General features: G+C 41.5%; 5 protein-coding genes and 1 non-coding gene across 8 annotated transcripts; 2 read left to right on the top strand and 4 right to left on the bottom strand.

Annotated features, from left to right (window-relative positions):
- Positions 1 to 2820: 2820 nt before the first annotated feature.
- On the bottom strand, positions 2821 to 8549 carry LOC131250717 (uncharacterized). Its single transcript, XM_058250995.1, has 2 exons — positions 7889 to 8549; positions 2821 to 3104 (listed from the first exon to the last, which is right to left on the bottom strand). The coding sequence occupies exons 1-2, from the start codon at positions 8547 to 8549 to the stop codon at positions 2821 to 2823; spliced, it is 945 nt and encodes a 314-aa protein (XP_058106978.1).
- Positions 8550 to 18251: 9702 nt separating this feature from the next.
- On the bottom strand, positions 18252 to 20465 carry LOC131251753 (protein TIFY 10b). The gene is made up of 5 exons (XM_058252686.1): positions 20159 to 20465; positions 19424 to 19583; positions 18905 to 19173; positions 18753 to 18810; positions 18252 to 18657 (listed from the first exon to the last, which is right to left on the bottom strand). The coding sequence occupies exons 1-5, from the start codon at positions 20322 to 20324 to the stop codon at positions 18555 to 18557; spliced, it is 756 nt and encodes a 251-aa protein (XP_058108669.1). The 5' UTR covers positions 20325 to 20465; the 3' UTR covers positions 18252 to 18554.
- Positions 20466 to 48578: 28113 nt separating this feature from the next.
- LOC131251752 (probable polygalacturonase) lies at positions 48579 to 62110 on the bottom strand. Its single transcript, XM_058252685.1, has 5 exons — positions 60853 to 62110; positions 58474 to 58594; positions 54152 to 54400; positions 51948 to 52101; positions 48579 to 49521 (listed from the first exon to the last, which is right to left on the bottom strand). The coding sequence occupies exons 1-5, from the start codon at positions 61276 to 61278 to the stop codon at positions 48996 to 48998; spliced, it is 1476 nt and encodes a 491-aa protein (XP_058108668.1). The 5' UTR covers positions 61279 to 62110; the 3' UTR covers positions 48579 to 48995.
- A 16829-nt stretch (positions 62111 to 78939) lies between these two features.
- On the top strand, positions 78940 to 82913 carry LOC131252178 (pollen receptor-like kinase 3). Its single transcript, XM_058253043.1, has 2 exons — positions 78940 to 80371; positions 82156 to 82913. The coding sequence occupies exons 1-2, from the start codon at positions 79099 to 79101 to the stop codon at positions 82821 to 82823; spliced, it is 1941 nt and encodes a 646-aa protein (XP_058109026.1). The 5' UTR covers positions 78940 to 79098; the 3' UTR covers positions 82824 to 82913.
- Positions 82914 to 88129: 5216 nt separating this feature from the next.
- On the top strand, positions 88130 to 98633 carry LOC131251750 (uncharacterized). 3 transcript variants are annotated; one of them, XM_058252684.1, is made up of 7 exons: positions 88130 to 88448; positions 88878 to 88985; positions 94722 to 94883; positions 95349 to 95520; positions 95615 to 95688; positions 96311 to 96427; positions 98173 to 98633. In XM_058252684.1, exons 1-6 carry the CDS (start codon positions 88170 to 88172, stop codon positions 96389 to 96391), a joined length of 876 nt encoding a protein of 291 aa, XP_058108667.1. In that variant the 5' UTR covers positions 88130 to 88169; the 3' UTR covers positions 96392 to 96427; positions 98173 to 98633. The 3 variants fall into 3 exon arrangements, with proteins under 3 accessions (XP_058108667.1, XP_058108666.1, XP_058108665.1); XM_058252683.1 differs by having other exon boundaries at positions 98167 to 98633; XM_058252682.1 differs by lacking the exon at positions 98173 to 98633 and having other exon boundaries at positions 96311 to 96534.
- Positions 98634 to 120560: 21927 nt separating this feature from the next.
- On the bottom strand, positions 120561 to 120667 carry LOC131252271 (small nucleolar RNA R71). Its single transcript, XR_009174304.1, has one exon. It is a non-coding gene; the product is annotated as a small nucleolar RNA R71 (small nucleolar RNA).
- Between the last annotated feature and the right edge of the window lie 15168 nt (positions 120668 to 135835).

Here is a 135835-nt window from a genome sequence, read left to right as displayed (position 1 = left end):
AATTTCACGGTGCATTTACAACATTTCTCTCATACTTGATTTGACTACCTACTTTTTGAACACAGAAATCGAGAATATGCAAAATATTTGTGGGTCCCACTGTGATGCAATTCGCTTATCCACACCGTTCATCCATTATGCCAGCTGAATTTATGGCATGAGCCAAAAAATGAGGCATATCCAAAGCTCTAAAGGACCATGCCACAGAAAAAAGTAAATCATACACTTACCCTTAAAAACTTCTAAGGCTTACTATTTCTTTTGGTGTGGGCCACTTGAGTATTGGATTTACATGATTTTTTTATTCATATCTCAAAATGTTGTGGTAAAACAGATGGACGGAACATATATGTCATACACATCACCGTGAGGTTTAAAAATTTTAACTAACACTTTTGAACCGATTTCCAAGGTAAGAATTTCCAAAAATTTTAAAACAGGTGAAAGTGTCATAATTAGCCATTTACCAGGTATTTGCACTTGCACTGAAAAATCAAACAAGCCCAAAAACCCTTCCCATAAAATTCTCACTCTATTGAAGAAGGTTATGAAAACTAGAATACGCAGTATCTGCTTGAGGTTCTGATGATGGCATCTCGTCGTCAATCATGTTAGAAACTTAGTTTTGATATCCAAATGATATTCTTAATTGTGGCTGATCCAGTACGCAAGCTCTTCATTCTACTTCATTGAATAGGATCATTCAAAGAGCTCACAAATCCCAAAAACATTCTCATCGAAGGCCACATATGAAGTGAAGGGACATGCTCCCAATGAGAGATGCAAGCAATCGGTGCTCAGAACTGATGTGGGAAGTTGATCATGATCATGGCCAACCCCACTAGATAAGGATTTTGTTGCTTCAGAGGATTTTCATCAATTTCCTCAATTAAATCTGTAGATTCTGTAGGTTCCATGTCAAATATTGGGGTTATTTCTAGAGGAGGCACCCATTCACTATCATCCATATTACCCTCACCCTCACCCTCATCCTCGTCTTCCACATCATCATCATCATCATCCAAAGGATTGGGATCTCCCACATCATCATCCAATGGATCAGGATCTCCCACATCATCATCATCATCCAAGTTCCTGGTGTAGGGGTCACCAAAATGATGGTGTAGTACGCCTCCCACATCATCATCATCATCCATAATTGTACAAAGGAAGGTAACATGATTAGCACAATAGTCATCCATAACTGTATATATAAGGTAACATGATTAGCATAAATATTGCGAGGCCCATGCGCGGATAATCCAAACCATCAATCTGATGGGCACAACTTTGTACAGATAACGGCTACATAAATAGCCATACAATAGAAGATTTTAATCCTTTCATGAGTACCCAGCAGATAAACGATTGGAAGGGAAAAACCAATAGATTAATGCCTCCAATCTTAGCCGTCGGATTCCCACATCCATCTGGGACCGATTTGATCAATGGCTAGGATGGCCGTAAATGGGCCCCAAATGTATGGAAACAATATTATCTAATCAAAGAAAGAATAAAACATGATGAGATTGAAAATAAAAATAGAAAGAAAAAGATGAAACCTAGTATTTTCTCCGTTCTTTTCCTTCTCCTTCTGGATTCATCACCCGTATATTGCAAAGACGGGGAGAATGCAGACCGACCTTTTGTCTATCTCTTCTCTTTCTTCTTCTTCTCGAATCTTCCTCCTCCAGAATGAAAATGGAGCCTAGGCTTTCCTTTTCTTTTTCTTTTTTCTCTAAATGAAATTGCATAGGTTTTTCTTTCTTGCATGGAGCTCTGATTTTTGGATTTTGACATTTTTTTTTGTGTCCGTCGCGTCTAAGAAGCTTGCGTCTATGGCGCAGCCAACTTGGCTCACATGATCGATCGGAACCGTTCACATGTGGATCCTACGCACTAAGATAAGGACGCAGATTTCCTACTAAAGCATTTCCTAGGGCTTGTTTGATTTCTAGGACATTGGTAAATACCCTGCAAAAGGGGGTAATAATTATTTCCCTGTGCATTTACAACATTTCACCCATACTTGATTTGACTACCTACTTTTTTAACACGAAAATCGAGAATATTGCAAAATATCTATGGGTCCCACTGTGATGCATATCGCTTATCCACACCGTTCGTCCATTATGCCAGCTAAATTTATGGCATGAGCCAAAAAATGAGGCATATCCAAAGCTCTAGTGGACCACGCCATAGAAAAAAGTAAATCATACACTTACCGTTAAAAACTTCGAAGGGTTACAGTTTCTTTTGGTGTGAGCCACTTAAGTATTGGATTTACATGATTTTTTTACTCATATTTTAAAATGTTGTGGTAAAACGGATGGATGGAACAGATATGTCATATACATCACCGTGAGGTTTAAAAATTTTAACTAACACTTTTGAACGGGTTTCCAAGGCAAGAATTCTCAAAAATTTCCAAACGGGTGAAAGTCTCATAATTAGCCAATTACTAGGTATTTGCACTTGCATTGAAAATTCAAATAGGCCCAAAACCCTTCCCATAAGATTCTCGATATGTTGAAAAAGGTTATGAAAACTAGAATACGCAGTATCTACTTGAGGTTCTGATGATGACATCTCGTCGTCAATCATACTAGAAACTTGGTTTAAAATACCAAATGATATACGTAATTGTGGTTGATCCGGTGCGCAGGCTCTTCATTCTACTTCCTTGAATAGAATCATTCAAAGAACTCACAAATCCCAAAAACATTCTCATCGAAGGCCAATTATAAAGTGAAGGGACATGCTCCCAACGAGAGATGCAAGCAACCGGTGCTAGGAACTGATGTGGGAAGTTGATCATGATCATGGCCAACCCCACTGGATTAAGATTTTGTCGCTCCGGAGGATTCTCATCAATTTCGTCATCTGAATCTGTAGATTCTGTAGGTTCCGTGTCAAATATTGGGGTTTTTCTAGAGGAGGCACCCCTTCACTATCATCCACATTACCCTCACCCTCACCCTCGTCCTTGTCTTCCACATCATCATCATCATCATCATCATCCAATGGATCGGGATCTCCCACATCATCATCATCATCATCATCCAATGGATCAGGATCTCCCACATCATCATCATCATCCATAACTGTATACGGGAAGGTAACATGATTAGCACAATAGTCATCCACAACTATGTATATAAGGTAACATGATTAGCACAAATATTGCGGGGCCCATGTGTGGATAATCCAAGCCATCAATCTGATGGGCATAACTTTGTACAAATAATAGCTACATAAATAGCCATATAATAGAAGATTCTTATCCTTTCATGAGTATCCAGCGGATAAATAGGAAAAACCAATACATTAATGCCTCCAATCTTAACCGCCGGATTCCCTCATCCATCTGGGATTGATTTGATCAATGGCTAGGATGGCCGCAAATGGGCCCCAAATGCATGGAAACAATATTATTTAATCAAAGAAAGAAGAAAACATGATGAAAATAAAAATAAAAATAGAAAGAAAAAGATGAAACCTAGTATTTTCTCTATTCTTTTCATTCTCTTTCTGAATTCATCAACCGTACGTTGCAAAGATGGGGAGAATGCAGACCAACCTTCTTTCTATCTCTTCTCTTTCTTCGTCTTCTCGAATCTTCCTCCTCCAGAACGAAAATGGAGCCTAGGTTTTTCTTTTCTTTTCTTTTTCCTCGCAGAGGTTTTTCTTTCTTGCATGGAGCTCTGGTTTTTGGATTTTGACATTGTTTTGTGTTCGTCACATCTAAGAAGCGTGCGTCTGTGGCGCAGCCAACTTGGCCCACATGATCGATCAGAACCGTTCACATGTGGATCCTATGCACTAAGATAAGGATGAGGAGTCAGAGATGGGCATAGAGGGGACCGTTGCCTTTACCCTTAAACCATGATTGAAGTTTCTCACCAGCAATTTAATTGAAAGGAGAACGGTATCAAGTTGCAGAAGCTAAAGTAGAAAACGGGTCTGTCAATGGATCGGATCTTGATCCAGATAAGATTTGAATTAGGTCCAGTTAAATCAGATTCGGATCGATAACTGGATCTATCGGGTAGAATACGGGTCATGCAAACAGGATCCTTTATAATCAGATTGGATTTGGCTCTACCCTGGTTTGATTCGATAAAGATCTGATCCAACATATCTCTAATATACATAATGTCAGGATGATTTTACCCTTGCAAATTGCAAAGGGATTTGAAAAAGGGGGAATATTTTTATGTGAAAAAGGAAACAAATGCATTAACAATGTCTTCAAATAGAATTCAGATCGGATTTGAATTTTTTTGAATCTTTAATGAATTCAAATTTGGGTAGGGTTTCTTATGACCCGACAAATGTCGGATCATATTCGGATCTTGGTTATTCTTAATCTAATCGGATTTGGATATACATAGATCCACTCTGTATATCCGAATCCGATCCGTTTACAACCCTAGCCAGAACTTATCTGGGACCACTTCTATACCAGGTCCTGTATCAATGTGTCCTCCACAATGTCAGTTTTTTCCCACATAACATTTATCTCATGAATTTAAAGGAGTACATGTGAATATTATGGTGAAGAGGAAGAAATAACAAAAAGTCCTCTTCATCTATATAAAAGTGAATTTGCAACTAGGAATAACAACAGGAAAATGTCCTTTCCATATATTAGGCAATCTATACAGTGTTTGACTGGGCCCCTGACAGGATAGGTGAGGAATCACTAGCATCCCTTTTCACAGTGCATTTATCGAACAAAGAAGAGGACTACATATGAGCTGGCGTCTCTATAAGTGATTAACAGGGAAATTCCATATTGTGCATGAAGTTCATATGTGTGGGACACATGGTTGGGTTATCCAAGTTATTGAGTTGATGGCTTCCATTAGAGATGGACCAAGCCCAAAATATCTCCTCCATTGGACGACCCTGAACTTTTGATTGTTGGCATGCAAATACATGATTAAGATTTAATACACAATCCACATTCAATGAGAAAGAAAGAACCAAGGATTGAATGATTAGGATCTTTCGACCTGGGAATTTTGAGGGTCATGGTCTATATATGCGGAGGTCGTCAAATCAATGGCTTGGATGATCCATCCCTGAGCCCCACAAATACGAACTTCGTGCCCAACACGAAGTTCCTTATTAGCATCTACGAAAGAACCCAACACACGCACATGCGCGCACCTGAAATAGTCAACCATATGGTAAATAGTTGACCATTTACCACATGGTCGAGCTACATAGTGCTTACTATAATGACCCTTGCCCTTCGAGTAAACCATTTTGTAACATAGACCAGCGGCTTCTCTTTTCTCTTTCATAGTTAAAACCTCACCCTTCACACCCACAAATCTTTATAAAGGCAAATTCAATACATGTCTGACGTTTCTGAATTCCATAACTCCACCCGTGCATCATCAAATATCACCTCCATTCAGAAATTCATCACAATGTTTACATCACTTTTTTTTTATAGACAACTTTCATTAGTCCCTACTATAACTGAAATTTCCTAATAATCTCAACCGCCGAATCATTTTAGATCATCATTTCAGGCTCTTTCTTCACCTGCGGGTTTTACTTGCCTTTCGTTCCTTGATCATAGAATCTACAGCTGATTATATTACCACAGTCAAAACACTAGTTTAACATCTCTTTTCTTTTTTCAAAGGCTTACTCAAGCTACCTACAAAATAGTTACTAATAGGCAATAGTGTAAAATATTTATAAATATTTAAATAACGGATATGGAATTGATTCTCCAGAATACATCTACAATCTTCATAGACAACAACATCGTCAGCCTCTCTTGAAAGATGTGACAGTCAAACATTTTGACTGGTCTTCTTTTTGAGAAAATTCTAAAAGAAACTCTGAATATCCATTATTGGCTTTAGAACTATTTGTAAAATAATAATAATGATAATAATAAAATAAATAAATCTTTACAATAATTCTTACTCTTACATGTGTTCATTATTGTGAAATTAAATGATAGAAAGACTACATTAGGCTTTGCTACAATGGCATTACTAAATTGGAAAAACATTAGGCACATATATAATGTTTATCCCAGCATTGTGAGGCCCACATGACATGTTGTAAAAATAAGGCAAGCTACAAACTTTGCATGACCCTCTTATCTTTTAAAATTCATGAAATGTTTATCAAGGTGTCATATCTTAAACCAGTGTTAATAGCACCACGTGTTGTGGATCATTTAAGTTTTTTATATAGCATAACACTTCCCTTCTCGCCATCTTTATCAGTTTTAGATAGGGCTATCAATGGGCCGGGTTGGCCAGTAAGACTGGATTTGGGAAGAGTATCAAGCCTGAGGGTCATGGTCAGGGTTGGGCTTAAAATTCAAGCCCCCTTTCCAATTGGGTTGGGTTTACACTATGTGCAACGACTTGTCAGCCCGGCCCAGTCCATTAGTGTTTGGAAGGCATTTTTGTAATATACAAAACCCATTTGTCTCCATAACAACTAGGGTTGTACACGAACCGAGTTAGCTCGGTTAGCTCGCTCGACTTAGTTCGAAACTGAGTTTGAACCGAGTCGAGTTGATTTTTTGAGTTTGAAAAAATTTCGAACTAAGTTCAAGCTTACCTGAGGTCAACTCAACTCGGATCGAACCCCAACTCGAATCGAACTCGAAACGAACCAGTTTGGTGACTCGGTTACTTTGATATTGATGTTGTTCACCAAGTGTTTGAGGAATTGACTCAACGAAGTGTCAGCTAGTGGCAAGGAAGATATGTATATGAAACAGATACCCTTTTTTCTTTATTTTGATGTTGCCTACAAGGTGTTTGATGAAATACCTATAAATGGTTGCTGTTGTTTACATACAGTAAGAAATTGAAAGTGCACTCTATATGTTTGTGAAAATGCCACACAGGCTCGATCTTGGCTCGAACTCGGCTCGAGCTGCTGACCGAACCGAGCCGAGCTAGCCAGTCAGGCTCGAGGACCGAGCCGAGCCGAGTTCGAGCTGGGGTCAGCTAGTGGCCAAGCCGAGTCGAGCCGTGCCAAGCTCGACTTGGTTCGACTCATGTACACCTCTAATAGCAACCTCTCTCTCTCTCTCTCTCTCTCTCTCTCTCTCTCTCTCTCTCTCTCTCTTGAGACCTAAAGTTAAAAACTATTTTTACAAAAAAAAAAAAAAAAAAAAAAACCAGTCGCAGTGCGGCCGTATTTAATCTTTATTGGTCACTCTTATTATGCAATATAAATCAATCCTTTAACAAAAAAGGGCCATATTGGCCTGTATGGACTGGTACATGTCAATAAATGTTGTATTGACAATTATATGACCGCTACATGCTGTACAGCCAATAAGACCCGTGTTGAATGTTTTCCAAAATCTCTCTCTCTCTCTCTCTCTCTCTCTCTCTCTCTCTCTCTCTCTCTCTCTCTCTCTGTTTTCTTTAATAATAATTTTAAAAAAAAAAAACTTGTTTCTTCACCACCATGGATGGAACTTAAAAACTCATTTTGTACTATATATATAGGCCTATTTTGGGATCAAAACACAAGATATAAGTGAGATCCGATGAATGAAAGCACATATTACAATCATTGGAAATCTACTTATTTGCAATGCATGATACCACAGGAAACTATTGAGGGGTATAGAACAAAATGTGAGCATTGGCATAGAAAACTAGTGAGACACATTACACACAAAATAGAGAATTGAATATTTGCAGCAAAATAGAATTCATGCTGATTTTAATGAACATGTCAAAATGGTGTTTCAATTCATTGAGAAGGTGCAAGGAAATACTTGATAATATGCAACATGATATGGGCATAACAAAGTGACAGCATTCAAGATGAAAGTTATACATTAACAATTAGAAATTAAATCAAATTAATAATTACAACTAACCTTGCCACTCGATCAATGAACCAAAACGAAAATTCTTCAGAGCAGTAATTCCCTGAAACTGTTCTTGATATAATTCCAATAAAATTTGCTTCACAGAAGACCAGCTTTCCATGCGACTCATTGTTAAGTGGATTTCCAGTAATTCAAATTTCTCCCAAGAGGTCTTTTCCATAACCAATTGAAAAGATAAATACCTCTTGTGCCTACCCATCACTGCATCACGCGACCGAATAATTGCAGGTCCATTGGGATCTTCTCCTATTAGTTCTGATGAACCAAAGAGGTAGGGGAGGAATTCATCATGGATGGGTTTAAAAATTTCAATACTCACAGCTGGGAAGGGACGGAATATTGTCCTCAACTTTGCAATTGTCTCCCGATATCTAATGAATACTTTCGATACAATGAACTGGTAGTCTTGTTGGATGATAACACCAATTTTGGCAAGGCAATAAAGCCATGCCACAAAATTGGTCTCATGATATACCCCAAAAGCTCTACACCTTACACTTCCAAAACTCGACGCGAAATATGGAAATACCTCCACCAATGCGTCCTGTAGGTTACCTACCAAAACCCCTCCCATAAGATTCTCGCTCTGTTGAAGAAGGTTATGAAAACTAGAATACGCAGTATCTGCTTGAAGTTCTGATAAAGGCATCTCGTCGTCAATCATGTTAAAAACTTGGTTTAATATCCAAATGATATTCTTAATTGTGGCTGATCCGGTGCGCAGGCCCTTCATTCTACTTCCTCGAATAGAATCATTCAAAGAGCTCACAAATCTCAAAAAACATTCTCATCGAAGGCCACACATGAAGTGAAGGGACATGCTCCCAATGAGAGATGCAAGCAACCGGTGCTCGGAACTGATGTGGGAAGTTGATCATAATCATGGCCAACCCCACTAGATTAGGATTTTGTCGCTCCAGAGGATTCTCATCAATTTCGTCATCTGAATCTGTAGATTCTGTAGGTTCCTTGTCATATATTGGGGTTATTTCTAGAGGAGGCACCCCTTCAGTATCATCCACATTACCCTCACCCCCACCCTCGTCCTCGTCTTCCACATCATCATCATCATCGTCCAATGGATCGGGATCTCCCACATCATCATCATCATCATCCAAGTTCCCCGCGTCAGGGTCTCCCACATGATGGTGTGGTACACCTCCCACATCATCATCCATAACTGTATAAGGGAAGGTAACATGATTAGCACAATAGTCATCCATAACTGTATATAGTAAGGTAACATGGTTAGCACAAATATTGAGGGAACCATGCATGGATAGTCCAAACCATCAATCTGATGGGCACAACTTTGTACAGATAATGGCTACATAAATAGCCATACAATAAAAGATTCTAATCCTTTCATGAGTAGTCAGCCGATAAACGATTGGAAGGGAAAAACCAATAGATTAATGCCTCCAATCTTAGCCGTCGGATTCCCACATCCATCTGGGACCGATTTGATCAATGGCTAAGATGGTCGCAAATGGGCTTCAAATGCATGGAGACAATATTATTTAATCAAAGAAAGAATGAAACATGATAAAAATGAAAATAAAAATAGAAAGAAAAAGATGAAACCTAGTATTTCCTCTGTTCTCTTCCTTCTCCTTCTGGATTCGTCAGCTATACGTTGCAGAGATGGAGAGAATACAGACCGACCTTCTGTCTATCTCTTCTCTGTCTTCTTCTTCTCAAATCTTACTCCTCCAAAACGAAAGTGGAGCCTAGGTTTTTCTTTCCTTTTCATTTTTTTTTCTAAAATGAAATTGCAGAGGTTTTTTTTTCCTGCATGGAGCTCTAGTTTTTGGATTTAGACATTGTTTTGTGTCCATAAACTTGAGCAATAAGTAATTTATGTGATGTTTGAAACTAGGCCTAATGGGCCAAAAGAAACATGCACTAGACCAGTCAATGATAATTATGAATGGCCCACCCACCCTACATGCAAGATTTAGATTGTTAATTAGTTGTGCCCATATCATGCATGATATATACAAAACTTGCCCTTGATATATGAAATGGGCAACACAAAGACTTTGAAAAAATTTTATAGTCATTGATAAATAAACAAAATACAAGCATTGTCTTCGTGATGAGTGGATGTGGCTGAATTTTACAAAAATGATCCTCATGATGGGGCCATCATATTGGACGAGCAGGATGGCACATGTAATTAATAGGCTGGAAATTATAAGCTCATGGTCCAACAGGACTTGGGACCTTCTCATGTAATCCAATCTTTTGATTGTTGTCATCAACTTATGGCAGTTTTGGGTTGGGTCGGCAAATTGGCTATTAGAGCAAGCCCACCATAGTTGGGCTTGAGTTATTCATTAGGCCCAATGGGGTCTATGATTGATTTTCAGTTGAGTCCATTCCACAAGGATCAAAATGCAAGCCACCGAATCCATTGGCTCTCTCCCGAATGTATGGATGGAAAACCTACTCACCCAACCGGGTTTTAATAAAATATCAACTCCATCTCAAACTTTTGAAAGATGATGATGATGATATGGGAGATCCCGACCAATTGCTGATGATGATGTTGAAGAACAAAACGAGGGTGATATGTATGATGAGGATGATGTGGAAGACCAAAATGAGTGTGATATGTACGATGATGATGATGTGGAAGACCAAAACGAGTGTGATATGGACGATGATGATTTGAGAGACCCCGAGGGTAATGTAGATGATACTTAAGACCCCGAGGGTAATGTAGATGATACTTAAGGGGTGCTTCATGCTCTTGCAATGCAAAGCCCACTACTCCAACCAATATATAACACATAATCTACAGATCCAGATTCCGATAGTGACGGGCATCATCTAGATTGACAAAACCATAATCAAATTGTGTTGCCCATAATGATGATTAACTTTATACATTAGTTCCAAATATCGGTTGCTCGTATATGTTGTTAGAGCATATTCCTTCAGTTGATGTATGGAATTCGGTGAAAATGTTCTTTGGATTTGTGATCTCTTTGAATGATTTTGTTCGAGAAGGAAGACTAAACAAACTATATGCCGGATTAGCCACAATGCAGGATATCTTATGTATATTAAATCAAGTTTCTATTATGATTGACAACGAAATGCCGTTATTAGAAAGTGAAGTATATTTTGCACAATCTAGGTTTCATATCCTTCTTCAACAAAGTCATCAACAAAGTCAAGATCTAATGAAAAGGATTGTAGTATGTAATTTATAGTCTGCATTAGTGGAATTATTTCTGTATTTTGCACCGAGTTTTGTAAGTATATGGTTGAAAGCTTTTGTGGTATATCACAAGACCAATTTTGTGGCATGGCTTTATTGACTTACCAGGATTGGCTTGATTATCCAACAAGACTACTCGCTTATTGAATCAAAAGTATTCATTCGGTATCGAGATGTGCTCGCTAAGTTGAAGACAATATTATGTTCCTACCGAGCTGTGAGCATTTGTGTTCTTAAACCCAGTTATGAAGAGTTCCTTTAATACTTATTTGGTTCGTCAAAACTAATCAAAAAAGATCCTAATGGGCCTGCACTTATTCATTCTTTTGATGCAGTGATTGTTAAACAAGATTCGTATTTTTTTTCTTTAATTGGTCATGAAAATGATCGCTCAGGAGCCATTTGAATTATCGAAAACCCTCTTAAGAATGTGTGTATCTTTTAGGAAATTACTCAAGGTAGAGCACTCGTACTAATCTTTCGGAAGTGACCCCAGGCAGAGTACCCATGTGTGTATCTTTTAGGAAATTACCTAGGGCAAAGCACCCATGTCGATATTTCGAGAATAACCCCGAGCAGAGCACCTATGTCGATATTTCGAGAATAACCCCGAGCAAAGCACCTGTCTCACGATATTTTAGCCATACCTTATCTTATAACACAAAAGAATTCATGAGTTTAAAAAAACAATAATAATAACCATTTGATGGTAACTCAAAAAGGCATATACTAGGAGGGAAGAACAAACATAACATATTTAAGATTTTTATGCTTTAACTGCAAGTGATCATAAATCTCTCTCAGTATCTCCATTTCTGGTCATGAAACCTCTCTCATCGTCTCCCTCTCTGGTCATGAAACCCTCATGCATGCACTCCTCTACTCTCTAAAATATTTCCGTCTTTATGCTCTCTCTCTCTCTCTCTCTCTCTCTCTCTCATCGGCAACTGAAGAGATCCAACAACGGCAACAGCATTGGCAACCACTATGATAGCCACAATGACAATAAGAGCCACTCCACTGATGACACTAGCAACGGGAGCCACTCTAGCAGTGGTTTATGACACTTAAGAGTGTTGCATGCCACATGACATGGATGGGATCCACATTGGGCAGTCCAAAATAGCTTAAAAAGTGACTTGAGATGCCATGCAACACTATAAGTGCTGGACACCACATGGCTTTTCCAAAATGTCTATATATCATTCGATATAGTTTCGTTTTCGATGATTTGATGCTCGTTGAAAAAATAATTTGATAAGTTTTTCAATGTAACCGGAATCACTTCATTTAAAATTCATTTGAGCCATAAAAGAAGGGATAAAGTCACTTAATGGTGTAATCCTCAGTACTTAAAAATTTGGCTACATCTTTTTAATAAATTAGTCGCACTTTCTTAATATTCATCGGATTTGAATTATTTTGTGCTTGTTAGAAAAATAATTTAATAATTTTTTAAATGAATTATAAATCACCATAGTAAAAAATCATTTGACCTTTACCATACCACCTTTAAAAGACTAAGCAATAAGTAGAGTAAATTTTGAGCATGTTTGGATTCGGTCCAAGTTGACTCGATTTCCATGAGATTTTCCTAAGGCTTTTGGACCTGAATTTAAACTTGAAGGGATTAGTTTTAAACTTAATTTGAGGAAAAAAAAAATTACAAATTACATATAATTTGAATTTTCCAATAATTGACTATCCCACATAAAGTGGGTTGTTTGCACGACTTAAGACCTCTAATTAAATAAGACTAATCTTTCAATCATGGTTGACATCATTAGTAACAGTCTATACATCACTTAAGGCCCTTTGGATACCACTAAAAAAGTTACTTTTTCTACTATACTTATTTAAAATAAGTTTGGCTCATGATTAAGTAAAAAAAAAAATTTATTTAAAAGTTAATCAGTTATTTTAATTTAATAAGTAAAAATCGAAATAAGTAACTTAAAGGACCTAGATTAGATTCTGACAAGTTGAGTGGCAAGACTCGCTGCTCAAGTGACGACACCAAGTTCCGTGGACGTGTTGTATCCCTGATGTCCATCCATTTGGAGAAATCATTTAAGGCATGATCCAAAGAATGAGTCAGATTCAAAGTTTTAGTGGACTCAACACAGAAAACAGCAGAAGATTGATGCCCACCGTTGAAACCTTCTTAAGGTCTACCATGATGTTTTTTCGAAATCCAACCTGTTCAAAAGTTAACAAAGACATTAAAGAAGTGAAAACACAAATATCAGCTTGATCGAGAACTTTTGTGGCCTTTAGAAGTTTTTAACGGTGGCATCACTCTCCCCACTGTTTTCTGTGGTGGGGTCCATTGGAGCTTTGGATGTGACTCATTCTTTAGATATTACCCCAAAATGATCTCTACATATGGATGGACGGCATGGACGGCGTGGATACAAAACATACATCATGGCGGGGCCCACAGAACTTGGTGACGTCACTTCAGTAGCAGTCTCCCTACTCAACCTATCAGTAGCCAATCCACGTCGGTGACTTAAGGCATAAGTAGCCAATCTTAAATAACTCACGATCCAATCACCTCTTTAGTGGGACATGCTCAAGATATGATGAGATCATCCCAAGCTCGACCCATCAACATTCGGCTGTTGATTTCTTGATTTTAGTCAGTTGAATGTGGATCATTGCCTGAATTCCTTTCCGTTACTAGCCCACCTGATGAAGGACTATAATTTTCACGTATAAGGATATTTAAGTTATGAGACATCCAAAATAGGATCCACACCGTATCAATGGTTTGGATCATCGAATAGTAAGACAACTTGTTAGAAATTTGGCAAAGGGTCCATTAAAAGGTGGACCATTGTATCAATTGGCTCAACTGGACGCGAATTGGGCGTTCGGCCCGCCCATCTTGGTGATGATGAGGATGTTGTATTTGATGTTTTAAGTGTAATCAGATTCTGCGCAGATTTTTTTCGCAACAGCGAAAGTGCGGGATTTACTCCGGATCTATTGTGTTTGCTCGGTGCTCTTGAATTGCTATCCACGGAACAATCTCTAACAGAGGAAACATGGGCAGATGTGATTAGTGGGGCAGTATGCTGTCAGACATAAACCCCCCAGCCAAAAACTTAAAAATAGGCCAGGTCCATTTCTATGGCCCCACAAATATTTCAACAGTGGAAGTTCAATCCGCACTGTTTCCTGTTTTGTGGCTCATTCTGTTTTCGATCTGTCTCATCTTTGGGCCCATGTTGTAACATCATCTAACAAAATGGATGAACAGTGTAGATTTCTTAAAAACATCATGTGGCCCCCACCTAGCTTCCTAGAAGTTCCGCCGGAAAATAGAAAAACAGAAAACGTGGCGTTCGGCAGAAATTTTCATGAGGCACAGGTGTTTTCATAAATTTTTAATATTTAAATAGTTTTTACATGAAATCTATCTATTATTTATTATATAATTTAATAATAAATGTTTTATTTAGATTTTTTATTCTAATGGGCGACAATGAATGGAGACCGGAAGGGTGGAATTCATGTCTCATGTATGCATGCTTCATGCATGAAACATGCATGCCAGGTTGTCTACAAGATGGGGTTGTTCATGTGGTGGGCCCCACCGCGTGTTCACTGTCTGACCGAATATTAGGCCCGTATCTGGTAATTGGGTGGACCGCTCACCTTATGAAATTTAAAAAATTTGACCGATGCTTGGAAATCAATGTACACATCTGATCGACCCGATGAGGGAGCCGATTAGGTGAGACGGTGCGGCGCTTTACCATGGGGCCCACCTTGATGTATATATTCCGTATCCATGCCGACCATCCGTTTTTATAGATGATTTTATGGCATTGTTTAAAAAATGAAAAAGATCTAGATCTCATGTGGACCATACGCTAGGAAACAGTGGTGATTGAAAGCCCTACCATTAAGAACTTCTTAGGGAACATTTTAATGTTTCCATGGTTTTTATTTGCAATTCAATCCGTTGATAAGTTCACGTAAGCCTAGATGAAGGGAAAAATAAATAAATATAAGCTTGATCCAAAATTTCGTAGCCCATTAATGGTCAATCATCACTGTTTCCTATGATATGGTCCACCTGATAATTGGATCTGCTTCATTTTTTGGTACCATGCACTATAATGATCTGGGAAAACGGATGGACGGCATGGATAAAGAATATATAAATCAAGGTGGGACCCACGGTAAGGGTCGCACCGTATTGGGTGAGGCCGGGATCTCACCTAATCCGTTCCCACTTGATGAACGGATGAGGTTCCGCCGGCACCTGCCGAACAGACACGTGGGAGGAGAACTGCCGAGTTGGATTGGCATGAGCTGTCTATTTGCCACATGATGACTTAGACACGTGTCACGATGTGTACGGCCGCCACACGCGTATGGAATTAGCAGACCTCACCATATTCAATGGAAGAAAGTTCTTGGAAGGGATGATTTGGACTATTTATTGTCATTTTTGAGGTGGGGATCTGACATGTAGGCCCATGTAATCAACGGTTCAGTTCTGGTCCATTTTGCCACCTACAAATTTCAATAGTCTATTATTAAAGAGTGGATAAGTCATTTGGAATTTTGAAGTGGGGATCCAACATGTAGGCCCCTGTAATCAACGGTTCAGATCTGGTCTATTTTGCCACCTACAAATTTCAGTAGTTTATTATTGAAGAGTGGATCGGCGTATTTCCAGATGTTCACGTCACAAATGATTTTCTTTGTTCCCACGGTACTTTTAATAAACTAACCTGATCGTTCACCACCATTTTCCAATCTGTGCTGGCCGGACTGCCTGTGACCCCTTGGTCGGAAGCTAGGTGGGGCCCACCGTGATGTTTGTTAGAAATTCATCCGGTCCATCTGTTTTTCCAGCTCACGAGCCCAAAAATGAGTCAAAACTCGAGTGATCCATGCGATTGGAACTAGTAGGATAGGAAATGCCTACAGTTGAAACTTTTCCAAGGGGTAGATTTCTCACAAACATCATGATGCGGCAGCTGGGCCCATCTCCCGGCCTCCTCCCACAACTCCCCACGTTAGTGTTGGCCCATCCACCTTCCTTACATGTAGCCAAGCGGACGTGCGGCTATCTAGACTATCTATTTTTTAGGATCAGTTTTGGGCATGATACCCAATAAGGGGCAGGTTAGAGGCTCAAGTGGACCACATCACAAGAAGCAGTGGTAACTTGATATCTACAGTTGAATCCTTTCTAAGGTCACGTATACCACGATGAAGGGAAAACATAAATACCAAACTTTTGTATTCGTAGGAAGTTTTCAACGGTGAGCTTTCAATCCTCACTCCTCCACTGTGATCCACTTGAGCCTTCAATCTACCTCCTTATTAGGCTCATGCCCTAAAATGATATGTTAAAATGAAAGAACGAACGTGGATAAAACATATACATCAGGTTGGTCCACAGAGCGCTTGACAGGACCGCCCGTCTCTAGCTAGGTTGTGGGCAGTACCCAATCCGCATCCCTAACTCAGCGGGCAAAGATGGTTACTATCATATGCGCAGTGTGATTTAGGGTAACACTCCATCCACCGTTGATCAACAATTCGGACGATCTGGGAAGCCGTGTGATTACGCCACGTGGATGGTAGGTGAGTTACCACAACTTAAAAAGGCAGTGAATTACCATAGAGATGCCCTTTCTTTAAATAAAATTAATGGCACATTGGTAAGTAAAGATATTTGGTAGCTGATCATTATAAAATCAACGCTGCCTTGTTACATTAAAAAAAGACACCCGTGAAATGCAATCAAAGAATGTTTTTTCTCTCTCTGCGGTGGCATTTTCATATTTTAATTGCCAAGTAGGCAACTAGAGAAACAGATTCGACCTTATCGCGCATGATGCCGACATGCAGAGATGACGGGATGATCCGAACCGTCCACCCTCTTGGTCCCATTTTTAACGGCCTATGGTGCAACAGTCACAATTAAAGGATCATTTTGACCGCTGGTCTGGGATGAATGTAAGCCGTTGAAATTTCTTCGCCAAGAGACCCCATCCAGCAATACAAATCTATGGCCAGAAATATCCGTTTGGCATATGTTTCTTACTGTGGCCCAGAACATGGATGGTTCTGATCATTAGACCATCCTCTCCCTCACTGTTGAATGATCAGGACCAATCATTTAAGTCCCACTATAGATGGTTCATATGGATTAAAAACAAAAAAGAAAAAACTCCATCAGAGATCATATCATCCCTACAAACTAACTTAAAAACAACGGTCCAGAGAGTCAGTTTCTGGCTCACTTTTCCATGATCGCTGACAATCATCGATTGTCGGATTCTTTCCATGTCCCGCACGGAAACGGATTGGCTACTCCCCTGCCACTAGCACGGTGGTGGTGGTCGGTGCTCTGCGGGCCCCACTAAGAAGTATTTCTTTTATCCATGCCGTTCATCCATTTTTACAGATCATTTTAGGGCTTGATTCCAAAAATGAGAGGGATATAAATCTCAGGTGGACCACACCACAGGAAAACAATAGTGATTGGATATCCACCATTAAAATCCTCCTAAGGCCCACTGTACATTTGAAATCAAATCTGTTGATTAGGTCAGACAGACCTAGATGAAGGGATAAAAATAAATATCAGCTTGACCCAAAACTTTTATTGCTCCCAAAATTTATTTAATGGTCGACATTCAATCAACACTGTTTCCTGTAATGTGGTCCACTTGAGATTGGAATATACCTCATTTTTGTGATTATACCATAAAATGATATAGAAAAATAGATGGACAACATGGATGAAACACATACATCATGGTGGGCCACGCGGAGCACCGACCACTAGCCAATCCGTTTCCGTCGCGCACATGCTACCCGCAACACCGGATGAACGGCCAGGATCACCACGTAGGGTAGCAAAAGGATGGGCCACGCACCGTTTAAGCCCCACCTTGCTCTAAAAAGAGATCCTGTCTGATCAATAACATGCAAATGCGCCGTGTAAAAAGAAAAATAAAACAAAGGCAACAACCACGGCATGTAGTTGAAAATCCATCCATAGGACGGTCAAGATCATCCCATCAAATCAATTCTGAAACACGTGACAATTTAAAGACGTAAACAAAAGGCCCGCCAAGTCAACGGTTGATACGAATAGTTTTCCACTACTAGGCGTCGAACACGATTATACAGAAGAAAAATGTCTTCGTCGTATACGGCTTTCCTATAAAAATGGGTGGTGGGTGACTCACCACCTTTTGTCTACAATAGAAGAAATCACATCTCGAATAAACAATATCTGAAAGAATACGAGTACATGCTTTACACGTGCATGAGCAGATGCCGAGTCCGAGACTCGTTTCTCCGAGTCGAACGAGTCGTCGGGAGAGATGACGACTCAAAGTTGTTGTGGTAGAGATGCGAAAATGGTTACAGTTCCAGCTACGCTCAGCTGGGTTGAGGAGCCAAGCCGAGCCATGGCTTGTTTTCAGTAGGCTTCACTGGAGTCGCAGACGGCTTGCTCATTTGGTAGGGAGCTTTTGCACTGATCCTGGAAAAAATACATACCAAGAAGAAATGAGATCTTGACCGTTCATCCTCTGGGCCGGAGGGGCATTTTGGGAATTCTATCTCAAAATTGCTTACCTTTCTTTCCTCTTCTCCAGAAACCGGTGGAGTGATACCTTTCTTGCGATCGGCAGATCTGTAACAGAAATCAAAACCGGAAAAGATGAGTTCCTGTTTTGCGTCTTTTTTCCCGCCCTCGAAAAACGAAATTGAAATTTTAAGAAAAATACCTGAAGTATTGGCTTGAGGTGGCCGTGGAAGACGATCCTGCAACGAACCGTTGGATGTAGCGGAAGCCGAAGCGAAGCTGGTGTTATGTTGCTGCGGGCGGTTTCCGAGTTCGATGCCAGGAGTAGAAGCTGCGCTGGGATTCGGGACGGTTCCTTTGCTGGCCATGAGCATGACTTCCCTCGCCTTATCGGCCGGAAAATCGTTGAAAACCAGCACTTTTCCACCATAAAATATCGTCATTTGCGCCGTTTCGGGTACATTCGAAGGTCTGTAAAACGTTACAACAGTCAGTAGCAGCTCTTGTTTCGGTTTCCGAAAAATCGGTTTCTTTTATACGTGCATCGTTGCAACTGCCTGGTTGACCAAAATGCCCTTGAAAGGACTCCCATGCTGCTCATCAGCTTCAGAAAGTAGAAGGGCATTTTGGTCATTCCGCGGGCTTCGCTTGCTTCTCCAGCAACTTCAAAGGCGCATTTTCGTCTTTTTAACAAAAAGAAAGGGAAGTATCGTATCCTTACCTCGTGTGGCTTATCTTCCGTGCGTCTTCTGTCGTAACGGAAGGGCCGAAACCGGCGTGCTGAGGAAACAGATCCATCGCGTTTCGGTCCGAAACTTCTCCCGACATTTCCATTCCCGGGAGTAAATTCATCGTAGCGGGACGAAGCGTTTCGGGATTTCCTGAAATTCGTAATGAAGAAGCAGAAGATATCAGATTATTTTGTTTTTTGTTTGTTCTAAGACGATCGGAAACCTCAGCCTATTTAAAATCAAACGATCCGGTGTATATTAGATCCTGAGACCTCTTCACAGGTGACCCATTTCAAATGAAGATCTTCAAGCATAAAACCGAAATTCGGTATAGATTAGAAAGAAAATCAGTTAGTTTCTAACAGAAAACCTCTTATCTCGGCGTTTTCCATCGAAAAAACAGCAGAATAGCTGAAATTCTCAAGAAAGACAATTTCTAGTAGAAAATTCCATTAAAAAGCTTGAAGCCATCGTTAGAAGCAAGATCTCCTATCTACTCCAAAATAATAATAATAATAATAATTCTATGAAAATTTGCATTGGCAAGTAAAAGAAAATTATTATTTTTTAAATCACAGAACAGAAGAAAAATCCCTGAATTTCTACCAGAAAAAAGGAAAATTCTCGTCAAAATCCTTAAAAAATACAAAATCGAAAGAAATATCTTAAATCAAGAACCGATCCGATCATTGCGAAAAGAAAAAGGGGGGAAATCCGGACCGTACCTTTCCCTTCCAGATTGCAACTCATTCCAAGGCTCAGATCTCCGATACTCCCCTTCTCTTTCATGTACTGGCTCAAAAGACTGCAAGTTTGCTTGAAATTCGACTTCTCTGGCGATTTCCGGCCGGAAAACCTCCCCGTTTCTGAGAAATCCGTCGACGCCGACATGATTTTTGTCAAAAGATTAAATCCGGACTCGAAATCTGAAGAATCAAAGCTTCCGATCTTCTAATTTTTTCAAATTCTGTAGGAGATATCTCTCTCTTTCTTTCTTCTTCCTTTGGGCGGGGTGAAGGTGAGCAGGGTTTTCTCAGTTTTATACAAGTTGGAACTCTCGTTCGGTGTATGTCAATTTTGAAGCACGTGTTCCTTTAGGGAAATGTGAAGGGCTTTTCCGGAATAATAAAATAATTGAGTTGATATTCACACCCATCTTTTCTATATATAACAACATTTCCTTGTGCACAACTCCTTCCTGCCTCGATGCGGATTGCCTGCAACCGGGAGTTGGAAGGATTCCTGCAACCTCGAGCACTGTGGGGCCCAATGCTATGTTTTTGTTATATACGATCCGTCCATCCGTTTCTTCATCTCATTTTATGATATGGGTAGAAATATTAGGTAGATCAAAAACTCGAATGAGCCACACCCAATGAAGCAGTGGGGATTGAATAATAACCGTTGAAACCTTATTGGGGCCACAGTACTTGGGGTTGCAGGAATCCACGACAGCGATTTCAGGCAATCGGCGTCCTTCATACCTAGCGTAGGTGCTTACCGGGATAACTTTCTCGATAGTGGTGAAATTATTTACTGTACTTGAAATCCACTCCGTCCATAAGGTAGACCAACCCTTTTTGACCGTTACTCAAAAAATTAATCTGTTTCAACGCGTAATTAGTTTAAAATTACACAAAAACCTCTGAATAATATGCTACGGCCTACCCTATTTTTCAAATAAAATGATTTTTGGGTACTATTTTCATCCTGATGAGGCACATCAGATGAATGGATTAGATGGTACATAAAAACTACGGTGGTCCCTACACATTAATGGGGTGGACTCATGAGAGTTCCACCCACGTGGCATTCAGTTAGCGGGATGATGCACTGTAAGAAATAGTAGTGTTCGGGTATTCGATTCATAGACGTGGGGCAACTGTTCAGTGATCCTGACCGTTGATACTATGGCCCCACAGTGAATGGTTCATGCATCAAAGATCTACGTGATGGGAAAATTCTATTCGTTTCAATATTTAAGCAACAAAGAAACTTTTAAAAAAGACATACAACAGCCGTTCCGGATGAAAGGCCAAATTTTCTACCGCTAGATCTTCCAATCCTGTTAATTTTTTATGCCTTGTCCATCCACCATTTATCCCATCATATCAACGTTTTGGATCACGTAAAATGGGCCCCACTGGTATAAAATTAAAGGATAAATGTACCGTACAATGTATGTCATGGAAGCATTGTATGCTACCTCACAAGGAATCGATGGTCAGGAAAATGATAACCAACGGTTTGCATCCAACGTAGTGTGTTGCTCATCTGATGAGTGGGCCAGACTGATTTTTAGGACATGAAATAGAAACAGTCTGATCTACAGCTTCTGGGATGCTACAGATACGTGCCATCTTGTAAGATGTCTTGATGGTGGGGATGTTTGGAGGCTGGAGTGTTATACGCCGTTCATACGACGAGGTTCATCTATCGTGCGCGGTGGGTGTAAATAGAAAAAGGGTAAGTACACTTGGACTGAGAAAACGGTTTCCGTCTATACCATTCACGGCAATTATGAAGAGGAGGTACTGAGGGGGAAGTGGATGGAGTCCGAGACCGGATTAGGTGAGACGCCGACCTCACCCAAAACGGTGCGGTCCTTGCCGTGGGGCCCACCTTGATGTATTTATCACCTATCCACTCCGTCTATCCATTTTTTCATATTATTTTGGAGCATTTTTCCAAAATATAACATATATAATTAAAATTTAGACCATACCATGAGAAACAGTGGTAAATGACCATTAAATGACCATTAATGGGATATAAAATTTTGGATCAAGCTGATATTTCTTTTTTTCCTTCATCCAGGATTACGTGACCTTATAAACAGATTGGATGGTAAATAAATACTGTGGAAACATTACTATACGCCATAAAAAAATTTTAATTGTAGGATGGTCAATCACCACTGTTTCTTATGGTATGGTCCACCTGACAATTGAATATACTTAATTTTCGACATAATTCCCTAAAATTATCTTAAAACGGATAGACAGCGTGGATACATCGTAAATACATCAGGGTGGGCCCCACGATATGGGCCGCACCGTCTTGGGTGTGGCCGGGGTCTTACCTAATCCGCTCTCATAGCGCCTTGCCCTGGTAGGACTCGGTCCACGAGGCTCTGTGGGGCCTATCTTAATGTACGGGTTTAATCCACGCCGTCCATACATTTTTATATATTATTTTAGGGTATGGACCCAAAAATTAGGCAGATACATAGCTTATGTTGATCACACCAAAGTAAGCCGCAGTGATAATGACTCCCACGTTGAAACCTTTGTAGGGCTCACCGTGATTTTTATTTTCCATCCAACCTGTTCAAAAAGGTCACTTGATCAAAACTTATGTGGCTCCCAATAAGTCTTTAATGGTGGGAATTCAATCCCCACTTTGTGATCCACATAGGCCTTGGATCTATCTCATTTTTCATATCATTTCCTAAATTGATATTGAAAAATGTAAGAACGGCGTGGATAAAACTAATACATCTACGAAAGCTGCAGAATAAGATAGTCATCAGGGACCATACGTATATAAACTGTCTATTATTACCCGTCCATTTGCTTTGTATATGACTTTTAAACAGCCTAATTTTGGCACAAGGAATTTTCATTAGGATCTCCACCTGATGAACGGACCGGATCTCATTACTCATGAGATATTTCGGCATCTGTACAACGATGGATACCGGCAAGCTCATGCGAGGGAGTCCCAAGCCCGCGATTCGCATCTCAAGCTGTCCCCTTCCCCACGAAAAATCCGTCATAACGGCCTTATCTTTGTTCCCACTCCGCTATCGGTATCCGTAGCATTCGGCACGGAAGTAAGCCGACGTACCACATGGGTCCACACGCTTCCTAAAAGCCTGCTCCGTCACGTGTTACTCCGCGCCATTAAAGAGATGAAACGTGGCGTCATCTGGCATGCACGCGTAGAAACCGCGGGAAAGCCTCGCAACGCGGTAGTAGGGTAGCGGATTAGGTGTTACCCGGGAAGCACTGTAGTTGGTGTTTCTCCGATGGTGGATCCAAAATTAATAGACAATTTTTAAATCCACGCCGTCCATCTGCTTTACCATATCATTTTTGGTATCATATAAAAAATTAAATATATGTAGCTCTTAGGTGGATCACGCCACAGGAAAATGTAATGATTGACCATTAAATAAATGTTGTCGGCCAAAAATGGTTGGATCAATATTATATCTGTGTTTTATCTTCATCCAGTTCTGTGTGAGCTTATAAATATGATGGATGGACAATAAAAATTATGTTGATGGCTTAAGAAGTTTTTAATGGTAGGCATTCAATGATCAAAATTTCCTTTGATATGGTCCAGTTGATATTTGGATCTGCTCCATCTATGTCTGCGTATACTAAAATGAGTTGAAAAAACAAATGGACGTCGTGGATATACAACAAATACATCAAGGTGGGCCCCATTTTCAGGGAAACACCCACTACAGTCATACGCGGGTAACACCTAATCCGCTCCCGGTAGCATAGGCCTCGCATGCCACACGGAGATGGGTGCCAATTTCCTACTACAACTATTGTAGGTAGCCTGTGCAACTACACCCTTGGTGGGGCCCGCCACGATATTCATGTGACATCTCAGCCATCCATCACTTGCACCAGATCACGATAGTACGTGATAAAAATTTTTAAAAAAAAAAAAAAAGGCCCCATCAAATCTCAAGTCAGCACTACCAGATGAAAAGTGGGGAAGGGAGGTAACCTTCTTGGGTCCGGGTCACGGAGGTTTCCAATCAGGCTGATTTTTTTTTTTTCGTTTTATATATATACATTCAACTTGGTGGGACTCACATTATGAACGGTTTGGATGGAATATAAACATCATGGTGGGCCCCAGGAAGGTTTCAATGGTAGGTCCGTCTATCCACTTTTCCCGTGGTGTGGCCCACTTGAGTTATGGATCTGCCTGATTTTTTGGGTCACTTTGTAACATTAACGGGGTCAAACGATGAACGGAATGAAATCACACGTACATCGCGGTGGACCCCACAAAGCTTTTCATTGCACGCGGTTCTACAACGCGTATGTGGTAGAGCAAACTCTCCACAGTACACGTGATAGATTGATGATCGATCGGTACCGTCCATCTAACTTCCTCTATTTTAGATGCAAGCTTGGTACAAAAATCACATACATGGAATCATTCTGTTCGTCTGATTGATGCCCTTCTTTTGAAAGTAGAAGACAGACAAACATCAACGGGGAAGACGAACGGCAGAGATGGAAAGAGAGAATGGCATGTGGTCATGGACATGCCACAGTTCGGTTTTACCAAGTCTTCCTTATCTCTCATCTACTTTCAGCTTATTTTCCACGTGGCGAGATGCTATTGGATCTGGATTGCCGCCTTCCTTATTCGAGGGGTCCGGTATGTGAAAAGACGGATGGAAAGCTAGTGAGGTGTGGAAGTCGCCATGTTTTTCTCGTGATAGAAGTCGGCACTTAATCCACGTGATTGGCGTTGCCAGCCTCTGAAGCACTTTCAAATGAAATGACCCTGTTTTAAGTCGAAATTACTAAAGAGCCGCCGCCGCTAGGTTGACGGTGTCAACGCCCGTGATCTTTAAGTTGTATGATGACGCGGATTGGGTACCAGGGGGTCGGAGGGGAAACGGACTGGCTACCACCTGCCACCAGCTCGGTGGCTGATGGTCGGTGCTCTGGGGGGCCTACCATGATGTATGTGTTTCATCCATTCCGTTCATCCATTTTTACATATCATTTTCGGGCTTGATAAAAAAAAATGAGAGGATATATATCTCATGTGGACCACTCCACAGGAAAACAACAGTGATTGGATATCCACCATTAAAATCCTCATAAGGCCCAATATACTGTTTATTTGACATCAAATCTGTTGATTAGATTATACAGACCCAGATGAAAGGAAAAAAAAAAGATCAGCTTGATCCAAAACTTTTATGGCCCCCAAAATGTTTTTAATGGTTGATGTTCATTCAACATTGTTCCCTGTAATGTGGTCCACTTGAGATTGGGATATGCCTCATTTTTGGTCACATATAATAAATGATCTAAAAAAAATAGATGGACGGCATGGATGAAACACATACATCATGGTGGGGCTCACATAGCACATATATCATGGGGAGTAGCTAATCCGTTTCCGACCGTGAGGTATTAGTTTTATCCACACGGTCAATCCATTTTTTCATTGCAGATACAGAGCTCAAGTGTACCTACTATAGATAGGAAGATTAAACACATACCTTTGAAAACACCTTGGGGCTATGGAAGGTTTTGGATCAAGCTGATATTTGTGTTTTTACTTCATCCCTGGTACATGTGACCTTTTGAACGGTTGTCATACCTCATGAACAGGTTGTATGGCAATTAATCATCAGAATAGGCCCTAAGAAGGCTTTAACAATGGTATCACTGCTGATGCCTCCTGTGGTGTGGTCCACTTGAGCCTGCGATCTACCTTATTTCTACACTTATACCCTAAAATGATATAAAATGATATGAAAAATGGATGGACACAATGTCCCCTCTGAGCCCCTCCCATTCCAAGCTCGGGACAGGTAGGGTTTTGAGGTGAATTTCTTAATGTGGGGCCCATAATGATCGATGCATGTATGACATTCACTCTCGTTTGTAGTACTAAAAACATCTAGCTAATATGGTGGTTCAGTCTATCCATCATATGAGTCAATGCATATTAATGCCAGAGCTTGAAAGTCAAACTAATCAGTGAGGTGGACCACAACACAGGCTACAAGGAAAGGCTCAACTTTGGGTGGTGTGAGTGACCACCATGTGGTGTTCATGATATCCAGACTTTTTCAGCACTCATCTAGCTTTCGTTGAGCACTTTTTCCGATTTGAATTCAATGGCCGCGTGTAGTGTGTGGTGTGTGTCAGAATTGACCGTATGACTCAATTCCAACCTACTAACTTGACCTCAAGCGTCAATACAGGTGGATACTGTCGAGGATAAAATCTGGATCACCGTCCACTTTATGCTTCTCGAATGAACCTTGGTCCTACACAAAGGGTGAGCAAAGGAGACCTGGCTAAACCTAGGGACCCTCCGATGCCTAAGTCAGGTCAAAAAAATCGGGGTCTAAGTTGACAAGTAGAGAGAGAATACCTTTTTTTTTCCCCTATAGCAATGGGGTCTTATTGCATTTATACCTGACTGTCGGACCGTCCGTCAATATCGGCGCGATTCACTCAATCAGTGAGATTTTCAGATCGTGAGGATATTGTACATAATTCGAGGATCGTGTAAGATATTATGCACATCATGCATATTTGCGAGTGAAGTAACCGGCTACTTCTACTTATGGTAGTTTCTAAGTTTAGCTCATGGAGCGCCTACTTCGGGATCTGGCCTCGGCTCGGCCCTTTTGGCAGATGAGGCTTCAGTCAAAGTGATTACAAGCCTTCGCCGAACAGTGGCCGCGTTTACAGTCTGAGCCGAGCTGGTGAACTTAGCCTCTCGCCAGTTGTGCGTTCCGAAAGACTTCTTTCACGAGGTCCGAGGCGAAGCGTCGGACCTACTTTATTAAGTCGAGTTTCCTCTTGGTAATTAGTCTTAAGTCCGAGGCACCTCTGTGCCTCATTGATGAATCCTTCAGTCGTGGGCGTCGCAGGGAGTAGTTATCTGTTCGATGACGTCGGCCCTCGAAATTATAAGGGGCTCGGATCTTCCCGTAACAGAAGCCCCCTACTCTTCGAGGTCGGTTACGGACTCGGAGGGTAAGCATTCGGAAGATCAACTGCCTCGTCTGCTGAATCTTTCATGCATGTCGATATTATCTTGATTTTGAAATTTTGAAGTGACGCGCCCTCAGGGTTTCCAGCCCACGGGCCAATATTCAGGGGCCGCGTGGCAACGGTTAAGATTTCAAATCGTCGTCTGCCTATGACATATTGCCACATATACCCTGATTAGTGTTTCGGACGGAGTTTTCATTGCTCGGGGGTCGTTTCATTTATCCGGAGCATGCTGCTCAATGTCAGAGACGTACTGCTCGACAGAGCCTGGGCCAATAGTGTGTGGCCACGTAAACTCCAAAGTCGGCTCGCAACGATTCGACTGCAGCCATCATTTCTTGTCATTAATGCAGAGATTTGGCAAGGTATATATAAGCCTCCTCTGGAAACCTCTGTTTTTCTTTTCGTGCTTTGTGTTTGAGTTGTTACCAGAGGAGGCGATTTCCGGCGGGCGATTCCAACCGGTCAAGGTTTTCTGACAGGCGATTCCGACCGATCAGGCATTTCCGGCAAAAGCGATTCCCGGTGATCGTCCGGTGAGTCTCCTTCCTCGTGCTTCTTTGTGTACCTTCCTTGTGCTTCTTCGCATACCTTCCTTTTAAGATGTCGTCCGACCTGGAGATCGTTCGGGATTATGATGACGATTCCGAGTAGGGGAGCTCTGATGACAGGAGAGGGGCCTCTGAAGGTCCCTATGAAGCTGTACCCATATTCCCTCCGCCCCGAAGACAGAAAGAAGAAGGGGCTCGGACTCGAAGAGTTGTTAAGAAGGCTGCTCGAGCCCCCCCGGGTTACAACTACCGAGGCCACAAGGATGCTAGCAAGTGGACGGGCCTCAGAGGTAGTCCCAGGAGGTTTCGTGCTCTCCGAGTCTCAGATGGAATGGATCCGCTCGGAATTTCAGATCCCGGACTCCGTCCAGATAAGAGCCCCAGGGCCCCTTGACACCGCTGGTGTGCCTGCTGAGGGAGAGGTTGTCATTTTCCTCTATGGGCTGCAATGCGGGCTCCGACTTCCTCTGGATCCCTTCATTCGAGCCGTGACAGCCTACCTTAGCTTAGCTCCCTGGTAATTCACCCTCAATGCTTGGATGGTGCTGATTTCTTCTTATATCATCTGGCGTCAAGTCGGGAACCCGAAGCTGACCCCTGAGGAGTTGATAAGTTTGTACCTGGTCAAGCATGACAGTCAGGAACCATGATACTACTTCGCGACCCGAGGCAGCAAGGGTCGAGGCTCGTAATGAATCTTCCGTCTTCCAATAAGGACTGGAAGAATAAATGGTTCTGGGCTGCAAGCGAATGGGAGGCGCCGGTGACTGAGCTAGAACCTTGACAACACGGGTTCCCATCCGATTTTCAAGACCAGGTCGGACCAATTATTCCATCCTTTCTTCATACTTTTTCTTTGTTGTGCTGGTCAGATTGAAGTTATATTTATCTTTGTAGATTTTTCAAGGTGCACACCTCTCCTTGATTCGGCCCAGAAGAATCACATAGCTAAGGCCAGGGCGCGATCAGGAGAGCTCTGTTCCTGGTCGGACCTGATCACCGCCACCAACCTTCATTGGTGCGAGCTGTGCAAGTCCCAACCTCTTCCGACGTCTTTCAGTAGGGTTTTTTTTGCAGGGATTAAACTTTCAGACCTGATTATTTGACCCGTTGCTTTTGACAGGTATAGCCGAGGCATCTGGTTCTCGGAGGAGGAAAGTCGCTTCGACGGCTGAAGAAATGTTGAGAGCCGAGCCCCGGTCGAAAACCACCGCTCAGAAGAGGCAGGTCATTCCTCCTCCTGGCCCTGCTCTCACTTTTGCAGCTCCGGCTATTGCTTCAATTTCTGCTGCGACACCAGTCATAACGTCTGCTAGGCCCTAAGTTCCACCAATCATTGTCCCAACTCCAGTGACTATAACTGCCCTTCCACCTCCACCTACCGCAACTCCCCCTGTCGTGGAGGTTCCTCTTCCAGCCCCCATGCCTTGTATTGCTGTCCCTTCTTCCTCCGAGCGGGAGGAGGCTATCCGAATAGCTGACGACATGCTTTCTCCTCCCAATGACAGGAATGATCTTAGGGCCGAGGTCCAAGTCTCAGCAGGCAGTCGAACCGGATTTGAGGAAGTCATAGGCTCGGCCCAGGTGGGGACGAGCGGCGAAAGGTTTCAACCGGGTTACCACCTGTCTTGCCTGACGCCTTGGGCTGCCAAATATGCCCCAGAGGAGGATATAGCCCGCCTTCTCGACAGATCGGATAGCTCCTTTTTGAACGACATGACTTCCGTTTTTTACACGGTATTTTTCGTCGCCTTTCTACTTCTTAATTTCCATTTCTTTCACACTCGTATGTTTATTTCTCTGTTTTCATTCAGTTTGTCCCAAAGCTCCTTTCAGCTCGGGAGAGGGCGCGGGAGTTGGAAAAGAGAGAGGCCGAGGTGGAGGCCCTCAAGAACGAAGTGAGGATTTTATGAGATGAAGCCAATTTCCTCCGTCTTGAGCAGGGCGAGCTGCGTCGGCGGCTTGAGGAAGGGAAGGCTAGGGAGCTCCAGCTGCAAGGGGTCGTGAGTGATCTCGAGGCTCGTTGTGGTGCGGCGGAGGCTGATCTAGCACAAGCTAGGGCTCATGGGGATTCATTGGCTAAGGATATTACTCGACTAGGTGAAATCCTAGAGCGGGCTAAGGCTGAGGCGGCAGAAGAGCAGAGCCGAGCTGTCTCTTAGGCGAGGGAAACTCAATGGGCTGAGGACGAGGCTTCTCTAGCTGCGACGGTGACTGTAGCGGTGGACGCTTTCAAAACTTCAAAGGAAAGGGACGCCGAAGCCGCCAAGTTTTATAACCAAGGCTTCGATGATTGCATTGAGGCGGTTCGAGATCTGTATCCGGACCTTAACCTCGAACCTTTGATGTCCGAAGACGTCGGAGAGGTGCCTGCTGAAGATGTCAACTCGGATCAGACCCCCAACGCTCAAGCTCCCCCACCCCCGACCGCATAGATTGGACCATTTGTCTTTCCTTTTCTTCTAGAACTTGTTGAAACTTTTCTTTTTTGGTTACTTTTTGACCTTCTAAGGAAGGTTCATGAATGATGATTTTTGACCTTCTGGAGAGGGCACATGAATGATGATTTTTCTTGTGTTATTCTGTAGTTAATTTTTAAATGTCGATCGTCGATTATTGAGTGCCGAACTGATTCATTGATAGGTTGATTTGCTTTAGGACGTTGCCGAGCCGACCCTTTGACCGGTCAGCTCCTTCCAACGTCGTCTCGTAGAGTTTTTGAAGCTTTTATGGCCCGTTCGTTGAGTCCGGACCCATAGGGGGTCGGCTCATCTCACAATTGGCGAGGAGGTTCTGCTTCATTCGTTAGTCAGTGGGCCGACTCCTATGTTGGAGGGGTCGGGTCACCTTTTTGGCTTTCCCCCTGACTTAGAGGGGATGCTATGTAGAATTTTTGTGGGATAATGTATTAACTCCTTCTTTAAGGGATTAGTTCATTGAGTCTGCCCCTGCATATAAGAGGCAACTTTTCCTTAATAGATAATCCGTTCATGTAAATAAGAAGAAGTGAACTTTATTAAGAGCCTTAAAGGTCTGTCGCTCGGAGGCATACATTTATTGAGGGCCTTAAAGGCTCGACGTCATGGATAAAAAATTTTCAAATGTTCGGCATTCTAGGGGTGGGGGAGCTGGCGACCCTCGAGATCTTCTAAGTGGTAAGAGCCCAGTTTGGTCGACCGAACGACCCGGTAAGGCCCTCCCAGTTAGGCCTGAGTGTTCTAACCCCCGGCTCAGCGGTGTTCTGGAATACCCGGCGAGGACCAAGTCCCCAGGTCGAAATCGCCTGGTTTTGACTTTTGAATTGTAGAATCGTGCAACTTGTTGATGACGAGCTATGACTCGGAGCCTTGAGATATCTCTAATTTCTTCGAGCAAATCCAGATTGGCCGCGATCTGCTCGGAGTTCTGATTTTCATGATAATTCTTAATCCGAGCCGTAGGGAGACCGATTTCGACTGGCATCATCGCCTCTGAGTCATAAAAGAGTGAGAACGGAATTTCTCCTGTTGAGGACTGAGCCGTGGTCCTGTAGGCCCAGAAAATAAATGAAAGTTCCTCAGCCCAGTTGCATTTCGCTCTCTCCAACATCATCTTAAGATGGTGCTTGATAACTTTATTAACTGCTTCCACTTGTTCATTAGACTGGGGATGTCGATGAGAAGAGTATCCATTCGTGATGCCGAGTCCTTGACACATGCTTCGGAATTGTCGTTGTCAAACTGCCGGCCATTATCTGATACTATGGTGTGCGAAATTTCGAATCGGCAGATAATGTTTTTCCAGACAAAGTTAATCACCTTCTGTTATGTGATCTTGGTGACAGGCTCGGCCTCGACCCACTTGGTGAAGTAGTTGACTGCAATGATGGTGAACTTGACTTGTCCTTTCCCTGTGGGCAAAGGACCGATGATGTCGATTCCCCACTGGGCAAATGGCCAGGGACCGCTCATAGGAGTCATTTCTTTTGTGGGTTGTCTCAGCACGGGTGCAAAACACTGGCATTTGTCACATTTCTGAACATAGTCTTTAATGTCCTCTTTGATAGTCGGTTAAAAATATCCTTGTCGGAGTATTTTCAGGGCCAAGGTTCGGCTGTCGGAATGGTTCCCGCAGATTCCTTCGTGAACCTCTCAAATGACATATCAGCCTCATCGGGCCGGAGACACCTGAGGTAGGGCTGAGAATACCCTTTTTTTGTATAGGATACCATCCAGGATGGTATATCAGGCTGCTCGGACTCTAAGTCGTCTGGCTTCCAACTTATCTGAGGAGACTTCACCTGTCGTGAGGTAGTTGAAGATCGGGTCCACCCAGCTTGGATTGGCATGACTCAGATTGACCTCCTTTTTCTCAGCCTGATCGATGCTTAGGTGCTCTATGAATTCAACGGAGATGACTCGTGGGATCTTCCCTTCCTCGGCCGAGGCGAGCCGTGCTAGGGCGTCGGCCCATGAATTTTCCGCTCTCGAAATTTGATGAACAGTGCAACTATAAAATCTTTTGATCAGTTTCTTCACCTCATCAAGATAAGCGATCATCCTTATTTCCTTCGCTTCATACTCGGTGGAAAATGTGGTTTACCACCAACTGAAAGTCGCATTAGACCTGAAGAGATTGAACACCCAGACTCGCAGCCAGCCTGAGTCCGGCTAGTAAAGCCTCGTATTCAGCTACATTGTTTGAGGCCTTGAATCCAAACCTGATCGCATATTGGATAGTCATGAAATCAGGCGCGATCAGGACGATTCCGGCACCGGCCCCTTTGACATTGGACGACCCGTCCACATAGAGGACCCATCCCGGGTCTGATAACTCCTTTTAGTCTCTTGGGGGGACATGTGGACTTATTTCGACCTCCGCATTGATCTCTCCCGTGGTCGGAGTGGTGAATTTGGCAATAAAGTCGGCCACTGCTTGGCCCTTGATTGCTGTCTTCGAACGAAACTGGATGTCGAACTCACCAAGTTCGATGGCTCACTTGGTCGTCCGACCTAACATCTCGGGCCTTTGAAGAACTTGTCTGAGGGGGAGTCCGTCAACACAACTACAGAATGAGCTGAAAAATATGGACGTAACCTCCGAGCTGAAACAATGAGGCTAAGCGCCAGCTTTTCCAAGGGTGAATATCTCGTCTCTGTAGGCACCATAGCCTTGCTCACGTAATATACAGGGTGTTGCTTGCCCCCAACCTCCCTAATTAGGGCCGAGCTGACGGCCGAAGCCGAGTCTGCGAGGTAGAGGAACAGTGGTTCACCTTATTCAGGTTTGGATAACAAAGGTGGTGATCCCAAATAGTGCTTCAGTTGCTGGAAGGCTTGTTCGCACTCCGATGTCCACTTTGCCTTCTTATTACCCCTCAACTGTTGGAAGAAGGGAAGGCATTTATCTGTAGCTCTGGATATAAAGTATCCGAGCGTCGCGACTTGCCTTGTGAGGCATTATATTTCCTTTAGAGTCCAAGGTGAACTCATGTTGAGGAACGCCTTGATCTTATCGGGGTTCGCCTCAATGCCTCTCTGACTGACTTGAAACCCAAGAAATTTTCCTGAGCCGACTCCGAAAGCGCACTTCATGGGATTCAGCTTCATCTGGTATTCTCGGAGGACGGCGAACATTTCTCCGAGGTCCATCAGGTGATCGGCTGCCTTAATGCTTTTTACCAACATATCATCAACGTATACTTCTATTGTGCGCCCGATCTGTTTAGAGAACATTTGATTGACCAGTCTTTGATACGTGGCCCCAGCATTTTTCAGGCCGAATGGCATCACCCGAAATGACATGCCTTCGGAATACATCACGTCGGCTGAGCTCCCAGTGTCAACTAAGATGCGGTATACTTTACGGTTCGCTATGGTCATAATAACCACTAGGGCATCGTCATGTGGATACTAGATTCCGCGTGCGTCTTCTTCTGTGAAGGTTAGAGTGCATGGGCTGACGCGGAGTTCCTTACTGGGTCACTCGGTTAAATGGACGAAATGTTCCAGGTTAGGCTTCCGGGAATGGGCTTTCCACACCCTATTCGAATCTCCTCCACCAGACGAACCTCCGAAGATGGTACGGATTTCAGCGGGCTCTTTCGTAATATTATTTGGCCGCTCTTGCTCTCTTCCTTCTTTTCGAGCCGTTTTTCCCTCTTTGGTGTATCGACGCAAGTGTCCCTTCCGAATAAGGGCTTCGATCTCATCCTTGAGATCCACACAATCGGTCGTATTGTGGTTGTGATCTCGGTGGAATCGGTAGTACTTACGCTTGTCTCGGTGATCTGAGTCGGCCCTCATACAAACAGGCCAATTTAGCAGTTTTTCTCCTCGAATGTCTAGTAGAATCTGCTCCGCAGACGCGTTAAGAAGGGTGTAGGAACAGAATTTTCCTTCCGGCCTTCTATTCCGACGACGATCGAGAGGGGCGCGGTCGTCGGTCCCCTTGCTGGACGACTGGGCTTCCCCATTCCTAGGCCTCTTCCCTTTATCATTCATCTCTGGCACTTGGACATTTTTACGGGCATTGGAGAATTCTTCTGCGTTGGTGTATTTTTTTAGCTCGGGCGACTAGTTCAGCCAACATTTTCGGCGGGTTCTTTCCAATGGAGAAAGTGAATTTCCCTTCTCTTAGCCCACTGATTACAGCAAAAAGCGTCATTTTCTCATCGTAATCCTCTATCAACAGTGCTTCCTCGTTAAAGCGAGCGATATAGTCTTTCAATGACTCCTTCGGCTCTTGTTTGATAGCGAACAGATGGGTGTTGGGTTTCCGACTTCTCTTACCACTTATGAATTGGGTAAGGAATAGTCAGGTCAACTCCGCGAAGGAACTGATGGAATTTGGTTTGAGCTGCCGATACCAACTCCGAGCGGAACTTGTAAGCGTGATCGAGAACCCCCGACACATCATGGATCCGTTGCTGGCTGGATCTGCATCCACGAGCAATAGGCTTCCACATGCTCAGATGGGTCTCCAGACCCAGAATATTGAATGACGGGAGGTATACGGAACCTCTGGGGCATCACTTCGCTCATGATTTTCGAGGTGAAGGGAGGCTCGATCTCTTCCATCATTGCCTGAACGACGGTAGGAACTGTCGTCAGCTGTTGTTTCTTTTCCAGGGCTAAGAATTTGTCGTTGAGCTCCGCGAACCGTTTCTCCCATGGGTCCTTATTTTCTGTTATGATTTCTCGGGTGTTTTCTGTCTCCGGAGTTCTCCTTTCCCTCCTCCATTCTATTTGATCGCGGAGATTTGTCGGCGCCAGGGCTGAAGTGACTAAAGCGTTGGTTGGAGCTCATGTGGTCTCCTTCCGTGTCGAGTCTTGAATTTGAGTCGGAAGAGGATTATGCCCCGGACCCGGCATCTGAGGGTGTTGAGGCGCCTTGGGTCTCATACTTCCCAACACGGAGTGAGTTTCCACAACCAGATCGATTGCTTCAGGAACAGGGTTCTCCTAAGCTGGGCGTGGTTGTGGCTCCTATTGTTGCTTCATCCTATTCACCTCGTCATGTAGGGCTTGTATCTCGCCCTGCATGGCGCGATATTTACTTGCCCGATTGCGAGAGCACTGGGAAGGCCCCGGGGCTGATTCTGAATGAAATAGCAGGGAGGAACGAGTTTGTTCATTCGGCTCTGGTTCAGCAGCTACCGCTTTCTTCTTCCCTCTAGCCATTACTCTTGAGAATAGGAACCTGACCTTTTGTATCAACTTCCCACAGACGGCGCCAAAAAATGTTGAGGGCAAAATTTGGATCACCCTCCACTTCGTGCTCCTTGAATGAACCCTGATCCTACACAAAGGGTGAGCAAAGGAGACCCTAGCTAAGCCTGGGGACCCTCCGATGCCTAAGTCAGGTCAAGGGAATCGGGGTCTAAGTTGACAAGTAGAAAGAGAATACTTTTTTTCCCCCTGTAGCAATGGGGTCTTATTGCATTTATACCTGACTGTCGGACCGTCGAGGTCCGTCAATCTCGGCACGATTCACTCAATCAATGGGATTTTCGGATTGTGAAGATATTATGTGCAATTCAAGGATCGTGTAAGATATTATGCACATCATGCATACCTGCGAGCGAAGTAACCGGCCACGTCTACTTATGGTAGTTTCTAAGCTTAGCTCATGGAGCGCCTACTTCAGGATCCGACCTCGGCTCGGCCCTTTTGGCAGATGAGGCTTCAATCAGAGTGATTACAAGCCTTCATCGAACAGTGGCCGCGTTTACAGTCTGAGCCGAGCTGGTGGACTTAGCCTCTCGCCAGTTGTGTGTTCCGAAAGACTTCTTTCATGAGGTCCGAGGCAGAGCATCAGGCCTACTTTATTAAATCGAGTTTCCTCCTAGTAATTAGTCTCAAGTCCGAGGCACCTCTGCGCCTCATTAATGAATTCTTCAGTTGTGTGCGTCGCAAGGAGTAGTTATTTATTCGATGACGTTGGCCCTCGGAATTATAAGGGGCTCGGATCTTCCCATAACAGATACGATGATTGTGATTATATATGGTAGAGATATTAATAGATTGCTTGCCTATTCAGCTACTCTGTAAATTGTTTTATAGAATGATCTGATAATAGTCAAAGGATGAATTCTTCCTCTGAAAATGGGTTTAACTTTGACTTTTGTAACAACATGACTTTTTATAGCTACTTGTCGTCAAGCAAGAAAGAAATACCTACAGAAGGTCGAGATACAACTACAAGGAAATGCTTGTATTGAGAACGGATAAAGTACAACGTATGGGCATAAACTTGAATTACAACCAATATATTATAGCCAAGAGATTACGGTCACTCCTATGATAGATTTAAGGCTGAAAGTTCATGCTAAGATAAGATAAAATAAATTTGACTGGATTTGCTAGATTGGTGTGAGGCCCTTTGCTTTATAAATTTTCTTTATTATTTATAGGCTTCTTTAATACACAGAGACTCTGTAACTATTTCTCCTCTTTAACTCAACCGTTACCATAGCTTAATCATTACTATATTGGATTTCCAATTCATTCTATCTCTTTATATTCTTCTGACCATTCCATTTATCTTCTACTATTTTATGTCGCTCGAGCTTTTTTGTCATGCGCCATCATCAAATGACGTGTATTGTCAATAGCGGTGTACATCGAGTTGAACCGAGTCGAGCTGAACTCAGCTCAACTCAGCTTGGCCACTAGCTGACCTTAGCTTAGCTCAGTCCTCGAGCCTGACTGGCCAGTTCTGCTCGACTCGGCTTGGTCGGCAGCTCAGGCCGAGTTCGAGCCAAGATCAAGCAAAGTTTTTTTGTGAGCATTTCCACAAACACCTGGATTGCACCTTCAAAATCTCATTGTCTGTAAAACAACGCAAAGGTTGTTCAGGTATTTTATCAAATACCTTCCAAGCAACATAAAAATCCAAAAAAAAGAAAAAGAAAAAGGGATATTTGTTTCATATACATACCTTTCTTGCCATCGGCCACACTTCGTTAAATCATTCCATTAAACACTTGGTGAGCAACATCAAGATCAAAGTAATCGAGTCACCAAACTGGTTTGATCTGAGTTCGATTCAAGCCGGGTTCGATCCGAGCCGAGTCGAGTCGAGCTGGGGCCAGCTCGAACTCATTTTCGAGCTCAAAAAATGAGCTCAACTTGGCTCGAACTCAAATTTGAACCGAGTTGAATCGAGCTTTTTCGAGTCGAGTCGAGCGAGCTAACCGAGCTAACTCGGTCCGTGTACACCCATAATTGCCAATTCAACACAAGTTGTGCTTTTATAAAAAAGTATTCTAAATATTTTTTTAAATGTGTTTGCAAGCTATATTTTCCTCTAGGCAACAACAGTGTCATTTCCTTATTGATTAATCCAGGAATAATTATTTTTTTTAAAAAAAAGAAGAGTAAAATAATATCAATGATGAATTAGATAAAATCTATAGCCTTTTCACTTTGAGATAAAATCTATAACCTTTTCAACAGTGTCAGGGCAGGACACAATCCTCGTCCGATTACATGAGGTGATGCGTCTGATGAACAGTTTGGATGGCCTGCATACATCATGCGGACCCCACATACCTGTACCCGTAGGTCAGGCACTTGTGTTACGTCAGCCCACATGCCGACGTGTGGTAGACAAATCTTTCCGTGACTACGGTGTGAAGGCCGAGCTGTTGCAGCCATTCTCCAGGAGAAGGGCATTTTTGCAATTTCTTTGAAAAATAAGAGTTTCTCAGTTCCCTTGTACAATCAATATTGACTTGCCAGCAAAGGAAAGAAAAACTAAGCGCTGGTTGGGATATTTTCGGCAGGACTGGGGTTCGGGTCGGGACGAAGACCTCTACTCGGAACCGCGCGCATGAAATTCCCGAACTCAGGCGCTGTAGGCCCGCTGAAATTATCCACATGTAATAGATCCTGGCCGTTCATCACGTGGACACTTACTATTTATCTCGTAATTCTAAACTTAATAGGTCGAATCATCACGTTTGGAATTATCTATTCTCGAATTTCCATTTAATGTGTATATGGCTTTTATGAGTGCTTTATACTAAATGTTAGATCTGTATCATACGTGATGAGCGGCTCTGATCTGTTACAACTGCGTGTGCAACGGATGCATATGCGCGTCTACAAATAGGACACATAGTTTCAGGTTGGAACGGGACAAAAGACCACGTGGCAATATGAGATTGGAAGTCGTTGTGCTCTATCAGACGCGTTATTCCCGTGGCATACGTGTGAAATCGGGTACCACTGTAGCAGAAGGCTGGATGGTACACTCATCAGGTGAACCACCCTTTCGTATTAGATACAAGGCGTTGGCGACTTGTTAGCCGTCCATTTTCCATTTTCCTGACACGAGTTTGGACCGCCTTAGTGGATTAGAACGACTTATTGGCCAGCCTAATGATGGACAGGATCTCGTGTCGTGTGATGCGTGTGGCATGACCTGGTCCCACACTCATTAGGTGGGCCACACTTCGTAGTGTAAAGACATCAGCTATGGTGTAGCCCACCTGTTAACGGCTCCGATGTTATACACAACTGACACGTGTCAATAAGATGATTAGCTTCCATTGCGCTCCACCGTGGATGGGGTACTGGCCCAACTTTCACGGTGTTAGAATGATCATAGCCGTCCAATGAATCGGATCTTATCGATTGGATGTGAACTGGCTCAACGTTCACGGTGTTAGAATGATCATAGCCGTCCAATGAATCCGATCTTATCAATTGTATGTGAACAAAAGATCACGTTGGTTTTAACCGTTGGTCTGCGGTACTGATCAGACAGTCCAGATAGTCCCATCTGGGGCCATGCATTACGCGGGCGCCTGAATTTTGCCATAACTACGTTAGCCCAGGGTGCCGGTCAGGTCGGGCTAACACGACTTTGGTCTACCGTAGGGCCCACCTTGACATGTGTGTTGTATATCCACGCCGTCCATCTATTTTCTCATCTCATTTTAGGGCCTCACCCTAAAAAATGAAGCAGATCAAAATCTAAGATGGACCACACCATAAGAAACAACGGTGATTGAACGCCCACCATTAAAACTTCCCAGGCCCATATTTTCCATCCAACCTGTTGATAATGTTGTTGTAGACAAGATTTTTTAATGGTAAATCACCACTGTTTACTGGTGGTGTGGTCCACCTGAGATTTGTATCTGGTTAATTTCTGGCCCATGCCCTAAATTGAGCTGTAAAGGCCGATAGATCGCATGGATACCCCCACCTAGACGTAGGTAGAGGCAGACCTGTCAGGGGCTCCTTGGCCCACCGTGATGTATATATATTATATCCAAGCCGTTCCATTCATTTTGACAGATCATTTTACGGCATGATCTCAAAAAGGAGGCAGATTGAAGGCTCAAGTGGACCACACCACAGAGGATTGAACACTTACGGTTGAAAACTTTCTACGGCCCACCGTGATGTTTATTTGCCATCCAACCTACTCATAAGGTCAGATATACCTAAATGAAGTCAAAAATAAATACCAGTTTGATCCAAAATTTCTGTATCGCCTAATAAGTTTTCAACGGTGGGTATTCAATCCCCACTGCTTCCTGTGATATGGTCCACTTAAGTCTTAAATCTCTCTCTTTTTGGGCTCATACCTAAAATGATCTGTCAGAATGGATGGACGGATTGGATAAAAAATATACATCACGGTAGACCTCACAGAGCTTCTGACAGGACCGTCCGTATCTACCTAGGACCTAGTGGGGTAGTAACCAATCCACATCCATAGATACAAAACATACATCAAGGTGGGGCCACGGTCAGCACCTGACCGAATCCGCTCCCGCTAATCCAACCGAAGTTGATGTTATCCAAACCTGACCGAATCCGCTGCGGGTAACACATTGGGTGGACAGTCTAGATCATGCTGAAATCACGTAGGTGGGCCCAATCACGAGTGTCACATGGATGGGTGACCATCTAAGCGTCCTTTTTAAGAAAATATAATACTGAGTTAGGAAGATCAATCTTATCTTTTCAGAACTAACCACCTACTGAGACTTTCATGAGTTGGCAGTGGGCCCCACTGGGGCAGCTTGACTCAATAGGGTTAGTGAAACTCTCCAGAGTATTTTAATATGAATTTTTAAAATTCACTTTCCGTCTTTTAAAAATCCAATTAGGTAGTGTGGAACGAATAACTACCAAACTTGAATTTTGCGGCTAAAAGACATGAAAAAAGAGCCGTCTTTATTATTATTATTAGTTTTGTACACACGCACTCCACGGTTACTCACACGCTCACACTACAGTGGGATTTCAATAGAATAAGTATTTGACCCATGACCCGTGTTGAAACTTTTGTGAGTTTACCACCTAGGCATGAGTAAGGACCAAAAAGAGAAAAATAATATTTGTAAGAGCAGGTGATAATTGAAAATCTTTAGATTATGTGTTTTGACATTTTCTTCTTGGATTAAAGAATTAATTTTTCTAAAAAAATAATTTTTAATTCGATTTAAAACTTAAGATTTTTTAGATTACCAAATATGATTTAGAATGAAAATCCTAACTCTAATTCCTAATTACACTAAATTCATGTTGTTAAACAACCTTTTAAGCTGAGAGCAATCATATGGTATGCTTTGTTAAGGAACTACATAAGCAAATCTCAAATTCAAATCAAATATGCAAAAGATAAATACAACAGTAGATGCATAAGAATACAACGTGTTTTATGTGAAAAAATCGTTGCAAAAAATAAATAAATAAAACCACAATACAAAGTGACAACAAATATATATGAAAATGAATTATAAGAGATTTATGAACTTGCATATGCAAAAGCGATGATTTCCTTCCTTGTAAATCCTAAAATTGACTTAGCCCTCCTTGTTCTTCCTTAATTCCACAATTTATATATATATATATATATATATATATATATATATATATATTACGCATGCACCTGCACTCACACCATAATCGGATTTCGCCACCTATGAGTAGTCAAACACCATACCCAGTGTTGAAACTCACGAGAGTTCACCACGGAGATTTTGGATCAAATTGATATTTGTGTTTTTCTTTCATCCATTTCTTTATAACCTTATGGGGCGTTTGGCTCACGGCATTAGATGGGATTAGGTGAGATGGAATTGCATTTGGTCCGGTGCCAATTCCACTCAATGTTTGGAAAGAATGGAAAAGCTTGGAATTAGATTAGATGGAATTGCATTTGGTCCCGTGCTAATTCCACTCAATGTTAGCAAGTTGTGTAGGTTCCACCATGATGTGTGGGCTATATCCACAGTCCACCTATTTTTGGAGATCATTTTAGAGCATAGGCCAAAAAATTAGGTAGATCTAAAGCTCAAGTGGACCCCACCACAGAAAGCAGCGGGGATAAAACACCTGCCGTTGAAAACTTCTTTAGAGCGACATAAGTTTTAGATCTACCTCATTTTTAGGCCCATGCCATAAAATGAGGTTACAAAACAGATGAACAGTTTGGATATAACACATATGTGTTATTCTCAATAGTTTCAAATGATGGTGGGTATAATTATTCAATTTATAGCAAACCAAAGTGTGAATCCTACCGTATTACAAACATTGCATGGAGTTAGGCTTATTCCATGATAATAGGGGACAATCCCTTACATATGTAATAATTACATTTTTTGAATGCCATCCCACCTGATCCTTCCCAATACCATGCACCAAACACCTAAAGAGGGATTAGATAACAAATAAACATCATCACGGGCCCTAGAAAGGTTTCAATGGTGGACATCATTATCACCACGATTTCTTGTGGTGTGGTCCAAATGAGCGAATGATATGGTGGTCTACAAAAGATCAAATTCATCTTCGTCCGGAAAATGCATCACATATGTCAGAGTATGTTTCACCCCATTAAACATCATAATGCGAACCGAACCAATTTCGATTATCTTACAGGCATAATCATTGCCCATAAGAACCAGCCCACCATTATACTCGTTATATATGTTAAATTAACTCTGATGAGGATACATATGGTACGATGCCTCAGTATCCAAGATCCATTCTTGATAAAAAAAAAAATTCTAATCTTAGTCATCAAGAAATACATCACAACCATCTAAGCTTTCACCGAATTCAACTAAATCACCTTCCTTCGGCAAATTATCTGACTTCTCATCCTTTTAGGCTTTAAGAAACCGACTATTCTTTTTTTAAATGTCACATTCTTTAGCAATTCCAATACTTCAACTTTCCTTTTGTCCCTTGACTTGGATATAGATAGTAGTTTTTCCTTCTTTCACTCAGACAATCATCCTCAATCAAACAAAGCATGTGTAAAGGTACCTTCACCACTACTCTGTTGTCGCAACTGTTTCGACTAAAGGGTTGCAATAACGGTCTCAATGTCCAAAGTATCTGTACCATAACAAAGAGTATCAACCAGATACTCCAACAACTTGGGGAGAGATGTCACCAAAATTACGGCTTTGTCTTCCTCCTCGATCCTCACCTCAATGGGTGTGATTAACTTGTAAACTAGTTTGTTGAACGTATCAATATATTCAGATAGATCCGACTCTTTCGCAATTTATAAAGTATAAAACTGCCTCTTCAGAAATAGACGATTGATAAGAGATTTTGTCATATAAATACTCTTCAACTTCCCCTATAAACCTGCAATAGTTGTCTTATCTATAACATTGTAAAGGACTTCATCAACCAACCATAACTGAATTGTACTAATTGTCATTTGATCAAGTTCAACCCAATTTTCTTCCTTCATAGATTCCAAACGATGTGATTTCCTAATGAGTAGATTTGTACATGAGTTGAACCAAGTTGAGCTTGGCCCAGCTTGGCTCGGCTCGGCTTGGCCAGTGTGCTACCTTAGCTCGAACTCGACTCGGCTTAGTCAGCAACTCGAGCTAGCTTGAGCAGAGCTTGAGACCGATCTTTCGTGTTAAGTTCAAGCGAGCCTATGAGCTGAGTTCGAATTTAGGTTTTAGGGTTTTATATGTGTGTGTGTGTAGACACCCCACCTAAAATAAGGACACAACATTCTTTGAGCTTTAACTTGACTTCAATTAATTGTCTCCTGCTGACTTGGAAATCATTGAAAACCCAAACGAATCACACTGGAAGCATACTCGGCACACGCCGGAAACAACCAACGGACCGGATTAGCTGACACCAAATCCAATAGCGATTCGGTTACGGCCGAGTGTCCAAACTCCAAAACCCCTGAAACTCTCTGTATCACACAACCAACATGCAAAAATGGATAAAACAAATACTTTCTACCCATAGATCATTCTCTGTATCATTCAGTCCTTCCAGGTAGCGTTATGTTGAAGTTAAAAGGTCATATAAGGTCATATCTTCAAAATCAAGGAAAAGTGTAGTTGTCCTAATATATAAAATGGTCATGGTATTATTAGAAGCAAATCCTGACCGATTAGGATGATTTATGATTCACTGAAAATGTGATTAAATGATCTTCCTAATAAATTTAAGTTTCGTCCAATCCGAGTTATGATGAGGAAGATCTGGCCTGTTTATCAAAACTATGCATTGCCGATTAAATAAAATTGGAAAAACTTTGTCTGCGCTTTAAACTAATTAAATGGGATCTGATTGAAACGATTTCAGTTGCAATGAAAAACTTATTAGACGACGTTTCCAATGATTATAATATCACCGAAGGCAGACAATTAGTCAAATTGCAAACAACCGATTTCGTATTTTGGAGAAACGTATTTTTGGCACATCAAATGAAATCCAATTGAAGTGATTCTAGTCTTGTTAAAAAGCTTACCTAATTACCTTTCCAACCAACAAGATAAAGATTACCAAAAATGTATAAACAACAAAGAAAATATAAGCATTTGAACATTTAAAAGAAAAAGACAAAAAAGTAATAATTACTTTTATATATATATATATATATATATATATATAATATAAAAGTAATGATTAATGTTTTTTGTGTGTATATATATATATATATATATATATATATATATATATATATATATATATATATATATATATATATATATATATAAGTTAAAAGGTAATGATTACCTTATATATATAATAACAAATATACATTCAAACCTACCTAACATGGCCCACCAGTCAATGCAGGTGCCCATAATTTAGTGCGGGCGCCCACAACATGACCCAAGACAATGGGTCATCCGTAAGAGGGGTCGATGCCTATATAAGGCACCCGGGCCACACAAGAGAGATAAAAGCTAAATCAAAAGAGAGAGGAGAAGCTAAGGCAAAGAACTTAAGCAGACAGAGAGAAACATAGAGTAAGAGAGAAAATAGAGAGTAGAAAGAGAGATAGAAAAATACAGAGAGGATCTGAGGGTTGGAGTTTGCCTGGAGGTGCTATCCAAAGTACCTTAAAGATTTCCATCGTGTGGATATATTGCCCAACACAAGAGACAAAAATGGTCCTTAAATGAGTCAAAAAAGCTAAGAATTTGTCCATTTCTATTTAATTTGCGTTCCACTCTATACATTTCAATTGTATTAATTACTTTCACATTTTATTCTGAATTATTCTCCATCTTCCATTTTTCACTTTATCTGCCTGCCTAGGATCTTAAATCCTATGAAGTAAGGCTAGTTAGTATTTTATCTTATTTATTGTTTTTACTTTATTTGCCTACCTAGGGCCACTTGGCTCTGTAATGTAAGGCTAAATAATTTTTTTCTTATTTCTGTCTGCCCGGTCCACCTAGGTTATGCGAATCATGGCAAGTATAAAATGCTGAAATTCCATTAAATTCTTAAAAATTGCAAATCTTGTGAAGTAGAGACTGCACATTATGCAGGTGGGTAAGGGTGCTTAAACCCTTCCTTTTCTGTCACCGAAGCCTTTACTCGGAATCTACGGTCGCAGACCAACCGTGGGAGTCACTTGATTTTGAAAATCGTGAGATTCCTCGACTCTTAAGCAATTCTACGGTTCCTAGCCGGTTGTAAATTTTATGCTTCATTTGGCTAGTGGCGACTCCAAATCAAATGTATTTTTATACCTGAGTCAATAGCACACATCGCCCACAGTAACAAAAATCAATACGAAAGCCAACAAAGCGAGGGCACCGCCACGCTCGTGCGCACGTGTGGGGGGAGGTGTTCATAATATAATATATAATTTATAATTTATTTAAACATATAAATATATACAAAATATTTATATTAAGTGAACCAATCCAAATCACATCGATTCGAACCGAGTCAAGTTCAAGTCAAGTTCCGAGCTGAGTTGAGTTGAGCTCGATCTTGCTCGGACTTGGCTCAAAATTTTTTTGAGCTAAAAAAATCAGCTTGACTTGGCTCGAACTCAGTTTCGAGCAGAGTCGAGTCGAGCTTTTCCAAGTCGAGTCAAGCGAGTCAACTGAGCTAACTCAGTTCATGTACCAACTCTACTAATGAGTGCATACTACAACTTGTTGAACTAAGAGAGCTTTCATCTCCAATTTCCATATATCAAAATTATTTTTACCCGTGAATTTCTGTCTCGAACTTCACATTTAATCCCCTTGACGTTATATTATCTAAACTAACAAATTCCCTTGACGTTATATTATTTAAACTAACAAATTAGCCTTACTCTGATATCACTTGTTGGAGATCCCATACAGAAGCACCTTAATCTAAATTAAAACAAACAAGAAGAAAAAATCTAAGCAAACACACAGAGAACGAACGATTTTTAAGTGGAAAACTTTTGCAAGAAAAAACAATGGTACAAAGTGATGATCACTCTATTATTCAAAGAAGATTACAATGATTGAGAGAACTTATAAAAAAAAAAAAACCCTACCTCTCTCTCTTAGAGGCTCTCAAAAAACACCAAAAACAACTAAAAATCATAACTCTCTCTTAACCCCAATATAATTAATCCTAAAAGTCACACTTTCACGAGAAAAATGTTAAAAATACCCCTCTAAGGGTCCACTAACACTTTGGCCTTGTTAGCATGTGAAACATGGGTCATATGGGCTCAGAAAAATGAAAAAACCCAATAGTGATTTTGGTGCCATAATTTTAACACAAGGGACTTGCGTAGTGTAGCACACTGCAGGTTGCTATATGTCCATGTGCTTCGTATCCATGCGGTCCATCCATTTTTCCAGCTCATTTTATGATATGAGCTCAAAAATAAAGTAGATCCAAATCTCCAATGGACCACACCATGGAAAATAGGGGTGATTGAATGGCCACCATTAAAAATTTCTTTAACGACCATAAAAGTTTTGGATCAAGCTGATATCTTTGTTTTCCATTCATCCAAGTCTCTTTGACTTTATCAACCGGCTGGATGGAAAATAAACATTAACGTGAGTTATCGTGAAGTTTTTAGTGGTGAGCATTCAATCACCATGTTTTACTTAGGTGTGGTCCACCTGAGATTTGGATTTGCTTCATTTTTTAGCTCATGCTAAAAAAAAAAAAAAAACTTGTAAATAGATCTATAATGTGGATATAAAACGCATACATCATGGCAAGCCCCACATTTATGGATTCTGCTCATCTAGATGGTTCCGGATCCAAATCCACATCACATAGAATAAGATAATTGTACAATTAGACAATGCTCGCCTCCACAATCCTCCATCCTGTTGGCCCCTTGGTGGATGGGTGATGGACCAAATCTCCATTGAATAATCATATCCATTTAATTAGTAGTCATATGGCCATGGCATGCCACATCTTGGTACTTTTATTCCATCCAGACAACTAGTACAACGATTCACATTCTAACTGTAACTTAATAAGATGGTTAGAATCTTTAGATTTTTTTGTTTTTTGACAGGGGCGGATCAATAGGCAAACCCATTGTCGAATATTTTGATAACATTATAATAGTATTTTTGGAAAAGATTATATGAAATCAGTCAATCTAGGAGATCACTTTGCCGATCTCATAAGGTCTTTCGAGCATATCAATAGGAAAGTCCATTGTTGAATACTTGGTAACATGGTAATGGTATTTTTGGAATATGTTATATAAAATCAATCTCAGAAGCTCTTTCAGTGTATGAGGAGGTGTTTGTTAGAAACTTCCTCTAAAGTGCGCATTCGAAGTTTCTGCTGGAAATTTCATGGGATTTCTCATTCATCAGCGATGTATCAAGGTCGATCGAAATAATATATGAGCAATCTTGGAAGCAACCCCTTTTTAAAACAAGAAGTAATTGCAGAGGTTCATCAGCCAGGTAAATTTCTTGTGCTTATACATCTCAAACTCTATAAAGAAGATCAGTCCCTTCTCGCCGCTAATCTAGCTGAAGGCTGGCCAAGAGTTTGTCTGGAAACTAGTGCCTCACGCCACCTTTGAACAGTTGAAAGAGCATCTCATGAAACCCCCTATACTAATTCCCCTAAAGAAAGACACATATTGTTCTATCTTTACATCTTGGCCATAAAAGAGTTGGCGCGTTACTAATGCAGGGGCATTTTCACACCGAGCTCGAGTGGGGTGGCCTATGGGATGTAGGAACACACTCGGGGTGCGTGGCCCATGTGAAGCGGGTGGCTAGTATAAGGCAAGCCCCACTCATGAGAGGCAATTGGCTCATGTGATGTGGTACCCATGTGATTTGGAGTCCACGATGGGAGGTTTAACCGAAGTCTTAACCCATGAGATGTTGGGCCTAACTATGAGATAAGGGGATTAATCGTCATGCTCTAACCGTTCGAGCTTTTACTTTACAAAAAAAAAAAAAAAAAATCTTATTTATTTAAGAGTGGTAATTGTTTTCTCTAATGTTATTCCGATTGTTGTAAGTATTATTTTGATGATATTATTTAATAGTTAGATGTTTGATTTTATTCATTAGTTTACTTAATTGCAAGCGTTAACCCAATCCGACTAACACACCTGACTCACCTCCATATGCACAGCCCATTCCAATCAATACACACACACACACATTTCTTTATTTTGTTTTGGGCTTTATCGGGTCATTTAGCCCAACTGATTGATAACCTATATTAACAGGTCGGATTGGGTTCAACCCTGGCTCGATTGACTGGATACAAGCATTTGAGTATTGAGAGGGTGGGGGACAGTGGACTCAGCCTTTCCAACCAACTTCAGGCCTTGCTTGATCGGCATGGACGTTGAGACCCATGGCACGGACCAAGGACTTTGGTTTTTGACCCAAGAACTGCAGCAGACAAAGGTTGCAATGGGGGGCCCACCAATTCCTTGGCTTATGGTCTGGACCCCACTAATATGGTCTTCCACCCATTGCACTGCTTGGACATGCGACCCAGCCCGGCCATTTGAGACCGTCCACAAGCAAACCTACATTTCCTCGGGTACAAAAAAACAAAAAAACGAAATTAAAAAAAAAAAACGCCTGTATTTTATGTTATTCTAAGAAATATAATCAATCAATCGTGCAAACGCCCTATACACAAATGACAAAAAAATGAGGGTGCAAATGCAATGCCCTGCATATCGTCCATCTACAAACGCATGGCGGAGCAATCACCGTAGAAATGAGCCTCAAGAGACCATTTTAAAACAGCCATTTTTAACACAAGGGCACACCGCAGTGTACACCAGGCGTCGGCCCTCACATTGCCTGCCGCAAAACAATGGCTGGGCGGGAATCCCCGGGCATTTCAAAGAGGGTGACTTTGAAATCACATTCGGAATGCACCTCGGGATTCTGACCCACATCTTTGAACTGCAGAAGGTGTGCACTACAAATCGCCGGGGCATTTCTGCATGTATGCATCCAATCTTTCCAGGTCTCAAAAATCATAATCTATGTCTGTGATGTTTGGGGAAACTGCACGTTTCACCAGCCGTTCTTGCTCATCATAGCGGTCGAGGTTCTCGCACGGTGCAGGGAAGATGCTCCCGATCACGCGGCCCTGGACGTAGGAGCACTGGAATATGTGCTTCTTCTTGTACGAGATCCCCACCGACATGTCACGGAAGGTGACATTCCTGATGGGGATCTCTTCGCTGCCTTGGATCCGGACTGGGACGCGGACATCCTGGCCATGGATGCCATTGAAGGTTATGTCCTCGATGATAGGGACTGCCTTTGGATCATATCCATCATCCGGGTGTTCATTGTAGTCAGTCTTGATGACAATCCCCACACGGAGGCCATCAAAGGTCACGTTCCGGTAAGTGATGTTGCGGACATAGCCCCCACGTCCAGGGCTGGTCTTGATCCGGACAGCCCGCCTTGAGCCCCACACATGGAGGTTCTCCACCATTACGTTTGAGATGCCACCAGACATCTCACTGCCTATTGAAACTCCGGCACTGCAATGAAAAATGCATGTCATGAGAGATTATACAATGCTTGGCCTGAATTTAGTAGAACAGTTGTTCAGGCCGTCATTTTGCGGAGGGAGGCCTACCTTTCAGTGATCAAGATTCATGTGGTAGCCCCCATCCAATAAAAAGCTCAGTCCAACAATCTCAGATATCCGACTGGTCGACTTCTTGGTTTTGGCTATATTTTTCTCACCATTCCATTTGAAGGCCAACCATCGGACAGCTAGGATTGTCCAACGGCCAGCATCACCATCCATGGTGGGCCCGCCAGATGAGGCTACAAGGATCACTGAAATGTGTTCCCCAGTTGTACAAGAGGTCCGGATCCAATACTAGGTGCGTTTAAGTTTGTCTAAGTGCCTCTAAGTGCATTTCACTAAGATAACTTGACACACTTAATAATTGTATTTAGACACACTTAGATCTGTGTTTACATGCGGTCTAAGTTTTCAGTTTGTAATAGTGAGGCTGTTGTTCAGTGATCCAGGCCGTTGTTCTCTAGGGACCGCACTATGGACGGAAAAAAAATAAAAATAAAAATCTGTGTCTTGCCTTTCCATTTGTGGCTTTCAACTCAAGGGTGAAGAAGAGACATGAAAACAGGTTCGCATTCAACCATGGATTGAAGACTTGGACAAGTCCAAGTTGACAATGACTCAGACCCAATCCAGCCCCCGATTTGGGTGAGTCGTGACTTGACTCAAGACTGGACGAGTTGGCCCGAGCCGTGATGCTACATTCTACTGAGAGGCCCAAGATTGGAGACACTGATCTTCCAATCTAGGAGATATTTTGGGTTATGGCTCATCCATGGTTGCCTGGCAGAACAATGGTCTGGATAACCTAACCATGTAGGCCACATTCATTCAAACTGAAAACTGCACGTGTCCATATAGCCTTGGCACAAGGATCATATGATTCCCCATGACTTTGTTGTTGATGGACTAGGATCTCAAATCCAATAATGCAAGGCTCAAACCTCATACAGAAGTGTCTTGCATACGGTGCACGAAAATGAAACACAAAAATCATTGTAAACTTATATGTGGTGATATTTTGAGTAATGACCATGTACATTCATTGTATGTGAACATGGTGTGCTGTAATGGCCATTACATAAACGTAATGGTGGCAACCATTGTACATTACGAGGTCGTAATGGCCGTTACGGAAAAAATTACCCAATGGCCTATTACGCCCCTCGTAAAGGCCGTAACGGCCCAGTAACTGTCAATTACGAGGCCAATACAGAGTTTTGTTTTTTTTTTTCAATAAACAAAAGGAGACTGTAACAGCCATTAGTAAAGGTAACAGTGGTGGTTGTTATAGCCACCGTTATCGTTACAAAATACCTTACATGTGACCAAACTCACGTGCCAACCTGCCACGTGTAAGAAGTGAACCGTGCATAAGGTTTGTGCCACCGTGAAGATCACCTAGATGCAAAATTGGGCTGGTATTCTCATCAGGCGGGCCACACATTTATACTCAATCCGACCATCCAAATAAGTGGACCATCAGGCAAGCTTCATGGTGAACCTCACCATATACAACTCTCAAATATCCCACCAATTTTTCCATGTAGGCACATGAGTTCAGTTGCATCCGAAGTTCTGTATGCAATGGCTCATAGGTGAACGTTCCTCATCATAACTAGTTGGCCTCAAACAACTAGTTGAATGATAGTGTTACCATACAATCTGCGCCTAGATGTCAATTTGTGAAGTCTGTACAACATCCAACCCATTCAAAAGGTTGAACCTACTACAAAGCAGCTACATTACAAATCAGGTCAATCAGCTCATTAGGTAGTGGGCCACAGCATAACAAACAATGTCCAACCACCCATCTGGTCCAAAGTACAGGCGTGGCTCAACTGATGAATGGATTGGCCTGATGTCTGTGCTTAGGGGATTTTCATGGGGGGCCAACCTTTTAGACAGGTTGGATTTTATACACACACAACATGTAGGCAATCAAGCTCATTGGACAACAACAATATCATCCAACTAGTTTCGTGTGCAAACTCATATATGCGTGCATGTGTAGAAAGAATCGAAGTGTCCACATTATCCAAAGTTGTGGTAGTGTCGACGTCTGTGGGGTGCACTGTGATTTATGCATCAGATCCACCCTGTCCATCATGTGCACCCTTAGATGTTATGCCATGGGGCAAGAAATCAACTGGTCCAAAACCCGGGTGGCCCACACCACAGGGAAGAGCTGGGTTCGAGACAGTTACATGCGCTCATGCATACATATGCATGTACAATGTATGTATTTGAGGATGTATGTTTTGTACGTCTCCACTCCATGATCCCCTCTTCATGCATGATCATCTACACATGGTTTCAGTATTTGTTGCATACATGCATATAAATGATTTGGGAATGATGCAGAAGAACACTCACCTGACCATAGATTGAACAACAAGATTGCGGATAAGAATGTTGGAAGATGGCCGGCCATAAGCAATCCCATATTGATCCCAACCACTCTTTATCGCAATGCAATCATCCCCCGTGCTTATGTAACAGTTCTCTATCACCATATCCTCGCATGAATCTGCAAGACCGGCAGCAGTGCTCTAAATCTCAAATGTCGGAAATTGTTACTGCTTTGAAAGGAATATTTTAAAGAGGCGTGCTCTAGTGGTACTAGGAAGATGTAGGGCACACATGGTGTATGTATCACATCCAACCTGCCCATCGGATGCGTCTCCCCAGGTTACTCCCAGGACCCAAAAATCAGATCGATCCGAAATTCCAGTGGGCCAAAATATAGAGAACAAGGTGAGGGGGGACGTCCACCCTTGATTCTAACTGGGGCCCACCTTATTTGCAGAACAGCTTGATTTTTGTCATGACTGTTGATCTATGGCAGATGAAAGGATTGAACGGCCTGGATTCTGTATAGACAACACAGTGGTCCCCCAAGCAAATCAAGGGTGCAGGCCCCCTCTCAATTTTTCCCACATGGTGTGGCTCGCTTGAGCTTCCATATGGACTGATGTTTGGACCCTTGGAGCAAAGCAAGTCTATGCATCTGATAGGCAGGTCAGATGTCTTGAATACATCACATGGGCCCCACTTCTGCCTTGTACTACTGTAGCTTACAGTGGAACCAGTACCACCAGAGCTGACCCTTTTATAGCATGCAGCAAAATAAAGAAGAAAAGAAAACAATAGCTCCTCTCCTCGTATTACAAACAATGTTTCCCCCTTTTATTTTTTGCTTGCCCAGCAACACTATAGGCAGGGCCCACTTCTCTGTAATCTAAGCCATCGATACAGTGAGCCCATCATCAGATGTCCGATGCCATAGTATCTCCCCTATCATATGATCCTAGCCATCGGATGAAAATGGTCACTTACAATTGATGGATTGCATCTAATGGGGACCCATTCGGGTAGGTAAGATTGTTCAGCTGCAAAGATCTTTGGGGTACCTCACATCCAACACCAGTCATATCACTCATATGAAAGATATGGATCACCAGAAGTTAGAGCCCACATGTAATGTTTGTTGGGCTCAACCAATGCTCAATCGAACAATAACAATAAATAAATGGGCGGGAGAGTTGAAATGGGATTTTTGGTGGTAAAAAATTAGGACAGGACACATTGATGAGAAGGCCAACAAAGATTAGAGGGGCATTTGCTAGATGATGACACGTTCGCATGTTCAACCTGTTTACCTACTTTGATTAACAAAGAAGCTAATAAAAATGTGCAACATCGATGCCTTTCATGACTCTCATCAAGAGCATTCCTTGTCATTCATGACTCCCATCAAGAGCATTCCTTGCTGAGCAAGGTTTCCATGGAATAATGCGCTTGATGGAATTAATAGCTCTTTCGTCCGCATAACCAGTATCTCATTATTCCATCAAAAGAATCTTACTTGCAGGCACATGTGCCGCATGGACTATGTATTTGAGACCTGTGCTATTCAATGATAATTCGATCTCTTCCCACCTAACCCCCAATGACCATGTTCTGGGGGTATATGGAAGAGGGATGGCCCCACCTTGTATGTGTTCTGATCAAGATATTCAAAAATAGTTACTAAACAGCTGTTACATGATGGTAACAGTGGGACCCGTTACACGATACAGGGTTATAACGCCCGATCTGGAAAAAAAAAAAAAGGCCCATAACAGACCTGTAACGGCCGTTATGCGCCCGTATCACCCATATTGGACCAATACAATGTCGATACACTTTTTTCCTTCAAAAAAAAAATGGGGCAGTTACAGCCGTATCGTAACAGTAATACAGAAGGCTGTTACTGTTACTGTTACTGAATACCTTGGTCCTGATCCAAAATAATATCGTTCATCCGGTGGGTGAAACACATGTACAGATGATTGCATGTGTGTATTTGGATCATTGGTCAATCTTCATAACAATTGTCCACTCTTTCAGCATACGTGTTGTCAGCCTGATGAAACAAAATGATTTTTTGGGTCAAACTCTCATATACAGTCAAGCCTGCCTGGAGAACAGAACTCAATCCAGCTGGACTCAAAAACTGATTAGTCAATCACTGAATCGCATGCATGCATGTATGTGTGTATGTATGCGTGTATGGCAGTCAAGAAATGCATGTTTACCAGGATCTATTCCGTCTGTGTTTGGAGCTCCATATATAGGGGACAAGATGGTAACATTTGAGATCGTCACATTCTTGCAGTCATAGGGATGGAGTGTCCAGAAAGGAGAATTGCGCAGTGTTATGTTTGAGAATACGATGTCTCTTGACCACATTATCTGCACGAGTGGGCCCCTTGTGTAGTTAAGAAGTTTCCGCCGGTACTTTTTCCACCATGATTGACCTTGCCCATCTATGGTGCCATTGTGGCCTGCGTGGGTCCAAAAAAAAGAGAAGAATAATCAGGTAAAATACATTCATCCACCAATCAATCAATAAAGAAATTTGTATTCCAAAGAGTCAATGAGTGGTCGCAAAATGACAGTAGCCAGAGTTTTCAATTTGATAATATATGTAGAACTGTGCTAGCAATGCTTTCCCTTTCTGCCAACATGATGATCCACACCATTCACTTATGGCATCCCACCGCCACCATATATGATCCATATGGCAAAAATCCCATTGATAAGAGATCCTCACAAATTATTATTTTTAATTGAAAGGTTTTTAAAAAAAATTATGTGCTTTACATATCTAATGAGTAAGATTTTCTCCATGTACCCATCAGCAGTGGGACCATATAGATGAATGGTCAAGATCGTCAGATGGTGGGATTGGGCAGGACTTGGGAGGGCCTCTAGGGGCAAACCAATTAGATTTTTTTTCATCACTGTATCAGGTAACTTTTATGCTTTTTTTGTATAAAATTAATCAGATGGTTAGAAAAGGGCACGTTTCCGTTTTTTTTATGACATGCACCTGGTGCCGGCAGATCTCAAGCCCGAGTGAAGGAGCTTGACGTCAAGTGGGATTCATAAAGAGACCTCCAACAGTAGGGCAACGCGGTGGTGGTGATGATGATGATGATGATGATGATGAAGAAAAAGTGTTTTTTGAGACCAATGCACCTTTACATGCAGCTACATGTGCCAACCTGGTATGCGTGCGGGTCATCCAAATAAGGTTTAAAAGTTTTATCTGAAACCAGTATGTATCGGACAATACATACTGGTATTGTCCATGAATGGTACGGATGTATTGGGCCCAATATTGGCCTGAAACAGCCCGACACAGGGCAATATACGGGTGTGAATGGCACAACAAGCCAAAACCACTTTTTAAACCATGCATCCAGGACATGCATTGGGTAGGCCCACCATGCAAATGGCCTTGCACAAAATTCAGAACGCTCTACTCATCAGGAGGGTCATACATGTAAGGAAACAATGGACAATTTAGGAGAGGAAATCGCCAGTGGTCCGCATTCAACTTGCATATGTGGCCTGCCTGATCAGTGAACCAGCTTGACATTTACTCCTGGCCGGCCATCAACATGGTGGGGCTGCCTGTTGCGCAGCTTGGCTGACCCAAACACTTGGTCTGGAAAGAGGTGTGGGTGAGGGAAACAAGTCTCTTGATACAAACACCCTGATTTTTGGGCCAGACCATCTACACAGTGGTTCTCCCTGATGCACGCATGGCTGGCTGGGTGGTGTGAGTGGAGGACCTTGCACAAGCTTACCAAACCCCTAAAGGCAAACCAATTCTCAGAATACTAGAATGACCCAGTGACAAACAATAATGACAACAATACTAGAATGACCCAGTGACAAACAATAATGACAACATTCATGCAAGCATAGTGATTTGAGAGCAAGCAACCATCTTGACCCTCTTATCTTCACACTAATTAAAAAAAAATCAGATCATTTACTCCTAATTTCAGAAGAAGTGTAAGGGAGGAAAAGGAGAAACTGAGTAGACTTCTGACATGGTTTCAAGACGAACAACTCATCCAGCCCTGGGTCAAGTCGCGACTCGACTGAGTTGGGGGTGACTCAGGCAAGTTAAGCCAATTCATCCCTATTTCAATTCTGACTCATGGTTTGAACTGGATGGGGTCCAAGCGACTCCAAATTATAAAACCTTGCCTTCTGTCACTCCTTGAGGCCAGATCAAGATTTCTCAAGAAGTGTTGGGTAGAGGATTTGGAAATGGTAAAAGAAAGGGAGGTTCTCCATTAAGTCATTTTATGATCATATTTTGGCAACAACAAGACAAACAGATGAGGAAAAGTACCGTGGTACCTATTATAAAAATAAAGGAGACGTAGAGTTGCACTTTGTGGGATTAAACTTGTGAGCCATGCTACAAAACTTTGGGAGAGAGTGATTGAGCAGTGACTAAGGCATGAGACAAATGTATCAGAAAATCAGTTTTGGTTTTCATGCCTGGGACTTGAGAGGTCTACCACTGAAGTTATTTTGCTACTTAGATAATTGATGGAGAAATACAGGAAGAGGAGAAAGGATCTCCACATGGTCTTTCTTGACTTAAAGACAGCATATGATAGCTCCCCAAAGAATTAATCTAGTGGGTGTTTGGAAAGAAAGGAGCTTCAGGAGGATGTATTGACATGATTAAGGATATGTATGAGAGAGCGTAAAAAATGTGAGGACCACTAGTGAAGAGAGAAGTTCCCAATTATTTTGCATTTGCACTAGGAGTTGGCATTGAACCTATACATTTTCACACTGGCTATGGACATGTTAATGAAGTATTTGCAGAAAGAGATCTCATAGTGCGTATTGTTTGCAAATCACATTGTTTTGATTGGCAAGGCGAGGGTGTAAGCACAAAGCTAGATTTATGGAGGGGTGCTTTGAATCTAAAGTGTTTAAAGCCGATTCCCGGTACATAAAAGTTGGATGCCCTAGAAATAAAGCCGATCCAACCATCATATGGGCCACCATGTGATTTTGGAAGTTTTTGGATGGCTGCCCATTGTTTCTATGTTGGGGCCCAGTGTTGTCAAAATCCTAAGATTTACAATTTACAATTTGAGTCAAATCTTAAGTAAAACGATTTGAATCTCACCCTTGAATCCCTTTTTATATGAATCTTACGATTCTATGATTTGAATCCTACGATTTATGATTCAAATTATATTTGTTCTCTACTATTTTAAGCTTCACTTGACTTTCATTTTATGTTTTTAATTTGGTAGAGACTTTAAGAATCATTTAGAAAATGTAAATTATTTCATTTTGATCCTTATAAGAGATTAAATGATATGTATTCTCTTCAAGTTAAATCATGGAGCTTTTTTTTTAAATGATTTCTTACTTCTTAATTAGTAGAAACACCAAATTGATGCATGACTTATCTGGAATGTTTTTATGAATGGTTACGATCATGTTGACTTTTATGTATTGTGGAATGATGGTTAGAAATCAAAATGTTTTTTTCTTTGTTCTACAGAATCAAATGCCGCTTGTCTGGCGTGATTCTACATTCAATAAAGGTAGCAATAACATAAATTATTAAAGGATCCTTGTATATTTTTTAAGGGAAATTTCTTAAAAGATTTTTTTTTTTTAAGGAAAGATAAGAATCCTTTAAAACTATCACAAAATGGTATTTCTTGGTGCATATTGATGGAAAAAGGATGATTGGTGAGTTTTTAAAAAAATTTCTGATTTATTTATATTTTTTTAATATTTTGAGAAAATAATTAAAAAAATCCTATGATTTGCGATTCGAAACTATTCAACCTCCATTATGATTTGCGATACGATAACAATTTTGACAACATTGGTGGGGCCCAACGTGTTGTGTACATTCCATCCAATGTGTGCATTACTTGAGTGAGCCCCACCCATACAATCATTAGGTGGGCGGGCCACACCACAGAAAGCAATGGACAGCCATCCAAAATCCTCAAAATTCATCACATGATGGTTGGATCGGCCTAATTTTTTGTACACCCAATCTTCTTGGTGGGCGTTCCTACTGGACAGTTTCGATGCCATAAACACTGCCAATGGGCCCCATGTGTAGCACTTGTAGAATAGGATTATTCTGTATGGACTTGTAGAGGAACCGGCCACTCCTTTTTGTCATTGTTTGCCCTGTCATAACGGTATTTTGGTGCTTTGGACTTCTATTTGTTAGAAGATTTATTCCCTTCTTTGAATGAGAACAACGTGAAGACACTCTCTTGCCAACTGACATGGTATAAGAGCAATTCCATAAATTCCAAGCACTCCTATCCACAGAAATCTTCCCTGCAGTGAGAACATAAGCAAAATTGACCGCATGACTCAGACCAACTGTCATCATATTCTCATTCTGGGCAGTGGACGCACTGGTCCTGTGCAATTTTAGGCATGCCAAAATTCTTCCAATGGCTTTCGTTTGAAACCGCAAAACATCATTTTATCAAGAACACAAATTACTAACAGAAATGGATTGGTGAAGGAAAAACAATGAAGTGCATCTGACCTGTTATAATGACATCCCTGAGATGTTGACCATGGATAAGACTCCCATATCGAGGCCCGGGATGCTCCCTCCCATATCCATATGATGGCAACGGAGGCATCAGTTTCCAGTGGCTCTCATCCTGTTCAGTTGAACATCATGAGTATATTTCCATGTACACAAGTAACATGCTTCTACCTAAAACAATAGAGCTTTCCTATGCACACATCCTACATGTGGCCACATGTGCCAATCAAGCACAAGTGGGACACCTCAGTCATACATATGGCAGGAGGAGCAAACATGTAAATGACCTTGGTCAAAAATAACATTGGTCAAGTCATAAAGTTGGCCACATGATTTTTATTTTTATTTTTGAATAAAAAACCAACTGTCCACATTCAACATGGATGTGTGGCCCACCAGCCTGACTTGTGGGCCTGTCGTCTAAAGGTGGGCATGACCTATGTACGGCTGGGATGCCCTGCATGTCATGTCAGTATGTGAAAACATCTAGCAGTTCATGCGGGTTGGTCTTGAATCTTGAATCCTAAGGGCCTGTTTGTTCAGGATGAAAACAAAAGCTGGAAATGGAAAACAGGTAGGGAAACTCAAAACATGGAAGTGTGATCCTGTTTGTTTTGCACCATGAATTTACATGGAAAATGCTTTTCTTTTTCATTCCCATTGTTTGTGCCACCATTTTGAAAGGATAAATCTACACGAACCAAGGAAAAGTGCAATGATGACAACTTTTGCCATTTAAGTGTCACATAGAGGGTAAACTCTTTTCCCAGCAACTGAGGAAAAGGGATTTAACAAGTTCTTTGAGGAAATGATTGTACTCACTTTTTTAGAAATTCTTTGAAAAAAGGAATCCATTTCCTCATCTTTTTCGGTTTCTCGAATAGAGGAAACTGTCACATCAAAGGAAGTTGCTTTCTTTTCCATGGTTGATCAGGTTTTCTCTCTAAACAAGCAGGCCTTAAACCACATTTTGTGTTTTGACTCCCAGAAATTGGATCTTACACCATACAATGCATTTACTTTTGAAATTTTAAACCACAACTCTCGAAATGCATGAAAGAAGTTCAAGAACAACTATGCCTTATGTGCATACCTTCTGTCAACCCATGACATACTTCCCATTTCAGACATGCCAAGGCTACTCAAGGGAATAGGATTTTCAAACCCCACTCTCCATATGTGCCATTGTAGCACTTGGGTGTGAGATCCGGGAAATTTATCAGGTGGGGACCACCGTGTATGTAACCTAGATCAGAAATTGGGCTCATCCATTTTCTCATACACGTGCAACCTACCTGAAAACTCCATCAGCCTGGTTGTTGGGACTTCACACACAATCGCCCACCTGATGAACCGCTCAGATCTTGCACACATGCCCCATTGAAATGAGTGGAGACTGTTCAGAGTCCTGCTCTCACAAGTAAAATTTCCCGCTTGTGTGAGTAAATTTCCCTCTCACCCATGTGAGCAATAAACACCATATGCATCCTTTCAATCAGATCTACCAGCAATCTTTTTTTCTTTTTCTTTTTTTTTTTGGAAAGATGATCTACCAGCAATCATTCCAATCTGATGTAGCAAACTGGAATTTGAATTGAACATAACTGAAGAGGTAAGAATATGCACTGCTCTAGAGATTAAATCCTTCAATTGGAGTGCTATGTAAGCCCAAATAAGGAACTAGGGATAATCCCAACAGCCTTCTAGTATTGCTACTAGGACAAGCAAAGAAGAAGTGCTCTTCTTGAATTAAGTAACCGAAGAATGCCCAGGTGGATAACACATCCTGAAATTTTCAACAGTTAAAAAGAAACTGGCCAACAGTCCACATTCAACCTTCACGGATTGCACCCCTGATTAATGGTCCCACCTAATTCTAGGTCCATGGCACTAAGGCCAACCTGACAGATGGCGCAGTTCCCACACATCATGCCACACTGGGTGGAGTAGGATTCCAGTGGAAAATCAGTCTGGTCCATTCATCAGGCAGGCCTGGAGAATCGGTTGGTTAAAAATATTGACCAACGGTCCACATTTGACGTAGCAAGTGGTGCCCACCTGATGACCAGGCCTGACTGTTCTTCAGGTCACGAAACATCGGCCATGACACATCCCATGTGTGGCCCACCTGATGAATGGCCTGAATCAGGCATGCATGTCCCACATTTGTGTGAAGAAAATTAGAATCCAACAGATATCACTGGTCTTCATTTGAACAAGTATAGAGGGGAAAAAACATTACTGTCTAATCATCACTAGCACTGATCTAAACACATATCCAGTAGCAAAAAAATTACAAAAATAAAAAGAATGCAAAGAGAAAAACAGATTCAAACCCAAATCCACTATCAGATCAAACGATAGAAAACCAACCTCAATTCCAAGAATAACAGCATCCTCTGCAAGAAAAAGAGTCATGTGACTGGTGAGATTGAATGGCGCTGTGAGCCAAACCCCAGCCAGTACATTGAGCTGCCCACCACCCCTCCTCCCCAGCTTTGAGATTGCCGCAACGGCCCGCTCAAATGCCTTGGTGTTCAGTGTCACCCCGTCACCGACCCCGCCGAAATCCGTCAGGTTGAATGCCACCGGCCGGATGTTCGGGCATGCCTTCACCGGGGCCCACTGGAAGGTCAGGAGGCCATCAACGATGTTCCTCTGCCAGATGAAGACTGAAGCGAACCCGACGATCCAGAGGATCGAGATGAGCGTCTTGTGTGACGACACAACCACTGGGATCCACCGCTTGAAATCCAGACGGTGGGCATTGAACCCGCCGGGTGAGAAGGTTCCGCTCATGATCAGATAGCTAAAATGCGATAAATTCAACTTTAAAAAAGGTAAGAAAGTTCCGAACTCTCTACAGGAAATGTGTGATTTTTATACTGAGTGGGAGATCTCGATGAGGGGATTTGGATCGGGAGGGATGAAGGAGAGGAATTTCGAAGGGAATTGCCCCCAATACCCCTCCGAATCAGGAAAGAAACCCACAGACCAGTATAGGAAAGGCAACCAAAAACAGGAAAATCAACGGCCCAGATGAATTCAAGTAGCAGCCACAGATGAAAAAACAGAATGGGAAAAAACAGATGAAAAGGGGCAAAATTCAATGACCTAAGATGAAAAATCAATGGCCAACAGCGAAAATTCAATGATCCAGACGAGAAACTGTAGAAAACTCACTCGCCCCAACGTGAAACAGAGAAAAATCCAAACCCAGATGAGATGGAGTGGAAAACCAACGACCCAGATCAAGCAAAAAGCAAGAAAGATCGCAAAATGGGAAAAAATCAACGACCCAGATAAGCAAACTAGCAAAATCAACAGAATCACAAACCCGGATGCAGGAAAAGTAAAAAATAAAAAGCAACCAACGGCGTAGATGGCAAAAGGAAGGCCGGAATCAACGGCTCAGATGTGATAGAGATCGCCAAGCACTCAAAATCAAAACCCAAAACCCAAGAAGGAAAGCATAGCAAGAACCGAAAGCCAGAGTACAGGGAATCATGGGTTTTGAGCGTTTTGAGTTTTTCTTGTTTTCTGTGGAAGTTGGGATCTGGAGTGAATTAAAAGGGAAGAATTTTACCTGTTAGGTGTGTGTAATTGAAAAAAGAGAAAATTTCAATTTTATAACTGAGGATTTAAGAAGAAGGAGAGGGTTGGAAGTGTGCCCTCTATCTTGCTTGAATTTACAGGTCCCCCATTCGGGTTCGGGTCTTAGGTCGGGTTGTCAGGTCATCGAATTGAATAAAGGTTAGAAGATTAGAAAAGTCCAACCTGATCTGCTTCGACTGGAGAATACTCAGGCCAAGTTAAATAAGGTTCGGGTCTTAAGTCGGGTTGTCAGGTCATCAGGTTGGATTAGGGTTAGAAAAGTCCAACCTAATCTACTTCAAGAGGAGGACATTCAGGTCAAGTTAAATAGGATTTGGGTCCTGACGCTTACTCCAGTTGTAGACTCTTAGGAGTTTCAACACCGGGTCGAGGGTTCGAGTACCCATAGGTGGTGAAATCCCACTGCGTGTGAGTGTGTGGTGGTCTGTGTGCGTGTGTTAAAAAAAACAAAAAAAATAAATAAAGGTTAAATAGGATTCCGGTTGCCAGGTCATCAGATTGAATTAGGATGAGAGAAGTACAATTAAAGATCAGAAAAGTTCAACGTAATCTACTTTGAGTCGAGAACATTCAGCCAAGTTAATATAGGGTTGAAAATAATTACATGCATTTGATTAAGTGAGTTGGGTATGGAGAAATTTGAATTAAGCTTCAGGTTGGGAACCTTGGGTTGAAATTTAGGTGGAGTCATATTGCAAGTTGGTTCTCGAAAGGTGGCTCAGGCTTGGGTTGCCCTTAATCTTACCCAACCCACCCAAGTTGAATGGGTGGATTTCCGACTATGGCGGTCACCATTATGTATGCCTTACATTCATGTTGTCCATTCATTTTGACAGCACAATTTAAGATATGATCCAAAAAATGAAGCAGATTCAGATGTTTAATAGAGCACATGGCAAGGAACATTGGTGATTGAATCTCATCATTAAAAACTTTTTCGAGGCCACCAGAATGTTTATTTGCCATCCAATTAGTTGATAAGGTCACAATGACCTTAATCAAAGGACCACATAAATATCAGCTTAATCCAAAACTTTTGCGGCTGACAAGAATTTTTTGATGATCAATCACCATTGTTTCATGTGGTACAGTCTACTTGAATTTTGGATCTGCTTCATTTATTGGATCATACTTTTAAATGAGCTAGCAAAAGAGATGGACAACATGAATGTAAGGCACATACATTGCAATGGGCCCCACAATCAAGGACCGATCGGCCTTGATGCCCAAGTTGCACCCTTATTGCTAGCATGTTTAGGATTGGGGAAATAAGAATACCAGTACATCCAATAAATTGCAATATGGGACATTGGGGCTTTAGTCATTCCATTTGGGTTTTTGTTTCTCAATGACTCATAAGCCATTTGTTTCACCAGGCTCCCCTTTAGTAGGACATGTTTAAAAAAAATGCAAAGAAAAAAAGAAAGAAAGGAAAACTCTCTCTTAAATTAAATATTGCAAAACTTTGATTATAAAAAGGCCATAAAAAGAGATAAATTATTAAAGCATTCAACTTTTAGATTATTAAATTATAAAAAGAGAAAGTAATCTATTTTAGATCTTTTACTTGTCAACTTTTCACTATGAAAAGTGAGACTTGTCGTATAAAAGGTCTGGATCATTAGAAGACCCAAGGTCTAGATCGTTAGAAGATGACCTAAATGTATAAATTTATGAGCATTAATTTGGAAAATCCAAGCATTTGGCAAATCCTTAATAAAAAAACAAACAACACAAATATAAAATCCATGAATGTTTACAAATCCCTACCTCAAATTTCCTATACCGAACAACCCCTAAAATGGTGTATAGTCAACATGTCGGGTCCTTCGGCACCCTATCCAAATGTGGCTAAGAGATTAGATTCGGATCCATTAACGCATTAGAGGAACGGGCCCAAATTTGATCACAACAAGGACTTGGGCTACCCATCAAGGATTGACAACTCATTTGAGTCAACTTAGACCTGGTTGAGAACATCCAACTTGATACTGCGCGTTAGGATTAAGAATAAAGGGTGACTCTATATGACTCGATCGAGTCATCCTGACTCAGTTATGTGTTGACTCAACTCCTGATTGCATGGCTCAATGAGTTAATCATACACCCACCAAGGAGCACTGATGGCAATGGCCCATAACTTGTCATGTGGTACCATCTTTTCCTTTATCTACCACTTGTGAGAAACAAATATCATAAAAATAATGGACCCCACCATGCAGATATACTCCAATAAAAATCAAATTATCCTACACATTAAGTGGGACCCAATGTTGGAATCACAACTAATAGTTAGACTCAGCATTCTATTAGAGGTTAGGAAAAATGATAGGGATTTATAAAGAGAAATGACCCAGTGGGCTAAGTGTATGAAAGTCTTCTCATGATTGTATTTGGAATTGTTAGCATCCGCATCACTCTTAATAGGTAATGCAACAACTCTAAATTTTGGTGCATTAAAAAAAAATTAATATTTAAAGATTTTATTTTAAAATAAAAATAAAAATAAGTCAATAATTAAGTTGGTAGACACATTCTTAGTTGAGAGAGAAGTTTAAGGATCGATTCTTAAAGTAGTAATAATAAATTTTTATCAGATATCATAAAAAAATTCAAATTCAAAATAAGGGAGGATGTGCTCGAAAAAGAAAGAGGGCTTGATCAGGTAATTTTTTATTATATCGTTAATTTCTTCTTGATCTATATAATGGATTGTGTGGATCATTCACATGATCATTGTATAAGTGTGTAGAGACAATTTTAACAAAGTGATGCATTATGATTTTAGGTCTGTTCAGTAATTTTAGGAATAAATTTAATTGGTACAATCTGATTATGTTAAGATAGATCTGAACAGGTCATTTGATTTTAAGCACCAAAAGATAACAGTGCCTTGAATTTCATATTGATCTAATCATCCGATGGGCCACCCCAATCAAGTAATTTCCAATCAATTTTATAATATTAAAAAGGAAATAAAAGATAGAAATCTAAAATAAAATTTTTAATTATTTGATCATTTAGGATTTGACCACCTAGGATGTTAATCAAAGGTGGGCCCCATCATATAATAAAAATAAATGAATAATAATATTGTTGATATAATTGATAAAATTTCAGAATTTAAACCCGCCTAATTACCTTGCAGAGTCTATACTATCAGACTCAGGTGAGTAACCCAACTTGTCTCATAATTCATTAAAATTAAAATAAATCGTTTGTGATTGTTTGATTGATCGATATAATGATTTGAGTAATTTGTTATGATAATTGTACACTAAATTCATATGTGAATATTCTGATCAAAACAACTATACCAAGTATGAAAATATGTATTTACATATCATCTATCATTTATTGCATTTGCATAATGCATGGCCGATCCTAAAGGCCCTCCCTGAAAAAAAATGTCAATCATGGTAGAGCGTTACCAGATGCGAGCTATGTCCAAGCCTACCAAAAGGCGAAAGCCTATCCAATGGGTGGATGCGGGTTGACAACCTCCAACCCAAGCAAATGAACGATCATCCCATCTGATGCATTCATACACCATTTTGCATTCATATCATAATACATACATTTTTGTATTATATTTAATTGTTATAATTATGAATCATGCTGAGTTATTTCACTAAGTCTGGTCAACTTACATTTTTATTGATGGAAAAACCGTATAAATGAATCATTAATAAATGACGTGGAGCAAAAAGTAGAATGATTTACCGTACCTGAACATGACCCATGTGAAACATGGTCATATTTATCTAAAGATAAAGTGGCAGCATTAGACCATTTTCTGATTATGTGATTTATTTGTTAGCATAGTTTGATTAACGTATAAGGTATATTAGTATTGATTTTAAGATTTTAAGAAATTATTTAGATTTATTTCATTGAAACAATGTTAACATGATATAAACATATTAATAGTATGATGATATAATAAATGAATGATTTTTAATATTTATATTATTTTAAGAATCGTAAGATTTATATATGCCTAGTTGATTGGTACTAAGTGTTATGTATGTGTGATTAGAGTAAGGGTGGAACTTAGACTGAATGTAATTATCATCTCTTATTAAACTGATTGAGGAATTAAGTTAGTATATTTTGTGTACGAGTTACGAACTGAAACTCGGGTCCTGAGGGTGCACACTCTGTACTCGAATTTCGGGGCGTGACAAGTAACCTCAAAAAATCATGCTAATCATATTATCCAAACTGTCGGGTCAATGGCATGCAAAGGCAGATAGACAAGATCATTTGTAGAAGATAGGTTTAGTCATAAATGTCTGGGACCATCCAATTGTTTGATTTATACATTGTTGAGCAAATTGAACCTAATGAACAATTTAAATAGATGGTTCAAATGCAATGAATCTAAATGCTATATACATAGAAATGCTCCCACATACTTAGATATGTTGCTTGCATCCAGCAGGCGCTAGATGCACTTAGTCGAACACTAATGAAAAATGGTCATGTGCATGTGTCATGGATGGAACCCACAATGAAATAGTAAATACTTTTTCCATTAAAGGATGATTTTGCCCTTTTCAATGTGGGTCCCATTGTTGGGGAACAGTGGAAGCACGCAGTGAAATCAAGTGAGGTAATCCAATCGCACCAAGCAAGAATAATGCTCCAAATTTAATGTGAAACCACGACACAAAAAGAAACAGAAAATCACTATAAAAGGAAAAATTTATAGGAGAATAGAAATTACCCAATCCAAACAACCTCGAATTAATCCCTAAGCTACACCTTTGAACCTTAGAATGAATTTGAAAGCCTTAAATACCTCCCAATCTCGATTACACTCAAATATATAGCCTTTGGAAGAATCACAATCAAAATCTGAAACAAATATTACACATCCGCAATTTTGCACATTCATTCGATGACACCTTCGATGGGACTTATATGTCATCTAACTTAACCTTCGATGTCATTAAACCTACTTCAATGACATCGAAATAATATCAAAACTGTCCAAAGACAAAACATGGAATTCTGAAAATTCTCGATTGCATCGAACCATCTTTGATGGCATTGAACTTGACCTTCAATGTCATCAAACACTCCTCGATATCATCATAATGACACCCAATATGTCTAGCAACCAACTGAAGGAAATTCAAAAAATCTCAATGGCATCAAAGCTTACTCAATGACATCAAACCTGTCATCAACGAACTGTTGAATTTATACATTTAATACATCTATTCAACACTCACACCTGCAAATAAACACATAATGTTGTTGCTATTCAATTCAAACACAGCCACACGTGTAATAAATGACCTGATTTCATTTGTGTGTGTGTGTGTGAGTATACATATGTTAGTCGTGCCTAAGCCGTATTTGACTTAAATCAAATTAAAAGCCTGACCGCAGGTGCTGAAATAGTTAGATTAGGATTTGATATGTGAAAATTGGCATGACTATTCAGTCATTGATTGATAAGGAGATAAAATGTTTTATGGAGGAGGGGGTTAGTCATTTGGATAGATTTTTTTTCTTTGAAGACAATAACTTTTTAATCACAATAATAATAGCTTAATCATGTTTGTTCACAAAACTAATATAAAAGGATAAAATAAAATTTTAAAGTATAAATGTTGATTTTATTAATGTGAATGTAGCTGTAGTACAATTAGCATATAAAAGTAAATAAAACAGAAAAAGCTACCGACTATGGTTCGAGCGGACAAGAAAGCCGTGGACTAAACAATCTCTCGAATTGTATATTTCTTCCAAGTCCAGCTTGAAAGTAACGTGGCTATAATTCAAGAACCCAAACCCTCTAGATCAGGAAATTGATGGAAAATATCCAAAATTTGTAATGCAATTAGATGTTTCATCCAAATGCACCCAAATTTAGCAACATAGTTTGTTCATAAGTCCTCATTAGTTCAAAGAATTCAAATTGATTTTTGGGCTAGTCTATTATCATTTATCGACGTTACAACCATACTTTTAAGCATTTCAAATTCCTGAAAACAACAAGATGGATAGGCCTTATATTTGCAATTTTTGAGATTTTTGTTCGGAGTAGAATTTTCAAAAATCCTCAGAATGATTCTTTTGTTAATATGGAAAAAAAGGGGGAAAAATCACAAATTATTATTTTTTTTCCTGCCCCGATATGTCCATGAGCCATAGCACACGTTGGTAACAGCTTTTTTTTGGATACAAACACGTGCCAATGTGACATACGTGTGCATGATGTGCCCATCTATCCGGGGGGGTCTCCATGTGAACTGACTTTCCTCATAGGTGAAAGATCTAGAAAGTGTAGTCCACGTGGACTGGTTGGATCTTGTGCATGTGTCCCAAAATGGCTTGTTGATGAGCAAAGGTCACATACAACATTATTTATAACATCTGATCCGTGCAAATGGTGGGACGCACCGGAAAGAACGCTAAGATAATATGGCACATTCAACAGGCAGGTTACAGTGTCAAAATCAATGGATAGCTGATGGTCTGACTCCACGTAGGCGTGCAGTGCACCAAATGAAAGGAGTTCCAATTTTTTGCTTCAGGTGATCTTTATGTCATGGCCCACCATTTTCACGGCTTGGATGTTCCACCAAAGTAGCACATCAGCAGAAAACAAAAACACTGTAGGTTGAAGTTACCATACAACGTTTGTACGTGAGCATTTTTCCCTGCAAAGAAATTGAAGAAAGAACCGCTTCGGACGTGGATTGCGTCTCAGGGATCATATCCCTGCTGACCCAAATGCGTGAGGCCTATCGTGATGATCCATGCCGTTCATCTATTTTTTACCACTCATTTTAAGGCATGAGTTCAAAAATAAGGTAGATCCAAAGGTAGAGTGGACCACACCACCAAAAGAGAATGGATTGAATGGCTACTACTGGAAACTAAGTTGGCAAAACGGAGGGATGGCATGGATATAACACATATATCATGATACCCTCACAAAGTCAGGTTTTAAGTGAAGTTAGGTGGGCCCACTTTGATATTTGTCTGAAATTCATCGTGTCCATTGGTTTTGCCTGCTCATGTATTAACACGGGGTTGATAAAAAACTGAAGTAAACTACCGGTCCAAATAGTTCTGAATATAATATTTGAGTTTTAGATCTGCCTTATTTTTAAAACATAAATTGATAAAAATGATAAATATATGTATTTCTCAGAAACATCGAGGTGGACCCACCTGATTTCCATCCGACAGAGAGGACTTCCTCCGGTCGGGTTTGCAGGCCATCCGCTTGCGTTAGTCAACTCTAGCGGCAATTTCGTAATTGCGAAAAGCACGAGGGGCATTTTTTACTGGGAGCCGCTTGGGTGTGACACCGGGCACAGAGATATCAGGTTTTCTGTGACAAATCCACTCCGTCCATCTGCTTTTAAAGACCACAATAGGATATGATTCTAAAAATCAGACAGATCCAAAACTCAGATGGGCCATACCACATGAAATAGTGTGGATTGAACGCCTGGCAATGACAGAATTTTCGTATCAGGACTATATTTGTTCCTACGGTTTATCTGAGTGGTAAAAATTTATGAACGGTTTGGATGGAATATAAACATCATGGTCAGCTCCAGAAAGGTTTCAACGGTGGACGTTGCTGTTCCCACTGTTTTGTTGTTGTGGCCCACATGATTTTTGGGTCAGCCTGATTTGTGTGATTCTGTCCTTTTGTGGTCTTTCAAAACAGATGGACGGAGTGGATTCGTCACGGAAATCTGTGGACCCCACACGAGGTCACAGGAAATCGGCTTTCATTTTTCTTTACCCTGCCGTAACTTAAAGCTTATAAGATTACGACGATCTTGGTACCTTGTGCATGAAATAAAGGATGCTAGTGGGCCACCACATCACATCAAAGGCTGCTGTGTATTTTTCAATTGGCCGCGTGTCAACAGAAACCCAGACCTAACATCCAACCACAGCACAACCCTTTCCAAGACCTCTCATCACAGCATAAAGGTCAAAGACAAACGTTTCACATACCACGTTGCATGGAAACTTTAACATACGACGCCTTTTCCTTTCCTGGTGTCATTTTTTATAAAATCCGAGCCGTTCAAAATATGGTACACGTCATAACTATCATCCTGGGAAAAAATCAGGATGACCCACTTATCAAGTGTGCAAAACCTTCAAAATCAATAGAAAGCTCATGGTCCAACTCAATGCACTTGTGAGACCCACCTAATGGGTGGATTTTATATATTTTTGTTCCTGGTGATCGTTGTATCATGGTCCACCATTTTTACGGTATGGATTTTGCACCAAAGTAACAGATTAGCAGAAAATGAAAACGTTGTATGTTAGAACTCTTGCATCATGAAACCTTGTATGTGAACATTTCTGAGAGTCTACTCTCCATCTGAAGTAAGAAATACTCTACAAGGGATCAGATGCTTTCTCCAACCTAACTCTTGCAGAGAGTAGTTCAACTGTAAACGTCCATCTTGGGGTGACGAAAGCAGGGAAGGTGGAGTGGGCCTAGCGATCTGGGGTCGACCTGACGGTTGCAATGGTCCGGTTAATATCACAGTCTTACCGTAATCTTAAACAGCACCACGTGCTTTGTGTGGTACGGGAGTGGATTAGGTGCTGCCCTTACCATGGGCCCACCTTGATGTGTGTATTCTATATCCACGCCGTCCATCCATTTTGCCCAATCATTTTAGATCATGAGCCCACAATTAAAGAGTGGACCATACTACAGGAAATAATAGTGATTGAACAGCCGCCATTGAGAAATTTCTAATGTTTACTTGCCATTCAATCTATATTAAGGTCACGCAAACCTGAATAAAGGAGAAAACAAATATCAGTTTAATCCAAAAATGTTGTCCCACATGAAGTTTTTAACGGCCAATCACTACCATTTCTTGAGATATGGTACACCTAAGGTTTGGATCTATTTCATTTTTGGACTCATGCCCTGAAACCATCACGGTGGGCCCCACGGTAAGGGTTGCACCATCTCGAGTGAGGCCCCAGTCAACCTAATCCGCTGTGCAGGCCCACCTTGGTCAATTTATTATATATATACCTGTCCATCCATTTTTCTAGCTAATTTTATGATATGATTTCAAAATTTAAGCCATCCAAATCTTAGGCAGACCACACCAATGGAAACATTGGTGAATTACCATTAGAAATTTTTGTGGGCCCCAAGTTTTGGATAAAGCGGATCTTCTTAATTTCCCTCCATTCAAGTTGGTTGACCTTATCAAAAGGTTGGATGGAAAATAAATATTACAGTTGGCCCTAAAAGGTTTTAATAATGATGTTCAATCTGCACTGTTTTGTGTGATGTTGTAACAACCTGTTTATTTTTTTAACAGTGGGAACTAAATCACACTCTTTCCTTTAGTGTGGCCCACTTAAGCCTTGAATTTACCTTATTTCTTAGCCCATGTCCTAACATCATCCAGCAAGACAAATGGACGGAGTGGATTTTCCACATCATCTTTATGGATCCCACCATGTTTAAAAATAAATAAATAAATAAAAAATAAAAGAGTTCCTCTCACGTAACAAACCCAAACTCCTTCCCGATTTTCTCTCTCCTCTCCATCCTTCCTTCTTCTTCACAACGTCAAACATCCACACGACCGGACTCAGTCTTGCACGCCGTCTTATACATGGGACCCACCTCACCAATCCAAATCATCCATCAAATTCAAACTTCAGAGAGGATTTAGACGTTTATAACCCTTCTAGGGAAGTAAGAGAGATAATAAAATGCTTAGAAGAGAGATTAGAGGATCAAGAGATTGAGATCGAGTTATCATTTTTTCATGTATTCCATCCCTGTGTTGCTGAATCCAAACTGACCTTATCCTCCCATAATAGTAGAGGTAAGTAGCTTCTCCTTTTGTTTATTTGAATATAAATTTTCTCTATTGTTATTATACCAGTGATCATTTGAAGTTCCTCATTTTCTAAGGACTTACTGAGTTGACTTGATCGAAGCAATAGAAGAGTGGACAGTCTAAAGGATAACCATACACGAAATTATAGTTATATTTTATTCCATTACAGGTAAGTGATCTTCTTGGTTGAAAATCCTGCGTACACTGTATCGTTACGTTACCCTGTGAATTTCGTTTATTTGATTAACTGTTACATGCTTCAAATCTATTTAATTACTTATAACATGTTTTAGATTTATTTGATTAATTGTTGTGTGATTATGTATTCTAGATTTTATTAAATTATTGTTATGGGTTATATATCGAATTTATTATTGTTATGTGATTTCAATTATTATGGTTAAGTGTTGAAGAATGAATTTATTTTGTAATAGATTAAAGAATGTATTTAAATTATGGGTGTTTTGCCTTGAAATGATTATTGTACTTTTAGTTTAACGGGTGCTCTTCCCAGGGTCATTCCCAAAAGGATCGGCACGGGTACTCTGCCCTGGGTGATTCCCTAAAAGGATCAACACATACGGGTGCTCTGCCTTGAGTATTTACCCTAAAAGTCTATTCACCTGTGCTCTGCCGAGGGTCATTCCCTAAAAGGATCAACACCGGTGCTCTGCCGAGGGTCATCCCCTAAAGGAATCAATACAAACGGGTGCTCTACCCTGGATTGAACAAAAAAAGATCTTGGATGACTGCCTTATCTTATTTCGCTACTATGAATACCAAATCATTTCTATTGCCACGTAAAATGCCAATTCAATAATTGCAATTGATCATATTTATGTTATTATGTTATATTGGTATTATCGTTGAATTTTCAAATTTGGGAAGGATGTGACCTTACGAGTCATCGCGCTCACACCCGTATAAATTATTTTGCAGGTTTTATATATGAAAAATCAGTTGGGGAAGATTGAAGACTCTTTCCCTTATTTACTTAGAAATTAATTAAAGTTTAATGTATGTTGTTATTAATTATTTTTTTATATCAATGTAATTAAATATTCAATGATTGATTTATGAATGTTATTTATTGATAATTACTTTGACCCCTTTTAGTTACTCTGATTGCCATAAAATTCATGAAAATATTGTGGGTTGTGGTATATATTTTATTTAAAGTCAACTCACAGTCCTAAAATTCGAGTTCGGGCTTGGATAACTCAGGTTCTGAATTTCGAGGCGTGACAGATGTGGTCTAATTAAGATTTGGATCTACTTAATTTTTGGGATCACACATCCTTAAATAGGCTGAAAAATAAGATAGACATTGTGGATATATGACAAATGATCAATGTGGGCCGGCCCTATAATAAGGGTAACATGTAATATCAAGCCCACTCCTTAGCGTGCAGATTAGGTGAGTCCGGCTGGAGTAATAGCTTGTTGGGTGAGTTCTTAACCATGGGGACCATCTTGATGCATATGTTGTATATCCATTTTATCCATCAATCTTTCTATTTCAATTTAGGATATGATCTAAATTAAAGGTGTACACAAGTTGAACTAAGTCGAGCATGGCACAACTCGATCACTAGCTGACCCCAGCTTGAACTCAGCTTGGTTTGGTCCTCGAGCCTGAATGGCCAGCTCGGCTCGATTCGGTCAGCGGCTCAGGCCAAGTCGAGCTGAGTTTGCCTGTGCAACATTTTCACAAATACATGGACAACAACAGCAGTTTTACAGGTATTTCATCAAACACCTTGTAGGTAACATCAAAATCAAGAAAAAATGGTATTTGTTTCATATACATACCTTTCTTTCCACCAATCGACACTTCGTTGAGTCATTTCATCAAACACTTGGTGAGCAACATCAATATTAAAGTAATCCAGTCATTGAACTGGCTCGATCTGAGTTCGATTCGTGTTGGGGTTCAATCCGAGTCCAGTCAAGCCTGGGCAAGGTCAAACTCTGTTTGAAATTTTTTCGAGCTAAAAAAATCAACTCAACTCAGCTCGAACTCTATTTCGAACTAAGCTAAATCCAACTTTTTCGAGTCAAGCGAGCTAACCAAGCTAATCCGGTTCATGTACAGCCCTAATCTAAATGTCAAGTGGCCTACACCACAGGAAACAATGGCTATTGGCTATTAAAAACTTCTTGTGGACCACAAAAGTTTTGAATTAAGTTGACATATTGTTTTTTCCTTCATCTAGGCCCATGCGACCTTATCATATGGCCAAAAAAAAAAAACATGATGATGACCACTGCTGCCTATGGTGTGGTCCACTTGAAATTTGGAACTTTTTTTTACAACGATACACCCACACACACCACAATGGGCGCTCAAACCCATGACCTCAGTGTTGAAACTCATGGAGCCTACCACCTAGCCTTGAGCAAGCGGATTTGGACCTGCTTCACTTCTTGGATCATGGCTTAAAATGAGCTAGAAAAAACTGATGGATGGAGTGGATGTACAAAAATTAGTTTGATCCAAAATTCAGCTAGGTCATAATCACAAAGTTAAAAGTTTTAAGTACAATTTTAAATTATTTTTATAGATGTCGCTCATCTCAATTCTTTTATCTTACTGATTTTTTCTTATATGGTAACCATTTGAGTCACAACCTAATGGACAACGTGGATTTCATAAGTTCTTGGGTGTTATATAAGCGCGATAAAACCGTTGTTGTTACGTACATACTATTTTGGTCTCCCTTGACAAAAGAGTAGGCTGGTTTTGTTAAAAAGGTATCTTGACCATTTAAATAGTTTTTTTTTTTTTTTAAAAACAAATATATGTTTTAAAAAAAGTATTATAAAATTAATAAGTCAGAGCTTTCTACTATTGCACAAGCTCTCCCTTATGCGGACGTGGATAAGGCCAACACCACATCGAGCCGTGGTGATGTGTTAGTCATTGTGGGCCCATCCTAATGTACGTATTTTATAACCGCACTGTCCATCCATTTTGTTAGCTCATTTTATATTTGTATTTTCTATTCACTTGGGTCTGTGTGACCTTATTAACAAGTTGGATGGCAAAGAAATACTATGGTGGGTCCTAAGAAGGTTTCAACAATGGGTGTCATTATAGCGGGGCATCGAGTCGAGTTGGACTGAGTTTGGGTTGACTCAACTCAATTCGATTTTGAAATAGGCTTGACCCGAACTCGATACCAAGTCCAGCATGCCTGAGTTGATCCGAGTCCAGTCTGGCTTAAACTGATCCGGACCGAGTCCGATCCAGAAAGAAGTACCGAGTCGGGTTGAGTTGGCACCGAGTCGGATTAAGAGACGAGGGAGGGAGAGACTGATAGAGTGGAGAGGAGAGAAAGGAGGGTGAAGGTGGTGTGTGGTTGCTGGGCTTGAAAGATGAGGAGGATGAGGGAAGGAGAGAGAGAGGTCGGGCTTGAAAGATGAGGAGGATGATGGAGGGAGAGAGAGATTTTGGGATTCAGTTGAGGTAGGGTGCGGTAGGTAGGGTTAGAGAGTCGGGTTTCAGATTGAGTTTTAGGTCGAGTCAGGTCAAGTTATTAGATAACTCGAACTCGACTCGGTTTGAGTTCGGATTGGGCGAAGCCTGCTCGATTCGGATCGATTCACCCGTTCGGTTCAAATCGAGTCGGATTAGAACAAGCCAGACAAGTCGAGTTAGTTGGATCGAGTTGTCTGGTGCCCACCTCTGGGTATCGTTGTCCTTACTATTTTCTAATGTGTGGTTTACTTGAGCTTTGGATTGACTTCATTTTTAGGTAGTATCTCAAAATGAGCTAGCAAAACAGATGGACAATGTAGATATAAAACATATGCATTAGGGTGAGCCCCATAGCACCCAACACATCATGCACCACAATTGGGATTAGGTGTGGCCCCAGCCTCACCTAAGAAGGTGTGGCCTTCACCATGGGACCCACCTTGATGCATATATTCCATACCCACACCGCTCATACATTTTGCCAGGTTTCAGGGCAAGTTGATACAAAAAAGAATGAAGCAACCAATTTCTTAGGTGTATCATACAATAGGAAACGTAGGTAATTGACATTTAATGGGCTAAGATCATACTTGTTTGTTTTCTTTCATCCAGATTTATATGATCTTATAGGTTGGATGATAAATAAACATTCCAGCAACCTTACACTAGGCTTTAGGAAGTCTTTATGGTAGGGCGTTCAATCACCGATGTTTCCCATTATATGATCTATCTAAATTTGAATCTTTTTCATTTTTGGACTCATGCCCTAAAATGATTAGATGAATGGTGTTGATAAAAAATAAATACATCAAGGTGGGCCCCATAGTAAGGGACGAACCCAATCCACTGCCCTCCCGCTGGCCATCATCTGTGCTCGGTAATGATACGAGTTGACCCCAAAAATCAGGTGAATCCAAAACTCAAGGTGGGCTACACTTGAAAATTGATGATGAAACCAATACAATGCGGCTTTGGCCTTCGAGCCCACCTTGATGTATGTATTGTAAGTTGATGCTGTCTATATATATTTTTATAACTTATTCAACCAAATCTTAGGTAGACCACACTACATGAAACTACCAAATAAAAAACTTCTTATGGACAACAAAAGTTATGGATGAAGCTTATATTTGTTTTTTCCTCTTCATCTAGGTCTTCTTATCAATGGGTTGATTGTAGGGCTGTTGATGGATGGGCCTGGGGTTCCTCTTGGCTTGGATTTTGAAATGTTTCAAGCTACGCAATTACGCCAACCCTATTCACAATTCTGCTTTTGCATGCCCTAGCTTGGTCCATTGACACCCCTAGTTGAATGACAAATAAACACTATGGTGGGCATTATCGGCAGTACTTCATGTGGTCTATCTGATATTTGAATCTACTCCATTTTATTTTATTTTTGTTTGGCTGGTACCCTAAAATAAGTTGTCAAAATGATGGGGGTACTTCCATGCCAGTCTCCAAATAAGCCGTAGCTCTGTTGACCACAGTGGTGTGTGGGTTTTATCTACACCGTCTGTTCATTTTTTTCCTGTCATTTTAGAACAAAAACCTAAAAATGAAGTAAATCCAAAGTTCTAGTGGACCACAAAATGGGTATTAAACTCTTAAGGTTGAAAACTTCTCGGAGCCAGGAAGTTTTAGATTAATATGGCATTTGTGTTTTTCCTTTGGCAAGGTTTCGTGAACAGTTTAGATGGAAAATAAACATCACTGTGGACCTTAGGAAGGTTCCAACTGTGGGCATCGTTAACACTGCTTCTTCCTTCGGTGTGGTCCACCTGAACTTTGGATCTGCCTCATTTTTTGATTCTTAACTTAAAATGACACGGAAAATTTGGATGGACGGTGTAGATAAAATCCATACATCATGGCAGCCCTCGGAGCCTCAGCCTGTCCCGAGTTGGGGAGAGGCGGGGAAGTACCCAGTCCGAGTCTAAAAAAAGGGAAACGGATTGGCTACTCCTGCCACTACCCCACCCCTGTAGCTGGTGGTCGTTGCTATGTGGGTCCACCATGATGTACGTGTTTCATCCGTGCCTTTCATCCATTTTTACATATCATTTTATGGCTTGATCCCAAAAATAAGAGGGATATAAATCTCAGGTGGACCACACCACAGGAAAATAATATTGAGTGGTTATCCATCATTAAAATCCTCTTAAGGCCCACTGTACTGTTTACTTGACATCTAATCTGTTGATTAGGTCATACATACCCAGATGAAGGGAAAAAAAACAAAGATTAGCTTGATCCAAAACCTTCATGACCCTCAAAATTTTTTTAATGGCCAACGTTCATTCAACACTATTTCCTTTAATGTGGTGCACTTCATATTAAGATATATCTAATTTTTGGTCTCATACCGTACAATGATCTATAAAAATAGAAGGACAGCATGGATGAAACACATACATCATGGTGGGGCCCACATAGCACCGACCACCAGCCATTGGCTGGTGGCAGGGGTGGTAGCCAATCCGTTTCCGGTTTCAACGGGTGGTATCAGTCCCCACTTTTCCGGTGTGTGGCCCACTTGAGTTTTTCGATCAGGCTTATTTTTCTCATATCTTAACTTAAGCCGACCAAAATGATGGATGGAGTGGATATCACACATCCATCACGATGGCCCCACATTACTTTCTATTGCACGGGCGATCACTACGTTGCCACCAACACCCCTAGAGGTGATGTGTGTTGTGTGGGCCAAACAACACCACCTAAAGCAGGAAACGGATTGGCTACTCTACCTGACACCAGCCAATAGCTGGTGGTCAGTGCTCTGTGGGCCCCATCATGATGTATTTGTTTCATCCATGCCGTCCATATATTTTTAAAGATCATTTTAAGGTATGATACCAAAGATGAGTTATGTCTCAGTATCAAGTGTACCACATTACAGGAAACATTTTAAAATGAGTATCGAACATTAAAAACATTTTAGGGCCATAAAAGTTTTGGATCAAGCTGATTTTCGTTTTTTCCCTTCATCTTGGCCTGTATGACCTAATCAACAGATTTGATGTCAAATAAACAGTACAATAGGCCTTAGGAGGATTTTAATAGTGGATATCCAATAACTATTGTTTTCATATAGTGTGGTCCAACTGAGGTTTATATCTCTCTAATATTTGGTAAAAAGCAATAAAATGATCTTTAAAAACGGTTGAACGGAATGGATGAAACAAATACATCATGGTGGGGCCCACAAAGCAGCGACCACCAGCCACGGGGCTGGTAGCAGGGGGAGTAGCCAATCCGTTTCCCCTGAAACAACCCCCGCAGGTAACTCGCAACCATCCGGGTGGTGCACTGGGGCCCACCAGTCCTAACCCGCAACAAACGGCCAGAAACCGTTTCCTCCATTGACTGGTCAAACCTACCCGTTGACATGGTCAAACCCAAACTCCACCTCTCCCCTCCTTCCCTTCCTATTCTTAGACTCTCTCTCTTCTCATCTCTCGCTACCTCTCCTTTCATCACCATTCCCTTCAAACCTCTCTTTCTCTCTCTTTCTCCCTCTCACCATGAAGAAACCATACCAACCCATTCAAACCCAGCATCCAGTCCACGTCACCACAAACCATACCACGTCAGACCCAGGCCCGCGTCTCCCCGGCGACTCCTCACGTTTCCGGCCAACCCATGGCCGTCCATCACATTCCCTCCCCACCCATCCTCTTCTTCCTCCTCCTTTCCTTTTCTCCTCTCCTCACGTCGGCATTGTCAGATTCCGACGCCCTCCTTAAGCTCAAAGGCTCATTCGAGAATGCCAACTCGCTCGAGTCATGGAGCTCCGACTCAGAGCCTTGCACCAACAACACCTCATGGGTTGGAATCATTTGCTTCCACGGCATCGTCACCGGACTCCGGCTCGGCCGGATGGGTCTCTCAGGGAAGATCGACATTGACGCACTGCTTCAGTTTCCAGGCCTTCGCACCATCAGCTTCATCGGAAACCAGTTCGACGGCCCCATTCCGAGCTTCAATCAGCTCGGCGCGTTGAAATCTATATACCTATCGAGAAACCGATTCTCCGGCGAGATTCCGTCGGATTTCTTCTCGAACATGGCGTCTCTCAAGAAGCTCTGGCTCGACAGTAACGATTTCTCAGGACCCATTCCAGAATCAGTCTCGATGCTACCCCGCTTGAAGGAGTTGCACCTCGAGAACAACCGCTTCTTGGGGAGAATCCCTTCATCGATCGGAGAACTTCCATTGCTGAATTCCTTCAACGTGTCGAATAATGAATTGGAAGGCAGAATCCCTGCAGGCCTGGAGAAAATAGACGCGAGCGCGTTCGCAGGAAACGTTGGGCTCTGCGGTGCCCAGGTGGGGGAGGAGTGTAATAACGAAGGGAAGCAAGCTCCAGAAGGGAAATCCTCAAATGGGGTAGTAGTCTTCATGGTTCTGGTTCTGTTCTTATTGCTGCTGGTGGTGACGGTGGTGAGACAAGCTAGGAAGAAGCGAGCTAGCGATTTCAGCGCTCTGGAACGGGATATTGCAGAGGTGGAGGAGGAAGGAGCTTCTTCTACGCATCGCGAGTCACGGCATAAAAGGGAGTCGGTGAGGAAGGAGTCGAGGCCGGTGCCTGTGGTTGCGGAGCTGGTGGTGGTGAATGATGAGAAGGGCGCGTTCGGGCTCACGGACCTGATGAAGGCGGCAGCGGAGGTGTTGGGAGCTGGCGGGCTTGGGTCTGCTTACAAGGCGGTGATGGCGGGTGGGAGGGCGGTGGTGGTGAAGAGGTTGAGAGAGATGGATAGGATCGGGAATGATGGGTTCGAGGAGGAGATGAGAAGACTCGGGCGGCTGCGGCATCCGAACGTATTGCCTTTGCTGGCGTTTCATTCAAGGAAGGAGGAGAAGCTTCTGGTGTTGGAGTTCGCGCCGCGGGGAAGCTTGCTGTATCTCTTACATGGTAATACCGTGGCCCACTTATCGGTGCAATCGTGGCCGTTGGTGATGGAAATACCTGTCCACTAGCTTCATCACAATGGCCACGTCATCGTCATATTGTCACTGCATCCGGTCCCAACGGTTCCAGTTCGAGTTGGGGCCTGGAGTTCCCAGACCCTAGGTTATCGGGTTCTAGTCATGGTTTTACTACCTAGACCCGGATCGGGTCCACTTTAAATCGGGACGCCGTTTGGCTAGTCACGCCAGTGGCTAGTGGTCGGTGCTATGTGGACCCATCATGGTGTTTTTGTATTATCCATGCCGTCCATCAATTTTTAAAGATCATTTTAGGGCTTGATATTAAAAATGAGATAGATCTAAATCTCAGATGGACCACACCATGGGAATACAATAGTAATTGGATGTCCACCGTTGAAAACCTCATAGGGCCAATTTAATTCTTATTTGAAATCTAACCTGTTGATTAGGTAATACAGCCTTGGATGAAAGGAAAAAATATATATTAGCTTGATCCAAAACTTTTGTGCCCCCAAGAAGTTTTTAATGGTGGGCGTTCAATCAACACTGTGCGGTCCACTTGAGATTTTCATCAACCTCATTTTTGGGGTCATATCATAAAATGATCTGTAAGAATGGGTGGACGGCATGGATGAAACACATACATCATGGTGGGGCCCACAGAGCACCGACCACTAGCCATTGGCTGGTGGCAGGGGAGTAGCCAATCCCTTTCCATAAATACGGGCGTAACATGGACGGGCACAGATGAATTGATGGATTAGATCACGTTTGCTTGTGCGATTTTAACATGTACCTCGTGAAGCGTGGTCTCGTATAGTCCGTGGCTTTGCAAACATCTGTTACGTGGGTCCAAGATGGTAGACCCGACTAGCTCCCACTGGATCGTATTTGTAACCGGGTCGCTCGGCCCGATTTGATTTCTAAAAGGACAGGGGAAATTTGATCCTGACTGTTGATATCAGGCCTGCTTCATTGGATCTTTGCTGATTGGCAAACCCGCTGTGGGATCCAGATATAGAGATTGAAGGATGATGACAGCCGTCCATCTCCAGGGAATTTATGGTTGGGCGGTGATATGTGGACAGTTGAAAGGAGACTTTTAACGGCTCTGATTCAACTGCGGAATCAATGGTCAGGAATAGGGCCATCCTTAGGCCAGGATTGGGGACCTGACCCATTTACAATGGCATCTGGATGATGGATGGCTCCGATCAGGCACCCATAATGAGACGTGAAAACGTGAAATTTGGACGGTTTGGATTATGCAGACGTGTCATCAGTTCACATTTGCGTTGGATGGCAGAAGAAAGATGTGGTCCCGAACGGAGGCCCATCGTTTGGTCTGGGCCTTACATAAGGCCCAATAACTAGTTGGGACGATCTTGGACTTGAGTCTACCTGAAAAGCCCACATACGGGCCCTCTCCCACTAATTCGGACGTGGACTCGGGTCCTCTGCTCGCAGACGTACATTGGTAAATCCAAACCGTCCATCAGGTGGGCCCTTCATTTGATAGACCACAATCAGAAAACCACCTGCGATCATCATCATTAATTTCTCTATTTTTGTGTCTGACCCCACAACATGCATTATGTAATGCTTTATCTGAACCATGCACAATTGCATAACGATCTTAACCATTCATCCGGCGACAGGCCCGCCAGATGAACGGTCATGCCTCTGCCACATGTGCAGCTTAAATGGGCCACCAAGAAACATGGCCCCACTTGAGATTTCTCTGTTTTTTTATTTTTAATTTTTCAGGCGATCGAGGACAAGACCACGCGGACCTAAACTGGCCCACCCGCTTAAAAATCATCGGTGGGATCGCACGTGGGATGGCCTACCTACACGCGGAACTCGCCCACTCGGACCTGCCACATGGCAATCTCAGATCGTCCAACGTTCTCCTCGGCAACGATTTCGAGCCGTTGATCACAGATTACGGATACTTCCCTCTAGTAGCCCCCTTGCAAGCAACCCAGTCGTTGCTGGCCTACAAGGCCCCGGAATCCATCCAGTACAATCACGTGTCTCCAAAATCCGATGTCTTCTGCCTCGGGATTCTCATTCTCGAGATCATCACCGGTAAATTCCCATCACTGTATCTCAGCCATGGAAAGGGTGGGACCGATCTTGTGGAGTGGGTCTCAACGGCCGTGACGGATCATAGAGAATCCCAACTGTATGATCCTGAGATATTGGGCCCTGATGGACCACATGCCGGCATGGAACGGCTCCTGCACCTCGGCCTATCGTGCGCCAATGTGGACCCCACACAGCGTCCCACCATGCGGGAGGCCACCAAGAGGATCGAGGAGATCGTCACCGAAGAAGGGTGCGGCCAGGATCAACGTGGGGCCTACGTGGCCCAGGCGTCGTTAAAGGACGGACACGGTGAGATGTCTAGTGGGGGCCCAGATCAAGGATAACTGAAGCGTAACGGTGAGATATCGGGCCAAACCGCATCGTAACGGTACCGGCACGGAAATGTAGTGGTGTGGCATGGATGAGGTTAAAAAAAAAAACTGGAGGGGTTTGTAATTTCTACCCCATCAGGGGCATTTTGGTCATTATAGTAGTATAACTGGCACGTGCAACGCACGTGGAAGGCGAAAACGTTTTGGGGTAGAATTATCAATTTATATCTTCTGGCAATGCTACTTACACGCGCGCCATCTTCAAGCGCCTGATAAAAACGCTTCACACGTGCCCAATAGGGATATGTAGGTGGGCCCACCCAGTACTATACAAAATCTCAGCCGGTCGCTTTCCAGGTGAGTGAGATATGCGCGTTCAATATAGGCCGTCGGTTATTATTTCCGTGCGGCCCACCTGATAAATGGAGAATTTTTTGGGGCGAAGGAATATTTTTCGCTGGGCCCACCCTATAAACTAATCAGATATCGTTCATGTGGCTTTAGCACGTGCAGGACGTTTGTGTTTGGCGCTTGAAGATGGGGCGGAGCGGTGGAAGAGTTTATCATTGATATTAAATGACGAAAATACCCCTGAGCTCGAACGTAAGCTATCTGCAACGGGGCAATTGGCAATGTGCATATAAGAAGAAAGGGTAGTTTAGCCCATTAAAAAAGTTTAAGGGTATCTTCGTCATTTGATAAGCTATCCCCGGGTAGGCAGCCTCGGGGTATATACTAGTTTTTGCAGAGATACGAGGGCAAATTCGTCATTTCCTGTTAGATAAATTTCTATAATTTCGTTCTCTCAAAACGAAATTCAGTAATTTTGATACCTTGGGTCTTACAAAAATAAAATATTGACGGGTATTTTTGTAGTTTTCCTTCTGTAATTCTTTCATATGTAAATGAAATTCCCTTTTATAAATTTGGAGCGTGATTTCTCTAACACGTGCCACTGTGATTCCCCTGTTTAAGATCCTAGCCATTCATTGAGGTGGGCACACAATGTTCGTGATCTGGTGCAAAAATTCAGTTAGATCTGCCCGTCAAGGGGCTATAAGTGAACATTGACCTAGACCACAGCCAGCCAATATTTCATTTTAATACACATGAACCAATGTTATTCGATCTCGATTATTAAATCTGATGTATTCATTTTAATACACATGAACCAGCGTAAGTTAGAGTTGTGCCATGAAAAACCAATGTTATTCGATCTCGGTTATTAAACCTGATGTATTCATTTTCTAAATTAATTTTTACATAACGTATTTAAATGGGTATGAGAGGTTTATCCTAAATGATCTAAGCCATTTGAGCTTGCATAATTGACGAAGAATTGTGATCCATAGATCTTATTACCTCGATCATGAGCATACTTGTGATATAATTGGATGATATATGGTGGTCATTTGGGACCGATCAAAGAGAGTTGTATTCCGTATATCTCAATAATTTGATGAGACATGATTGGCACATGTGTAGGATACATATGTGGACATCATATATTTGGATAATTTTATGAGACATGATTGGCACATGTGTAAGACACATATGTAGACATCATTTTTTTTTTTTAATGTACGGTCATCCGATATAAAAAGATTGTCTTTGATTAATATATATTGATTATTAAAACAAAACAAAATAGTGTTTTTTGAGCTATAGGTGAGGTGATTTACCTATCATGCATGTGTGCAAGTGATGCATGTGTGCACAATCTAATCCATCCATCATAACCATGTAAATGCTCTAATTTTTACAATTAAAATAATCAACTTAAAATCTAGATCGAATGACCCCATGAGCACCAAATTGGGATCGAAGCCTATGAGAGAATTGACAATTGCCTCCCTATTGATTTTAATCTCCAATAATTAAGATATTTGTTGTTGTTTTTTGCTTGTAAGATCATTTATATAACAACAAATGATCAAGATATTTATTCTTATCCATTTTATTCATTTTAAAGCCGTAGTCAATCGCCAAATGGCTTTTTAATACCATGAAGCTAATGTTATGAATGTGGTACAACATAGTTACTAGGCCTTTATATCTATATTATGTGTAGAAAACAACTATTTCACTATTGTTTTTATATACTAATAATAAGGCCTATCACAATGATATTTCTTTTAATAGGGCGATACCTCGCAAATGTTATACTCTACAAACCATGATTGAAGTACTCCATAATTCATAGACATGTAAGGTTGTTTACCTTGTCATGAAAAGCAATATTTTAAATAAGCCTAAATTGTCCAGTTTAAATATATGAGTCTGAACCCTTAAACCTACCGGCAATGTGCAAAATAATTATGATAAAATGTTGGTGTGGTTAACCCAAACTTTATTGGCCCAAGTTGATCTTAGGTTGGTTTAAATTGAGTTTGAGATGGTTTGGGCTCAATTTAAACATCTAAGCCTAAACCAGCACTAAGTCTACCTGTTAACATGCATAATAACTATGAAGTAATTTGAGCTTGATTAATCCAAATTCTATCGATCTAGATTGAACTTTAGATTGTTTTAATTTGAGTTTGGGTTGGCCTTGGTTTAAAAATCATCAGCCTTGTTAGTGCACTTATTTGTGCATATATTTGTTAATTACGTGAGTTAGTGTGTCAGTGAGTGGGTTGAGTACTTGAAAGTTAAAGATCGAAGACAAATGAAAATATAAAACATTAAGAAGTGAGAAACTGATAAATCATGGGATGCCTTGGTGACCATAACCTTAGATTCAAAACAAGCATAACTTCTAGATGATCGATTTTTTAATAGGTAAATTTTTATTTAATCATCCATCAACCTTATGAGCTTAATTTGAATATGATAAAATAAATTTAAAAAGATTTTGAATTGTTGTAAACCAACAACCCAAATTAACAGAACTTTGGGTGAGTTCGATTAACCCTTAACCAATTAAGCGAATTCTCGATCGATCGATTGAGAATGGTCAAAACAGTCTAACAATATTTCAGGCCAAAGCTAAATGAAGTTCGATTGATTGATTGATAGAAAGTATCATTTTCTGCCTATTTTATGAACGTTGGAATTTGATTCATTTATAAAGACATACAAACTATGGGCATGTTGATAGTTTTTTTGTGTCATTAAAGCTTAGGTGAGTCTTAATTCTTATTTCTACTCTTAAGTTTATAAATGTATGAGATTCAAGTAATTTTTCTTGAGATTATTACTCTAATGAAGATTCTATTATTCATTATAAAAATGTGACCTTCAAGAATGTCTTTTCGTATTTCGATGGTTGTTTCTTTTGATTTGAAAATGTCTCTTCACATTCTAAATACGTGGCTTTTCCTATTTTGAAAATAACATTTTTAAGTCTAAAAAACTATTGAAATTCCATAATACCATTGAGTATTCTAAATAATGGGAGGAGACGAGGAGTCCCACAATTAATTGGTCCATTTGATGCCGAATCAAATCATGTATAATTTTTGAGTTCCCAGTCCCTCTCTCTAACTCCACATTGTAGTTGTCCTGCCATTACCGTTCGCATTATAGTGAGTTGAAAAGACTAGAGCTACTTGATCTTAATTGTTGTGCAAGTGTAAAGAATATCTAAACCCTTGAAAGTATGTAAATAATGTCTCATCAACATCAAGCTTTTTCATAATCTAATTCAATGGTATAAGGTACACCATTTAATTTATACAACTCTTTAGTTTTCATTGAATGCAGCAAGCCAAGATCCTACCAATTTTATATGGTTAGAAAATTATTATAAAAAAAGGTATTATAGTCTTGTGCAACTCCTCTTGAGAATAGGTTGGGCTTGGGTTAATTTTCAACTGGAGTGGGTGCAACCCATTCGAGTTGCACCCACTAACAAGGTAGCCAAGGTGTTAATGGGCTTGGCCCGGGCTAGCAGGCACAAATATGTGAATACTGAATAGGCTGTCCGGGACAGCCCCAGCGGTTCAAATTACGGGCCCACCATTGACAGCCCTCATCAAAACAGCACATTTTTTCTCTGCGGGAAGGAAAGCTAGGATTGCTTACCGGCCATCTACGGTGGCCCCACCAAATTGATGAGATGGTTGCAACATGAGAGAGAGAGAGAGAGAGAGAGAGAGAGCTGGCCCACCCACAACTGAGAAGACACCAGAATAATCAGGATCTTTGAGTTTGGTGGGCCCCATCTGGACATGCCCCAACCCCAAAGATCTGACCGTAAGATCCACTCCCTCCAGGTCACAACTTTGCTTGGCGATGATCCAATGGCCCACTCTTCTTAGCAGCAGTAGAGACACGTGGACTGATTCTAGCGCACACCCTGGCCCACTCTTCTTGGCCGTTATAAAGACACGTGGACTTATTCCAACCCAGCAAGACGTGGCACCTACGGTATGCCAAAGGAAAAATATCTTTATAGACAACGAGGCGATTCGCGGAAGTAGATACAGCACAACCGATTCGCAAAAAAACATATAGTTATAGCTTTTTACGCAGATCCGTTACACTCATAAAGTGAAAAAAACCGTGAAATTTCTATGGAACAAAATTCAAGAAATCCACTTATCAGAAATGCCACATTAAATAACCTTAATTCATGATCTTTAACCATTCAATTTATTAAGCAAGTTTTCCTTGCTTTAAGATTGAAAATTCTTACTATTCTGCCATATATACTTAAATGAATGGTATATTTATTTCACAAACGTAGGATTTTTGCCATGTATGCTGCGAATCTCCATTTTAATTTCTTCTCGCGCGAATCGTCGTAGCATCTATAAGCCCTCCCCAATCTGGAGTGGATTAGGTGTTCCCCGGGTCTACCTTACTGGGTGTTATCATCTTTATCGTGGGGCCTACATTGATTATTTTTCGTATATCCATGCCGTCCATCAGTTTTTTTAAAGTCCATTTTAGGATATGATACCAAACACTAATTAGATTCAAATCTCAGTTGGACCATAATATAGGAAACAGTTGTGATTAAACGACCACCATTAAAAAATTACTACGGCCCACAATCTAACACGTCGATATAGAGGGAAAATATAAATATTAGTTTGATTCAGAACTTTTGTGGCCCAATTTTTTTTTTCAATGGTAATTCTCCACTGTTTTCACCGGTATTATCTAATAGATATTTGGATCTAATTAATATTTAGGATCATCTCCTAAAATAATATTTAAAAACTTATTGACGGTATGGATATGAAATAAGTTTATCAATGTGGGCCCCACACGGTAAGAGTAACACCCACTAAAGTATTGCCCGGGTCACACCTAATCCTCTCCCCTCTCTTCTTCAGTTGAAGAGAGCAGAACCAGCTGCTTCTCTCTCTCTCTCTCTCACTCTCTCTCTCTCCCTCAAATGCTACAGAGATGATGCGATCTGCGATCCGCCTCTCGTCCAATTCCAGCCGTCGAATCTTTCCGTCCCACCCAATCCACCGTTTCTTCTCAACAGAGACCGTTACTCAACCCCAATCCCCATTCCCGCCACGCCAAAACCCTTTCCAGCACCAAGAAGAAACAGTAGCGGCAGCACCACCGGGAAAGGAAGAGCACACGCATCAGCAGCCTCGCAACGCCAGGCGAGTAGTTGGAGGGGACTACCAATCCGAGCAAGCCCGCGTGCTACAGGCTGCCCTCCGCCATGTAGTAAGTAAACGCGCACCACCCCTTCTTGCTGCTGCTAGCATGCGCGCCGCGCACAGGTTTTATTATCCTGTGCGCTGCTGCGCGGTAATTGGAGAACTGGTGCGATATTAGATGATCCGAGCCGTTCATTTGGTGGACCGTGACTTGATGAATGGGCCACGGTAGGGAATTCTTATTGATCGGATGCATCCAACTAATGGACGGGTCAGCATTGAGTTAAAACATGATGCCGGTCAATTGGGTTGGTGCGGTTTTCCGGGAGTGGTACATCCATGGTGGGATCCACGCAATGAACGGCGCGGATCGCTGTGTTGTTTTTAAATGTGTCGTGTTTTTTGTAAGGCAGGCCGGATGTGGAATCTGCAGGGGGTGCACTGGTTCAAGTGCTCCTTGTTGCATTTATCGGGTTTGAATTTTCTTTCTTGGCAGGTTAAATTGGGGTGGGGTGAAGCTGCATTGATTTCAGGGGCGAGGGATGTTGGTCTCTCTCCGTCCGTTGTGGGTTCTTTCGCTCGGAAAGAAGCCGCACTCATAGAGGTATGTGACTTAGGCCATGTTTGGATGCTCGATAGAAAGAATTGCGATGATTCAATTTCATAAAGTGGAAACTACCAAAGTCGAGGTCTGTGATTTAGGCCTTGTTTGGACGCTCGATAGAAATAATTCAATTTGATAATGTGGAAATGACCAAAGTGGGGCTAGCCACTAAATTGAGATTGTGAGTGTTTCGGGTTGAAAACACATGGAATTTGCAATAAGAGATTGGGCTCTCATTACGAGTTAGAATGATGCCACTTCCATTATACTCATTTGTTTTTTTTATATTAAATCGGTTATTCCTCCATTATACTCAATTTGTTTTATATTAAATTGGATTATTGCAATTCTATTCAATTGAGTGTCCAAGCACAGCCTTAAGCTCTTATTAAGATTTCATTTCTGTTTTATTTTGGGTGTCAATGTAAATAACATTGATAGCTGTTTAGATTTTGTGGGATTAGATTTCATTCTCATGTGGGTGATGGGAGCATTCGGACTAATGGAGAGGGAATTGTATGCTTTGGATTTGAATTTGGCTGATTGGATTTTGTTGAATTGAAAAGCATTGTCTTGAATCCTGCTTTTGTAATTGGCAATTGCTATCCACTGCCTTCATGGATAGATTCTTTGTGTTTGTCTCCTCACCTTTTATCTTTTTCTTTTCTTTCCTTCTTTCTTCGTTGTTGTTATTATTATTCTTTTATTGGTTAAAGGGAGGCTGGATAAGTGTCCATAGTATTAGTATTGTACTATGTATTATGCTCTTGGATACAGACATACTACGAGAAACATAAAGAATTTCGCATGTATTTCATAATGTATTGTGGTATGAAGGAAGAATTGGGGAAACTTTGGGAAAATGGGTGGAATTTCAATGAAACTTTAGGAGGTGTTAAAAGACACATATTTCACACTTAGAGCTTAGAACATTACAAAAAACTAAATAAAAACAAAAACTATGCATGATAGTTTTCCATTGTTAAAGTTCAATCTTAAAAAAAGTAGATAGTTTTCCATTTTTTAGGACAACTATGCATTGTTAGGCAAAAGTGATGCAATTATATCCAAATTGAGTTCATATGGTTCAAATGTCATACAATACAAGCTATAAAACACAAACAACAATACAACACAACCAGATGCTAAGAAGAATAGAAAACATACCGTGGCCTCAGATCCGCATGAAGTTACAAGGTGGCTCTCAAAGTCATTGTCCCTATTCGTACTGGAGCAGCTATAATACTATTGCCCTTCGTAAGTGCAATACTATGTCCAACTCATGAGGTTAGGATACCATTCTATGTACTTTAACATTTCAATGGTATTCATCCTCAACAATTTGCAACCGGTATGCTCATTGGTGGATACTGAGAAGCAACTGTAATTGTCTGTGGATACTGAGAAGCAAATGTACTTGTTATGCTCGTCGGTGGATACTGAGAAGCAACTGTAACTGTCACTGTTGCTCCCTGTGGCACTGGCTATGGCTGCCGCTGTAGTTGTGGGGGGGCACCTCTATTACCCATATCCATTTCCTGGACGTATCTGTCTATAGCCATGCCCCTGTTTGTATTGCAGGTGTGCTCATGCCTATAGCTGTATTGGGATGACTACGAATGGGTATAGTAAACAGACTTCACTCTCCTTTGGGTTCTAGAATGAATCTGCTCTTGGATCACAATTTCTCCACCAAATTCGTGTTTTTTTTTCTTTCCTTGAAAAACTTCTTGATTTTTTTTTATTTATTTATTTTTTTTTATTTGATTATTATTATTATTTTTAAAAAAATTGACTTTCCAGCGATATACACTGTTATCGCTGATACTTGTGCAATATTTCAATTACAGATCGATACAATGTAAATTTATGACATAGGGTTTGCAGGTATATCGCAATATGTCGGCATGCATTGGCGGTACTTTGTCAAAACAATGCATTTTTCTCATTCCCTTAAGATATAGTACCCTGACCGCTATACTTATAATATTGGCCAATACCATTGATACATAGAACATTGGCTGGGATTGGATATTTGGACTTGAAATTGGTTTCTTGGATCGTTTTGTATTTGAATGATGATATGGTTTCTTATGTAGTTTGGTTGCATCCTAAATAGTGAGGCATGCAAGTACATCCTGGAGAATTTAAGCTTTAAGCATGCCCTGGTGCCTTTGGACGCATTGATGCGCTGATTATTATCAGTGTTTTGAATAGTGAATAGCGTGTTGTGTAGTGTTTAACCCTTTGAAGCGTGAGGGGTAGGCTACATAGTGCTACTTCTAGATTATAATGAAGGTTGCACTTTGTTGCACCAATTTCATGATATTCTGCACCAAATTAGACTGATTAATAATGAGATTTAACAAAATTTCATGATATTTAGTGCAACCAAACACAACCTAAAGTAATAGGAAAGGGTAATGATTAAGTATAATGGTGAAGAAGAGCAACGAAACTGATATAATACTATTGCTTATATGACTTTACTAAAAGCATTGAAAAGATTAACTATTTTTTTTGAAAATAGAAAAATATAATAAATCATTGAAAACATTAATTGATTTTAATTTTGTAGTGAAAAATAACTTGTCATGTGAGCCATGTAGCATGTAGCATAAGCAAATTATCATGTCGCGTATACTATAGGCAACTTAAGCAATTTTCATGAGGTACGTGGTGTTAAAGATAAGCTATGTAGCATAAGGTACACGCTACATAGCATCGCTATTTAAAACACTGATCATCATTATGGACTGCCCATTATGTTCAGACTAATATGTAGAGGTCTCCATGAAAAATTGCAACAATCGGAATTTTGGGGCAAACAATGCCCTACAAAATGTAAGGTTCAGATCATTTACCACAAAAGAAGACCCAATCATCAATGCGAACCGTCCATAAAGTGTGGAGCTGAGCCACCTTGAATTCTCTCCAAAGAATCATTTTGGTTGGCAGTGATAAACATTCCATCCATGTTCCGGAGACTTGCAGTTATGAAAGAGAAGGCGCAGTGTTGAATGCTTAGGATCCAACGATCAATGTGACTTTCAACATGGTGAACCACGAAGAGTGGGTTTGATCTATTGGACAGCCCAGATTGACCATCGGATGCCCGTGGCTGAAAGCACCAGGGGTGCATTTAAAGCTTATGTGCAACCAGGTGTAATGGATCAATCCTTGAAATTTATTTGAGTATTATGTGACTTTCAGTAAATAGGTTGGCCTCGAAATTGCATTTTATAATGTGGTAGTCCCTGTGTAGAAGTTTAACCGTGGGATCACCTTCTCACTAAGGAGGACAATGCTCTAATGGTAAATGATCTGATGCGGTTTATTTTATTTTTTTTATTTATAAATTATAATGTGTTATGCATTGTCTGATTTATTGAAATTCTTGCGTAGAAACTTAATTCATTTTCTTTTTCAATTTCTATTATTTATTTATTTGAAGCTTAGAAGCAGGCAGTAACATGATATTGCTTTCCTAGGTGGGTTAGAGACAAGTTCTCTTCCTTGCATTGTTGGGATATATGTTCCTGGCCATATTTTGGATCAGTTAGAAATCCGTTTATAGTTAGCTCTCATTGCCCCCTATACCGGCCTCCTTTGAAGGAATCTTGGGACTCAATACTGATGGACGCAGCAAAGGAAATCCTGGTTTTACATGCTTCCGAGATCTCATTCAACAGCCACGGGGCTCCATCCCAGCTCACTTTTCCTCCCGATGGCTAAATAGATACCGTAATGGAGTGGAGCCATTAAGAGTGGGACATAAGGAGCTTGTCCAGATGGAAGGGAGGTGTTCAGTGTTATAAGATGGGCCCACCAAGCTTTCTATGGCTTCTTGGCCCTGTTTTCCGAGATTCTTATAACCTTTCATATCTCAAATTGACCATTTCTGCTAGTTTAGAAGCTCACTTTTCCTTTTGACTTCTTCACCGTCTCCATGCAAAATTGATAGCGTTTTCATGTGTAGAATTCTGTAATAATGTATACCATCAGCAACAGGAAAAACTTTTGAACAGATCATCAAATCGCTGCAATTTTGGGCTGAGGCTCATCTGTGTGGTGCCCGACTAGATCAACAGTTCCGATCAGCAGATCTGTTTGACACATATTTAGTTGGGGCCCACTTCATGGACCATCCATGATGTGCACCCTAAAATAGCATCTCTTTCCAAAAGTGCATTGAATTGTTCAAGGCTATTGATGTAGAACAGGTTGTGCACGACTTCATGGACGGTGAGGATTGGAAGATATCAGGCCGAAAAGGTCAATTTAGGCCCAAAAAAAGGCTTAAGGCTCACTGTAGCTCCTGACAGCCATAACTTTGCGACTGTTTATTAGATTTTCGTGTATAATATATTGTTGGAAAGCTATCAATGAGCCCTACAACATGGCAACTAATGGAGTCAGTTGGCCTCGAGGGATTTGTTGAAAAAAAGGTAATTTTCTGGGTCAAAATTGCATTTTAATTCGGAACTTACTATTTTTAGAAAGTTCTGTTTTTGCTATTTTAGGGTTCTAGGAATCCTGTTGCGGACCTGTAGTTCAAAGTCTTTGTTTTAGTCACCTAAGAGTTGTTTACTAGTTCGGGTAGGATTAGACGTCTTTTTAATATATTTGGTAATTCTTTCCTGAAATTAGGAGTCTACGCCTGAATATTACTAGTTTGGGTAGGATTAGACATTTTTTGAATATTATGAGATCAGAAGACGAAGCCAAATCTTTTATCGCCCTCTTGGATAGACTGAAGAATGCTAAGCCAGACGAAGAGGAGACAGATTCGCTGGTTTGGAAAGGTCTTGGTTCAGATGGGTTCTCGGTTCGATTCTTTTACATGTATATCTTCTCACCCACAACACCCTCTTGCCACAACTATGGATTTTGGAGGTATGGTGCTCCGACGAAGGTGGGCTGCCTTTGTATGGTTGGTGGAAAGAAACAAGATCCTCACATTGGACAATTCACGCAAAAGGGGAAAGGTGCTCCTGAATGTTTGCTTATTATGCATGCAGGACGATGAATCTGTGGATTGTTTATTTCTCCACTGCCCTTTTTCAAGGAAGATATGGGATGCGTTTCTTTCTTCTCTTAATGTGAGCTGGGTCATGCCGTCATCCTTTTCGTCTTTTCTGGCGTCTTGGCATGGAAGTGGGTTCTGGAAAGAAGGCAAAGTGGTCTGGCAGTTAACAGTTATGGCAGTTTTGTGGGCCATATGGGGGGAGAGAAACAGACGATGTTTTGAGAACAAGGAGTCGACAGCGGGGTTATCTGTACGGGAAAGTCCTTGCTGTTAGATTGGGCTTCAGGCTCCAATTATATTGACACCTGTGTTATTCTCGCCTTGCTGGGCTTGTAGTTTTGCTTGTATCTTTTCCAGCCTCTTTGGCTTAGTTTCCTAATAAATTCGTTAATTCTAAAAATAAAATAAAATTAGGAGTCTACGGCCTCTTTTGATTAGGTAAGGCCATTGGGTATGTTGCAAGCAATTCATTCACTTCATTCAATAATATCAATTTTTATTTCTTGTCTAGTCCTTGTGCATTCAAGGATTATCAACTAGGAGAAGACATTGATCTTCCTTTTCTCCATGCACTTGCTGTGGTAGCATCAATCAATATATGCTACTTATTCAACAACAGAGAGGAGTGCAGATTTTGATGTTACTGTACTTGTGTAGACGCTTAGATGGATCCAAACTGACATCTTCCTTTATTTCCATCCATTCAGTATTTCATGGATGACTGCCTGCAAAAATTGATCGATAGAATCGATGAGGAAGAGGACCTGACAAACCTGATACTCAGCAAACGCCTCGCAAAGCTCATCCGCATTCGCTTAGAAATGCAGGCACCTTACATATCAAAGTGGCCTCAGGCACTCAGCATTCAGGTGCAATGATTTATATTCTTCTCACGATGGAAAATCAAAGAGCCCCATTAACAGGGATTCATGACTCGGACTGTGCAGACATCATACATGTTGAGATCCAGGCTACCATCAGGAGGCTTCCATGTGTAGATTCCATGGCCAAATAATCTGGCCAATCTGCTTATCACATGGGGCCACAGATGCACAAAATAAATGGGTATTCAAAAGTTCTTATTATTATTTTGTATTGGCAGATGTTCAAAGAGAAGTTATCAGCTGTCCAAATTCATTGCACATGTGTGGCCCTTTTATTAGGAAATCTACATGTTGGGCCATCCCATTGGCAGCTTGGCTCCTGAACATATCCATATGGCACATGTGCAAGCTGTGCATCTCATAAAAGCCCACTCGCCCCATGAAAATCCATCCTGTGCAATTTCTCAAAATCAAAGTACGGATTGTGCTTTGCTTTGTATTTGTTGACAGGCACAACCACCAAACATTACTACTAGCTTTAAACAGCGGGCCATGCTGGTTGATGAAATTTGGCATGCTGCCGGGGACCATGCCTCCGACATTGATTGGTATGTGAAACGTACTGTTCTTGGGGGAATATACTCGACGTCTGAGGTATACATGGTGACTGATCATTCTCCAGGTTCGTTCTCTCTTCTGCCTTTATTTTGTTGGTATGCTGGGAAGTTTCTACCCGTTCTTAAATTTCGTGCTTGTGGGTGGGTCATTCATGACAGAATTCCGTGATACATGGTCATTCTTGGACCGTCGGATCAAAGACGCATTCGATCTCCAGAAAACCATTCAAGAGGTAATGTCAATGTTATTTGAATGTAGCTGAGTTTTTCCAAGTGTAGGCACACCGATAGATTGAAGACTTGGCAACTTGGACCAAATCGTCCAGTCCTTAGTTGAGTTGGGACTCGGCTGAGTTGGGATGTGACTCGTCTGAGTTGGGTCAAGTTGGGAATGTTTTGGGGGTGGTGACTTGTGGAACTGAACTAGATCAGACTTGACTATGTCCGATTCGACTTGTACGAGTTGGCAATCCATGCACGCACCCCTCCACATATGGGCACAAGTGCCAAGATTGGGACCTGCAAGCTGTGCATCAGTTACGGTTATGCAGACCGCTCGGCCCAAAAATCTAGCTGGTCCACTGATGAAGCAGGCAACTTGTGTACACTGAATGCAGACTATTGCCAATTGTTTTTAAATGGTCTACTTTTTGTTGCATATGTATGGCCTGCCTGATGAGTGGGCTAGTCTACTTTCTTGGGCGAAGAGATCTACCCATTGGGGCCCACCCTGTTGCACAGCTTGAATGTTCCACACGCATCTGGCTGCATGTGGAGGAGAGTAATTGTTTCCTGTGACTTCTGATGGGTTGGCTATAGATATATAATCCTCATGCAATAATGGAACTTGTGCAGGCAACTTATTTGGCAGAAGCTGTTGGAGCTGGAATGGGGAGCTCATTGCAGGGGTTCATGAAGAGGGTGTTCCAGGGATGAAGATCAAGAGATGAGGAGGGTGTTCCAGGAGCCTGGGTAAGTCTAGGGAAAAAAAAAGAAGAGCTTCAGTTTCGACTGCTTTTGCTTTGTTCATAACCTAACTGATTTTTTGAAATAAAAAGGATTACAAAGTGCAATTGGTAGGGAGGTTGTATGCAGTCCAATCTCTGGTGGATCATTATAATAATATAGAATTTAGGAAAATCTTGTTCCAATCGACCGTTGAAACTGTCATGCATGGAAAAGTTCGAAATCCATTTGCCATTCAAAAGAAGAAGAAAAAGTTGAAGTCCAATTGCCATTTTTTTTGGAAGATGAATCCATTTTCATTCCAACCAACTGTATCAAAAAATGGGGCTTTAAACAAGAAGAGTTCATTTTCTGCGCACATGTCTAGATCTGATGTGGAGGCATGGGCCCCCACTTGTCAGAATTTGTCGGAATTCATATGGATTTCTTTTTATGTTTTCAGAAACATACCCTAACATACAAATGAGGGACGTTCGCTATCCACATGCCCACATATGCACCGTACCTGCTAACCTGGCAAGTTTGTGGGACCTTTGGTCTGTGCATAAGGTGGCTCCTACCATGAAAATGGCCCATATGCAAGAATCAGGCTGGTTCAGTGATCATGCCGGCCACATGTGTATGCTGAATGTGGACCATTGGCATTTTATGAAGCTGCATTTTCTTTTGGTATAATAAGGGTGGGCCTCATGATAAATGAACGATCCTGATTTTTGCATGTATGTCTTCATACACCTTATTAACTGATTGGATGTCCCACAGGCTTGGCATCTTGGCACTTTTGCTTTGTATATGGTGTGCATGTTAGGCCTATTAAAGAGGCAATGTACAACATTCTACTGCCGTGGGGAGAGCAAACCTCCCTCTGTTTGCAAACTGAAATCTGTTTGGAAATTCAAATCGTACTGCTTGAATACCGGATTTCATTAGCTGTTGAAAAGAATTTGATTTTGTCGAGATTCAGTTTGCTTAACCCCAATTTCACAAGGCTCTACAAATATTTATGATTTCTACTGAGTTCTTTTACCTTAAAATTCCTCAAGAATTCTGATTTTCCCAAACAACACCGAGAAGATTTTATAGCCCAAAATGTTGTCGTTTTTTTTTCTTTACTAGGAAGTGGAGTTGAGCATTGTGGGGCCTGTGCTGTGTGTATGACATCCAATCCGCCCATCTGAGTGTTTTTTTTATTTTTTATTTTTTATTTTTAAATTATTTTATGGTGTGGTCCACCTGGTGATTGGATTGGGCTGATTTTTGGTTCATCTGACTATCATGTTGGTGTGCATCTGTTAGACGAGTTGGATGTCATGCCCCATAGTACTTGACTCCACTTTCTAGGTAAAAATAGAAAAGAAAAGAAGGAAAGGTGGTCCACCTTCCAAAGAGTAGGGCTGTACAGGGGCCAGGTTAACAGCCCTAGTTAGCCCGGCCAAGGTCTGTCCAAGCCTGGCCAGCAAACTAAAACCCACCCCCGACTCTGGCCTCGGCCCGGATGGGCGAAACGAACAGGCTCAACACCCCCCGTGACGATTACGCATGGCCTGGGTCCGACTGCACCGGAGCCCAGCCATCGTCTTTCGTGCAATATCTAGGCTGTTCATTAGGCATGTCCAATCTTGAATGGTATGGACAAAAATGCCCTTGAAACCTTAAATGGTCCGGTCTGGGTTGGGTTTGGGCTGGACCGTTGGGCTCATAGATGCTCGATGCCTGCCTGATTGATAAATGGTCTTAAATTCTAGGTAAAGGATTCTACCCCAGGCCTACATTTGAGCCTGAGCTTTGTTTGAAGTGGACCAAGCCCGAAAGCTGACTGGGCCGGCAATACCCATCGACAGCCCTACCAAAAGAGCATGTATTGAGACTTCAAATCTTCAAGGTGTTGTTTGGTAGCATTAGAATTCCTCCCTATTTTTGAAAAGTATAAAAAATATATGGAGTCTTGGCTTTCAAGGTTCAAGAAAATTTCGATCGGTCCTTGTCGCAGATGCTCGAGTTTGTGTTTTCGAGTTTTAGAACTCTTGAAACCTCCAAACAAGGTGGTAGTATTCAACTCCCTGACTTGAGATAATATATGAGTTTGCTCAGATTTTAGGTTTGTAAAACTGGGGCCGATGGTCCAGTGATCCAGACTGTTGATAGGCGGGACACACCATGAATTTCCGGTGCACCAAAATTTTCCCAGATCTGGTGGTGCTGAATATCGAAATCTTTTGCCATTTTATGATTGAATATTGACCATCTGAAATTTTTTCTTCTTATTATTTGTTGGCGGCTAATTGAAATTTATAAATTATTTGAAATTGCTCGTGGAGGGCCCATGGGCCATATGCGGAAGCTTTGCGGAACTAAGAAATGGTGACTATGTTTTAGATGAGGGTGATTAGGACTAATTAAAAATTATGCATTTTAAAACATAATTGTCTATTTAAACTAATATGCAAATTAAACTAAGTAAAACAATTAGCTCTAAGGCTTTCAAGCCAATAGAGGGTCCAATCCCATACACTACAAAAAAATGTGGTAATTAAGTAATTATTTTATAAATATGATAGTGTACATGTGTGTGTGGGATGTGTTACATATTAACTTCTAGCATTCATCTAATCACGTGTGTGTGTGTATAAAATTAAATATTCATCACATAAGCATAATTAAATAAGTGCTCAAATACAATCCCAAATACATGCATGTATAGTGATTCGGTTTTATATTCTACTCTCGGCGGACGCACTCAACTCATGAGTGTACTGGATTTCACTATTAGAGGTTTTAAATTAAGTTCACTTATAATATTTATAATCCTACATAAGAACTAGCTCCTGCAAGAGATTTTACGTGATTTTTTATAGGCTTATCACAAACCTCGGTCCTACACCAGAGCCTACTGACGTACACTCTTGCCGTGCTCCTACAAGAGACTTTAGTTGGTTTTCTATAGGCTAATTAACTTCGGTCCTAATCAAGGACCTGCATTTACTCCCACCAGAGGCTCAATCTGAGACTAACACGTACACACCTGTGTCCGATAGTTCATATAAGGACTTTGATTTAAGCCCTACACAAGAACCTAGTCGAGTTTGGTAATTCAAACTCTTACACTAAATTTTACACAAGGAAAGAGTGTATGTGAACTCTTACACATGACAACGTATTTGTCGGATTGAACCCTTTTTGTAGCGTCTTCTTGGGTTGCTTAATTGATGCTCTCCCATGCTCTAATCAGCTCCTTTTGGCTCACCCGATCATGATGCCGATGTTTTGCCAAGGCTTCAGCTCCAAGATCAAACACCTCGCATGTGATGCTTCGATGCGGTGACCAAGGTGATGAGAGGTTGACTAGAATCTCTTACAACTAATGGGAAGTTGTAAAGCGTAGGAGATTCTACTTGATGGACATTCTAGATGTTAATAGATACTAAGATTTGCAGAGAAAATTGTTGTCTAAACTCTAGAGAGGGCTTGAGATCATGGTCTTCTTGTAGAGGAGCTTGTAATGCTCATTTGAGTGAAAAATCACTATGAAGAGAGCATGAATTTCATTGTGATAGAGCATAAGAGGTTTGGTAGAGCTCGAGATGCACTATGGTATTTAAAATGTCAAAATCCATCATTTCTATAAAGATCTGATCGCTAGATTTATAAGAAAAATGCTCCAACGGATCTATAACGGCTAGTCTTTGATCGTATCGAATGTAGGTTCAGTCGCATCGAATTATGTTTGGTCACACCGAATTGAGATTCTGTTGAACCGATTAGTCAGGAAAGTTGTTGGATAGTTTGGGTACTTTCGGTTACACCGAAAGTGGTCTCCGGTGAGACTGAAGGTGGCACTCGTTTGTAACTGAATTGCCCAAAATTCTACCCTAACATGCTGTCCTGTTTTGGCCGTTTTCGATCGGACCAAAGGTGAGTTTGGTGAGAACGAAGGTTGCTGAAATTGTGTAGCTTTTTCAGCAAAACAGAACCTCTAAAGCCAATCCAAGAATGATCAATAAAAGGTTTACCCATTAAGTTTAAAATCATATATAGATTTAGGTTGTTTTGGATCAATGATTATGATCACTAAGACACCGTGTTTACCTGTTCTTTGCTCCTTGATGCTCCATCATCACTTGTCTTTGGTCTTCAGTTTTCAAAGGCTAAACCGACTACATGACACAATGACTCACGTGATTGACAAATAGGGTGTATAAATCAATGCATTAACAATATTTATATTAAATGAACCTAATTTGAGTCGAATCGATTCAAACTGAGTCAAGTTCGAGTCAAGTTCTGAGCTGACTTTTTCCAAGTCAAGTCGAGCGAGTAAACTGAGCTAACTTGATTTGTGTGCAGCTCTAGCCATCACTTGCCTATAAATGCAAGTCTCCTATATTCAATGAAAAATGAGGTGGCATCTAAACATATCTTAAGCGCAGGTTTGATTTTCAAATTACAATATAAATATATTATAAAGTGGCCATCATTACATATATCTTAATTATGCTTTTACCTAAAGCTGACATTGACAAGTCCAGAGCAAAGTAGAGGTGTGAAAACATTTTTAGCAAAAAAACTATGCGCCCTCCATGATATTATATGTCATATCCATGCCTGCATTTTTTAAGGCATGAGCCCAAAATGAAGCAGATCCAAAGCTCAAGTAAACCACACCAAAGGGAATTGAATGCCTACCATTGATAACTCATCGGGGGTCACAAAATTTTTGGATTAAACTAATTTTTATGTTTTCCCTTAATCTATGTCTGTATGATCTTACGAAGAGGTTGGATGATAAATAAACATTAGTGTGGCCCTAGGAAGGTTTTAGCTTTTAGTGGTTGACGTCCGTTATGACCATTGTTTCATGTGCTCATGAAACTGATGAGCTCATGAAACTGATGAATGTACCATAGTTTTTCTACATATAGAAGCACATAAAACTCACTTAGGGCATGTTTGGATCGCCGGATCCTAACGTACTGCATTATTTTATGAGTAATAAATACAATATACGCCGTTTGAATTGGATTTGAAATCCGCGTCTGTACGTGGCATGCAAATACAGCGCAGAACCAGAATAGCATGGACACACGGTTCGGACGTACATTACGAAGACATCGGGCAGTACAGCGAAGTCATTGCACTGCACCACCTCTTCCACCAGATAACTCTTTCCTTCGGCTACGTGCTTAAAAGAGTTTTCTTCCATTACACTCTGGCAGAGTATAAATATGAAATGGATAGCAGCGATATGAACTTAAAAGAGCTTTCTTCCATCAGGAAAAACAAGAAGAAAACAACCCCCTCATTTTTTAACGAGAACACCGCATTTCCTTAGTTTTACAGAAACGACGGAAAATCAAAACAAGAAGAGGTGCAACTATTGATTTTTTTGGACCTTATAATATCAGGTACGCTGATTAGAATTCCGTTCTCGCGTCGTCTCAGATCCGTGCCGATTCTTGGATTTTCATTCCTACCCTTTTGCCGATGTTTTCAGAATCTGACGATCTTTTGCTGGTTATTTAAAACCCTAGGCCATTGAATTCCGAAGCATTGGATCGTGAATTGAGGGAATCGTGATTTGGAAGGTTTGGTTTTTGGAGGATTGATGGAAAGATAGAGGTATAAGAAGAGAGAGAAAGACTGAGAGAGAGACAGATAGAGGGAGAAGGCGAGGGAGAGAGAGAAGAGAGAGGATGGCGTCTGCGAAGATGGGAGGTCTTTCAGCACCCGTCGTCCGTCGAGATCCATACGAGGTCCTGAGCGTGGATGTATGTGGTGAAGACGAGGTCCGGACCTCGTATTGTATGTGGTCTGCTTAACCGTCCATTTCAGATCGATCCTTCAACAAACAGTGAATATGCATACATCCGCTGATTACATGTCCAAAGCCAGTCCTTCCCAAACAATCTGTTCGTAAACGAAAAGGACACTCGATACATTGCACATCCGCCATTGTACATCTGCCGTATTGTATAACAATACAATACAGTCCTATACGCGAATCCAAACAGGCCCTTAGGATTCACATAGGTTTGGAGGCAACAATTCCTCCAACCAAATAGCGGTGAGAACTAAAAATAGCCCATTTGAAGGTATTTACATAGTAATTGGAAAAATCAAACAAGCCATAATCTATTACATTATCAAGGATCAATCTCAAACCTATCATATCATTCCTTTTCTCCAGATATACGGAAGAGGAGACTTCACCAAATCAATTCTAATAAAATCTCAAATAAAATCATTTACCATTTGAACAAGGAATCTTTTATAAGTTTATCATTTGTGTATGGTCATTTTTTCATGAGTGCTTATTATATCTAGGCTTTCAATTTAATGTTTCTATTCAACGGCGGTGGTTATTGACAAGAACTCATCGATTCATCTATGGCCGGACACAACAGACCAATGAAATCAATGAGAAGGGGGTGTGATTAAACCACATATTAATATATTTCACCGAAGGGAAGTAGAAATGAAAAAGTATCATTGGTGGAAATGGCGTGGGCTGTTCATTTGTGTGGTGGTCACATCATTGCCAACAAGAGTGAGGTGGATTCATTTTGTCCATGCTTTCAGTTTAATATTTTTATTCAATGGCTATGGTTATTGGCAAGAACTCATCGATCCATCTACAGTCAGACACCGTAAACCAATGAAATCAGCGAAAAGGGGGCGTGATTAAATCACATATTAGGATATTTCCTTGAAGGAAGTAGAAAATAAAAGGTATCATTAGTGAAAATGGCGTGGGCTGTTCATTTGTGTGGTGGTCACATCATCGCCGATAAAAGCGAGGTGGACTTATTTTGTTTAGGCTTTCAGTTTAATGTTTCAATTCAACGGCTGTGGTTATTTGCAAGAACTCATCAAACCATCTATAGCCGGACACAGCAAACCAATGAAATCAGCGAAAAGGGGGTGTGATTAAACCACATATTAAGACATTTCCTTAAAGGAAGTAGAAAAGAAAAAGGATCATTAGTGGAAATGGCGTGGGCTGTGGGCTGTCCATTCGTGTGGTGGTCACATCATCGTAGATAAGAACGAGGTGGACTCATTTTGCCTAGGTTTTCAGTTTAATGTTTCTATTCAACGGCAGTTGTTATTGGCAAGAACTCGTTGTTCCATTTATGGTTGGACACCATAAACCAATGAAATCAATGAGAAGTGGGTGTGATTAAACCACGAATCAAGATATTTCTCGAAACGAAGCCGAAAAGAAAGTATCATTGGTGGAAATGGTGTGGACTGTTTATTTTTGTGGTGGTCACATCATCACGAACCACTGGACCCATTTGGGTGTTAGCCAGTTAACCTATTGGTGGGACCATGAGTTACTTTGAGCCAACCACTTACTTCAAAGTCAATGCAAGGATGGCCCACTCCCCATATCATATCCAATGTTTTATTCTCTGTGTCCAATGTCAATCAAATCCTAATTTAAAAATAAGAGAGAAAAAAAAATGATGACTTTCGAGTAGACGCCTACGGAATCGTATGGCCGAACAGCATGGCCCGCTTTCATCATCACAAGTGAATTGAATCGTGATCGTTCATTTCGGTCAATAGAAAATGAAAGAATTAATCATATTTCCTTGTATTCATGATAAGGAAGTAGCCTTCAAATTGCAATTACATTTCTTTTAAGTTCGAGCTATAAGACAGATGTGGCTCGTTAGGTCTAAGTCAACTTGGACTTGGTCGAGTCTAATCGGCGCGGACTCCACCTTTCAAAAGAGAAAGTTGGGGTCACTCTGAGTCGGCCGAGTCTTGAAAACTTATATTGGATCCTACATCTATCAATTTGAAGAAATTACATTTTGAATATTTCCACTTTATTAGGCTAGCAAATGCCACTCTTTTGTATGGTGCATCCAAACACACCTTAAACACTTCACTGGCCCTAGAAGAGGAGAATGGGGTGCCTGTGCCGATGTGCTGCGAGTGTGTGAGATCCAAGCCAACCATTAGGTGATGAATGGCTTGGATCTGGCACATGTGAATCACCTTTTATGAATTCTCCTCCCCTAACCAAGTTAAGCTCATGCTTAATTTGGAGAGGCGGTATCCATTACAAAAGTCTTGAAGGATAGGCTTATCCTACAACACATGTCTGGGGACCACTGTGATGTGTGCATAAAATCCGCTCCGTCTGACACGTGTGAACCCTCATGTCCTCCTTGTGGCCCAAAGCTCAGTCTGATAAAAATCTCAGGTGGGCCACACCATGTCAAAAATCTTCTAAATATCATTTGTGGTGTGGCCCACATGGATTTTGTAATAGCCTGATTTTTGGTGTGTATATTCATCCTGGAGGGACGCATCTTCTAGATGGATTGGATGCCATATAAAAGAACACGTTGGGACTCTTGCACAATCTAGAAAGTTTTAAATGGTAGTCCCTGTCCCCATCCCTACGGTTCCTGGTGGTGTGGTCCACCTGAATTTTATATCTGACTGATTTTTGGGTCTCGAGGAGAACATGATGGATTGGGTCACGCATGCACCATGGTGGGCCCCACACGTGGATTAATCTTAACCTACAAATCTTTGAAGTGTGACGTGGCCTCTTTCAAGAAATTACAGTTTGGATACCCCATGATTCAAAAACCACGGTTATCAGCTGCCCATTTCTACTTTCTACCGTTGATTTGGAACCCACCAATCGGATGTATAGGATCATCCAATCCGTGTACATTGTGAATGGTCAGCAATTCAAAACATAGGATACTATATGGACAGTCCAGATTGGCAGATCATCTTGGCACGTGTGAGTGGTGGAGATGGTTTTATCGTATTCCAGTTCTCCTGGATCTACCGTACCACCTGCCTTGATTACAATATTGGGCTGTTTGGATGCATGATGCATCTATCTCGAAAAAAAATTAAATTAACTAAATAGGATTTTCTCTCCTACAGGTACCACCTACATCTTTATATTTATTTATTTATTTATAATTATTTATTTATAATTATTTTAATATAAAAATGCAAGCGTGCAAGCACGTGAATGTCGGTACTGTGTAAGTTGACTTAGCTTAATCCTTCATTAATCTGTAATTAGTTTATGTTTTGTTGTGTGTTATGGAGGCAGAAAATGAAAGGAAGACTGACAAATGAGATTATTTCGTATATGTGGGACATGGTTTTGTGATCCCAACTGTTCATTTGATGGGCCCCACTGTCGATGGAAGATTCTTCAAGAGAATTCCAAATTGGAAGATCTAAACGCTTTGATTTCTGGACTAGAGATGGATGCTTTGATGGTCTGTCCTTAATGGAAAATAATCCGATGATCAAAGGGTTGGGATGTTCTGTGAATCTTGGTCCATCTCAAATCCACCACCGGTTACCACATCTAACGGTTTGGATGGACTAAAGATGGTCCCACATGGATGGAATCCTAGAGCGAATCGTACGGTCGTTTGTTGGGACGCGGATTACCTGCGACAGCCTGTCGCAGAGGTTTCTGCGACAAGAAGCTACCTGGGCCCACCGAGATGTTTGTGAGAAATCCACTCCGTCCATCGTTTTTCCAGATCATGTTACAACGAGGGAGAAAAAATGAGGCAGATAAAAACTCAAGTGGTCCGCACGACAGGAAAAAGTGAGGATTGAACGTCCACCGTTGAAACATTCATGGAGCCATTGAAGTTTTGCCTGTCGTGCGTCTAACTTGAGTTTTAGATGTAGCTCATTTTTGGGTCCACCACGTAACTTGATCTGGATAAACGGATGGACGGAGTGGATTTCTCACAAACATCTCGGTGGGCCCAGGTAGCTTCAATCCACGTACTGTTGGAACACCTGCATCTGTATGTACTTTGTTCAAATTGAGAAAAACTCTGATACTCGGGCGGAGTGTGATGGATGATACGCAGGCATTTTTAGCTTACTCAGATGCGTACTTGTCATCAAGTAACTCGAATTAAACTTTTATAGATCCTAGTTTACATCCATCATGAATTTAAAAAACAAGGGGCATTCATCGGACGGTTGAAAATGAAAAATATCCAATGGTCCTATTTCAACGAACAAGTGTCTTTGAATGAGTGTTAAACCAATCTAATTTTGGGATTTTGACTTTGAAACTTTAGGTTTAGCTATTTATATAAGTTAGTTAATGCCATTTTTGCAATTTCTGAGTGCCTGCGTATCAAGAGTTGTACTCTGCCAGAGTATCAAATTACTCACCCTACAAATTATTAGCAATCGATAATTGATAATTAATAAATCAATCAGGAAGAGAGACAAATTTGGTAATGATGCCATTTCCGGTCGGTAGGTCGCAGTGGACCATGTGGGATTGAAATCCATCACCACCGTACATTTGGCTGACTGGTCCAGTAATCCACATGGTCGATTTGGTGGAATGCACCAACTGGAAGATCCTGATCATCCAACAAATGGGCCTTTTGCCTGGTGTGTATGGGAAGCGGACTGTGTGGTGACACAACAGTGAGGGGTATCCCTGGTGACCAGACTCTGTGGGGCCCACTGTAATGTATGTATTTTATCCACGCCGTTCATCCTTTTTTTCAGATCATTTTATTGCGTGAGACCAAAATTTAAGTATATTCAAATGGTGAAGTGGACCACACTACAGGAAACAGTGGGGATTGAATGTCTAATGTCGAAAACTTCTTGGAGGCTATAGAAGTTTTGGATCAAGCTGATATTTGTGTTTTCCCTTCATCCAGGTCTATGAACTTTTAAATAGATTGGATGGAAAATAAACATCAAGGTGGGCCTTAGGAAGGTTTCAATGGTGGACGTCATTATTCCCACTGTTTCCTCTGGTGTGGTCCAATTGAGCTTTGGATATGCTTCAAATTTTGGCTAATTCTATAAAATGATCTGGAAAAACAGATGGACGGCGTGGATAAGACAAATAATTAGGACGGTCCAAAATTTAAGTGGGCCACACCATAGGGAACAGTGGCAATGGGGATGCCTATTGTAGAAACCTTCCTGGGGCGTACTGTGTTGCTTATATTGCATCCAACCCGTCCATCAGTTGAGACCCACCAGTATAAACACAAATATTAGACTAATTGAAAACTCAGATGGGCCATGCCACATAAATTTAGAGGTTTTAAGTGTGATTTTCCATCGAATAGCCGTCATGAGTACTGGATCTAACTGCAATTTATTATGTACGGTTAACATGATATATCAGAGCTTCTGGACGGATTAGATGGAACAAAAAAAATAATCACGGGGGCTCCACAGAGCTTTGATTTTGCACGCGCTTCCTACAGCCATCAGCTGTAGAGGATTCCAGTCCGTCGAGTATGGACCATGGTTAGAAGATTCGGTCACTCAGATCGACGCGTTTGGCACTGAGTCAAGTCGCGAGTTGGACTCGTGGTATCCAGCCGGATCGAGTGACCAGCTGTATTGTATCCGTTGAAATCTTAAGAGCTAGGTATGAACACGTTGACCTTTTCATTCTAACCGTAGATATGAAGGTTCCAATCAGATTGCATATTTAATAAATGCATCCTTTTGACCTTTGCCATCCATGGTGGGGCCCACTCATGTATGACGTGATCATGGAATTATATAGCGCGTGTACGGTCGTGATGGATGCTTCTCTGTTAGCCAATAAATAATGAGTGGCTCCTGTCTGGACTCTGGAGTCGGGATACAGTGTGTTGCCAGCTACTGGGACCCACACGCTGAAATGATGATTTGAACCGTCCATATTGTCATCGCTACCTTCAAAATAAGATACAATCCCATCATCAAGCTTCAGCAATGATCCTAACCGATGATTTTTAGAGTTGAATCTACGCCGTTCAAATTTTACTTTCCATTGTTCTAAATTCATCTACGGTCACAACCATCAGTTCAGCATAACTTATAGAGCCCAAAACATGGACAGTTCCGATCATGGGATCTCTCAGCATGTGGGCCCCAGGGGTTTGGGCCTTTAATAGAGGCCCGTCTGGATTTTAAGCCCGATTAAAAACAGGTCAGGCTTAGACCTAAGTAACGTTTGGATGCCACCTGTTTTTCATTCTAAATCTCAGGCACGTGTTCACATGTGTTACTTGTTTGAAAATCTGAACCGTTCTTCAAACCGAGCCCAACAGAAAACCCAATCTGCTGAAATTTCGAGCCCACTGGACATTTGAGTGGGCCATAGTCTTAAAAAATCCAGCCATTAATAATGCATATAAACTCATTCTCCCTGCCCAAACACGCCAACTTTTGCAAATATCGAATAAAACTCGATGAGAGCCCAAAAAAAGCCCACTTATAAAGTTAATGGGCCCACTGATGAAGAAATCAAAAGCCCAATGCTAATGGGCTAGGCCGGGCTAACTTTTTTTGGGCTGGCTTGGGTGCCTAAGCCGGTAGACCTGGCTCGTTACAACTAGCTAAGACCAAGTTGTCTTAGTCGATCGGACATGGTTTGGCACCATAAGCACCTAGACGAGTCACCCCGACTGAGTCGCAATTCACCCTCAATTAGGGTGAGTCCCCACTCGACTCAGTACTGAGTCAGTCCAAGTCACCTAGTCATTTAACCATGGTTAGGACCCATAACAATAATAAAGGCCCACTCTTTTAGTGGTGGGTCTTTATTGCTCACCCTACTAAAAGTCTAGAAGAGAATACAAATAAAGAGTAGAAGGAATACTGCTAAAATGGCCTGTCTGGGTTAATATATTCAAAACCAGCAGCCAAAAGCTTTCCGATTTAGGCCAAGAAATCTAGTTTTCGGCTTTCGATGTTCGAAATTGGGTGCAACCCAAAGTGCACGAGAAATTGGATCCCAACCAAAAATGAGAATCTAGTGGACAGAAAATCGAACCTTTTTTATTTTTTTTTCTGGCATGGAGAAACCTCTCATATATATGGTCTATTATTTTTAGACCCAACAAAAAATTGAGTAGGTTGAGTTGGGTTAGGGTTTAACTTTTACTTGGTTAATTTTAGTAGTAGTATCATGTATGATAAGATAATGCAGCTTGCGATGCACATGAAGAGTGCGGAGGGAAGAGAAAAATAGAAAGAGATGCAGAAGAAAAAGTGTGGGTTACATGCAAAGAGAGAAAGTGAAAAGACGTTCAATAGTTTTAGCGATGCGTGACCTATTCCTACTTTTTTATAATGTTGTGGCACACTTGAGTCTTGGATCTACTTTCCTTTTGAGTTAATATTTTCACATGAGTCAGTACAGTAATTGCATGGATTGGATGTCGTATAGTCATCACAATGAATCATATGTAATCTTTTGTTGCATTTGCTCCTTAATAATACATATCTTTAGGGGCCTCATGAGAAGAGGATGAGATATGAGATGAGACTACTCACAAAAAAAGAATTGAAAGGATAAAAATAGCCTCTATTTAAGGGGCAAATGCATCCTTTTGCATTTTAAAATCAAAAGTTTATGATCTTCTTTTAACTAATTGTAAGGTTAAAATTAGCCAAAAGCTACTCATGTTATATGCAATGGAGAATAATACATAATACTAGTTACTCTAGCAACTAAGTGAGATTTAATGGGCACGCGAGCGTGTAAAAGAATCCACCTACTCGCCATGCATGTCAAGCATAGGCAAGAGATGAATAACCAAATCAGATAAGATCCAGCGTTGAATATTACCTCTAACCCTCTTAGGTTTGTCTCGACATGGGTCATGGTTTTTTTGACTTCCCTTGAATATTACCTCAAACCTATTAGGCTTGTCGCGACATGGGTCATGGTATTTTTGACTTCGTGACTTAACCACTCGACTTGTTTGGATTCAGGTGAGAGTCGCAAGTCACCTAAGTGAAAAATCAAACAAAAAGAGCCAAAAAAAAATCTTTCATGTATAACTCTACATAATCTTGAATGTTATAAACTTCGGCATGTATATCAAATGAGACAATGCAAGCCACTGTTATTATATTCATGGAGATATAGAACAACATATAAGTTATCTTGTTTGTATATCCATCATTGACTTGCCGTACCTGAGGACTGGAACTGTTGACACCTGAGGTCGGATTTAGGCTGTGAACCCTGTTAGCAAGCAGGAAACTCAAATGTACGGTTACTACATATTTTATTTAATTATTTACTTTTACAAATTAAAAACTATGTCTTCTACATGCATCCAATTATGGGTCGAATTTAGATCCAAACCCCATTTTGAAGCTGCTCTAAACTAAGGTCCTGTTTGGATGCACCCTAAAAAAAACGTGTTTGATGCCAAAATGTCATTTTGAGCTAAACCTTCAAAATGCCCACTTGTTAAAAACTAATCAAGTTGGTTTTTGGAGAATTAACTGATAAAGTGGTTATGCACTTGCTTTGTGTGAAAAATCCAAGGAGATCATTTGGACCGTAAGTAGCTTATATCGTAAGTAGCTTATCTTTGTTTCTACTTATTCAGCAAATAAATATATTTGGCAAACAACGTACTTAGAAGCCAAAAAAAAAAAAAACATGTTTGATTTCCAGTATCATAATTCGTCCTCCTCACATCCACCGTCCATCATGTGGGGTCAACCTTTGATGTGGACCATTTATTGTGTGGGCCTCACCTTTGATGTGGACTTTCCATCATGTGGGGCCCACATTGGATGTGGGTTATTCATCATTAAGGGTTAACCTCTAATGTGCATGTTCATTAATTATGTAGTGCCCCTATTTGATGTCGGTCATCCATCATGCGGTGTCCACGTTCAATATCCACTGCTCATCATGTGGAGTCCACCTTTGATGCGGGCCATCCATCATGTGCACCCCACATCCGATGTGGGTCGTCCATCATGCGGGCTTGTCTTAGATATGGGTCATTCATCATTATGGTCAGCATTTGATGTGGACTGGCCATCATGTGGGGCCCACCTTGATGTCGATCATCCATCATGTGGGACTCACCATTATTAATTGTCCATCACGTGGAGCTCACCTTTGATGTGGACTCTCTATCATGTGGACCTGTTGAGGGTCAAATACTGCATATTAGACCCCAATTATTTCCTGGATTTACAAGCATGATGCCGGTTAATGACCTGATTTAATCGTATTTGTGATGCAGAGTATATTTACGAGCATGGGCTAGAAAGGATGTTAAAAGCATGGATTTAAAGCTCAGGCATTACCAAGGGCAAGGGACGGACTCCAGGGGACAAAAATCGAAGAAATTACACGCCAGGGGTCCGAGAAAATTGAGAAACTGAAGCTCAAGTGGCCTGAAAGTCAGCCAGATTGCAAGATCACAAGGTTTCCACCATCCGCTTGGTTCGAAACTTCATACATGGCCTGAAGACCATAAATTAACCGTACACGTCGAAAATCAGCCATTGGATCTTTTTGAAAATGTCCCAACGGACAGATCAGCCCACAACTTATCAATCTGGGGCCCGCATGATATCTTGAAATACTTCAATTTTGGTGTCAACCATTTAAATTATATGGCAACCAGGTTGGACGGAGCTGATCTCTCATATACATCAGCATGGGACCCACATGTGCATTGCACATGTATAGCGTGGGTGCACCAGGCGTGCACGGAAACTCCAGGACGGTCAAACCATCCTGGACTCGAACTCCTTCACAAACGGCCACAGCCGTCCCCTCTGTTACGCAGACGGTCGGATTGCGGAAGTTGGTGGGCCACCATCGTGCATAAAAGGTCCAATCCGGACCGTCCATCAAAAGCCCTTGCCCCCTATCATCCTCGCCTAGATGGCAGAATTTCAAGAAACATCGGAGGCCGGTTGTTGATCGTCAAAACTGAAGGCAGACGGTGGAGAGATGTGATTTGATGGACCGCACTAAACCCAAGTAAAAGCAACCCTTCCTGACTGAAGTTCCGAGAGGAATTCAATGGACGGCTTGGATCTCTCATTTGAAATAGACAGTGGACCCCACCATCGTCACAGCGTAATAGCTACGCTCCCTGTTTTGCGTCCGGAAAAACTGAAAATTCCAGACTGTTTTGCGAATTTGGCGAGGATTGGTTCGACGATCTGAGCCATTCAAAACCTCTCCAAGGAAGTGCTGAACCGTGGCAAGAAGACTGAATGTCTTAAGATTGGTTTTGTTGGCCGAAAAGATGAGCCGACACAAGGCAGTTTCCAAGCTGGCTGACTGCGTGCTGCGGAAGGAGATGACGCACTCCGCGTCTGACTCCAACTCGGTCGGTTCCTTGCAACCGACCCATCCAGCGACGCCTCTCTAATATAAGGAAGAAAAGAGAGGGAGCTTGGAGGAGGAAAAGGTGAAGGAACGGAGAGAGAAAGGGAAACAGAGAAGACAGGGAGCGGGGAGGCTTTGCTGCTGCACAGTGGCACGTGAGCTGAGCTTGGTTGGAGGGAGATCTGAAGGCTGGAACGTGAGGGGACTGCTGGAACGTGAGTGGGAGAAAAAGGACTAAGTGTTTTTTTTCTTTCCTTTTCTTTTTGTTCCGTTTTTCTTTTCCTTTGTATCTGTTTTAGGTTCAGGCTATTCATGTGTGGCTAAACCTCTTAGCTGGGGCTAAGAGGTGAAGCTTGTAGTCTGATGGGAGAAACTTAGCTTGTGCCTATTGTGTAGATGGACTGATGTTGATTTCTGTTTAAATTAAAAGGAATACTTTCAGTTATTTTTAAGGGTTTGTTGTGACTGAAATTACAATGGATCTGCGATGGTTTTGAGTATTTCTTTCTCCTTTTGATGTTTATGATGTCAGGAAGCCCTGTTGTCCACCATAGTCTCCTAGGCATGGTCGGATGGTGGAATCCTTCCTAACTTTCATGAATTGTTAATTGGTTGGTTATTAGTCTAATTCTGTTGTTTGCTCTGTCTCCTGGGCATGGTTGGTGATGGAATCCATTCTAATTCATATACCTGTCATCTCTTGAAAACTATATCAAAGAAAGTCTAGTTGATTTCCATGATTTTTGAAGCAGGCGTAAGATCTCCCTGATTCTACAAGTGGATCCTCTGAATCCCTAGTTTCCTTCCTCTGAATTTCCTTAAGTTTTAGATAATTATTCCACAATTATTCCTTAAATTCTATTTGGTTTAGATCACATCTTAGTCTAGTTCTAGTTCTATTTGGTTTTAGATAACGTACAGGTATCAGTCCCTGTGGATTCGACCTCGGTCTTACCGAGTTTATTACTACATCACAACCCTATACTTGGGGAGTGAACAAGTTTTTGGCGCCGTTGCCGGGGACTGACTGTAACGCCCCGTGTTTTTAGGACCCGAGTATATGACTCGTTTCCCAAAAACCCGAGTGTTAACTTTAAAGGATGGTCAAATTCACGTATATTTTTTTTTCTCCTTATCAGAGTAAGCAGATGAGCGTAGAATGGACAAGTAAGCTAAAAGGGAAGTTTAAACTTTCATTTAGAATATACAAGTGGTTGCTCATAATGACTTATACAAACCAATGTCCCCATTCTTACAAATACAAAATTGACATAATATTACATGTGAAACAAGGTAAATTGCAACAACCTTGAATTGTAAAATCATGTAGCAACCCTTAGCAAATAGAATCATGCACCCTTGTCAACCATAGCCTGCTCCTCACCAATATACGGGGCCACCTGCACTACCTGTACGGTTGTATATTTGATGGATGAGTGGCCAGCTCAGTGTGAATTCCCCTCAAGATTACACACCGCCGCATTAGGTAAGCATAGTTATAAAACAACAAGGCCATCAAAACAATACATGATGTAATCTTTTTAAATGCATGGATGCATGTATGCACATCGGCCTGGGGATTCCAGCAGGACTTGGGCTCGTCACCCATGCAAATCATCGACTTGGGAAAATCATCAGTCGGACAGGGGTCGATAGTCGGTGGTCCGGGAGCTAGCGAAACGATACCCGAAGATCCTAAGGGCACGTGCTACAGAATCAGAATTAGCCACCGTCATCGCCAACATGCTATGAATGCATGATTAGCCAAACCGTTATTAGTCCAATTTACAATCAGCCAATTTAGGTAAGCTCAAGGTCACTACGGGAGCTCGTCACCGAAGGCCGACGGTCGGGCATAGTGTCCCATTACCACCATCCCCGGCTCATGAGGCTACCACCTTAGGATGTTTAATGGAACTCAATCGACCAGTGGCCAATCATATTCAGTATATGGGGCTTACCATCGCATGGTTACATGATATAAAACATCGAACCCATATATGAAAAATACCATAACAGAGCCTCATAGGGCAATACCAAAATAAACCACATAAGGCAAATACCAAAATAAGCCACATAGGGCGAGTATCAAAACCATGCAATAAAAGACCATCCCTGAAAAATCATTGGACACAACAACCCTGGATGGTAGGCCCACATCAGTGATTAATTTAAACCAACATTCAATAACCACTAAGCCGAAGGTCCATTACTATCACAACCAGTCGGGTTACATCCCAAGTATGGGTGTACACATATAGGTGGGGGTTTCCCATTGGTGTACCAATTTAAGTTCCACAAGCAATCCACAAATATTTCACAGAATGAATAAATATGCAGGATAAACATTAAGCATGTAATATAGCAATTTAATTCCAACAATTAACACATGTGATTATGAAATGGAAATAACTATAACTTAAACTAATGGGAAAATGGAAAGCCCAAGGGGAAGAATCATCACCTGTATGGTAGTGTTTTCGAACTTGGTCTGAGCCTTGTTTTGGTCCGGGGTTACTCAGGGAGTCTCCTAGAGTTATAATTTACATTTGTCAGGTATTAACAGATATATCACAGTGAAGTCCCGTGGATGGTGCAGATATGCAACACATCACGAGGTGGCAGTTTAGATGAATCATGTATAGTAGGGTGGAGTCCACATGTATGGCACGTAGAGTTTTAGAAGGTAGTTTGATATCTCGGCCATCTCTGACCAATCATGGGGTGTATCTAACGGATGGTTTAGATGGCACTGGACGCTACCCCTGATAGTACACACATTCCATGTTAGCCTTCAAAACCTCAAGTGTTGAAGTGAGATTCTCCACACAGCCTACTAGTGGGGCTATGGATTTGGGTGTTCACATCTGGCGCTGGATGTCCATAGATGGATGATCTAGCTACGTCCATTGATGGACGGCCAGGGATCCATGGTTCTTGAAGGACGGAGTGGATGTATAATATACACATTAGGGTGGGTCCTATGTAAATGGGCTCCACTTCTAGCTGGACTGGGTGTCGTGGATAAGGTACGTGCGACGTGGTGGCCCACGCACCACAGTCGAAGGATGGACGTTTGTGCATACATACATAGCAGCGCTCCCCTGCCTTACCGTTTATCCTACCTGGACGGTTGAGATACCACATATACCTCATGGGCATGACCCACCAGGGATATGACTAGGCTCTTGGATGGTGTGGATGCACCATACGCCCATGACAAATGGGGCCTGCAGTCTGGACAGTTAAGAGGTATTACATACCTTAAGATGTCATCCATCTTACTGATGTCAGTTAATCAGTGAAATCCACCATCCAGAAGAAAACAGATGGACGGCTGGGTGAGTTTATGTGTAAGTGGTCCCTACCACAACACATGTGCTATACAATACCTCCTAATTATTTATTATATCACATTATTTTTTTATTTTCATCATATGCATTTAGATATATATACATTTATTATTATTATTATTATTATTATTATTATTTTTTGAACGTGTAGGGCAGCCCAGCTCAGAACGTCTTTTGATGGACGGTCCTGGGCACATCGTTTTTAGATGGACGTTTGGGCATTGTGCGGCCCACTGTGGCTTGATGGTGTGGCCCGCCAGCAGTGTAGGCCACCAGCTTTTTTTAGTTGGGCCCACCACATGTGCCCATTATACATGTAATTATCATATTAATGCCACATGCACATGTACATGAATATCATATATTACATGCATCTGATGTATATTCCAGCCTTATATAACGTTGCATGCCTCTGATACCTATCTAAACGTTATAACTCATATGTACCTGATATAAATCTGAATATTATATTATCATGGGTTCCACATGGGTGTGGGGCCCACGTGTAATACTTTACTACATGAAATGGAGGGGACTCCATACTATCGCAACGGTGAGCTGAGAATGGAAGGTTTGGATGAACTTCTCAGATCCGGCCCGTAGAAAACCTCTGATGGACGGCCTGTATGCAGTCCTCATGCATCACATTTGCATGGAAGGATGCATTCAACAGTGGTGCTGTATGCAATATAGTATATTATATTATGCGGTATCCACATGCACGTAAAGATGCATGCTTCTATATTTCAATACACTATTATATATATATATATATATATATATATTTCTTCTTTAAAGTAGGACATCCAAGGCCTGGGAAAATGGACGGACGGCCTGGACAAGCTGCCTCATCAAGGTGGGGCCATATATGTGGCCCACCAACTGTGGTACGGTGGAGTCCACCTGCTAATACTGTGCGCATGCCCGCCTGCATTTGTGCAGGGCCTAAAACCAAGGCAGCCCATCTGTTTTGGGTGAGGCCCACCTGCATTTGGCAAGGCCCAGGTGTATTTGGTGTAGCCCACAGGCACTTCTTCCTTGCTTTGCAACATGTACAGCACCCTACCTATCGTGAAAACGGTCCCTGCTTCAGCCGTTTTGGAAATCATTCCCGGCTCTGATTTTCAGCTCAACCACGGCTCTTTTCCTGGCCGTTTCACACTCATGTCAATGCCCAAATGGTGGCATGGTGATTGCCACTTCTCTCAGCCAAAGAATGGTCCGATCAGGGCCGTTTTCATGTCGAAAAATGGCCGCTTCTCCGTCCGATTTTATTTTATTTTATTTTTCCTGAGGTGTGCAGCAGCTCAACAAAGCCCGATTTTTAGGCTGTCCTAGAACTCAGTCTTAACAACTTCCTGATGCCATTTATACGTCACTGCTTGGCCTAAAAACAGGGCCATACTTGGGCCAGTTTCGGCCCCGAAACAGTGCCTGAACGCAGGCCACCATCGACACCAAAACAGGGCCTGTTCTTGGTCCGGCGTGTGGTTCTAGCTGCAGGGTGTTTTTCAGTTATGAACAAGGCTTTGTTTGGGGGTTTGTTTCGGGTGTGGGAGAGGCGTGGTGGAGCTTTAGTCCCAGTTTGTTTTAGAGTTCCTAGAGAAAGAAGTTTTACCTGGTGCAGTTAGGTCCGACCCGAACTTGGGTTGTCACGCACACAGCCACCACCCTCACCTTCTTCCTCTCTTTTCTCTCACTTTCCTTTCTCTTTCACCCCTCAAGTGGTGTGGCTGCAAACTTACACTGACTCGGCTCGGTCCGTTCTCACGGACTGAGTGGGGGCAGTGCGAGCCGAGCTCACCGTACGCTCAATTTTCTTCTCTGTTTCCTCCCTCTCTCAGTTTTCTCTCCTCTCTTTCTTTCATCCTTCCTTGGATGTGGATTTTGAGGGCACTAACGTCTCCCTTTATAGGCAAGGAGATGGAGATCCAAAGGCTGGGATTGGTTCTGCCCATCCCCAATCGACGGCCGCCGGTGCCAGACGCCGCTTTCTATAAATGGAAAGCTCTGTTTCCACTTTTTATCTATGTCAGGGAGTGTATGGCTCGAGAGAGAGAATTCTCTTTGGCTGGCGGTGCACGTCAGTGATTCCTTGGGTAAACCGACGCCGCCTTGCCCTTCACGCCAGCAATCCGTCCGCCCTTTAAAGACCCAGCTGTGTTTGCTAAAAATGGACGGCTCAAAGCTATTTCCTTCGTTCCTCTGCAGAGGCCCTTATCCTAATATGGTTTTGTTGGGGTGGATCCCACCAACAAAATGAACGGTTTGGATTACCCAGAAACTGGCCATGGTGGTCCACTTTGAAGCTCAAAGATACTTATTTTTAAATCGTACGTTTGGCGGGAGATGTGCTTTAAGAAATTGGATTTGAGTTCGGTCAAACATTATTTGACCGCAGGGAGTTGTTCAATGTACATCGTGCATTAGAGCTTGGGTGCACGTGCACCTATCTTTGGGGCACATCACGGCTCCGGTGTCTGATCTGCTCCGATCAATTGTCTTGGGGTTCAATCTTAAAGGTCCTACCTAGGTTTGGGGTGGAGCCACGGCCCAGGTGTGCTGTATTATTACATTCGGGGACTTCCTTTGTCCTTATGGCGCGTTCCACTGGTCAGATGGGCACGATGTTTTCCCTCAACGGTGGATTCTCGTCGATCTAATGGTCGGATTGTTCTGAAATTGAATGTCAACGGCTAAAATGGGTCTACGGAACCATTTAACTAGATTTTAATTGTCAGATTATGAATTAAATGGTCTAATATATATTTATAACATTAAATAACATTTTTGGAATATTTCATATTTCATTTTAATTTATTATATTTATATTATCAATTATTCGTATTTAATTCTCATGGTTCTTTCTTTGGAGATGTTCTTCATGTTTTTTTTTTTTTTTTTTTTTTCTACGATAAATTATTTATTTGTTTTTAGATTTATATATATACAAATATATGTACATTTCTAATTTGTTCATGTGGATAACAGCCCAATTAGAGCCATTTATTTATTTATTCAGTCTTCTATAAGTATTTGATTATAAGGATTAAATTATTCGGGCTTCTAAGTGGGCCAAAATGCATGGGATTTTAACATTTAGTTACCAATTTATTTAAATCAACGGTGGGATATGAGATATTGGCATTCTGACTATTGACACTAAGTAATGAGTTGTGACTTATCAAATGATGGCGAACAGTGTACGTTATTTGTATCTTCATACAAATACGCTAACCTAGATTATAATAGTAACACTCGAGTACTGAAAATTACGGGATGTTACACTGACGGCTACGTTTTTCTGAAATTAATTAGTTTTAGAATTAGGTTAGGATTAAGATTTTACTTACTTTAGGATAAAAGTTTTTATTTTGTTTTATTCTATTGTTTTTAAAACTTAACCTGTTTTCCTGTTTTGTAGGATCCTGACATAAGTTCTTAAATTGGTAATTCCTTCCTAATTTCTCTACTTTTTCTGTTTTTAGAATTAAGGTTTAAATCTTAGAAATTTTCTAACTCTAATATTTCTCTATTTGTAGGAAATAGTTTATTTTTAGAAACTTTCCTCTTTTGTTTTTAGAAACTAGGTTAGTTATTTCCCTTTTTAGAGATTAACCTTCTATTCTTGTTCTCTAGTAACTTTCTAATTCTAACTCTCTTAGAATCTAATTTGTTTCCTAATTTATTTTTAAAATTTTTGTTTAGAAACTAACCTTCCTATTTTGTAGGCCTTTAAGATAGAAATTTCTAATTCGGTAAGCTCCTTCCCTACTTTCTATTTTTCAGTTCTCTTTTAATAATTTACTTTCTAGTTTAGGTCTTTCCTAATTTATTTTAGAAATTTCCACTTTCTTTTAGGAATTCCTTCTTTTAGAAATTAATTTACTGCTATTTTTCTTTTAAAGGATCGTTCTTCTCTTTTTAAAATCTAACTTATTTTGTTTTATTTTGCAGGTTTTAACTTAGGACTCCAATTTGGTAATTTCTTTCCAACTCTCCCTTTTTTTCTTTTTAGATTTTCTTTTCCTTTCTTAGGACTAGGCTTTAAATTTGATTGAGGGCTGCGAGTGTTTCATGCCCAAGTGGGTCTGTGACAACACTCGACGTCTCTTGACTGAAGGAGGATTGGTTGAGGGGTTGACTATCCATCGCAGGACTAGACACCGCTCGAAATCCCCTGAGTTAACTGAAGTTATGGCTGAAGACCAACCTCCTCTACTTCCACCCAGGGTGGAGGATACCCAAGATGAAAATGAGGTGCAACAGGCACCCCCGCCTCGTACTTTACGAGATTATCTACAACCAGCGGGAGTGAGTACGCCCTCATGCATGATTTTCCCTGAAAACACAGGACAAATGGACATCAAGCCAGGAGTTATCCAACTCCTTCCCAAATTCCATGGACTTGAATCAGAAAGTCCATATTTACATTTGAAAGAGTTCGATGAGATTATAGCTACATTATGTTTTCCTAATGTATCTAAGGATACAATTAGGCTAAAACTCTTTCCTTTTTCCTTAAAAGAGAAAGCTAAGACGTGGTTACATTCATTGCGTCCTAGATCCATTGGCACATGGAACGACATGCAGAGGGAATTCATAAAAAAATTCTTCCCACATCATAAAACGATTACCCTCAGAAAAGCAATCATGAACTTTGCCCAAAAGGAAGATGAAACATTTTTCCAATGTTGGGAAAGGTTTAAAGATTTGGTCAGTTCTTGCCCACAACACGGATTTGAAACGTGACGCATTACAAATTTTTTCTATGATGGACTGACATCTTCCATGCGCCAAATGGTCGAGACAATGTGTAATGGAGAGTTCATTAATAAAGATGTTGATGAGGTATGGGATTACCTCGATAGTCTTGCTGAAAAAATACAATCATGGGACTATTACCCAAAGTCGAACACCATGTTTAGGCCAACTCAATTAAAGGAGAAAGGTGGATTATATCTCTTGAAAGAAGAGGATGATCTCAAGTGTAAAGTGACTACGCTCATAAGGAAAGTTGAGGCCATGGAAGGAAAGAAGGATAAGGTTAATGAAATTGTTTGCGGCATCTGTGATTGCAACATTCATACAACTGAAAATTGTCCTACAATACCCGCCTTTCGAGGAGTGTTGAATGAACAAGCTAATGCCGTAAACAACTATCAAAGACCTTTTACTGAACCTAACTCTAATACATACAATCCTGGTTGGAAAAATCATCCAAACTTTAGTTGGAGGAATGGACAAACGGCTACTCCTCCAGGTTTCTTCAATCAAAATCCAAATCAAGTGAAACCTCAAGAGGAACCGGTTCAAAATTTCATACAAGAGCTGGCTCAGGCAATGCGGGGAATTACAGATTTTATGCAAAAGATAGACTCTCGTATGACGGTTATAGAAAAGGGGATGCTTCCTGCACAACCTCTCCCCAATCCTAAACCGCAGTACGAGATCAATGATCCTAGCTCTTCAAATCAGATGGGGCATGCTAAATCCATCACCACTCTTAGGAGTGGAAAGATCATTGATAAAACTCTTCCGGTTAGGCCCGAAAAGCCTCAAGAACCAGAAGAGGACAACAATGATGGATCCAGTGATGCCCCACAAATATTAGAACCGAAACTTCTAGAGAAGCTAGTTGCTCCGTTCCCCCAACGGTTGATTTCACCAAAACTTCTCTCTAACTCTCAGGATATCCTAGAAGTGTTGAAACAAGTGAAGTCAACATTCCTCTACTTGATGTTGTGAAACAGATACCTTCATATGCCAAATTTCTGAAAGACTTATGCACAACCAAAAGACGACAAAATATTCAAAAGAAAAATTTCTTGACTGAGAAAGTGAGTGCTATCCTGAAGCAAGACGCGCCGCAGAAATTCAAGGATCCCGGTAGCCCAACCATATCATGTGTAATCGAGAACCATCGAATTGATCACGCACTTCTTGACTTAGGAGCGAGCGTCAATCTGATTCCCTACTCGGTATACAAACAGTTAGGTTTGGGTGAATTAAAACCCACCCTAACCACACTACAACTTGCTGATCGCTCTGTTCGTGTACCAAGAGGGATAATCGAGGATGTGTTGGTCCAAGTTGATAAATTTTACTACCCTGTAGATTTTATCATCCTGGACACCGAACCCATCAATAACATAAGCACTCAGATCCCCGTCATTCTTGGCCGCCCATTCCTTGCCACTTCAAATGCAATTATCAATTGCAGGAATGGTGTCATGACTATGTCTTTTGGGAATATGACATTGGAGTCAAACATCTTTTTCAATAACGGCAGAAACTTAGAGGAGGATGACGATTTCCACGACATTAACATGATTGACTCTTTCGTGGAAGATACGACACCTCTGACCTTGTCCTCCGACCATCTAGAGACGTGCCTGGCCCACTCCCATGATTTTGATGATGACATGATTAGGGAGACGTGCGCCTTGCTTGATACTGCACCGGTACTTGAAGTTAACTGGTGGAGGCCACAATTTGAAGAATTGCCACAAACCGATGTAGTGCATCTACCGTCTAACCTCAAGCCGCCGAAGCTTGACCTAAAACCTTTGCCCTCTGATTTGAAATATGCCTATTTAGGTCAAGATGAGACATACCCGGTGGTGATCTCTGCCCACCTGGAGAAAGAACAGGAGAGTATGCTCATATCTACTCTAATTGAGCATAAAGGAGCCCTGGGATGGATGATAGTGGACCTCAAGGGAATCGATCCCTCGATTTGTACTCACCGCATATACCTTGAGGATAATGCAAAAACCGCTCGGCAACCACAACGTAGACTAAATCCAAACATGAAAGAAGTGGTTAAGGCCGAGGTTCTTAAACTATTGGACGTGGGTATTATATACCCTATATCTGATAGTCAATGGGTGAGTCCAACTCAAGTGGTCCCTAAGAAGTCCGGAATCACCATCGTAGCCAATGCTAATAATGAACTCGTGCCAACTAGAGTCACTACTGGTTGGAGAATGTGCATTGACTATAGGAAGTTGAATACCGTCACGAGGAAAGACCACTTTCCTTTACCATTCATTGATCAGATCCTGAAAAGGTTAGCTGGTCATTCCTATTACAGTTTCCTTGACGGGTATTCGGGCTACAACCAGATAGAGATAGCCCCTGAAGACCAGGAAAAGACCACATTTACATGTCCCTACGACACCTTTGCCTACCGAAGGATGCCATTCGGACTATGTAATGCCCCTGCCACCTTTCAGCGATGTATGCTTAGTATCTTTTCCGATATGGTGGGGCAATATCTAGAGGTCTTCATGTACGATTTCTCTGTTTACGGTCCATCTTTCAGCACGTGCTTGGAAAGTCTTAAATGTGTGTTGAAAAGATGTGAAGAAAAGAACTTGGTACTTAATTGGGAGAAGTGCCATTTCATGGTTCAGAAGGGAATTGTCCTTGGGCATATCATCTCGTCCAAGGGAATCGAGGTAGATAAGGCAAAAATCGATCTTATCTCTAACCTACCTCCACCCAAGAACATCAGAGACGTGCGATCCTTCTTAGGACACGCAGGATTTTATAGGCGATTCATAAAGGACTTTAGTCTCCTCTCTCGTCCTTTATGTAATCTTTTTCAAAAGGATATTCCGTACGAGTGGACTGAGCAATGCCAAGAAGCTTTCACCAAGCTTAAGGGCACGTTAACCACTGCACCGATCATGCAGCCACCCGACTAGAGCCTTCCTTTTGAGCTTATGTGCGACGCTTCTGATTATGCTCTTGGGGCGGTCCTAGGCCAGAGAAAAGATAAGTGTTGAGGGTCAAATATTGCATATCAGACCCAGTTGTTGCATAGATTTACACGCATGATACCGCTTAATAGCCTGATTAATCGTGTTTGTAATGCAGAGTGTATGTACAAGCCTGGACCGAAAAGGGTGCTTAAAGCATGGACTTAACGCTCTAATGACACCAAAGCATGGGACGGACTCCAGAGACCCAAGATCAACAGAATTACACATCAGGGACCCGAAAAAATCGAGAAACCGAAGCTTAAACAGGCCTGAAAGACATCCAGAATGCAGGATTATGGGGTTCCCACTGTCCGATTGGCTCCAAACTTTATATATGGACTGAAGACCTTAAATAAGCCGTACAAATCAAAAATCAGCCATTGGATCGCTATGGAAGTGGCCCAACGGATAGATCAGCCCCTTAAAACCTCAAGTGGGGCCCACCTGATAGCTGGATATACTTCAATTTTGGTTTCAACCCCTTAAATGAGATAGAGAAACGGATGGATGGAGCGAATTTTGCATGAACATCATGATGGGCCCCACCTTAGGTTGCATGTGTACACAGTACATGGGAGTGTGACGTGCACCAAACCCATGAAATCGGTCAGCGTGCTCGCTGACCGATCCCTTCTACAAAACGAGTTCTCTCACCTGCGAATGCAAAACAGAGCTTGCGGACGTGTTCTTGTGGGCCACCATCATGATGCGACGGTCCGATCTGGACCGTCCATTGGAATCCCACGGGTCCACTAGCCAAAACCTAGGTGGCAGTTTTGCTCCAGGAAAACACCGTACGTACATGAAGACTCAAACGCAGGAATGGACGGTGGGAACGAAGATCGCATGGGCCACACCGAATCTAACATAAAACCAGCCGAATCTTACTGGTTTTTCGACGGAAATCTAATGGTCGGCGTGGATTCATCCATCACCGTCAATCTTGGACCCCCCTGCCATCACAGCGCGTAAATTGGAAGCTCTGTTCGCGAACGGCTTTTGCAGACGAGCCGGGTGGGCCACCATCAAGGTCTCAAGTGTCTGATCCGGACCGTCTACCTTGTCTGGGGTATAGTTCAATTCAAAACCGTAAATTTTGGAGAATGCATGCAAGATACAGCATGCACAGGCTAACAAGGGAAACCGACTCCTTGTGAAACTGGGGAACCTTGGTCATTCTGTGATCAGCGGGCCACTCTCTGATGTGATCAGGACCATGAAATCTTATCCCAGGGGTCAACCGACCAATGCCAAGAAGTCTGACCGGATCAGATCATGCAACGAGCCTTGCGTTGCTGAGTTTTACTCTAAGAAATTGTCACGTTCTTGTTTCGCACGCGGTTGCGAAAGAAGCTGCGAAAACTCCACTGAGTCTTCTTTTGCGTAAAGGAGGCTTCCGCACCGATCTCCTGGCTATATATGAGGAAAAAGAAAAAGATAGAGCTAGAGCGTGAACGGGAGAGAGAGGCTTGGTTAGAGAGAAATCGCGGGTGCTCGGTTTTGGTTTTTGAGCGTGGGGAGGAAAAGGAGGAACGGTCTTTGGCTGCTGCTGCACGTCAGAGGGAGGCTGGCGGTTTCGGGCTGCTGCACGTCAGGAAGCTGGCACATGTGAAGGAACAGAAAAGGAGGATCAGTTTCGGCCAAGACGTGAGAAGAAAGGGAAGAAAGCTGAAGGTAACAGGGACGGCTGGAACGTGGGAGGCAGCGTGTTAGGCTGGGTTTTCTCTCTCTTTCCTTCTTGTTCTTTTCTTTTCCTTTTTATTTTTATTTTGTTGTTTAATTAGCCCATCCATGTGTGGCTAATCCTCTTAGCTAGGGCTAAGAGGTGAAGCCTGTAGCGAGATGGGAGACACTATCTCATGCGTTTAATTTGAATTTCTGAACTAAACTTGGTTTTAAGTTGATTATTAAAAGAATATTTTCTCAGTCTTTAATGGTCTGTTGTGACTGAAATTATAATGGGTTTGCAATGACTTTGAATATCTCTTTTCTCTTTTGATGTTTATGATGTCAGGAGGCCCTGTTGTTCACCATCGTCTCCTGGGCATGGTTGGATGATAGTACCCTTCCTGATCTTCATACATTATTGATTGATTGGTAATTAGTTTTATCCTGTTGTTTGCTTTGTCTCCTGGGCATGGTTAGATGATGGAATCCATTCTAATTTATATACCCTTCATCTCTTGAAACCTAGATCAAGTAAATTCAGTTTGATTTCCATGATTCCTGATGCAAGCATAAGATCTCCCTGATCTCTACAAGTGGATCCTCTGAATCCCTAGTTTCCTTCCTCTGAATTACTTAAGTTTTAGATAATTATTCCGTAATTATTCCCTAAATTCTATTTGTTTTAGATCACATCTTAGACTAGTTCTATTTCTACCTAGTTTCAGGAAACGTACAAGTTTCAGTCCCTGTGGATTCGACCTCGGTCTTACCGAGTTTATTACTACATCACAACCCTATACTTGGGGAGTGAACAATAAGAGGCCCTACGTCATTCATTACGCAAGTAGAACTTTAAATTCTGCTCAGATGAACTACTCGACTACGGAAAAGGAACTCTTAGCTGTAGTGTTCGCCTTGGACAAATTTAGGTCCTACTTGATCGGATCCAAGATCATTATCTACACAGATCATGCGGCACTTAAGTATCTTCTTTCTAAGAATGATTCTAAGCCCCGTTTGATACGATGGATTCTTCTACTCCAAGAATTTGATTTGGAAATTAAAGATAAAAAGGGAGTAGAGAACGTAGTAGCCGATCGCCTTTCTCGCTTTAATACCTCTGATTCCCTTGAGGCGACCCATATCAATGACATGTTCCCTGATGAACAACTGTTCAGAGTCTCCCATTCACCTTGGTTCGCTGATATTGCTAATTATCTTGCTACAGGTGCCATACCGACACAATGGACTGCGCAGGATAAGAAGAAATTCTTCACCGAGGTGCACAATTTTTTCTGGGATGAGCCTTATTTATTTAAATATTGCCCAGACCAAATCCTAAGGAGATGTGTACCAGACGATGAGCATCAGAGCGTCATCTCCTTCTGTCACTCACAGGCCTGTGGTGGTCACTTTTCTGCTAAAAAGACCATGGCCAAGATTCTGCAGTGTGGCTTTTACTGGCCCACTATGTTTAGGGACACTCATGAGTTTTGCAAAGCTTGTGAGCGTTGTCAGAAATTGGGAACATTGTCCCGACGAAATATGATGCCTTTGAACCCCATCCTTATCATTGAAGCATTTGATTGCTGGGGCATCAATTTCATGGGATCATTCCTCCAATCGTTTGGAAATCTGTACATTTTGCTCGCCGTGGATTATGTCACTAAATGGGTCGAAGCGATTCCGTGTCGAACTAATGACCATCGCACGGTCATTAAATTCCTAAAAGAAAACATCCTTTCTCGATTCGGAACGCCTCGAGCCATCATTAGTGATGGGGGCTCACACTTTTGTAATAAACCATTTGAGAGCTTAATGAAGAAATACGGTATCTCTCATAAGGTGAGCACCCCGTACCACCCACAGACAAGTGGGCAAGCCGAGATTTCTAATAGGAAAATTAAACACATTTTGGAGAAAACGGTTAACCCTGATTGTAAGGATTGGTCAATCCGATTGACCGATGCCTTTTGAGCATACCGTACTGCCTTTAAAACCCCTATTGAAATGTCTCCCTTTAGACTTATTTATGGGAAAGCTTGTCACTTGCCTGTGGAGCTGGAACATAAAGCGTACTGGGCGATCAAAAATCTTAATTTCAATCTGGACAACGCTGGCTCGCTACGCAAACTTCAATTGAATGAACTGGAGGAAATCCGGAATGATGCGTACGATAATTTGAGAATTTACAAGGACAAGATGAAAGCATTTCATGACCAACACATTTTGTGAAAATCATTCACGCCTGGTCAGAAGGTCCTTTTGTACAATTCTCGATTACATCTCTTTCCGGGTAAGCTTCGATCTCGTTGGACCGGCCCTTACATTGTTGTTACTGTTTTTCCTCATGGGGCCGTTGAAATTAGAGATCCCGACAATGGCAAGGAGTTTAAAGTCAATGGACATCGATTGAAACCATTTGTCGAGAAATTTGATTCAGAGGACATGTCCATACCTCTGACTGATCCTGTTTACCAGGATTGATCTCCTAGTCTGATGGAGGTATAGGTAGGTTTATCGCTTTCATAGGACTAGGGTAGTTGCTTTATTTGTCTGGCTGAAGACGGTAAACTTAGCGCTCCTGGGAGGCAACCCAGCTCTTTATTTCATTTCGTTAGTTAGTTCAATGTTTGTGGGTAACATTACTGCAAACCCTCACGAGACTCAAACTCGTCCACTAGGGGCAACCTAGGGGTTTAAAGGCTTGTTGCATATGCTAAATGCAATCGAGAGTACCTGCGAAAGTGGTGTAAGTAGGATTTCATTTGTGCTATTTTTATTTTTATTGGTTTCTCTCTTGTGCTGACCCGCTCTTACGTAGATATCTTTGGAAAACCTCTTAATTCTTTCGTTCAGGTACTATCTTTTCATCACTCCTCTTATATTTCCGTTGTCCCATGTGCATTGCATGTTTATTTCTTTTACATTGAGGACAATGTAGATTTTTGGTTGGGGGTGGGAGATTAGGTTTCCTAATCAGTGTTTTCTTGGTCTTGAGCAAAAGTTGTGAAAATTTTTAATTTTTCAGGATTTCTGATGAATTCGAAGTGATTTTGACGGCCATCTAGGGCACTTAGAATTTCAAGATGCGTGATGTTGGTACTTTATGACTCTTGGATTCAGTTATCTATTAAATTTCACAGCTAAGTTTGAATTGTTAATTTAGAATTAGAAGATTGTACACTTTGATTGAGTTATGATCTCATATGTCACATCTCGCTTTCACATTAAGGTCTCAGTTTGATATTGAAGGATTTACTTGGTACTCACTAAGCATGAAAGGAACCGGCCTGAGAAAATTGAAAGGATTGGGTGGATAATCTTCATCATAGGTTTGCTCCCTATAGGTGAAGGTTTGATTTTCCAAAGTAGCCTACGGAAAGGGGTGGGCAATGGTCTTCATCATAGGTTTGCTCCCTATAGAGGAAGATTTGATTCCTCCCCTTGGCGGTATTTTAATGAAAAAAAATAATCAATGGTCGATTACTGAAAAGATGACCCGTGAGGAAAGTTTTAGTTATTATGAATTATCTTAGTGTTTACCGATAATATCATGAAATTAAGAAGTGAACTTTAATGATAAGCCGAGATTACACGATACACCCATGGAATTTAATATTTAGAATCGTTCTAATTAATGGATTAATATCCGAGCTTGATTATGAAGTTTACCGTGAGCTTGATTTCAGGAGAAAGTAATGCCAACATTCATGAATCTTAGAATTCGAGTATCTGAATTGTTTTTTCTCTTGAGTTTGTAGAAATTGTCCTGTAATTCTCAAATTATTTTTCGCATACCTTGCTCGGGACTAGCAAGATGCTGCTTGGGGGTTGTGTTGAGGGTCAAATACTGCATATTAGACCCCAATTATTTCCTGGATTTACAAACATGATGCCGGTTAATGACCTGATTTAATCGTATTTGTGATGCAGAGTATATTTACGAGCATGGGCTAGAAAGGATGTTAAAAGCATGGATTTAAAGCTCAGCATTACCAAGGGCAAGGGACGGACTCCAGGGGACAAAGATCGAAGAAATTACATGCCAAGGGTCCGAGAAAATTGAGAAACTGAAGCTCAAGTGGCCTGAAAGTCAGCCAGATTGCAAGATCACAAGGTTTCCACCATCCGCTTGGTTCGAAACTTCATACATGGCCTGAGGACCATAAATTAACCGTACACGTCGAAAATCAGCCATTGGATCTTTTTAGAAATGTCCCAACGGACAGATCAGCCCACAACTTGTCAATATGGGGCCCGCCTGATATCTTGAAATACTTCAATTTTGGTGTCAACCATTTAAATTATATGGCAACCAGGTTGGACGGAGCTGATCTCTCATATACATCAGCATGGGACCCACATGTGCATTGCACATGTACAGCGTGGGTGCACCAGGCGTGCACGGAAACTCCAGGACGGTCAAACCGTCCTGGACTCGAACTCCTTCACAAACGGCCACAGCCGTCCCCTCTGTTACGCAGACGGTCGGATTGCGGAAGTTGGTGGGCCACCACCGTGCATAAAAGGTCCAATCCGGACCGTCCATCAGAAGCCCTTGCCCCCTATCATCCTCGCCTAGATGGCGGAATTTCAAGAAACATCGGAGGCCGGTTGTTGATCGTCAAAACTGAAGGCAGACGGTGGAGAGATGTGATTTGATGGACCGCACTAAACCCAAGTAAAAGCAACCCTTCCTGACTGAAGTTCCGAGAGGAATTCAATGGACGGCTTGGATCTCTCATTTGAAATAAACAGTGGACCCCACCATCGTCACAGCGTAATAGCTACGCTCCCTGTTTTGCGTCCAGAAAAACTGAAAATTCCGGACTGTTTTGCGAATTTGGCGAGGATCGGTCTGACGATCTGAGCCGTTCAAAACCTCTCCAAGGAAGTGCTGAACCGTGGCAAGAAGACTGAACGTCTTAAGATTGGTTTTGTTGGCCGAAAAGATGAGCCGACGCAAGGCAGTTTCCAAGCTGGCTGACTGCGTGCTGCGGAAGGAGATGACGCACTCCGCGTCTGACTCCAACTCGGTCGGTTCCTTGCAACCGACCCATCCAGCGACACCTCTCTAATATAAGGAAGAAAAGAGAGGGAGCTTGGAGGAGGAAAAGGTGAAGGAACGGAGAGAGAAAGGGAAACAGAGAAGACAGGGAGCGGGGAGGCTTTGCTGCTGCACAGTGGCACGTGAGCTGAGCTTGGTTGGAGGGAGATCTGAAGGCTGGAACGTGAGGGGGCTGCTGGAACGTGAGTGGGAGAAAAAGGACTAAGTGTTTTTTTCTTTCCTTTTCTTTTTGTTCCGTTTTTCTTTTTCTTTGTATCTGTTTTAGGTTCAGGCCATTCATGTGTGGCTAAACCTCTTAGCTGGGGCTAAGAGGTGAAGCTTGTAGTCTGATGGGAGAAACTTAGCTTGTGCCTATTGTGTAGATGGACTGATGTTGATTTCTGTTTAAATTAAAAGGAATACTTTCAGTTATTTTTAAGGGTTTGTTGTGACTGAAATTACAATGGATCTGCGATGGTTTTAAGTATTTCTTTCTCCTTTTGATGTTTATGACGTCAGGAAGCCCTGTTGTCCACCATAGTCTCCTAGGCATGGTCGGATGGCGGAATCCTTCCTAACTTTCATGAATTGTTGATTGGTTGGTAATTAGTCTAATTCTGTTGTTTGCTCTGTCTCCTGGGCATGGTTGGTGATGGAATCCATTCTAATTCATATACCTGTCATCTCTTGAAAACTATATCAAAGAAAGTTTAGTTGATTTCCATGATTTTTGAAGCAGGCGTAAGATCTCCCTAATCTCTACAAGTGGATCCTCTAAATCCCTAGTTTCCTTCCTCTGAATTTCCTTAAGTTTTAGATAATTATTCCACAATTATTCCTTAAATTCTATTTGGTTTAGATCACATCTTAGTCTAGTTCTAGTTCTACTTGGTTTCAGATAACGTACAGGTATCAGTCCCTGTGGATTCGACCTCGGTCTTACCGAGTTTATTACTACATCACAACCCTATACTTGGGGAGTGAACAGGACCCCACCTTCAATGTGGGTTGTCTGTAATGGGGCTTGTCTTAGATGTGGGCCATTCGTCATTAATGACTGACCTTTGATGTTGACCATCCATCATGTAGGGCCACCTCAATATGGGTCATTCATCATGTGGGCCTAGCTTCAATGTGTATTGCTCATCATGTGGAGCCCACCTTTGATGTGAATCGTCCATCTTGTAGGCCTAACCTTTTAAGTGGGTCATCCATCATACTAGTCTGCTTTGGTTGTGAGCAATTTATCATTATGAGATAATCTTAATGTGGACCATCTATTATGTGGGCCCACATTAATATGGGTTCATTCATTATGTGGGGCCCACCTTTGATGTGGACGGTCCATCATGTGAACCCTACATTCAATGTGGATAGACATGATGCTTCCTTTGACATGGGCCATGAGAGAGAGCTTCAGTCTAATATGGACAATTAGAAACAGAGTAGTAGAAAAGTAATAAGTTAAAAGGTTAAAAATAAAAATAAAAAATCATTGAAATAAGTAGCTTTTAACATATAAGTTACTTTTATAACGATGTTTATTAAACTAACTTGAGTAAATAATATAATTTAAGGACTTGACATAAGTTAAAAAATAACTTATTCGGTAGCATCCAAACAAGCCCTAAACATGACAGTACTCAATATACCAATCCAAACCCGATGAGACCAGTCCAATTTCTCCAACTCTCAATAGACCTTAACCTGACCCTTTGATAGCCCTAAGGCCACCTCACACAAAGAAACACCAGTAATTCACAACATGATTCACAAGTAAATCCAAACACTACCTAAGAAGGATACTAAAAACTTGGCTTCTATCACCATCTTCACCATCTTGGCACCGCTTTTAATGTACTTTCTCCATCACATTTCTTACCTTAAGTTATTGTTAGGTCGAGCTCAGTAGGTCTCATTGTGACGCTCATCAAACATCCTTCCTTCTCAGATGTGTCCCTACTATACGTCCTAATTAAATTGATTTTAGAACCTTTTAATGTACTTTTTCGATCACCCATCCTCACCATAACTTACCATAAGTTATGGTAAGGTTGAGCTTTATTTATAGGTCCCACTTTGACATTCGTCGGACATCCTTCCTCGTCAGATGTGGCCCATGGTTGTGCCGTCCTACTTAAATGAGGTGTTCCATAAAATTTCAGGCCATTCCAACACTCAGATGGTCCCCAACACTCAGATGGCCCCACAAACTGATTTTAGAGGGTAACTGTACTTTCTCCATCACTCCTTCGTACTATAAGTTATGGTAAGGTCGAGCTCTATAAGTTTATTATCCTAATGTTTATCAAGCATCCTTTCCTATCAGATGTGCCCCTACAACGTCCTACTTAAATGAGGTGTCCCATTAAATTTCCAACACTCAGGTTGCCCTATGGAGTAATTTTAGACCGGCTCTCATGTACTTTTTCCATGACCCTTCCTTACCATAAGTTATGTTAAGATCAAGAACTGTGGGTCCCACCATGATATTCGTCAAACATCCTTCCACATTAGTGTGCCCTTACCACGCGTCCTACTTGAACGAGGCATCCCATCAAATTTCAGCCTATTAACACTCAGGTGGTCCCCACAGTAATTTTAGACCAGTTTTAATGTACTTTCTCCATCACCCCTCCTTACCGCAAGTTACGGTAAGGTCCACGTATGTGGGTATCAAACATCATTCCCTATCAGATGCGCCCTAGCATTTGTTCATGTCCTGCCTAAACGAAGTTTCCTATCAAATTTCAGGCCACCATGATACTCAGGTGGACCCCACAAAGTGATTTTAGAAGGCTTTTAACGTATTTTCTCCATCATCCCTCATTGCAAGTTACGGTAAGGTCAAGCTCTATGGGTCCCACCTTGGTATTAGTCAAACATCCTTCTCACCAGATGCCATCCTTATTATCATACATGTCCCCCTCTAATTGAGGTGTCCCATCAAATTTTAGGCCATTAACACTCAGGTGGTCCCCAGGGTAATTTCACACTGGTTTCGATGTGCTTTCTCCATCACCCCTCCTTACTGGAAGTTACGGTGAGGTCGAGTTATATGGGTCTCAAACATCCTTCCCTATCAGATGTGCCCCCAACCGTTGTCCACTGCCTGCCTAAACGGAGTTTCCGATCAAATTTCAGGCCATCAAGATGCTCAGGTGGACCCCACAAAGTGATTTTAGACCACTTTTAATGTATTTTCTCCGTCATCCCTCCTTATTGCAAGTTATGGTGAGGTCGAGCTATGTGGGTCCCACCTTGATGTTAGTCAAACATCCTTCTCACCTGATGCTATCCTTATTGTCATGCATGTCTCTCCCTAGTTGAGGTGTCCCATTATATTTCAGGCCATTCCAATACTCAAGTGGTCCCTACAAAACGATTTTAGATGTTTTAGTCATGATTTTGCACCATGCGAAGAGCGTGGCGCACCAAAATTCCTAATAAGGTTGATTTTTGTGACATACCATCACCTGAAGGTGAGAAGCCTGATAGACATCGTGGTGGGGCCCACAGAAGATCAGTCATGGACACAAAAAAGGTCGACGTTATCTCTTTAAATTTGTCTTTTTTACTTTTTTCCATTATCTTTCTACAATTTGAAAAGGAGCCATTAGATGGTGGATTCTGATTCTGTTTTATACAACTGAGGACTGTGGATCAGTGATCTAAACCGTTGATGTAGCGGGCCCCACGTTGGATGGCCCATGCAGAAAAAATTCCAAGATTGTGAAGATCCTGGCTTATATTTAGCCCTCCTTTGTTGTAAGGACTGGATTGTTTCAATTTGGGAGACTTTTGATGAATGTGGGATTTAAAATAGGATCCGAAAAGTCAGCTTTTTGGACAGTTGAATTAATGATACATTTACGCCGGGACCCATCATGTTACTTGTATCCCAAGCCTGCAGTTTTAAAGTAATTTCTCAGTGCCTGCGTATCATCCACTATAGTCAGCCGGAGTATCAAAGTTCCGAAATTCAGGGCGCCTTTGGCTGTCCTGCAGATTGGAGCCTAACTACAGACAATCTCCACTCAGCTGGTGGGTCCCATTCGAGTCAGATAGAAGGATCATCCGATGGATGAGATTTTTGGGAGGCCTACCATCCGCGATCCGATGGTTACCATTGATCACGGAAAGTGGGCCTCACCCACGTAGTTTGTAGGTGTGGCTTCGGTGGATTTCCAGATCTATCGAAGTCGGTGGATCCCTGACTGTGGGGCCCACATAGATGTATTTGATTTACATCCACGCCGTCCATCCGTTTTGACAGCTCATTTTTGGGCACAATTCCAAAAATAAAAAGGATCCATATCTCAAGTAGAACACACCAAAGGATAACCGTGGTGATCGACCATTAAAAACTTCTTGTGGGTCACAGAAGTCTTGGAACAAGCTGATATTTGTGTGGTCCCATCATCCATGTTTTTGTCACCTTATCAACAGGTTGGACGGAGAATAAACATTCCAGAGGACCCCAGGAGGTTTTTAATGGTGAGTATTCAATCACCACTGTTCCTATGGTGTGGTCCACCTAAGATTTGAATCTGCTTCATTTTTTTCATAATACCTCAAAATGATCTGTCAAAACGGATGGACGGCTTGGATTTAAGGCGCATACATCACGGTGGGCCTTTTAGTCAGGGATGCAGTCACTTCGGATCCACCGAAGCCGCGCCCGTAGTTTGTTAGCTCGAGCACAGGTCCCACCACGGCTCATGTGTGAAAGTTATGGGCAGTTCATCAGGTGGGCCCCACCAATGTACATCCCTTGCTCCAAAAAAAAAATCGAGCCAGTCTGCTCCGAACCACACGTATATTTCCATACACGTGCATGACCGGGTCGCCTGACTAGCTGGCGCACGCACGCAGTGGGGCCCACCAGATGATCACATGAATCTCACACGTGTTACCATGCTGGCTCTTGTACGGCGTAGGCTCTTGTTCTTCGCAACCACAGGCAAAATAGTACCGAAACCCGATAGACTCAACGTTCTCGAAGCATCGGATCGTCACCCGCTCAGAGCCGACGGCTTACGCCAGGATCTAAGCCGATGGCTTGAGCCTTCTCTTATCCATTGACTTTGAAGTTTGCACCCTCTAAGCCGAGCCGAAAATTAAGGAAATGAGCTGTAGTCCGCTAGACTACCTGAGGATAGGAAGTAATTCCCAGGCAACCTCCCTCCTACCCTACAATTGGTCCTGTAGATAGTGAATCAGGTCCGTTCATCTAGTGATTTCTAATGTGGATGGCCCATCATTCAAAATTAGCATAAATCAAACTCCAGCCACACCCACAATCCCTTTCAAACTGCAAGCTACCCATCCTCCGTACCACTAAATGGACGATCCTGATTCACCACTTGGTAGACAATGATGAGCCATCCCAATGTTTTGGGTAGGTGGGCCCCACGAGAAAG

The sequence above is a fragment of the Magnolia sinica genome, chromosome 7, assembly GCF_029962835.1.
Source record: "Magnolia sinica isolate HGM2019 chromosome 7, MsV1, whole genome shotgun sequence".
NCBI classification, from domain to species: Eukaryota; Viridiplantae; Streptophyta; class Magnoliopsida; order Magnoliales; family Magnoliaceae; genus Magnolia; species Magnolia sinica.
The sequence above is the reverse complement of the archived record's forward strand: the minus strand, read 5'-3'. Positions and strand labels throughout refer to the sequence as shown.

Coding starts and splice junctions, on each gene's coding strand:
- LOC131251752 (XM_058252685.1), bottom strand. CDS start 61,278: ATGAGCGGAACCTTCTCACCCGGCGGGTTCAATGCCCACCGTCTGGAT. Junction 58,595..60,852: donor CTGTTATTCTTGGAATTGAG/GTTGGTTTTCTA, acceptor TCAACTGAACAG/GATGAGAGCCACTGGAAACT. Junction 49,522..51,947: donor GTTGTTCAATCTATGGTCAG/GTGAGTGTTCTT, acceptor TTTTCATTGCAG/TGCCGGAGTTTCAATAGGCA.
- LOC131251750 (XM_058252684.1), top strand. CDS start 88,170: ATGATGCGATCTGCGATCCGCCTCTCGTCCAATTCCAGCCGTCGAATC. Junction 88,449..88,877: donor AGGCTGCCCTCCGCCATGTA/GTAAGTAAACGC, acceptor CTTTCTTGGCAG/GTTAAATTGGGGTGGGGTGA. Junction 95,521..95,614: donor GGTGACTGATCATTCTCCAG/GTTCGTTCTCTC, acceptor CATTCATGACAG/AATTCCGTGATACATGGTCA.
- LOC131250717 (XM_058250995.1), bottom strand. CDS start 8,549: ATGCCTTTATCAGAACTTCAAGCAGATACTGCGTATTCTAGTTTTCAT. Junction 3,105..7,888: donor TTCATTGATCGAGTGGCAAG/GTTAGTTGTAAT, acceptor TCCCGTATACAG/TTATGGATGATGATGATGAT.
- LOC131252178 (XM_058253043.1), top strand. CDS start 79,099: ATGGCCGTCCATCACATTCCCTCCCCACCCATCCTCTTCTTCCTCCTC. Junction 80,372..82,155: donor CTTGCTGTATCTCTTACATG/GTAATACCGTGG, acceptor TTAATTTTTCAG/GCGATCGAGGACAAGACCAC.
- LOC131251753 (XM_058252686.1), bottom strand. CDS start 20,324: ATGTCGGCGTCGACGGATTTCTCAGAAACGGGGAGGTTTTCCGGCCGG. Junction 19,174..19,423: donor CGGAAGATAAGCCACACGAG/GTAAGGATACGA, acceptor AACGTTTTACAG/ACCTTCGAATGTACCCGAAA. Junction 18,811..18,904: donor ACCTCAAGCCAATACTTCAG/GTATTTTTCTTA, acceptor TTTCTGTTACAG/ATCTGCCGATCGCAAGAAAG.